Source organism: Syzygium oleosum, unplaced genomic scaffold (assembly GCF_021117445.2).
Source record: "Syzygium oleosum isolate NSW1041296 unplaced genomic scaffold, Sole_v2.1 Sole_v2.01, whole genome shotgun sequence".
NCBI classification, from domain to species: domain Eukaryota; kingdom Viridiplantae; phylum Streptophyta; class Magnoliopsida; order Myrtales; family Myrtaceae; genus Syzygium; species Syzygium oleosum.
In genome coordinates, this window is record NW_026607485.1 from 3,313,850 (window position 1) to 3,438,529 (window position 124,680).

Here is a 124,680-nt window from a genome sequence, read left to right on the forward strand (position 1 = left end):
ATTCTATCTTGACAATCCCGAACACCACAAGTTGTTTCATCTACTTATCTTCTAGAATGTACAAAGTTTCGGACGTGGTCCGGTTACGATGCCAACAAAGTGCAAAGTACATTCTTCTTGCACGACTTAGTGGTCGATTCATATAAGTCTAATGAAATTACGACTGGGTCAAGCCCTCGTGATAAACGAATTGGAGTCAAGTGTGACCCAAAAGCAAAGGCAGCCAGTATGGAAGTTTCGATAGTAACACTCCTGGTCTTTGAATAATTTAACCCAATCACGTTTTCAATATGAGCACAGAACTGTTTTCTCAAGGGTGAATTGAATTGAAAGGTGCTTAAATTTTGGGAGAATTAACATTTAAGGACATGAATTATCGAATTATTGCGGATCAAGATCGGAAACGCGCATGTATAGTGCTCGCACAAGTCCTCGAACTAATGTTTTTAATTGGCTTGTCACCACAGTACCGCGGATGACAACAAAAAACATACGATCTTATATGTTATTTTGAATTCTAGGAGTTTAAATCTTTAGTTTCGACTTTTTAATGTTAAGATTATAAAGTTAGAAATGTCCTACATAGGATCTTCCAAAGCAAGGTGCATTTGATTGTTCTTGCAAAACAAATCTCGTTATTAGGAGCTCATTTAACCATGTGCAATTTAATTAGGCATAACAACTAAGTTAAAATCAAGAACGTTCGACCGACCGTCTGATCGAGTCTGTTAAATCTTACTCCTTCCTTCCATCTCCGGGCCGACGGCAGAATCGTCGGCTGAATTCGCCGGAGAAATTTCCCCGAAAAAACCTATTTCTCGTTTTCATCTGTCCAATTTTTTTCCCAAGGAGTGCTGGTTGTACGGTCAATGTCCGGAGTGCCCCGGGTATTTCGTCCAACATGCTCAAAGTCAAAGCTCAAAAGTTGACCCCAAATTGTCTTCTCAACCGCCGAGAAAGGGAAAGCAACGTTATACAAATTCCCAAAATTAGGGTTAAATCAGCGACAGGGGTTGACTGGAATCGGGTTGACAAATTTCGGATGCGCGAAGTGGAAGTTACTGAGGTGAACGCAAATGCAAGAACGCATAACTCAGAAATTGACAGGCTTTCCAGGAGACAAGTCGACGATCAATATCTTTCTCAAAACTCAATCAACTAATATCAAATCAACCTCGGTAGAAACCGGTCATAATGTTCCAGCAATAGTAACTCCAAACCCATAGATAAGGTACCGAGAATTAAAGACGAAGCAGAAAAATTACCCCCCATGAATTTTACGTGGAAAACTCAATGTAGGAAAAATTATGGGGCTGCTAAAAAACGTTCACTAATCACCCAAGAATAGCAAGCAGCATAATAGTTCATCTTTAGTAATACAGCTAGAGGCTCGACATGCCAATAATACGGCAATATATCATCACGGCGAAAGGCGGATTAACAGAGGAACGAGAAAATTCTAAAGGGAGACAATTTAGATAAGGATACCAAAGAACGAAATCAATAAACTTGTAGAACTTAATCTCACAAACAACGTAATAAAGTTCCAGCTGATCCCGACAAAGTTCCAATGTCGAATCTGAACTGCCTATCCTCCTTTGAACCGTCATCTCTCTCTCCCTCTTTTCTTTTTCTTTTCGTGCCAACCCTCCTTTCTATCTCTTCGCCATCGAGCACGTTCGGTCCTCTTCTTCTTTCCTCTTTTTGACTTCTCTTCTTTTTTTCTTTTCTAAAGATGTGTTGGCCCCATGGAGGCGGCAGCCCATCGATAATGAGCACGAGCACCGCGGCACGACATCGATCCTTACAATTGGATTGAAGATTGATGTCGTAATGAATGGATGTGATCACATCAATGCGTTGGCATCGGTCCTTGAAGTGGCTGACATGGGCCTTTCAAGCCCAAACAAATTGTCCTTTCAGCTTTCAAGTTCTGTCCATGGTGAGAAAGGCCCACAAAGAAAATGATGAGAGTATGGTTGCTCACTTGGATGATTTTGCCGGATAGAATATGATAGGATAGAATAACACAACAAAGGAGATACGATAACATTCTTGTATACTGTCACTGGTCTGGTGATTGTTAGTGTATAAGTCTCGATATATATATACACACACCTGTAATCTCGATACTTGTCTGGTGTACATAGAAATACCGAGGTAGAAGATAAAAACGCTGATAAAATTGGAATTAAGAAAATATGGGCAGTGTGGTTTTCAATTCATGTAGTGACCGCCGTTGCCGCCACACAATGACCCCCCATGAGATGGTGGTTGTCGTCATGATACCATGACCACCTTGTGGTGGTTGCTAGAGAGAGAGAGAGAGAGAGAGAGAGAGAGAGAGAGAGAGAGAGAGAGAGAGAGAGAGAGAGAGAGAGAGAGAGAGAGAGAGAGAGATGGTGCTTCAGGCCATATCGTGCCACATTTGATGTTGGTTAAGGAGAACAATAGCCTTGAGGTGCGCACACTCACTTGCGTTTTCAGAGGGAGGGAGGGAGGGAGGGAGGGAGGGAGTGGCACAACACAACAGTGATGAAAGAAGATGAAAGTCTCATGCATAGTTTTGGATGAGATAAAGAAGTGAGGGATTTTCTTTTCAATTTTGACTCTACCACTCCCGTCATTGCTTTTAGTCTGTTACTATGTAAGAGCTACTTCAACTTCAGCCAAAAGACCCAATGAATTGGAATTTCCCTAGTAACCCAAGTCATTTCGGTGCTAGCAAATCATTTATGATGAAAAGGAGGAGGGATGATCGTCTTGTCCACGGATACTCCTATAACACTCATAATCTTTGAAGGATGAGAATCAACTCTATAGTATCTACAGCAACGATTCAAGTATTTTATAGTGTCGTTAGTATGATCCTTTGTAATAACTACTCGTAATAATAAACTTGCAAAATAGATCTGTTTATCATAAGAGGTCCATTGATCCTAACCTTGCTTTACTCGAGGATAGGGACAATACTTTTTGGCCGCATTCTTTTTTTTTTTTAATTTTTTTGTCGAATAGGGGAAATCCTATCCGAACTTATTCCGTCCCCTAAATGCTAATGATAAAAGGTCATTCTATCCGGACTTACCAGCTCACCTCAATCGCAACATTGGTGGAGGTACTTGTGCATCGATCATCATTGTATTTGAGTTCTCATCATGTGACCAAGAAGATAAAATTGCTCATGAATGCTTCAGATCAACCTTGGATAGTCTTATGATTCACATGACTGAGTTCGTCCCCAGAAGAGGTGAATTCCGTAAAAAACTCCAAACTTTAGGTTAAGTCCCAAATCTATTCCGAACTTTTTTTTGTCTTAAAAAAACCACAAACATTAGGTCCAGTCCTAAATCTGCCCCAAACTTTTTTTTGTTTTAGAAAAAACCCCAAACTTTAAGTCCAGTCCCAAATCTGCCCGAATTTTGTTTTGTGTAAAAAAAATCACAAAAATTCAATTTATTTTCAAAAATATACCCCCGTGATCCAGTCTCAACTTGATGTGGCACTTCTATGTCAATAAAAAATCCACATCAGCAAAGTAATGGAGCAATAGGTACAGATCGACGTCGCATTTCCACTTCGATAACAAATTCAACACATTAAAATTGTTGAAAATCTCCAAAATAAAACTATTCTACGATATGAAAGTTAGGAATGATAACAAATCCATCCCCCAAAAAAATTTTAATTTAAAAAACCTAATTTTTAGGTTCAATCTAAATTTACTCCGAACTTTTCTTTATCTAAAAAAAAAACCCATTACTTTGTTAATGTGGATTTGTTATCGACGTGAAAGTGCCACATCGAGTTGGGATTGGATCATGGGGTATATTTTTGAAAATAAATTGAATTTTGGTGATTTTTTTATACAAAACAAAATTCGGGACAGATTTGAGACTGGACTTAAAGTTTTGGGTTTTTTTCTAAGACAAAAAAAAGTTCGGGGCAAATTTGGGACTAGACCTAAAGTTTGACATTTTTTTTAAGTAAAATTCGAGGCAGATTTGGGACTTGACCTAAAGTTGGGGATTTTTTACGGAATTAGGTCCCCCTAGAAGTCTCACTTTTACGTACGTTTTATCTTGATCTTATCCCTATAAGAGCATCTTGCACCATTAGTCTCTTTATAGGTGCTCATACTCGCGAGTCTTCCGTGACAATAGCCTTATTTAACATTTCAAATATCATAAACCTTCTATTAGAGTTCTTTTATGACATTAAAAACTTAGACTTTTAGCTTGACTAGCTACTTAATTCATCCATCCTCGAGTCGAGAAAATTTGTTCCAACCGGGTTTTTAATTGGTAGGTTATAAATATTGTTAACGCTCATATGCAAACTTAATTAAACAAACAAATGTGGATAATATTCACATACCTAACCCACCAATTTGTAGCACCTGAATGATGAACCTAAAACCACCTAGTGGACCTCTAGGGGTTTCTATTAATATATTTATAGTCAACTAACCACGCATTTATCTAATGTTGTTTGCTTTTAAACTTATTAACAGTGATCTCATAAGATTCTTTGTAATATTAGATTAAAAGATCATATATCCCAACATCTTTAGACATAGTTATTTACCTCCAGCATTCATCATCTATGTTTCCTTACTAATTTTTTTAGGGATATTGACATAAACAGTCCCTGAACTTTAGCTCAATGTGTAATGTGGTTCTTAAACTTTTAATTTGTTTAATGTGGTCTATGAACTTTAGCTTAATGTTCAATATGGTCCTTGAACCTTTAATTTGTTTAATGTGGTTCCTGAATTTTTGGTATATGTTCGATGTAGTCCCTGAAATATGTTTAATGTGGACTACATTGAACATTTTCACATAGTTCAGGGACTAAATTGAACATGTACCAAAAGTTCAGATATGACATTGAACAAATTAAAAGTTCAGGAACCACATTGTACATTGGGTTAAAGTTTAGGGACCACTTTGAACAAATTAAAAATTTAGGGACCACGTTACACATTATGCCAAAGTTTAAGGACTGTTTATGTCATTTTCTCTTTTTTCTTATGTCAAATACTAATGTATGCGTAAGAAGTCATGCAACATTGAAATTCATCTAATAACTTAAAATACTATATAAATCAATGTGGTGTCACAAAATTGTGACGTATTTCTCGGCCTTGCTTGGTAGTTTTGTTAGGAATGCAAGAATTGAAGGCGGATAATAATATCATTCTTTAAATAATAATGCAGTATCCGAAACTTTTGAGCACCGGATTAATTCCCATTTGTTTAGCCTCCAGCAACAAGGAAGGATAAGCTTATCATTTGAGCAACTCTTTGCAATTTTCGGGTTTATATCATTGATAACCTTATAGGTTGTTGTTTTGTCACATGAACTGAAAAGGTGTCAATTCAGAAAGTTGTAATTTTGACCATCCTTTCATACCCCAGTCTCGCGTATGCATATTAGGAAATCAATCATGCAATGATTTTGAGAAACCAATTCAACATTAACTATACAAGGAAAACAATCATGTAGGATTATCTTTTTATTGGATCTTCTTTCGTTGAAATTTCCTTTTCACAAATTAAGGGAAAATTTCACGTAAGAGCCTAAAGTGCCATAATTTTCTTAAATAAGGACTTGAATTGGATCTTATTTTAAATAAGGGCTTAAAGTGCCATCATTTTTTTTCAAATAAAGGCTTGGAGTGGATTTTGTTTCAAATAAGGGCCCAAAGTGACCCAAAAAAAAGGTCTAACCTTGCTAAATGGTCAAGGGCATTTTTGTCTTTTACTCTCTTTTTTAAAATTTTCTTACTTTTTTTTTTCCTTTTTGTTGGTGGTCGGTCTCAAGTGACAGCTGGCCACCAGCGATACCCGGAGAGGGTTGGTCTAGGCTGCCATCAAAAGCCACAGGTGAGGGCCAGCTTCACCTGCGCGACCCTTGTTGGCCAAAAGCAAGGTCAACCCTCTCAAGATCTAGATGAGGACTGCCCCGCCCGTGGCCATTGAGGACCTAAGCGAGGCAACCCTTGCCAACAGCGGGCGAGGGCTTTGCCCATGACTTGATTTTGTGTTAATGTTTTCTTTTTTAATATTCTATATCTCCCATGTGGCATAATGTTAACTAAAGCACTAAAACGATGTCGTTTAGACAAGAATCTAATTTTTGCACAAAATCTTAATTAAATTAGGTTAAAAAATTCAAATTTTTATCCATAAAAAAGACAAATAAAAAATAAAAAGGCTAATGTTTTTTAAATAAAGGAAGAAAGCAATCAGGAGGGCTGGCCTTAGCCCTCGCCAAGGCGCCGACAACCCAGCTGACCGTGGTCGATGCCCCACGTGCGATGGGGCGGCGGCCACATGCGAGAGGGTTAGGGTCAACCCTGCCAGCTCATCTCTTTTTAAAAAAAATTAGATTTTTAAAATTTTCATCTAATTCAATTTAAATTATCATTATATTTGGACGAAAATACCCTTGACCAGCCATAATATTTAGCTAGCTAGCGAGTCAGGCCCTTATTTGAAACTACCATAGTCACTTTAGGCCCTTACTTGAAACAATATCCACTTCACGCTCTTATTTGAAAAAATGAGAGCACTTCATGTTTGGAATTTTCTCTCAAATTAATCATTCCATTTTTTTCAAACCAATAGTTTTTTTCAACCCACATTTCACTGGTTTAAATGTTTCGCCCAATCACAAACTCGTGGTTACTTGGCTCAACTATCCCAAGTTATTATCTACTATAGGGGAAAAATGACCAAAAAAGTCCTAAATCTATTGTAAGAATGTCAATTCAGTTGTGAATTTTTCAATTTAGCTAATTTGGTATTAAAAATTTAAACAATTTGCCAATGTAGTCATTCCGGTTAATTTTGACCCGAAATCGTTGATAGGACGTCGTCCATCATATGCGGCATGGTCAGCACTAATGTGAACATGTTTTACAATTCTTTAATTTTTCTGAATTTTTTTCTTTTTTTCCTTTTTCTTTTTTCTTATTTCCCTTTGCCAAGGAGAGGCCTTAGAAGTGGCCGGCAGAGGTCGCTAGCCATAAGGGAGGGCCGCAACACCCTTGTCAGATCTGGGCGATGCGGCCATGCTCATATTTGGTGAGGTCGCACCGCCCTGATTTGGCTATGGCATTGCGACCCTTACTAACCCAAGCTCTCACCGGTCCACGGTAAAAATAAAAAATAAAAAGAAAAATTTGTAAAAAATTATTAAAAATTGCAAAAATTGTTCATGTTAGTTTCAGACGTGCCACGTAAAACTACCGGTGTCCACGTCACAATTTATGGCTAAAATTTATCGGAAGGACTGTATTGGCAAATTATCAAAAAGTTTAGGATTAAATTGGCCAAATTGAAAGGTTTGTGATTGAATTAACATCCGTACAATAGGTTTATAACTTATTTTGGTAATTCTCCCTACTATATAGGTGATAACAAAAAAATGTTTTACATTTCGGTTTTATGTAATTAATTATTATGACTCATTCTCTTTCATTCTAAGCACGATCGGTTTACCCCAACATTGCCTCAAAAGGCAAAAGGCATACGCAAGAAGGGATGGGCAGTCAATTCATCATGTAGTTTTAAAACTTCAACTTAATTTGGAGTTACATTGAGGGGTCAAAATTGACAAACGAGGGGTTGATCTTCTATGATAAAAGCTGCATTAGATAATTTCAAGGAGTGAGCTCCTTTAATTTCTAGGATAATTGTCCAAATTGTTCTAAACTTATTTTACAGTGACCAATTCAATTCAAAAACTTTTCAATTTGACCAATTTAGTCCTAAATCTTTTGACGACTCGCCAATGTGACGTGCACCCAACTATTTTACGTGGCACAGCTGGTGCTAATCTGGAGGATTTTTACAACTTTTTTTAAAATTTTCGAAACTTTTTCTCATTTCCTTTAATTTTCGTTTTCGTTCTTTTTTTCTTTTGTTCTTTTTTTTCCTGTTTCCCTCCGCAGCCAAGACGATTCACGACAACTGAGTTTTATTTCAATTCCACAAATAAAAGGAGGAACCCCTCTTTACAATAAACCAAAACAACCGAAAGAAGGGAACGCAAGAACACAACTCCTTTTCACTATGACAAGTACACATCTGGCCAAAAAAAAATATAAATGAAAAAGAAGAACCACTTCGATGAGAGAGAGATCAAGGATAAGGTTGTAGACCTCATAAGGTTAGAATTAACGTTCGGATCATTAGGAAAATAATTTCCCAAATACAAATACAATAATGTTAACATTTCAACTCCAGAGAGAAGGGAAGAGCCCAATAATCGAAGTAAGAAAATTAACCCTTTTCACTATGAATGCTACGCAATCGTAAGTAAACTCAAAAGAGAAAAGAGAAGAAGAAGAAGAGGAGGAGGAGGAGCAAGTTTGACGGCAGAGAGAGAGAGAGACGAATGAGTTTGAATCAAGAAGAGCAGTTTCGGGCAGTGCTCCGGAGGAAAGAGGCGGACTTGGTGATCTCTCGGATGGGCTTGTCGGTGAACCGGATCACGTTGTAGACCCACGCCCCGGAAATTGCCCCGACCGTCGGTGCCACGATGTAGATCCACAGCTTGTCGTAATGGTGAAACACTATCGCCGGACCCAAGCTCCTCGCCGGATTCATTGATGCTCCTGTTATTGGCCTAATTACCACCCGAAAAAATAACACAAATTATCATCACGAAACCCTTAATTTCTGCCGGGATTAATATTTTGTTTCCCAGCAAAAAGAAAATTCGTTGCAACAACCGATTTCTCGGAGCCAAAATTTGCGTGGGTTTTTCTTGGGATAGAAGTTCGGTCCGACATACAAGGAAAATGATATCGATAATTTAGATAACTTTCTCTTTGAATCAACAGCCAAACTACATACATAGGGCGTAATTTAAGGAAAGATTGGTGATGATCTTATCATTAGTGGTTTAAATCATGAAATTTATATTATAATTGAGCCAGCAATATCTTATAAAATAAAACTATCCAATGATGTTCTTTATTGAAAAGATCTAGTTAATCATGGACAACTTATTCTATTCAAAAGATGTAGTCAGTCAAAAATCATGGTCAACATTTCTTCTCAGCCCGAGATAGAGTGTGAGATGAAGATGTAAGGAATAGAAATAGTCAATACCCTGCAAACATCACGTTCAGCAAGACGGTTGCACCTACAGCAAGGCCAGCGAGCTCTCCTATCTGCACCAATTACAAACATGAATTAAATCAACTAATTAATGAAAGGGACATATAAAAATAATAATTGAAGTTGGTATTTTCAAACCCTTTCGTAATTTAAAAATAATGACGCGGAAGATAGTCTAATTTTACTGTGACGAATATTTAAATCAGCTTTAGACGAATCGCGTGACTAATGTTTGGCGAGAAGTCCTATCAGCCGGCATGTGATGAGCTAATGATTCTCTTTCTTGTATTCAATATGCACGATTCTACATATCCATTTGGTGACGATTTCCGACACAAATTAACACGTGAACCTTAACGGTGATATGAATTCAACATAACGAACTTTATGGCACAATTAATAGAAAATATAGCGTTTTTCTATGACATCATTTGATGCGATTAAGAAATCCAAATATGACACTAGAACACGAACGACCATCCTTGGATAGAACTTAGAAGTGGATTGAACATTTTCTTGTCAAGAGAGCTTAGCATTGCTCTCTCTCATCAAGAATTTAGGATTGAGCCCTATAGACACAAAAAGGGTTGTCGGAGAAAGACGTTCAAGAAGAAGCCGGAAAGAACCTAAGGTTGGTTGGGTGGCAGGCTGCCGGCCTCTAAGTACTATGCAGAAAATACATTAATTATTTTCCACATCTATAAAGATTTCACATGATTTTTGTAATCTCGTGCGGTTTTATAAGATTTGCTTATCCCGTCTCATCTCGAAGAGATTGTTTATTAATTTTTCTTTTGTACAGGAATTTCCATTGAAATTTTCCCAATTATCAGTAAGCAATTCAAAGAAAGAAGTTAGAACTCACTGCTCTATTGTCGGTGGCAACGCCGGAGATGATGAACATGAGGTAAAAAGTGATGATGAACTCAAAGACGAATGCTTGCACATCCGAACCGGCCGGTTGAGTCCCTAAGAAATGGTTCAGCTGGCCGGTGAATAGCAACCGCAGTGTCCCGTTCGCCAACGTCGATCCCAGAACTTGCGCCAATATATATGGAGGCACCTACACGCCAAGAACAAAATGCAACCGAGAGGAAGTTTTAACTTAGCAAAAAATTAATCAAAGAAAATTAACGAATAAGAGATCGCAATATATCTTGGGATCGGAAAAGATTGGATCCGTCAATCTCATTCAGAAGTCGAAACTAATAATTTGGATCGTTCTTCTTGGAATGCGATTGATTTGATTCAGTATATCCCGGTATAGGCAAATGAAATCTCTCTTCTCCGGGATTAAACGTATATGGCAAAGTTCCGCTTACACTTTTGCAAACCATTCAATGGCTAGCTACAAGATACACCTAACCAGTAACTAATGGCCTCTAAAACCGGCGGTAGCTTCTTAGAATCATGTGATCTCAGCAAAGCTTTCTAGATAGGCCTCCAACTGACTGCCAGGTCAAACAAGCAATATTGGGGTTCATCATATGACACGGACTAGAACATATTTTATGTAGGAAGATAGCCAAAAGTAGTTTAGGAGTTAGGACTTTGGAAGAGATATGGTTGCACCTGTTTCCATGGAAACCTCTTGCAGGTGGCGAAAGCAATGGTGACGGCCGGGTTGAAATGGGCACCGGAGATGTGTCCGACCGAGTACACCAACACCATCACCGCTAACCCCCACACTATCGATATCCCCGGGAGCGTCACCACTTTGTCGTAGTCCAAGTTCACCGCCACCGACCCGCAACCCGCGAATATCAAGAAGTATGTCCCGAAGACCTCTGCGATCAACTGCAACGTTTTGAGAAATTCGAGATCAAACTCACTCGTACCAAAACCCGTAAATGTTTTGTATGTTGTTACGATTTGTGCACCTCGAAAGATTGATGTGCATCCAAGTGAATACGAAAAGAAAAAGAGAAGGGCAAAAAGAAACAAGAAGGAAGGGATTGGGGGAAGAAAGATTAGATGGAGATGAGAACACAAGTAACCTTTTGAACGAAGGGAAAAGAGAAGAAAGTGCTTTTGATCTCTTCCTTGGCGTTGGAAGTGTCTTTCATTTCCAAGACAACTCCATGGTTTCCATTGCTCCCACCGATCTGATCTGCCATTTTCTGCTGATATTTCAGAGAAAATACTCAAGATAAGGAGCAAATAACAGCCTTTAACGATCGACTAGAAGGGGAAAGAAATCACTAATATGGGTTCGCTCCGTTTTGCACTTGGAAAGAAGCAGGCAAAATTTATACTTGTACTAAAGAGAGAGAGAGAGAGAGAGAGAGAGAGAGAGAGAGAGAGAGATGGATAAAGATTGCGTATGACAGTCCGAATTTCTTATGGGTAATGGTGCTTTTTATTACCTAAAGAAGATAAAACGTTGAAAAAGATGACCTGTGAACCGACCCGGCATTGAAGGCCGCTTCAACCACCATAGCTGAGATACAGGGAGGCACGGGCACCTAAGCTTCTTGAAGCCATCCTTTAAATGAGCAGGTTTGTTGGATTTATAATTTAGGGAAAGTTCCTTAAATGAAATGTGAGATTGGACCTTGATATGTTGTTTGACCTTATCATTGAATGAGAATAAATCTTACCCATTGGGGACGTGGCCCAATGGTAAGGAATTAAATTAAGTGGGGTGAGCAGGTACGTTTAGGGCGCGTTTGGTAACGCTTCTGTTTCTCTATTTTTTTGTTCTTCTGTTCCCTAGAACAAAAAAAGAACAGAAATCCATTTGGTAACGCATTTTATTTTTCTATTTCCTGGAATAGAAAAGTGGCCAAGAAATAGATTTGGAGCAGAAATAAGAAGTAGAAAAAATCTACTTCTTTATTCCTAGAAATAGAAATAGAAAGGTCTGGTCTTCAAGCCGCAACCTCAGCTCCTCCTCCATCCTCCGTCGTCTGCAAACCGTCTCAAAGCACCGGTCCGGTCCATTCTCGGCGGAAATAATAAAAAAATTATAAAAAATTTAATTAAATTAAAAAAATTCCAAAAATTCATAAAAATCAGAAAGATTCTCAGAAAATCCATAAAAATCAGAAAAACTCAGAAAACCAATAAAAATTTGCAAAATTCCGAAATTGAAAAAATTTAAAAAAATTCATAAAAAGCTTTCTGGAAAATAAAAAGAGACAAATTTCGGGAAAGTAAAAAGTTTTAATAAACTTTTCCCCAAAAAAAAACAAAAATAAAAAATTCACATAATGGCTTAGAATAAATTAAAAAATTCCAAAAATTCATAAAAATTAGAAAAATTTCAGAAAAATCCCATAAAAAATTAGAAAATTAAAAAATTCCCAAAATTCATATAAATCAGAAAAATTCTCAGAAAACCCATAAAAATCAGAAAAACTCAGAAAACTCTTAAATATTTGCAAAATTCCGAAATTGAAAAAATTAAAAAAATTTCATAAAAAAATTTCGAAAAAATAAAAAGAAACAGATTTATGGAAAGTAAAAAATTTTAATAAATTTTACCCCAAAAAAATATTAAAAAATTCACATAATGGCTTAGAATACTTGTGGCCACCCACTTTGAGTGAAATTTAAATTTTTGAGGTGCCCAAGTGGTATTTTTGAAGATTCCTTAGTTTAGGGATTAAAAGGGGTTTTAAACCCCTAAAAAGGATTAGACAAACCAATAAAATCATGCTTATTGATTTTTTTCACTTATAACTTGTACTTATAGTTAAATAAAAGATATAGATTGGAATGCAAAAAATTGGGAATAGAAATTTTGTGCAGTTACCAAACACATTTCTGTTCTAGAAATAAAAATTTTGTGCAGTTACCAAACGCGTTATTTTACTTAGAAACTCTTCCAGGAAATAGAAATAGGAAAAATTATTTCTGAAAAGAAATTGTTCTCAGAAATAGAAACGTTACCATACGCACCCTTAGTTTCCACGCTTTGTAAAGAGATAAAATAAAAGCCTGAGAGAGAAAGATGAGATTTAAAGAAGGACTGAGGCCATAGAATGGCCATAATTAGCTGGTGCTTTTGATGGTAAGACCAGCAAATATATTGGAGAGACTGCTTTGTTCTATGATGGGACTAAATATGGCAAAAATGATATTGGAAAGCTTTGGGAAAAGAGCAAAAGAAGTCCTAAATCTTTTGTATTAGTGCCAATTTAGTCCTAAACCTTTTTTTGTGTCAATTCAGTCCTAAACCTTTTGCATTGGTGCCAATTTAGTCCTAAACCTTTTTTTAGTACCAATTGAGTCCTAAACCTTTTGCATTGGTGTCAATTCAGTCCTAAACTTTTTGTCTTTGTACCAATTCAGTACTTCCGGTCAATTTTGGTCGGATTTTGCTGACGTGGATGCCGACCGGCCGGCGGCCGGTCACCGGCGCTGACGTGGACAACTTTAATAATATTTTAATATTTTTTTTGAATTTTTATTAATTTTTTTCTTTTCTTTTTTTTTTCTCTCCCCTCCCTCCAGCTGGTTGCCGGACCGGCGATCGGCCGGTGGCCAGAGGTCGGGGCCTGGCGAGGGCGAGCCTGGCCTTCACCATCGCTGGCGAGGGCGAGCCTCGCCGGCGGCTGGGCGAGGCCCGACCTCGCCGGCGTCGGCCTCTGGCCTCTAGTCACCGGCTGGAGGGAGGGGAGAGAAAAAAAAAAAATTAATAAAAATTAAAAAAAATTAAAATATTATTAAAGTTGTCCACGTCAGCGCTAGTGGCCGGCGGCCGGCCGGTCGGTGTCCACGTCAGCAAAATCCGGCCAAAATTGATCGGAAAGACTGAATTGGTATAAAGACAAAAGGTTTATGACTGAATTGGCATCAATGCAAAAGATTTAGGACTCAATTGGCACCAAAAAAAGGTTTAGGACTAAATTGGCACCAATGCAAAAGGTTTAGGACTGAATTGGCACCAAAAAAAGGTTTAAGACTAAATTGGCATAAATGCAAAAGGTTCAGGACTTTTTTGATACTTTTCCCGAAAGCTTTGGACCACTTCATTTACTTTTGGTTGTAAACTTGAATTGGGCTTCATCGTCTCCTGTGAAAGGAAACTTTTCTTCTTATCTTTTTTTGTTGCCTTTTTATCTAACAGATCTTAAGGAACATTGTCATATTAGACCAAAGCCTAACGCTCATGAGGTGCTACTCCGCGAGGACTTCCTAGATTAGCCTTTGGACGTGTAATGTTGGCTTGATAGATCCTCAAGGTCTAATTTTCAGACATGTTCGATATAGGTGTGAAGAAGAATTGAACAAAAGGAAATGTTGCGCGTGCAGTGTTTTGTGTCAGTCCGTATTTTTTAAAGGCATCCTAACGAGATTTTCAGTGGTACTTGTTAAGCCTGATTGACAATTTTCTTGTAAAATCGACAATTTTCAATCAACAATTTTCTTGTAAAATCAATCACATACCATAATGAAGACATGGCATAATTTTCTACTGGCAAGAATTTTTTTAGTGATGCCGGAATATGAAATTTCATTGAAGATAATCCACTCACATGCCCACCTCATACCTCATCATTAAGAAAACCAATATTAAGAGAGTCGCACTATGTGGAGATATGAAATTTCATTGAAGATAATCCACTCAAATGTTTGAGCGTAGGTGGAGATTGCTAGAATATGTCTCAAGTTTGAGTAGATTTTCTAATTTGATAGGGTTTCCTAAAAGGGGTTTTCTATCTGGGATACAAATATTATACATATATTTATATACATTAAAAAATACTATTGTGATATAAGATACAACGAAGCAGATAAGAGAACTATAGAGTATCTCTCTGTGAATTTTCTGAGCGAGTTTTCCGTGAGAGATTATAAAATAACAATTGTGGGTTAGCTTGGGTGTAATTTATGGTTGGGAAACACTCGAGTAATTGAGCAATTGTAACTATGTATTCTTCAGTTTCATAGTGCATTTCTTGCGGCTAATTCCCGTCTTGGAGTGAGTACCAAGAATCATGTAAATCTCTATGTTCTTTATTGTTCATCGTTGATTTCTCTAATAATATCGTTCTCTCTCTTGTTTGACTTGAATTGCAAGATCCGTTTGTTTTCTCGTTATTTTTCACAACATCCGTTGCCTTGAAGCTGGTTCAAGACTGCCAGTCCATCTATTTGTCGACATTGAGGCCATGTAAATTAATATAAGCTCAGCCAACATATTTATCTTGCATGCGTACGTACTTTTGACGAGAGGATGAGGATGTCATGCTGGTTTGGATCTCTTAGGAAGCAATTTCAAGGCGGTGATCGAGAGTGAGTTGGAAGGGGGAAAGAGAGAGAGACGAGCCTGATTGATGATTTGAAAGATAAAGAGAAAATTGATATTGATAGTCCATAAATTTTGATTCAATGTATAACGTCATAATTGGACTTTTAATTTGTTTAATAGAGTCTTTGAAATATTCCTTCATATTCAATATGTACTGAAACTTTCAATTTGTTCAATCTAATTTCTCAACTTTTTATAACAAAGTCAAATCACTATGTTGCTATTTACAAGTTTTCATAATTACACACTATTGCCCAAATTTTACAATATCTTTTTCATTTCAATCTTTTTTAAAAAAATCAATAAAAAATACAATATATTTTTAGGCATAAGGACACTAGAAGTGTCAAAAGTTTCGTACAGCACTCACTTTAGTGCCAATTTTTTTTCGAATCACTTAAGTATCTCTTTTTCAAAAAAACTATCACTTTAATTGCCAACTTCAATTTGTGTTGCCAAAAATTTAACTTGGCAATTTTTTTTTATCAATTTTTCCAACCCATGTGGCTCGCTGGCGTGCCGAGTCAGCATTAATAGTCCCAAACGATGTCGTTTACATGTTTGCCCCACATATAAATCCTAATTTGGTGGCCGCGGCTTGAGCTCATTTGCCATTTTTTCCCCAAATTGGCAAATTGGGGCTAAACTAGGACATAGAAGCAAACCCTAATCTTACCCATTGAAATTATTTGTAAAATTGCAGATGATTATCTGAAAGAGAGTGAGCGAGAGCCTAAAGAAAGTAGATTCGAGGTCATTAAAGAATTGAATGAGTGATCGGCATTACGTAAAGCTTCTTGTGGTCGTCAATGATGGGGTTTGGGCGCGTATATTGTCTATCGGCTATGTCAAGATCTTCACGATCTCCTCTAGGTTCTGCAAGGATGTGAATTCAACCGATTTGTCTCACCGGTCATGTCTTCATTTTCACTACGAATCCTTGTCTTCAATTATCCACTCATGTTCTCTTCTTCACTACAAGGCCTCCTTTTACACCCCCGAACTTGAAGAACGGGTCCGTTTTTTGCCCATGCTTTGGATTTCGTCGTCCCGAGCTTTGGTGTACGAGAAATTGAGCATCATGGAGGCGAACCACAGGCTGAGACTTTGCTCTGTTTCTCTATTATGAAAACAGAGCTTTCTCTTTCAACTCCAGAGAGAGAGAGAGAGAGAGAGAGAGAGAGAGAGAGAGATGTTGTTTGTTCACTTTGCCATATTGGACGAAAAATTGTCCACATTGGGCGTGGTGCGCAAAAACAAGGTCCGTTCTTCAAGCCACGTCATGCCACATTTCATGTTGGTCGGCTAAGCAGAACAAGAGCCTTGAGGCTCGCACACTCGATTGCATTCTCAGAGAGAGAGAGAGAGGGGGAGAGAGAGCCACAACATAACAGTAATAAAGAAAATGAAAATCTCATGCATGATTTTTAATGATAGAAAGAAGCGAGGAATTCTCTTTTCGACTCTGACTCTCACGCTCCAGTTGTTGCTTTTTAGTTAGTTAATTCATAAGTAGCTTCTTCAACTTCGACCGAAAGACACAAAGATTTGGAATTTCCCTCTTAACCCAGATCATTTTTGGGCAAGCAGATCAATTATGATGAAAATGAGGAGGGTGATCATTTTGTCGATGAATGCTCTTATTACACTCGTAGTTTCTAAATGATGAGAATAAATTATGTAGCATCTACATCAAGGATTAAAGTATTGTACATTGTCGTGAGTCCAATCCTTTGTAGGAATTTCCCATAGTAACAAACTTGCAAAATGGATATGTTTTTACCATAAGAGATTCGTTATTCCCGATTTTGCCTATGGATAGGGATAACACTTTGTTGGCTACACTTATTTTAATCTTTTTTTTTTGTCGATAGGGGAAATCCTATTGGAACTTATCCTATCCTAAATGCTACATTTTTATGTGGCTTTTAGGATAAAAGCTTATGGGATAAGTGTATTAGAAGCTCGAAAAATTATCACGAAATTGCAATCAAGTCCTAAAACCTTCAAAACGTGCAATTAAATTCTAAAACTTATTACAAAAGTGCAATCGAGTCCTAAAACTTTCAAAAAATGCACTTTTTAAAAGTTTTAGGACTCGATTAAACTTTTGTAACAAGTTGTAAGACTTGATTGCACTTTTTAAAAATTTTAGGACTTGATTGCACTTTTACAACATGACCTAGGACTTCATTGCATTATTTGAAAGTTTTATAACTCAATTGTACTTTTGCGACAAGTTTTAAGACTACCGATGCACTTACCCCAAAGTTTATTCTATCTCGACCTACCAACTCACCACAAACGCTGTGACATCCTCAATCCGACGCTGCTTAGTTATGCATCATTAGACTTTTTTGGCATCGATTAGGCACCAATCAAGAGGGTAAAGCCATCTTACCATGTTTGACCTTGGTTGATTTTTGGATGATTGCACATTAATGTGCTTTATGCATGATTAGTGTTCTATGTTTATTAACCTATAGTTTAGCTTCTAATGCAACTTCTAGAAGCTTAGTTTGGGAAAAGACCAAAATTTGGTCTTGTTTGATTAGGGTTGGGCGCCACTTTTGGGGGAAGAGAGGGGAAGAGGCCAACTTAGTTGGTTTCCAGTTTGGTTCCCCTAGTTAGTCCCTAACTAAATACTTGAGCCTACTTTGGTTAGCCATGATTAATTAAGAGTGAGACTTGATGGAGATATTTCAAGATGGCTTCTTGTCCATGAATTTGCTTGGTTAAGAGCAAATAAAAGAGCAAGGCTAGGCTTGGTCGTTGAGCCATTAATGCACTTGCATTATTGGAGTCTTCTTGCAAGATCACTTAAGGAGAAGCCTTCCTCATTTCTCTCATTGCTCACTCTCACTCACTCTCATTTCTCTCTTTCTCTCCCTTCCTCTCTCCCTCTCACGCCACCATCACTGCCGACCACCACCGCCACCGTTTGCTGCCGCTTGCCGCCGTGTGCTGCGCCACTCACCAACATACCGCGCCGTGCCGTCCGTCGCCGAGCCGTTCGCCACCGTCACCGCGCCATCCTTGCTGCCGCACCGTTTGCTAAGCCGTTCACCGTGCCGACCACAACCGTTCACCACCATCTTCACCGTCCGCTCATCCCCACCAATTGTCGAGCCCCCTCACCGCCGCCTCACAGCCGCCGCACTGTCCGTTCGCCGCCGCCGCCATGTCGTCCGCTCAGCACCATTGCCGTTCGTTCATCGTCGTCGTTCGTCCGTCTTGTCTGTAGTCCAACCGGTGTCGTAAGTAGTTCTTCTAATCCGTGGATAGGACGTTATTCTACGCATGTCGGACTTAGTTTCAGTCTTGTTTGAGCTTGTTCTATCATGGGTGTGGCTATCCTTGGCTATGAATGGTTTTGGATGGATTATGTGGTTATGGGAGGTTAATCGAAACCATCGTTGGGTGATGATATACTTGTCTTGCTTTGTTTTGCTTGTTCTAGTAAGAGGAAGCCCATGTATTAATTTTGTATGGTTTGCTCATGAAATGCTTTTGATTTTAGTGCAACTTATGTGTGCGAGATTTTAAATGTTCTAATCGTGTGAGTATGAAACACTTTTGCATTGGCATAAATGAAAGACAATAATTGGCTTGAGTGCTTGATGTGCTTGCGTGATCACATAAATGGTTCCGTACCCATATGATTGCGGGGGACGATGCCCGATGGATTTCATATACCCAATGGATTTTAGTTGCCGTTCGCGATAGAGGTCGAAACGATGCTCTTAATTGAATGCCTTCTTCGAGTGAGGTCGAGACGTTGCCGTGCCCGATGGGGCGGGACGATGCCTAGTTACGCCAGATGACCACCGACACGAGTGTCAGTCGTGGCCTGAGCAGTCGTAATAATCAAAGCACGTGTGGATGCATTGTGCATGATTATGTGATATGAAGTGTTCTTGATTACAATGTGTAATTGTTGCATGCCAATTGGAAGCGAGGCTTCACGTGTGATTATTTGTGTGAATTGTATGTGCCAACGGGAGGTAAGTATTCACGTGTGACTATTTGCTTGCGTTTTGGCATGCCAAGAGGTTGATGCTACCGTTCGTATTTTTTAGGCGAGGTATTATCCTACTTGAGGTTTAGAGATTCTACTTAGGGTCTTTTCAGACCCCTAGTATGGACACTCGGATTGTACGTTTTGGTGTTCCGGTAGACCAAGACGTAGAGGTGGTCGAGTATGTAGCACCGGGAATGGATGCAACGTACAAGGAGTATTCAACGACCATTTGGGTCGACGAAGGGCTTACTAACTTGGTTCCTCATCGTTTTAAGGCATAGTATATTTGGTCCGAGGGAGAGCGTTGGGGACCTCTCCGGGGCTTTGACGGAGCCCCGGATGTGCCACGCGCAATCCCGTGGGACCCTGTGGTGTCAAACTTCCCCGATGACGTCATCAGTGATCCAGAGTCGGATCCGGATTATGACCCCGAACCGATCCATAGAATGCTCGAACTTGGAGGAAGCCATGTTCTTTTTGAGGTGGCCCTCGCAGATAGAGGAGCTAAGTAGACCCCGAGCCCCTCTCCTTTTTGTGTTGTAATCGGAAAAGGGCCCATGTCGTGAGCATGTAATTATCCTTACTTTCGATATGGATCGTTAATGCATATATATGAAGCATGCTTTGTGAATGTGTTTCCCTTGCTATCCATATTATTGTTATTGTTGTTGGTTTGGTGATTTGGACTTCGCTTCTGCATGTGCTTATTTGTTAGATAATAAGATGGGTCAGCGACGCCTCCTAGGACGTCGAGATTAAATGACCTATGAAAGGGGTGTCGTGCGCCCGAGCCTCGGGGAATAGGGCCGGGGCGTTACAAATGCAGCCTTGGCGGAGGTACTTGTGCATTGATCATCATCATATTTGGATTCTCATCACATAACCAAAAAGATGAAACTGATCATTAATGCCTTGAAAATTAGATCAACCACCGGGACTTTTAAATGTCTGCATAACCTTCAATGCACTGCGGAGGCTAGTCTTATGATCAAATTACGGACGTTTCTCATCCAGTGCGTGGTTTTCATGAACCTCAAGTAAGATTCATATGACGATGGTTCACGTGACTGAGTTTGCCCCACCAAAAGTCTCACTTTTACGTACGTTTATCTCGATCTTATCCATATAAAGAGCATAAAGAGCATATTGCGCCATTAGTCTCTTTATAGGTGCTCACACACGCAAGTCTTCCGTGACAATAGTCTCATTTAACATTTCAAATATCAAAACCTTCTATTAGAGTTCTTTATGGCATCAGAAATATAGACTTTTAGCTTGACCAGCTACTACAATTTAGAGCTAGGTCTTCATCCATCCTCGGTTATGGAAAATTTCTTCCGATCAGGCCTTTGATTGGTAGGTTCCGAATAGAGCCAACACTCTGGATGCAAACTTAATTATTAGTAAATGTGGGTTGTATCATCATTTGTAATCCACCAATCATTAGACTGATTAAAGGAAGTTTCCTCTCTAGACATTTCATTTTTTTTGTCAAAAGAAAATTATATTCATTACGCAAAATGTTACATGAGAAGTACATAGACTTCGTAGCAAAGCAATAAAGCCGAGCAATGCCCAAAATACTATGCAACAAAGCCAAATCCAGAATATAATGACTATCAACAGAGCACCAACCGGGTTAAGCACATATTTGTTCCTCAAGAACGGATCTATCAAGCTAAATAATCGACGGTCGATCACTGGATCTCATATATCGTCAGTGATAAGCACAAGCTGGAAATTTCTTCTCTAGTAACCACGGCGTTGCTAGTTGGCGGTGCGCGCCTAGGTTAAGCTTCCTCTACACCATCGTCGTACGGAGACAATCAAAATAGGTTGAACAAACACAAACCTAACATGTTGAAGAGCAAATCTCCGTGGTTCAGCGAGACGTCAGAGCTCCTATGATTACTATTGAAACTGGAGGCAGAGATCTATACACAAACAGAGCGTAGGAGTATCAAATTCCGGAAAGGATATTTATTAGACTCCCAGATTTAGAATAGGAGAGGATAGCTCCCAATTCTAGAACTAGATCGAGAGAGTTCAAACTCTCCAATCTAGAACAAGATCGGGAAAAGGGAGCTCCTAGTTCTAGATATAGAGAGAAGGAAAAAAAAAAGAAAAGAACAAGAAAACACAAACAAAATCAACAAATGAGGGAGGGGAGAGTGAGACTAGCTCAAACCCTCCCACGGTTAAAGGTTGAAGAAGATGATGGAAAGAGAAGAGAGCAAGGGAGAGAAAAATCTTTTCAACTAGCCTTATTCTAGACATGTCATTTACCTCAACATTTATGATCTATGTCTCCTCCCTAGGTTTGTTTTACTGTCAAATGCTAATGCATGCGTCACAACATTTGAAACTAACCTTGCAGTCATCTAATAATTTAAACTATTTGATAAATTACTACTGCTCTCACAAAATTGTGCACGTATTTACTGGCCTTGTTTGGCAATTTTTTTTGGGAATGCAAATATTGAAACGAATAATAATAACATTCTTTCGATACCAATGCAGCGTTTCGAAGCTTTCGAGTACCGGATTAATTCCCATTGGGTCGGCCTTGAATGACTAGGCTGGAAAAAACCTACATTTTGAGCAGCCCTTTCCAATTTTTGGATTATATCAAATTTATTCATAGAATGTTGTTCTGTCATATCATGACTCGTTCTCTTTCATTCTAAGCATGATCGATTTATGCAAACATTCCCTAAAATGGCGAAGGCGAAGGTATACACAAGAAGGGATAGTTAGTCGATTCATCACGGAGTTCCAAAACTTCATTGAGGGGTCAAAATTGACGAACGAGGGAACTTCTGGGTTGACCCTCCTACGGTAAAAGCTGCTTGGATAAGGTTTAGGTTCCGTGGCTCTCTTTGGGAACACCTCGTAAACATATGTAACCTGTGTTCTTCACATGGATTAATTGATAATTTCGAGGAGTCATCACCTTTAATTCATCACGGACTTGAGTTCAGGCACAACTTTCACATGATTGCCAGGAAATTTCTTGGAATGAAATTCCATTTCAATTGTTTGGATTGCTTGACCTTCTAAAAAAAAAATATTTCTTGTAAGAGTTTTTCTGATATGAGCTACATTAATTGATATTGTAATTTACCGTTTTACAGGTTGGGGTCAGATATGAAGTTTCTTAATTAGTCTAATATGAGAGTTGCTAGTGTGGGCCAAATAAGGCTCGGCCCGTGATGAGAGAGCCTGGCTTAAAACTCTATAAATAGTACTCAAGTCCCTTCTCTAACTCTGACACACAAATTATCTCACAAAAGGGGCAAATGCCAATCATGAGGACAGTCTCATCGAGCCAGTGATACAGAGGGTAATAGAGGGGAAGATTTGTGCTGGGGATCGTCGCTATTCCGCATCAAGAACGATGGATTCCAAATCATGTGCACAAATTCCTTTTACTCTATTACTGTGTTCTAGATTCTAGTTATAAAGATCTTGTGTGTCGTTTTATCGCGACCAACACTTCTTGTCGGCCTGATTATTCACAATCGGCAACCGGTGATGGGTAGCTGCGACCGAAGACCGACAACTTACGGTGGCAATCTTGGTTCATGCTCCTCCGAGGCGGAGCACGGCCCAAGATTTGCAGTCTGAGCGCCACGTCGAGGTGAAGCGCGACCCAAGATCTGGGGTCGTCGAGATCGACCCCCTGGCAAAGCATGACCCAAAACATCTGCCGTCAAGCTCGGCAAATCACTAATAGAGAGAACAGCGGGTGAGTGAGGGATGAGACAAGGGCGGCCCAGGGTGGAGGAGCTGCCGACAACAAGGTGGCGGCCAGGTCGGGACCACAATCGGGTGGGTCAACTCAACGAGTCATGGCGGGCTGGGCCGGCGGTAGGAAGCTGAGCAAAATCGGCTATGGCTTTTGTAGCTTTCGCATCTGGAGATGGTGAACTTTCAAACTTGTTTACTTTATCGTGAGAATACCTACGGTTTGCACCTTCAAGTTCAACGCATAAAGTGGAAGGTGTTCTCTTTTCGGAAAACTCATGGTGCAAAGTGTACGATCGTGAAATTAAATAGCATAGACTTGTTGACACCAAAAAAATGATCGTCTTTTTGTTGACCCCAAAATGTGTACGATCATGATGCTGACTTGAATGACTATCGAGCTTGGTATTAAGTAAGATTTGATTGTCGGTGAGTTCCATGAAATACAGCCATCGACATACGATGCCAATTGATCGGTACTATAAGTGGAATGAAGACAAAGTAAAGATGGCGATTGAAAAAGAAGAAATCGATTGACAGTTAAGTCCAAGGGCATTCAAAGAGTTGTAACCACTTGTGGATAAAGTCGAGTGCGACGATAGAGCCAAAAGTTTAAGGACTGCAGTTGTAATCGTTTATAACCATATATTTCTCATAAGCAGTTACATTGTGTAGATATAAAAGTCAATGCACTTGTATTGTAAAAGGATTCACGATCATCATCACAAACTTATGTATTTTCTCGGTCTTCAAATTATCAACTTATCAGTTTCAAAGATCACTCTTTGGTGAAAGGTATTTCAATAATTTCCATTGCGGCTCGATTTGAGGAAGCGCATTGGCAAGGACTAGGAATCAATCGGAGATTGACAATGCCGCTGGAACAACCAATCATCACAACATGGCAATTACAAGGGTATTCATTTCGAATTGTTAGTCACTCAAGTAGTGGCAGACTAAAATCAAAGCGGGAACGTTGATATTCCAAAACATCTCATTGAGGAGCAGCGGAGAGAAATGGAGACAAATCTAGTGATGGTTAAAAAAAACAAAAGAAAAGAAAAAAGAAAATTTCAAAAAGTTTTTAAAAAATTCAGAAAAAAATGTAAAAAATTGTCCACGTTAGCGTCGGTCGTGTCACGTAGAATGGCCAGCATCCATATCAGCGATTGCCGGCCAAAATTGGCCGGAAGGACTATATTGGCAAATTTGTTAAAATGTTTAGGATTGAATGGACCAAATTGAAATGTTTATGATTTAAAATATATTTTCATAAAAATAATTACTTTTGTAATGCTGACAAAATGAACAAATGAAAAATATTTTCATTGTTTGCGAAATATTTAATAATGAAACATTTTTTCATTGACTAATTATTTCAAGCGATAATGCATTAGAAAAATATTTTTCAAATTATTCATTTTTCACGTAACAAATGGGGTCAAAATAAACAATCACCGGTTCAACATTTATTTTATTTTGAGGCTGAGATTTCAAGCGATCATGTATTGCAAACGTCACGTTGAGCAACACGGTTGCACCAAGAGCAAGACCCGCGAGTTCTCCTATCTGCAACAATCACAAACATTAATTAAGTAAACTAATCAAGGAAAGACTCATAATAAAAAATAATTAAGTATATCGATCTCTTTGAAGAGCAGAATTTTTAACCCCATTTTTAATTTGGAAACCAAGATGCAGAAGATCATCCAATATACTTGCGAAATATTTAGCCGCACCAACCTGCATGCGTTGACTCGTGACCCATTTGCTAAAAATCCAAATTGTAATAATCATTTTCCATGTCCATAAAAATTTCATATATATTTTTTTTAAAAATTTTGCACTATTTTATAAAAATTCTTGTCTCGTGTCCCATGAGTCAACATTGTGTGCCTGCCACAAGAGACCGTCCAGTAAATTTGATTAAATCTTGTTACTAAGTGTCGCCTGGACATTTATTAAATACATTTAATGAGAAAGTACCCTCTCTTGTTTTTTTTCAATGGATTGATCGTGTTGCACATACCATGCGCTCACTCCAGTACTAAAATTTTTCAAACAATCACTTGAATGCCACATGAATGCCACATTTATAACAAAACGATCATTTCGGTGTCATCACCGATTTGCGCGACTGGAAAAATCCTACATGACAAAATTTTAATGGAAACCATCTGATGTGGCTCACCGGTAAAGTAAAGTAAGCAATATTAGTGCTAAAATATCGTCTATGTGCGTTATTTGCACCAAATTAACGAATTGGGGCTAATTTTTTTTTTCTTCTTCCGACCCTAATGTCGTTGTGTTCTTCAACCGAGGAGTTGGGGCAAAGTTAGGTGCTGAAATTTGCACTGGAGAGCAGGCGCAGGACGAACATCGCCATGATAAATAGTATGTTCCAATCAAGCGTTGGACGAACAAGAGTAGCGAAGGAGAAGGAACAAACATAGTTACCGGAACGAATAGGTTGTTGCCACCGGACTTCTTCAGAGTCGAATTATCGCATAGACTGTCTACGACCGTTGTGGAATGACGACCACACACCCGCGAAATCACTGTGACCACAGAGATCATCCACAAGACTTGCCAGAGCTCTATCCTTCCCCATTGCAAATTCACGAAGCACGCATCACAGCTTTAGGAAGACAGAGACAATTGAATTAAACCTTTTTTTTTCAATTTTATTTTGGTTTTTGCTGGTCACTTTAGGACATGGACGGTAGTTAATAAAATGAACGGCAAAAAAAAAGAAGAACAATGTGTATGAAAGTGAAATTGTTAGCTGAAGACGAAGACGAAGAAGATGAAGAAGAAAAGAAGATAAATTGGTGAGTTACTTAGACCATTTGCCATGCCGTCCCTTCTCAGTCGCCGTTGGATTTCAATTTTTGTTAAGAAAGTCATGTAGGACTTAAAATTTGATTAAAAAATAGCCACTTAGGAAACGAATTGCCCAAATTTGATGCTGGAAATTGTTTTTCCACCGATATGGGATTTAAGTGATTGCTCTGAAAAATTTCGATACTGAAATGAGCGTTGTACCAAAGTTATTACACTTTCAGTGTCATTTTCTCTTAGATATTGTAGTATTTTTTTTCCTGTTTGGTAGCTTAATAAGGGCTTCGGGGCACTTTATAACAAAATTTCCCCAAGTATTAGCAAGGTAATTGAATGAAAGAAGATAAAACTCATTGCTCTATATTGCCGGTGGCGATGCTGGAGATGATGAACATGAGGTAAAAAGTGACGATGAACTCTAACAGCGAACGCTTGAACATGAGGCGAAAGGTACTTATTTCGAGGCATGTTAGCAACTCATTTCACGACGTAGATCCTCTATTCAACAAGAACATTCCATTTTAATGCTTGGAAAGTTTGCATGCGAGTGATCTCCATTACATTTGTATCTTAACAATCAAAGGTACGTCGATTCTATCGATCAGCAACGGAGGAAAATATAATCCTTACCTTTTTTTTACGGTGTTTCAAGACAAATGATGTAGTAATTCACTCTTACCACATCGCAAAAGAAAAAAAAAATTCTTGTTAGAAATACAACATGTTTGCGATACAAATACACCTGACATTTGCCATCACTCCTCACATTTCAATTCCACAAATATATGGAGGAAACCTCTCTTACAATGAGCCAAAACAACCAAAAGATGGGAACGCATCAAAATCAACTCCTATTCCACTATGAAAATACACGTCTGGCCAAAAAAAACTGGATATACAAGTACACACGATCAAAATCAAAAGAGAAGAAAAGATAACAAAAAGAAAAGGGTTAATACTACGAAAAACTCTAAACTGGTACATCTGTGATAAATTTATCCCAAACTTTTTTAATCACAAAAAACCCCAAACTGGTACACTTATGATAATTTTACCCCGAACTAATTTTTTGACCACAAAAAACCCCAAACTGGTACACCTGTGGCAATTCTACCCCGAACTAATTTTTTTACCACCGAAAACCTCAAACTCGAACACCTATGACAAATTTACCCTCCGTTTATTTCCGTTAAATTTTACTTCAAATTTTTAAGTTTGATGACATGTGGTAGTTGACCGGTGTACTAGTTTGGGATTTTACCCCTCTGTTTGTCACAAGTTTACCAATTTGTGATTTTTCGTGATATTAATCTAATTTAACGGATACTAAATGAGGGTCAATTTGTCACAAATGTATCAGTTTGGGGTTTTTAGTGATCAAAAAATTAGTTTGGGGTAAAATTGTTACAGATGTACCAGTTTGGGGTTTTTAGTGGTTAAAAAATTAGTTCGGGGTAAAATTGTCACAAGTGTATTAGTATGGGGTTTTTGGTGGTCAAAAAAATAGTTCGAGGTAAATTTATCACAGGTGTACCAGTTTGAGGTTTTTCGTGGTATTAACCCAAAAGAAAAACTACTTTTAGAATTAGAGCTAATACCACAAAAAATCTTAAACTGGTACACATATGACAAATTTATCTCAAACTAATTTTTTGACTATAAAAAAAACCCCAAATTGGTATACTTGTGACAAATTTATCCTATGTTAAATTGAATTAATACCACGAAAAATCACAACTTATTATACCTGTGACAAACGGAGGGTAAACCCCGAATCAGTACACCCATCAACTGCCATATGTCATCCAACTCATAAATTTAACGGTAAAATTTATTGGAAACTGACAAAGGGTAAATTTGTCATGGATGTACAAATTAGGGTTTTTGGTGGTCAAAAAATTAGTTTGGGGTAAATTTATCACATGTGTACCAGTTTGTATTTTTTGTGGTATTAACCCTTAGAATTATTGGGAAAATAATTTCCCAAATATTAAATACAGCGTGTTAACATTTCAACTCCAGAGTTCTGATAAAAAAAAAACTCCAGAGAGAAGGGAATGACCCATCAATTGAAGTAGGAAGATCAACCCTTTTCACTACCAAACGCACACACATCATGAGCAAAATCAAAAGAGAAAAGAGAGAGAGAAAACAACAAAGAAGAAGAAGAAGTTTGACGCCGGAGAGAGAGAGAGCCGAATGAGTTTGAGTCAAGAAGAGCTGTTTCGGGCGGAGCTCCGGAGGAAAGAGCCGGACTTGGTGATCTCTCGGATGGGCTTGTCGGTGAACCGGATCAGGTTGTAGACCCACGCCCCGGAAATCGCCCCGACCGTTGGTGCCACGATGTAGATCCACACCTTGTCGTAATGGCGAAACACTATCGCCGGACCCAAGCTCCTTGCTGGGTTCATTGATGCTCCCGTTATCGGCCTATCCACCACCCGAAAAAACAGCACAAATTATCATCACGAAATCCTTAATTTCTAACTAAGTAAACATTTTGTTTCTCAACAAAAAGAAAATTTGTTGCCGGACCCGATTTCTTGGAGCAAAAGTTTGCGAGGGTTTTTCGTGGGATAGAAGTTCGGTCCGACATACGAAGAAAATGAGGGAAAAATGTAAAAAAAGTCATAAACCTTTCGCATTGGTGCCGATTGAGTCTTAAACCTTTTTTTGGTGCCAATTGAATCCTAAACCTTTTGTTTTTATGCCAATTCAGTCTTTTCGACTAATTTTGGCCGGATTTTACTGACGTGGATGCCGGCCGGCCAGCGACCGGCTGCCAGCGCTAACGTATACAACTTTTAATGATATTTTAATATTTTTTGAATTTTTTTTCTTTTTTTTTTCTTTTTTTTCCCTCCCCTCCCTCTTCCTCTAGCCAGTCGCTGGACCGAAGACCGGCCAGAGGCCGGCGAGGTCGACCTCACCGACCTTTGGTGAGCCACACCAGCCACTGGCAAGGCTCGCCTAGCCCTCGCTAGAGGCTGGGAGGTCACAGCCTTCACCCTAGCGGCTTCTAGCGAGGGCTAGAGCCTCGTCGGCGGTTGGGCAAGGCTTTCCCGGCCCTCGCCAGTGGCCCCGAGGTCGCGGCCTTCGCCCTTGCGGCCACTGGTGAGGGCCGAGCCCTCGCTAGCGGCTAGGCGAGGCACGACCTCGCCGAATCTGGCGAGGTCGGGCCTCGCCCATGGCCGACGGGGCTTGAGCCTCGCCAACCCAGCGCGAGGCCCGACCTCACTAGATCTAGAGAGGTCGTGCCTCATTCAGCCGCTGGCAGAGGCCGCAAGGTCACGGCCACCCTCGCCAGCTGCCAACGGGCTCGCCGACCTTGGCCTCCAGCCGGTCGCCAATCTGGCGACCAACTGGAGGAAGAAGAAATGAAAAGAAAAAAGAAAAGAAAAGAAGAGAAAAAAATATTAAAAAATTCGAAAAATATTAAAATATTATTAAAAGTTGTTCATGTCATCACTGGCGGTGCCACGTAAGCCGGCCGGCATCCACGTTAGGAAAATCCGGTCAAAATTAGTCGAAATGATTGAATTGGCATAAAGACAAAAGGTTTAGGATTGAATTGACACCAAAAAAGGATTTATAACTAAATTGGCACCAATGCAAAAGGTTTAGGACTTTTCTGACACTATTCCCAAGAAAATGGTATCGATAATTTAGATGACTTTATCTTTCTCTTTAAATTGATGGCCAAAGTACTTGTATATATTATACTTAGAGGATGCAAAGTATAATTTTAAGAAAAGGTCAAGGATGGTCTTTTCATTGATGATGTAGACGATGACATTTATGTGATAATTTGGAACAGCAACATCTTGTAAGATAAAACTATATCCTATGATGTTCTTCATTGAAAAGATGTAGTCAATCATGTACAATTTATTGTTTTTAAAAGGTGTAGCCAGTCAATAATCACGGTCGACATTTCTTTTCAGCCTAAGATGAGAGCAATTTTAAACATATGAGGAGTAGAATAAGTCAAATACCCTGCAAACATCACGTTCAGCAAGACGGTTGCCCCAACAGCGATACCAGCGAGCTCTCCAATCTGCACCAATCATAAACATTAATTAAATTAACTTATCAGGGGAAGGGACATAAACAAAATAACAATATAGAAGTTCATATTTTAAAATCCTTTTGTAATTCAAAACCAAGGTGGCGAAAGATCATCTAATTTAACCGTAACGAATATTTAAATCGATTTTAGAAGAATCGGGTGCCAATTGTTTGGCGAGAAGTCCCATCAACCTGCATGTGATGAGCTCATTCAATATGCACCATCCTCCCTATCCCTATCATGACCATTTCCAACACAAATCAACACGCGTTAGCGTAATTATTGGGTTAACCGCGAAAGTGATATGAAGTTAACATTATGAATTTCATCGCACGATTAACAAAAATATAGCGTTTTCCAATGACATCGATTTGATGCGATCACAAAATCCAGATATGAAACTTGAAATTGAACCAGGCCACCTTTTATTAGACATTAAAAGTGGGTCGACCCTTTCCTTGTAAAAAGTGCTTTGCGTTGCCCTCTTTTGTTCAAGAATTAGGGGCCCTTTTGACACAAAAAGTGTTGTCGGAAAGGACGTTCACAAGGAAGCAGGAATGAACTTAAGGGTGGTTGGCTGGCAGGGGCCGCCGCCCTGCCGCATCTTGGTACAAAATGCCTTAATTATTTTCTATGTCCACAAGGATATCACATTATTTCTCTGTAATCTCTTACGATTTTATGATCCCGCCTCGTCTTTGAAGAGATTGCATTAAATTTTTCTTTCTGTACAGGAATTTCCATCGGAATTTCCCCAATTATCAACAAGTAATTTCAAGGAAAGAAGTCACGACTCACTGCTCTGTTGTCCGTGGCAACGCCGGAGATGATGAACATGAGGTAAAAAGTGATGATGAACTCAAAGACGAAGGCTTGCACATCCGAACCGGCCGGCTTAGTCCCTACAAAATGGTCGAGGTCGCCGGTGAATAGCAACCGCAGTGTCCCACTCGCCAGCGTCGATCCGACAACTTGTGCCAATATATATGGAGGCACCTACACGCCAAGAACAAAAGAGGAAGATTCAGCTCAGCAAAAAATTAATGGAAGAATCCTCCATCAATTGCCTAAATCAATGCTTTCCCGAGTCGAGATTTAGATAGAGAGCAGAGCTCAAGCAAAGCAAAATTGGCGTTTCATCCTCTGACACGGATAACAACATATTTTCAATGGGAAGATTGACTAAATTAGATTAGGCGTTATGACTTTGGAAGAGGTATGGTTGCACCTGTTTCCATGGAAACCTCCTGCAGGTGGCAAAAGCAATGGTGACGGCCGGGTTGAAATGGGCGCCGGAGATGTGTCCGACCGAGTACACCAACACCATCACCGCCAAACCCCACACTATCGATATCCCCGGGAGCGTCACCACCTTGTCGTAGTCCAAGTTCACCGCCACCGACCCGCAGCCCGCGAATATCAAGAAGTACGTCCCGAGGACCTCAGCCATCAGCTGCAACATTTTTCGAGAAATTCGGGATTTGTTTCGCACGTCGTTACAATATGTGCACCTCCAAAGATCGATGAACATCTAAGTGAATACGAAAAGAAAAAGAAAAGGACAGAGAGAAAACAGGAAGGGGGGGATTGGGGGGAAAAGAGGGTGGATGAAGATGAGAGAACACAAGCAACCTTTTGAATGAAGGGAAAAGAGAAGAGGGTGCTTTTAATCTCTTCCTTGGTGTTGGAGGTGTCTTTCGTTTCCAAGACTACTCCATGGTTTCCATTGCTCCCACTGATCTGATCTGCCATTTTGTGCTAGCATTTCAGAGAAAATACTCAAGATAAGGAGCAAATAACAGCTTTTCGAGATTTTGACAAGAAGGGGAAAGAAACCACTGATATGGGTTCGCTCCGTTTGGCATTTAAAAAGAAGCAGGCCCAATTTATACTTTGTACTAGAGAGACAGAGAGACAGAGGCGGATTAAGATTGTGTACGACAGTTTGAACTTCTTACGTGTAATGGTGTTTTTTTACAGCTAAAGACCGCGTTTAGTTGTCCTGATTCGGAAAAATTCATCGTATGCTTAGTGCAATCCAATATAGAATTAAAAATTAATTAAAATCTCAATTTGCCCAATACAATCTCTCGTAATATCTAAATCTCATTGCTTGAGCTCCCTCGTCAGGGTCGTCAAGCCTGCTATCTTTAGCTCCCTCCAATTCGTCTCCTTCGCAGCCGAAGAAGATAAAACGTAACGTTGAAAAAGATGACCTGTGAACCGACCAGGCATTGAGGGCCCGCTTCAACCACCATAGCTGAGATACAAGGAGGCACAAGCAACTAGGCTTCATGAAGACATCCTTTCAATGAGCAGGCCTGTTGGATTTTGCCAAAAGGGTTTAGACCAAAAAAAAAGGGTCTAAACTACTTCGATATGCCTATTTTGCATTATGGCTTTTCAGATTGGACCTTGATATGTTATTTGACCTTATCTTTAAACGAGAATGAATCTAAGGTTGGGCCATAATTAGCTGGTGCTTTTGATGGTAAGGAAATTAGATCCATGCTTTTACTAGCAAAAGATATTGGAGAGACTGCTTTTTTTTTTTTTCAGTGAGGGGACTAATAGGGCGAAAAAGACCCATTTGCAAGACGTACGATGGCAAATCTGTTATTTGCATTCTGTTTTGTTCCACGGTTATTCGGGATTTTCTAGTCTTGAAAGCCTTCTATGTACCCTTCGAGTATTATTTGGAGAAATGAATGGAATCTTTCGACCATTCAGTTCATTTTTTGTTAGCAAATTAAAATTAGGTTTAATGGTCTCTCGAGAAAAAGAAACTTTTCTTCTTTCTGTTTTTTTTTTTTTTTTTGTGTTCCTTTTTATCTAATAGATCTCTGTTTATTTTCATGTTAGCCATAAGTCCACCGGTCATGAGCTGCTACACCGTGACGCCTTCCTAGATTGGCCTTGGTCGTTTTATGTTGGCTTGATAAATCATCAGGGTCAGTGATTTTCACGCATATTCAATGTAGGTGTGAAGAATTTGACCAAAGGGAAAAGTTGCACGTGCATCGGTTTGTGTCTCTCCCTGTTTCTTTCAAAGGTGTCCTAAGCGAGTTTTTCAGTGATATTTGTAAAGCCGGCTCGACTTTTTTGTCTTGTAAGATCAACGATTATTGGGATAATTGTTCAAAAAGTCATAAATCTATTATACAGCAATCAATCCAGTCTAAAACATTTCAATAGTACCGATTTAATCCTAAACACTTTGACAATTTATCAATTTAGTCATAAACCTTTAGTCTTACATCTATTATTTAGATAATTAGCCGAAAGAACTATATTGGCAAATCATCAAGAGGTTTAAGTCTAAATTGACAAATCGTCAAAAGGTTTAAGTCTAAATTGGCATAATTGAAAGGTTTATGACTGAATTGGCCGTCGTACATTAAGTTTAGGACTTTTTGAACAATTTTTCTGACAATTATCGATCAACGGATTTCTTATTAATAACTTAAGATGATGAATAGCTCTTGTAGCATAGAAACAAAAAAGTTCCCATGTACGCCTGTGGTTTCGAAATTCACTTTTCAAGTTGTTAAAATTCAGATTAAGAAGCCCCAACATGATTAATCAAATCGAATCAGCATTCGCTTGTTGCAGTTTTTGCAGTTAGGTTCTTGAATTTTCTTTTTCTTGATTTTGATCAAGTTCTTTGGTCATTAACACACGCATATGCGACAGCCAGCGTGATGACTTGTAGTATTAAAATATTAAATATTGAGAAATTGTTTCGAAAAGCTAAATCTCAGTTCAATAACAATGAGACCGAAAAGTTGCCAAATAATGACAAAGGAACAAAAAAAAAATGGAGAAGAAAGATAAAGAGAGTTCAAAAATAATAATGTGATATAATCCGGAACTCAGGAGCAATCTCCACTCTTCAGACTATGCAATAAATCCAAGTATCCAGTATACTCAGGTTTGATGTACCTGCAACAACAATGAAAAGTATCAGCATGCCGGCTCTCAGACTCGCTACTAACACAAACACGATCCGCTTCCGAAAAACTAGTTCATGGTTATAGTCCCCTCTCTTCATGATGGAAATGCTACTGATGCAATATGACTACACTTAATTGAACTGGCAAAAAATTGAGGTTCCCTGACAAAGTTTCGTACAAAGAATGACATTTCGGGGTGAGTTTTGCCGACGGAATTCGCAGTCTAACTACGTGGTTGAATCCGGTTAAACCTGTAGCTTCCACTAAAAATGACTGCCTCAGAAAATGTCGTTCTGAAAGTACCATGAACTAAATCACTCAAATAGCTATTGAGCATACTGATCTAAGATATAATATCCATATTGCACTATCCACCACCACTATTTCTTTCTTTAGCTCCACGGAATGGCAGAGAAAGGCGAAGATGTTTCTTCCAGGAATCAGCTGTTGGAGCTTATATTGATTCAGCACAAAGCATAAAGGGTTTCAACAAGAAAACAAAATGCACCAACTAACGTAGACAGTGACCAAGCAAAAGGGACCTGCCAGTAATCTTTCCTATCGATTCATGCTTTCCTAATGTTTTCCAGATATGGAAGAACAGACCAGCGTCCTTCACTTTCTCCAGAAGGCATGTATTGTCTCCCCTTAAATACAGATGACTTCAGCGTTGGAAAAAGCACAACCACTGAGCAAAGGACCAGAATTCCAAAGAACCAGATAAATGGAGAAAAGTAATGAAGAGAATAAAAAGAGAAGCCCTTACCCATGTCGAAATAGAAAATCAGTGATGACTAGCGCGCAGTTAGGCTTGAAAAACTTGGTCCTCCTAATGACATTTGCAACTTGGGCCACAGGAATTAACTTGAAGCTCTCTACTTCTCCATCTATCATAGGATAGTAAAGAAAACCAGAGTATCAGAAACATGAGTCACTGTCATCATTCAAGTCCCGTCTGGTGGATGGGAGAGAGAAATGAAATTTACAAGCTCTTAAGGGAACCCAAGATTTACAGATCTTACCTTGATTATTTGGTTTAAAACCTTCAGGAAGTTTAAGATCATAACAGAACAAGACATCTCTCTTGTAGCTATATCCATCTATGTCCATGTAGGAAACAGCACCAACTGGTATTGCTCTACAATGACATCTCAGAAAGTTAATAAAGCCAATATATGCACCTCCACATATGGTACAGACGAAAGTATGGTGATAGATGTACAGTTCACAAAAATGTTACACTCACCTACCGACCCCAAAATATGTGGGGAGAGAGAGAGATTTTCATTGCACAAGAAGCTAGTTTCATTCTTATCTATGAGTTTAAGGTAACAAAAGGAATTATTGCCAAAATAAGAGCAATGCTGTGAGCCTCATCACTTACCTCCATTCTCATCGAAAACTTTACGCTAATAAAAATAAATTGCGCAACATTAACGGCAATACTGTGAGCCCCATTGCTTACCCACAGGAAATGATTCTTGGGATGCCTGCTTCTTCTTCACATTCCTTCATAAGATTCTCCCCACAAGCAAGATCATGAGGCTGCAGTCAACACGAAATTCGAATAAACTCGTATGGCGCACACGTGCAGTCAGTCAGTCATTCTAGTTGATGATTACAGTTGAGGGAATTGCATCCAGTCATTTTTTCAAAAAAAATGAATAAGGATACAACAAAGAAAGCCAAGCCACCAATAAATTGGTCTGTACTTTGGATTATTTTATCCACAATGTTGATCAACACTATCTGATAAGACAACAAGAAACAGACAAAAGCTGCGGTTCATTTTGCACCGACACTCCTAAGGGCTAATACTGAGATGAACATCACAGTATCAAAGTATTAAAGATTTCCAAATAGATCTCCCACTTATGGCTTCAGCACCAGCAAAAATAAGCAACAGAACAAACTTTAATTTTTCTACCAACACTTTTTACAGGGTTAACACAGAGATGAACATCAGAGTATTGAAGGATTAAAGACTTCCCACCTAAGGTTTTAACACCAGCAAAAGGGGAGAAAAGAACGAAACTGTTCTCAATTCTAGTCGACAGGTCTCAGTTTCACTCATAAAGACTCAATCTCACCCAAATTTATATAAGCCTAACTAGAATTTCTCTTGAACCAATGCAAATTGACTTACTATGTCAATACTTTCATCCATCAAATCCACATTGTTCAGACTTCAGACATTGAGATGGTACCAGAATCATTAATCTATTAGAAAATGACATTCCAAACTATTGAGATTGCTGCTGAAGGAAATTATTGCACAAGAGGGCTTTTTATAACCCAAACCACCTTCTGTAACAATTGCCATCATCTCCTTTATAGATTAGCAAAATCCGTGAATTGTTCTGAAGAACTTTTATTAAGCCTTAACTCCATTATAAGCCAATATTCTGCACCTAATTATATCTTGAAAGGATTATCAAGTCGGGTTAAGGATTCAAATCACTGAAAAATATCTCCCTTGCACATATTTGAGGGTGAAACTCAGAAGAACACCAATAGCTACTTCAAACAACCTAAGAGCATCGCCTACTTTAAAGCAATTATTTTTCCCTTCCGGTTACATGAGCATTCTAATGCTGTTTATCTTGTACCTGTGTCATACAAGTCGATATTGAGTAGTAGGACCATGCCATTCACGACTAATGGAATCTCACAATTCAGGTCTCGTTTTTAGCCAATAATTTTCCTCCACAAATGTATTAGTAAAAGAGTACTTCAATCAAGATACGTCCAGAGTTGTATCCAAATGTTCCCTTCTATGCAGGAAAGAATCAAGAGAAGCAATCAGCTACCCCTATATCTTCCAATACAGTGTAAGCCCAAACTAGCCATACCAGAACTTACAGCAACTCAAAAAGAGAAAAGCAGCATGGTTGAGACAGAGCCATCTCCATTTTTCAGAGTCATGAATTATCAAACTTCACTTGAATATCAGAAGCATATTAGCCGGCCAGACTATTACATAAGCGAAGGGAGTGCAGCTTCCTAGAAGAAAGGGAGGTAGTCCAATCAATACAGTAAACCATCATGGGCCTTTGGGATATAAACGTCTGGAATTTCAATTTCAGCTTTCTGGTGTGGTGCTAGCACTATACCCATAAAAGAGGACATTCCAGTAGACAAGGCTCCCCCAATGTGGGTTTGAGGAGGGCCGTTGTCAGACACAGAAAGAAAAATCTAAACCAACCCCACAACCACACAGAAAGAAGAAGAACCAAAAAACTCTATATGAGAATGGCTACAGAAACGTGATCTGGAAAGGGAAGCACTGGTGAAATTTTTTCAAGTTACATGTGATGACACAGAAATACCAATATATTCGTGCAGCTTCCATGAGGAAAAACATATGAACAACAAAAAGAGTTATCGACACGAACCAGTCCTCCTGCTACTAGATGATCAAGCATTCCCGGGTATGTTGGTTTGACTTGACTTCTCTTCCCGATCCAGAGATATTCCTGACCGTCCATTTCAACATAGCCATTCATGTGAACTCCATATGCCTACTACAGAAAAGAATTCCGGGTAACTAAAAAAGTGAGTTATTTTAAATGAGATACAATCACATTGTGGTTTATTTACCCTTCAGCACAAGCCAACACTTTTTTTCCGCGTCTAATATTCCCAGTTGAATGCTCACTATGGCAAAATCTTTTCGTCTTACTTTTAATGTTACCTAAGGCTGGAGTAGAGAGACATTATTGCTGAACTATTGCGTCCATAAGTTTGGTTGGTTAAGAAGGAATTGAATCGCAGTAAATATTGCAAGATCTCAGAGTATCTCAGTTCGAGCTTCTGCTGGGTTCCCTATGGTTTAAACCCCAAAAATTAGCAGCCATATATGGAATCATCTTCTTATATATAAACTGGATATTAAACATGTTCCAAGTAGCTCTTACAAAAGCTTTAAGAAGCCATTATGTTCTCCATCAAGTACCTCACCAAGGTTATGCGAAAAGCAAGACGATTACTCAAGGGAAAGGGAAGAGGAATTGCATTAACTTGATGTTTTACCAATCTTCTGAGTTCAAAAGCATTTGTGACACATTAGGGAATTCATTTGATCCAGATATTGTCCCAAAAATGGATCTCGATCAATACCTTTAGACTTTATGTTCACAAGGAACTGAGAATTTCATTTATACAGGTAAGGATTTTCATACACAACATAATAGAATAAAGCTACTAACTATTGGATCTGAGCTCTCAGTAAAGAATACTAATTTCATAGAGAAACTAGGCATAAGGGCATACTGCTATGGAAAGGAGAAAAGCGGACCTTGATTCCAAAATAAGGAGCCGCTGCACGTTCGAGAGAGAATATTATCGAACCTCCAAATGAAGATTTCACTGGATAGAGCTGGTCCGAACAAACGGAAGCACAGTAAGGAAAAGTAAACAAAAATCACATGGCCAAATCATCAGTTGCATCAGGACTATCATAATTCATAAGCAAGGGAAAGTGCTTCCTCAGAAAAAGGCATCTTTGGTCATATTCAACCCCATTTGCACCTGTTCAGGATGATAAGAAGGTAGCACACTATGCATAGTTCGATCGTGACCACAGGCAATACCTCATTTCTAATACCTGGAATCAGTTCTCGGCCTAAGCATTTCACTACGTGCGCCACCGCTTCGGTCCTATCCTCAGGTGTTTCCAGCGATGGATGTAAACTGACACGTCCACCAAAACGGCTACCATTAAAACCGTCTCGATCGAAAGTAAACACGTCGTCGAATCGCCCCAAATGATCAGCCAAACTGCACATATATTCCGAAAGGACAAATTAATTTAGCTATGCATTGAACTGGGGGAGCAAATAAATCTCTTAAAAGTCGTCCTTCATAACAGGCAAGACTCTTTCCATTGATCCAAGCGACCCAACAAATCGGGTTCACGCTCATTCAATTTTCCAAGATTAACACATTAACGCAGCGAGTTGGGTGAGAAAATCCTACCCATGATGGACATAACCGACAATCTGATCTTCGACGACGAACGGCAAGAAATCAGACAGCATCTCCTGCCAGAGTTCAAACAAAAGAAGAACCAAGAAAACGGAGCTTCAGTCCCTCTTGAACCCCGACCATCTCCAACAAGAACGGAGGAGGAGGAGACAGAAGAAACGCCGGAGCACCCACCGAGCCACGGTTGCAGAGCCTGATCTTCTCGACGAATCCGGCGAGGTCGGAGGAGTCGTCGTCGTCGGAGTACTGGGGACGGGAGGCTTGCAGGAAGTCGTCCCAAGTGAAGGTGCTTGCCGAGAACGAGGCGGATTGATGAGAAACGCATTTTGTGGAGCGGCGGAAGGGGAGGAGCGAGATGGGTCTGCTGAAGAGAGCGCGAGGGAGGAGGGGCGAGGGCAGGGACGCCATTGCCGGCGAGAGATGAGAAGCGCCAGCTGAAGCCATGGAGGGAGAGAGAGAGAGAGAGAGAGACTGCGAGCTGCGTCGAGGGAAAACTGAAGCAGCTTTTGAGTTTTGGGAAAGAAGAGGCAGTTGACTTTTCGAGGTCAAAATATTGGTGTTTGGTGAGCCCTCTTCTTTTTTTTCTTTTTTCCGATTTTGCCATCTAATATTACGTTGCAATAGTATCTTTTTAATATATTTGATTTGTGTAACTATGATCTTCTTGTAGCTCATATCATTATTGTTGACACCTACTTGAAGGGCGGTCGCGACAATTATATATTTTGCTATTTTTTTTAGATTGAGGAAAAATACCAAAAAAGTCTTAAATTTATTGCATTGGTATCAATTCAGTCTTAAACCTTTCAATTGGACCAATTTAGACATAAACATTTTCATATTTGTATCAATTCAGTCCATTCGATCAATTTAAACCGAAAATTGCTAATGTGGATATTTTCAATAATATTTTAATGATGTTTTGAATTTTTTTAATAATTTTTTTTTAAAAAAAGAGAAGGAAAAAAAGAAAGAAAATAGGGAAAGTTTTTTTTTAAAATTATTAAAAAGAATTCATAAATTATGGCTGTGTCATATAGGACGGCTAGTGTTCAAGTCGGCGATTTCCGACCTAAATTGGGAGGATAGACTGAATTGATATCAATGTGAAAAGATTTACGATTAAATTGATCTAATTGAAATATTAATGACTGAATTGGTACCAATATAATAAGTTTATGACTTTTTTTATACTTTTTCCTTTTTGGTTGAGGTGCTGCAGTGTTAAAAATTGGTCAACGATGCACAAAGTACAAATGCTAAAGAACGACAAATTATGGGAATTAGATGATTAAAGTTGGACTTAATCGCTAAATTTGGATTAAAAGCCATTTTCATCTTGTGATACAAAATTGGGTATCTAGTCTTTGAAGAGTGTTATTCACTTTGGTAATCATACTTTGAGAATGGATAAGCAGCATGCCATGGTATAGTGAGTTAGTGACCAATCAAAAGACCCTTGTTTAGGCATAATTTGATTTTCTGATCTATATAAGTAGCTTAATTTATGTGCATATGATAGTTCAATGTGCTGCTGCAAAGTATATCACTTGCATAATTTTATCCCCCCCCCCCCCCCCAAAAAAAAGTAGTCTTCATTTTAAAGAAATCTTTTACATTACGTGCTTATAATAAGAGGAACCTTTAGATGCTTTTTAGAGCGCCGTACCATTTCTGGAGTTTGGAGCCCATTCGATATAGTTGTCATTCAACCGTGACTGTGTTGTGCCATGAACTAACGTAAGTAGTATGTTTGGCAGTACTTGTTTGAAAAGTTTAGGTGAGGCAGTTTCTAAAAAGATGTTATAAGCTACTACGGTTTAGGAAGCGTTACATCTATGAGATTTAAAATTACAGTATGTTTTCTCATAGTTGAAGCATATGCGCAGAAGATTATTCTGAGACGGCCTCTCTAAATCTTATGAAAGTAGTCTCCTTTGAGCCAGAAAAGAGTTCCATAATACTTGGTGTGTTCATGACTATTTGTGTGGAGAGCCCCCTCATGCTACGAAAGCCTGTCAAAATCTTTCTAGTACTAGTCTTGAGTAATCATTTTTATTTCTTTTTTCCTATTTTGTTTGGCTTTCTATTGTCTTACATTCTTTTTTTTTTCTTGAAATAAGTGTATAGAAAATTTTAAAACTTGTCATGGAAATATAATTGAGTCATAAAACTTTCAGAAAGTGAAATCAAGTCATAGAATTTGTCGAATTTGTGCAATTTAGTTCTTTCCGTTAATTTTGTATAAATTGATTGATGGAAAATGATGACCTGATATTTTTTTAATGTATGTGGAGATATGTGGCGCCACGTTAGAAAATAATTCAAAAAAAAATTTACAAAAGAAAAAATAGCAAAAGCCTAGAAAAATTAAACAAAAAAAAATACAAAGGGGAAAGGGTCACGAAGAACAAGGATCACCCAACCCGGACCGGGGCAAGCTCGGCCTTCTTACGGCGGCGCACCATCACTACCACCGAAGCCCATCGGGACGGGCTGCGGCGACATCCGTGCTTCCCAAATGATAACCCTTCGGCTCATGGCACATGATCGAGAACCTGATCTTCATCGTACGAAGATATTTGAGTAAACAGACTTTCTTCGAGTTCAATATAGAGGTGAATAGACAAAGGAAAAATGAAAGAGTTTGAAACGGCGAGTTTCGTGCTCCAGCTCCCAACGAGGGAGAAGATGGAGAAGCTTCTTTGTCTCTAACCTCATCAAATTTGGATAATTTTTAGGGATAAATGCATCGAAAACTTCAAAACTTGTCATGAAAGTACAATTGAGTCAAAAAACTTTCGAAAAGTTCAATTGAGCCCCGAGACTTATCACGAAAGGGCAATCGAGTCCTAAAACTTTCAAAAAGTGTAACCAACTGAAGGACTTGATTGAACTAATTTGATAAATTTTAAGACTTGATTACATTTTTTGAAAGTTTTATGATTCAATTGCACTTTCATGGTAAGTTTTTATGACTTAATTACATTTTCGTGACAAGTTTTAGGACTTTCAATGCATTTATCCATCGTTTTTAAATCATTTGGCCTATTTTCTTACGTGGCACCATTGTATGCCGCATGTTTTGAAGTTACATGAAAAAATAAACATATCATCATTTGCCGTCTATCAAAATAGATGGAGGAACTTAATTCCACTAACTTAACAAGCTTCAAAATTTGATTTCACTTTTTGAAAGTTTTAACAATTTAATTGCACTTTCTCGATAAGTTTTAGAATTTTTGGTAAACTTATCTTTCAATACTAATGTAGTAAAGCCAATCTCAGTCAATGCTTAAAAGAAGTACCTGAATGACACTATTGAATTGACAATGATGACATCAAACGCAACATCATGCGATTTACTTTTGGATTAAAACCACAAAAAATCCCAAACTGATATATATGTGATAATTTTACTCCAAATTAATTTGTTGACCAGTGACCACAAAAAACCCCAAACTGATATACCCATGACAAATTTACCCTTAGTTTGTTTTCGTTAAATTTTACTATCGAATTGCTTTGTTAAATAATACGCGACGGTTAATTGATGGACCAGTTTTATGTTTTACCCTTCGTTTGTCACAAGTATATCGGTTTGTGATTATTTGTGGTATTAATCCAATTTAATGGATACCAACGGAAGGTGAATTTGTCACAAATGTATCGGTTTTGAGTTTTTTGTGGTTAAAATATTAGTTTGGGATAAATTTGTCACAAGTGTACCGGTTTGGGATTTTTTTTTATCATAAAATTAGTTTGAGGTAAAATTATCATATGTGTACTAATTTAAAGTTTTTCGTGATATTAACTTTTTACTTTTCAATCTCACGCCAATATATTAAGGACACGTGAAACATGCTCAAACCTTTTTAAGCGCACTTGGATCCCTCCAACTCCAGGGGAGACAACAAGAAAACATTGATTGGTAGAAACGAAAGGAATGAGTCATAAAAAGAACAATTTTTACGTGCTCTTATAGCGTTAGGCGGTTCTCCACTCAAATGGTTCACCAACGCAAAAGCATGATGCAATTCTTATTTTGCTTAAAAAATTAATAATTTCATAAGATTTATAGCCATTTCATCTAATTTTCTCCGCGATAACTTCGACCATGAAAATACATGTTGTAATTTTTCATAAGATGTTTGACAAAAATCTCTTAGACGTAACACTTCCAAACCTGCGGTAGATTATAGCAGTACGAAACTATTTCACCTAACTTTAAGGAGAGGCAACCTTTCAAACATGAACTACCAAACATAGCCGTTACAATACTTCAAAACACAACACAATTACAGCCGAACGGCACCTAACAATCGAGCTCCATACTCCATGAGTAGCATGATGCTCTAAAAAGCATATGAAAATTCCTCTTATTCTATATACATGCTTTTACATTCTAAATTAGGAAGTTGTTTTCTTTATTTTTAAATTTTAATTATTTTAATTGATTGAAGGCATTTTTCTTTCACCCCCTTAAAAATTGGAAGAAAAATTATTTTCTGATAAAAATATTTCCCGCCAAATAAGCGTACACGAAAAGTTAACTGCTTTTCTCTCTCCCTGGCTTCAGCTTGCACTTCTCATCCCTTACAGGAAATGGCTTCTCTGCACTCGCCCCTCCATTCTCACGCTTTTTTCAACAGAGCAATCCCCCTCCTCCCATTTCGCAGCTCGACAAGCTGCGAGTCTCGTCGATTCGCATCGATTTCCACGAGCAGCTTCACTTGGGACAACGTCCTTCGAGTCTGTTACCGCGTATACCCCAACAACGACTCCTCTGACCTTGCCGGATTCTTGGAGAAGATCAGGCTCTGCAGTCGTGGCTCGGTTGGTGCTCTAATGTTCTGTTTCTCTTCCATCTTTGTCGGAGCTACTCGTCATTCTAGAGGAACCGAAGCTCCCTTCTTGATCTTAGTTTTTAAAATCTCGCAGGAAATGCAGTCTGATTTCTTGCCATTGGTCGTCGAAGATCGGATTGCTGGTTATGTCCACCATGGGTAGAATTTTCTCACCTAAGCCACTATGTAACTTGTTAATCCTGAAAAATTGGATGAATGCCCCCAATTTTGTTAGCTCTGCTTAGATTAATCAATAGTCTAGTCTGTTATGCGCGGTACTCAACGTATGCAGGACGACTTTCAAGAGATTAATTTGCTCCCCCAATTCGACGGACCGTTGGTTTAATTTGTTCTTTGCAACATATATGCAGTTTTGCTGATCATTTGAGGCAATTCGACAATGTGTTTACTTTTGATCGAGACAGCTTTAATGGTAGCCGTTTTGGTAAACATGTTGGTCTACGTCCGTTGCTGAAAACACCTGAGGATAGGAAGCAGTGGCGCGTGTAGTGAAATGGTTAGGCCCAGAACTGGTTCCAGGTATTAGACATCAGGTATCGCCTGTGGCTGCAATCTAACGCGCAGTGTACTGCCTTCTTATAGTCCTGAACAAGTGCAAATGGGGTCGAATGTGATCAAAGATGTCTTTTGCTGAGGAAGCACTTTGCGTTGCTTATGAATTACGATAGTCCCCGGTGCAACTGATGATTTGTCCATGTAATTTTGTTTGGCTTTTCCTTACTGTGCTTCCATTTGTTCGGACCAGCTCTTTCCAGTGAAATCGTCGTTTGGAGGTTCAATAATATTCTCTCTTGAACGTGCAGCGGCTCCTTGCTTTTGAATCAAGGTCACCGCTTTTATCCTTTCCATAACCAGATGCCATGTTTTTTTAAATATATTTAGTATTATTTACTGAGAGCTCAGGGCCAATAGTTAATAGCTTTACTCTGTTATGTTTTTAGGCAATATTTGGCACTTGATGGAGAATGTAATGGCTTCTTAAAGCTTTTGTAAGAGCCACGCGGGATGTCATCAGTATCCTGTTTACAATTGAGACGATGATTTGATATATGGTTGCTAAGTTTGGAGTTTGTGAGATTTTGTAGGACCACGACCAGAAAGTTTAAGCAGTTAGAAGAAGGTGTGGTTTAATAATTAACACTCTCCTTCAACCTTAGACTGGACTTTGGCTTAGTAATAAGCGTGGAAATATAGGATAGAGAGGCAAATAAGGGGTATGGACCTCGTACTTTGATACCATGTGAGATTTTGTGAGATCACTGTCAGCTATTTTATAAGTTTAAGCTGTTAGATGAAAACGACGCTTAATATTTAAATATTCTAACATAAACTAACTCAACTGAAGCTCTAATGGAAATACCTTCTTAACCAACCGAAGTGATGGACACTATAGTTCAGCAAGATAATGTCTCTCTTCCCCAGCCTTATGTAACATTAAAAGGTAAGACAAAAAGATTTTGCCAGAGTGAGCATTGAACTGGGAAAATTAGACGTGGAATAAAAGTGTTGGCTCGTGCTGAAGGGTATTTAGACCACAATGTGATTGTATCTCATTTAAAATAACTCACGTTTTTTTCAGTTAACCAAAACTCCTTTCTGTACTAGGCATATGGAGTTCACATGAATGGCTACGTTGTAAAAGACGGTCAGGAATATCTCTGGATTGTGAAGAGGAGTCAATCGAAACCGACATACCCACGAATGCTTGATGATCTAGTTGCTGGTGGACTGGTTTGTATTGATAACTCTGTTCATTGCTCATATGCTTGGTCCTCATCCAAGCTGCAAAAATGTAAAATAATTTCTGTGTCATCACCAGTACTTCCTTTCCAAATCATGTTTGTGTTACCATTTTCATGTTGAACCTTTTGGTTCTATCTCTTTCTGCATAGTTGTGGCATGGTGCTAGGATTTCTCATTCTGTGTCTGACAACAACCCTCCTCAGACCCGGGCTGGGGGAACCTTGTCTACTGGAATGTCCTCTTTTATGAGAACAGATCTAGCACCCCACCACAAAGCTGAGATAGAAATTCCAGACGTTTATATTCCAAAGGCCTGTGAAACTTCTGTGATGTTTTACTGTCATAGTGGATTAGACTACGTCCCTTTCTTCTAGGAAGCTGCACACCGTTTGCTTATGTAATAGTCTGACCTGCTAATATGCTTCTCATTTTCAAGTGAACTTTGATAATTTCATGACTCTGTAAAATGGGGATAACTCTGTCTCAGTATGCTGCTTTGTTCTTTTTAAATTGCTGTAAGTTCATGAATGGGAAGTTTGGGTGTACACTGGATTGAAAAAATAAGAGTAGCGGATTGCTTCTCTTGATACGTTTCCTGCATAGAAGGGAACATTTGGAGACAACTCTGGAAATATCTTGACTGAAGTACTCATTAAAACACTACAAAGCATATGTGGCGATTGTTAAAGATGGTAATTTGGGTTATAAAAATCCCTCTCGCGTGAGAATTTCCTTGAGAAGTGATCTCCATAATTCGGAAAGTTCTTTTAATTGAAAAATAGGTGAACAAATAAATGATTCGGATACCATCTCCATGTCTGAAGTCTGAACAACCTGGATTTGACGTTTTAAAGTATTGTTTGAAGGGGTCAATTTGCATGGGTTCAAGAGAAATTCTAGTTAGGCTTCAATGAATTTGGGTGAGACTGAGTCTTCACAAGTGAAACTAAATCCTGTTGACTAGAATAGGGAACAAACAGCTTCGTTCTTTTTCTCCCCTTTTGCTGGTGTTAAAACCTTAGGTGGGAAGTCTTTAATCCTTCAACACTCTGATGTTTTAACAGTGTTCACCCTGTAAAAAATGTTGGTGGAAAAAGCTGAGGTGGAGCTTTTTTCTGTTGCTTATTATCCCTTTTGCTGAAGCCATGAGGGGGAGATCTATTTGGAATTCTTTCAGTCCTTCAATACTGTGACGTTCATCTCGTTATTAGCCCTTATGAGTGTCGGTCGAAAATGAACTTCAGCTTTTGTCTGTTTCTTTTTGTCTTATCAGATAGTGTTCATTGACAATGTGGATAAAATGATCCAAAGCACAGACCACTGTATTAGTTGCTTTGCTTTCTTTGTTGTGTCCTTATCGATTTTGTTATTAAGCTGACTGCATGTTTTCCCCTTGACCATGATCATCAACTAGAACCATTGAACCCTGCGTTTTTTTCGGTAGACTAATAGATATAGGTCTCTGTGTGGGGAGAATCTCACGAAGGAATGTGAAGAAGAAGCAGGTATTCCAAGAAGCATTTCCTGTAGGTAAGTAATCATTCTCATAGTATTTCCGTCCATGTTGCAAGTATTTCTTTTTAGAGATAAGTGTACTAGAAGTCCTGAAACTTATCAAAAAAGTACAATTGAGTCCTTAAACTTTCAAAAAGTACAATCAAGTTCTAAACTTGTCACAAAAATGCAATTGAGTTATAAAACTTTCAAAAAGTGTAATCAATTGAAGGACTTAATTGAACCAATTTGATAAGTTTTAGGGCTTGATCGTATCTTTTGAAAGTTTTAGGACTCAATTGCATTTTCGTGTCAAGTTTGGGGACTTCCGGTGCACTTATCCCTTCTTTTTATTAGCTTAAACTTTCTGATGAGAATGGAGGTAAGTGATCGGGCTCACCGCATGGCTTAATGTTGGGCAATATTTCCTTTTCTCAGCTTGAACTTGAAGATGATAATTAAACTAGCTCCTTGTGCATTGAAAATCTCTCTCTCTCTCTCTCTCTTTCTCTCTCGGGGTCAGTAAGTGAGTGTGTAACATATATGTAAACTGTAGGTACATGCGCATAATACGTATGTGCCATATCCATATGTGCGTATATTGGCTTTACTAACTTTCTGAGACATCATTGTAGAGCAATGCCAGTTGGTGGTGTTTCCTACATGGACATAGATGGATATAGCTACAAAAGAGACGTCTTGTTCTGTTATGATCTTATACTTCCTGAAGGTTTTACGCCAAATAATCAAGGTAAGATCTGTAAAAGTTGGGTTCCCTTGAGAATCAGTAAATGAATGAGGACAGCGACTCGTGTTTCTGATGCTGTGGTTTTCTTTACTATCCTATGATAGATGGAGAAGTAGAGAGCTTCAAGTTAATTCCTGTGCCCCAAGCTGCAAATGTCGTTGGAAGGACCGAGTTTTTCAGGCCCAACTGCTCACTAGTCATCATCGATTTTCTACTTCGACATGAGTAAGGGCTTCTCTTTGTATTCTCTCCATTTGTTTCTCCATTTATCTGGTTCTTTTTAACTCTGGTCCTTTGTTCAGTGGTTGTGCCTTTTCCAACATTGAATTCGTCTGTATATAAGGGGAGAGGAGAAAGAGAAGTGCACTGGTCTGTTATTCCATGGAAATCATGGAGAAAGCATGAATCAGATAAGGAAAGATTACTGACAGTCCCCTTTTGTTTGGTCACTGTCTAAGTTAGTTTGGTGCATCTAGCTTTCTTGTTGAGACCCTTTATGCAATAAATTGTGCTGAATCAATACAAGCTCCAATGGCTGATTCCTAGAAGAAACACGTTCGCAGTTCTTCGCCATTCCGTGGAGCTAGAGAAAGAAATAGTGGTGGTGCAATGTTTACCAAAATATGACTGAGCAATGCAATATCTGATATCATATCTTAGATCAATATGCTCAATGGCTACTTGTGTGATCTAGTTCATGGTACTTTCAGAACAACGTTTTCTGACAGTCATTCTCAGAGGAAGCTACATGTTTAGAGTTCGAGTTTCATTTCGAATTTAACCATGCAGTGAAACTGCGAATTCCGTCGGCAAAACTCACCTCCTAACATCATTCTTCACGAGGAACTTCATCGCGGAACCTCAATTCGTTGCCATTCGAATTAACTGTAGTTATATTGGATGGTAAGCTTTTCGATCACAAAGAGAAGGGGGACTCCAATTAGGTGAGCTGATGCTTTTCATGGTTGTTGCAGGTACATCAAGCCTGAGTATGTTGGATACTTGGATTTAGTGCGAAGCCTGAAGAGTGGAGATTGCTCCTAAGTTTCGGATTATCGCATTATTCTTTAGGAAAATTACGCAAATGATTTTTAAACTTTGGCTTACTATACGATGTCATCCTAAACTTTTACTCTACTCAATGTGGTCCTTGAATCATCCGTAACTGTTCAATATAGTCATTCTGTTTGCTCAAATAACAAATTAGACATTATTTGATGACGTGAATTATAATATGCCGAGTTTGATTTTTGAAAATGATAATTGTACGTGTCAATCTTTTTATTCATGTACTTTAGAAAAGGAAAAAATTAGGGCGTTAACATGTCCATCATTATATGATGACATGAATTATTATATGCTAATATAATATGAATATCTTAATTGAATAATCCACGCGCAGATTTTTTTTGTTGCCCACCTTTCGAACTTGATGGATTGAAAGCCACATCAGCAAATTTCATTAACTGGAATCAACGAAAAGACGACCTTGAATACTTTCATATAGTCTAGGGATTATATTGAACAGTTACTAATAATTCAAGGACCATATTAAATAAATAAAAAATATAAGAACGGTATTGCATATTAAAGCAGAGTTCATGGATCATTTGTGTCATATTCCCTTGTTCTTTTCCCCAAAATCAATGAAATTTCACTGGAGAAATTTTTTAACTTCAATATACGTTTGTCATGCTTTGGGGCGAGGTCAATTTTTTTTGTAAATATTTCAACGTAAAGAATATTTGAAAGACAATTTTTTTGGTTTCAAACTCGTACAAATAAAGTTTCATGAAAGGCCCACTCATGGCTTTCGATATAAATATCATCTCATCCATTGCGAAAAAAAATTCTTAACTTAACAAAGCTCGAGCGGCGAGCAACCATGGATGCCGCGACTCGAGCTTTCAAGGACATGGATGTTGTGAGCTCGAGTGACTCGTGAAATGAATGATTAACAACAATAATAATGGAACGAATTGCATTGAATTAAAAAATAGTGAATAAGTACACCGAAAATTTTAAAACTTTTCAAAAAGTTCAATCAAATTTTAAAACTTATCACGAAAATGCAATCAAGTCCTAAAATTTTCAAAAAAGTGCAATTGAGTCTTATAACTTTCAAAAATTGCAATCGAGTACTAAAACTTTTAAAAAGTGTAATCAACGGAAGGACTCGATTGGCCCAAATTGACAAATTACAGGACTTGATTGAACTTTTTGAATTTTTTAGGATTCGATTGTACTTTCGTGACAAGTTTTAACTTCTTTTGAAAAAAAAAAAAGTAGAAAATTTTTTATTCTTCGGTCATTGGAAATTTAAAAAGAAATTTTGAAAAATGAAAATTTTCGGGCAAAAATCAAGTTTCGCAGCCGGGTCAATCTATCATCTTCCCGTTCCAGTCTCCATGGGCATTTGTTCCCACTTTCTCTCTCCTCTCTCTCTCTCCACTTTCTCTCTCTCTCCGAGTGAACAGCGACGAGTTGCACGTGTGCGCTCCGATGTCTGATGACATTGTTGTCTACTTCGACGCGGCGCAGATTAATAATCTCAGGTTTCTCTTGTTTGTTGCTGCATTGAATCTCTGCTGTTCTTGCTTTCCCAGCTTTTGTGTCGAATCGGGATCGAAGCGCGGCTTGCTGTTTCGGTTCTGCATTTCTCGAATGCGGTAGGCATGCTCTTGTAGTGCTCTTGCTGCTGTTGGTTCTGGCGCACCACCGTCGTTCGAGGAGAGAACGCGGGCCGCTCTTCATCCGCTCGATGATCCATCCGAGAGCAAAACCGATCGACCTGGTCGAAGCGAAGGATCTTCTCAACGCTCTCGGTTTCTGCGTGCCTGCCCGATACTACAGTCATCTGGGTCGGGACAAATTCAAGACTCCCAAGAACTCCGAGCTGCAGCAGCCTCCGGGATGCTCTCGACATCGTCGGAAACCCGACCCTTTCGTTGCCAGAGTTAAGGAAGTCGAAGACCCAGATGCGGCGCTGTCTCTTTTCTATGAGTATCGCCGGATGGGCTTCAGGCATGACTACCCTTCGTATTCTGCTCTCGTTTACAAGCTCGCCCGGTCTCGTAGCTTCGAAGCCGTAGAGGAGATTCTGAGTCGCATTGAAGAGAACGACGTTCGTTGCAGGGAGGGCCTCTTTATAGCTTTGATTCGGCACTACGGGAAAGTCCATTTGGTGGACAAGGCTGTTGGGCTGTTCCAGAGGATGACTTCTTTTAACTGTACCCGCACGTTGCAGTCCTTCAATACGATTCTTAACGTTCTTGTGGAGAACGACAAGTTATCGGACGCGGTTGAGTTGCTCCAACGGTCATACAAAATGGGTTTCCGCCCAAATTCGGTTTCTTTCAATGTAATCATGAAGGGATGGCTTGAAAAAGGAGAGTGGGAGACTGCGTGCCAGGTATTCGATGAAATGCTAGAGAAGAGGGTTCAGCCCACGGTTGTAACATATAACAGTCTGATAGGATTCTTGTGCAGAAAGGGTGATGTTGAAAGAGCAATGGGCCTTCTTGAAGACATGACTCACAAAGGGAAATACCCTAACGCCTTAACATATGCTTTGCTGATGGAAGGTTTGTGTTTTTTAGGTAAGTATGAGGAAGCTAAGAAACTTATGTTTGATATGGAGTACAGAGGATGTAAACCGGCGCCCGTAAATTTTGGTGTTTTGATGAGTGATCTAGGAAAGAGAGGTGAGATTGACAAGGCAAAGGAATTGCTTAAAGAGATGAAGAGAAGAAAGTGTAAGCCAGATGTAGTGTCCTACAATATATTGGTCAATTACTTATGCAAGGAAGGTAGACCTGCTGAGGCATATAAACTTTTGGTTGAGATGCAAATCGAAGGCCGCGAGCCCAATGCAGCTACGTATCGCATGATGCTTGATGGTTTTTGTAAGGTTGAGGACTTTGAAGGAGGCTTGAAGGTTCTTAATGCAATGTTGACAAGTAAGCATTGTCCTATGGCTGATACATATTGTCGTTTGGTTGAAGGATTGTTGAGGGATGGAAATATAGATCATGCATGCCTTGTAGTTGAGGAGATGGAGATGAGAAAGATCAGAGTTAAGCTGCAGTCTTGGGAAGTTCTAGCTACACATGCTTGTGGAGCAGATGGAGGTGCAGGGAAGCTTCTCACTGAATTGTCTTTATAGGAATTCTACTGCTTTCTCTGGTCACTTGAGTGAAGATTGGGTACCGGTTGCTGTCTTTCCCAGAATTATGCAGCCATGGGCAAGATTCCAAGCTTCCCATCTTATTGCACAGGTGACCTCGAGACATATTGTTGACCAAGAGGCGAGCCACATATTTTGACTGTAAACGGCTGTCATGTTTAAACTTCATCAGTCATGGTCATGGCTGATTGGAATAAGAAATAAGGTATTGCTTGTGTGTACTACCTATTTATCCTCAGACACTTATGCAAATGGGGTTGGTTATGCTCAAACATATGTTTTCTTTTCATGTTCATGATAGTAACATTGCATGGTCGTGATCTGACAATGTGCAATTCTGGTATCTTTACTGTGGTTTCAACTGTTCTTATCAGCTATATACCATGGAATTATCATGTGATGTTAGGTAGATTCCTCTCTCGAAGTTGGAGCAACTCTTTATTTTGGCATTAGGGTTTAGTTTGTTCCTCTCTATAATGTTCTAGTTCTTTGGGAGATTTGATACTTTTTCTTTGAGGTCAAAAGTATGAGTTAATACATCTGTTCCAGCATATTATGCGTCAAAATCCTTCTTGTGTAATATAGAAAAAAATTCCCGGGAGTGGAATTCAAATAGTAGGCTGATATTCTTCCCCTTTTTTTTTATTTTATCAGAGATATTCTTCCTATAGGTATAGACTATTGTCTCGGTTTTCACATAACTTTGTGAGGCATGTTGATGTATCCCACCAAATCATACTGCAGCGACTTACCGAAGCTGTTGTAAAAAACCCATGTGAAATCTCTTGGTTATTATTGTACTGTGAGAAGATGATTCCCTATGGGTGTTAAGGTAACCCAGCGCAGGCTCTTACTCAAATCTCACAAGTTTTACAGCATTGACATTTCTCCTTAATCAACCAAATTTCTGGAAAGGTGCTTTAGTATGATAGTGTCTCTCTATCTCTCTTGCCCCCCATCCACCCACCCCAAAAAAACAAGAAAATGAAAAAAGAAACCCAAACCCCACTTTATGCAACAGAGAAGAACAGTCCATGGTCATAACAGAATGCGGACAAGGATAAAAAGGGCTCTGCCATTAATTGGATAAGATATTTTTACTAACACTTGCTTAAGGAAACCGTTATGAGAAACCTTTTGACCAAGTAGATGATAGCATAGTGAGCATTCAAAGTCCAACTAGGAACCTTCAATCGTGAAAAGGAGCTGGTAGGATGGAGAAACTTGCTGGCTTGTGGTAATGTTCAAGTATACTACCATATGACCATAATAGTGGGACTAAAGTAATTTAAGTCCTACTAATATGCCCAACTAATATGCTTCTGATTTCCAAGTGAACTTTAATAATTTAACGACTTTGATGAATGGACATAAGTACATCTCGATTAGGTTGTTTTTGGCCTTTGAGTTGCTGTTGATTTCTGGAATGGTAGTTTTGGTTTTTAGTGAATTAGAAAAAAAATCATAGTAGCTGATTGCTTTCTCTCAATAATAGAAAGATGCAGAGACGACTCTGGAAGTATCTTGCTGAATTACTCTTTTATTAATGCATTAGTGGAGGAAAATGGTTTGCTAAATGATGTGCTTGTCAATGAGACCAGAAGCATGAGATTTCATCAGTCATGAATCCAATGATAAGACATGATTTTACAACCCAATATAATCTAAAACAGCATAGATACGTGAGAAACTGCATTGAAATGTTATACCATGTACCAAAGATTACATGGCCCCAAGGGCAAAGTTTTCGCTATAACATAGACCACGTTTCTAGGTCATCTGATGTAGTTATTTGCATTCTCCTGAATTGCACCTGTAGTTTGCAATAGAGATAACATTCTTAGTGATTTAATCCTTAAGCTGACTTGATTATCTTGTTAAGATACAATTAGGTGCAGAATGTTGACTTATAATGGAATCAAGGCTCTGTTATGAAGTACTATGGCTAATAAAAGTTCTCCGTTGCAAGCCACATATTTTATTAATCTGTGAAGGATAAGCTGGCGATTATCAAGATGGTGGTTTGGATTATAAAAAGCCCTCTTGTGCGAGAATTTCCTTAAGAAATGACATAACAGTTTGGAATGCACTATATAATCGAAGTATAGGTAAAAAGGTTAATGTTTTTTTATACCATCCACATGGTTTGAAGTCTGAGAACAGGTTGTGTTTGACGGAACAAAACATGCGTTGACTGAATGGGTCAATTTGCATTGGTTCAAGAAAAACTCTAGTTAAGCTTAATATATTTGGGTGAGATCTAGTCGTGACAAGTCAAACTGAATCCTATCTACTGTGATTGAGAGTAGCTCATTTGTTTCTCCCCTATTGCAGGTGTTACAACCTTAAGTGGGGAATTTGTAATCCTTCAATACTGTGATGTTCATCTCACTATTAACCCTGTAAAGAGTGTTGCTAGAAAAAGCTTAAGTGGAGCTTTGTTCTGTTATTTATTATCTCTTTAGCTGGTGCTAAACAATAAGTGTGAGTTCTATTGGAGTATAGAGGATGTAAACCGGGGCCTTCTAACTTTGGTGTTTCGATGGCTGATCTAGGAAAGAGGCGAGACTGACAAGGTAAAGGCATTGCGTAAGAGATGAAGAGAAGGAAGTGGAAGCCAGATGATGTGTCCTACCATATGTTCAATTACTTATGCAGGAAAGGTAGACCTGACGAGGCATATAAACTTTTGGTTGAGATGCAAATTGTGGGCCCTCGGCCCAACGCAGCTACGCATCACATAACATGCTTGATGGTTTTTGTAAGGTTGAGGATTTTGAAGGAGGCTTGAAGGTGCTTAATGCATTGTTGACAAGTAAGCATTCTCCTATGGCAGATCTTGCCGTTTGGTTGAAGGATTGTTGAGGGATAGAAATATAGATCATGCATGCTTTATTGTTGAGGAGATGGAGAAGAGAGAGATCAGAAGTTAAAGCTGCAGTCTTGGGAAGTTCTAGCTAGGCATGCTTGTGGAGCAGATGGAGGTTCAGGGAAGCTTCTCACTGAATTGTCTTTATAGAAATTCTATTTCTCACTCTGGTCACTTGAGTGAAGATTGGGTATTGGTTGCTGTCTTTACCAAAATTATACAGCCATAGGCAAGATTCCAAGCTTCCCATCTTAATGCAAAGGTGACTTGAGACGTTTTTGACCAAGGGGCGAACCACATATTTTGACTGTAAACGGCTGTCCAAGGTGGAATTCTCTTTACGTTTAAACTCCATCAGTTACGCCCATCGCTGATTCGCATAAGAAATATGGTATTGCTTATGTGTACTATCTTTTTATCCTCTGAAACTTATGCAAATGGGGTTCATTATGCTCAAACATATATTTTCTTTCATATTCATGATAGTGACATTGCACGGTGACAATCTGACCATGTGCGATTTTGTTATCTTTACTATGGTTTTAACTGTTCTTATCAACTGTTCTTGTCAGCTATACACTGAGGTCAAAGTCTTAGTTAATACATATTGTTCTAGCATATTATGAGTGAAAATCCTTCTTGGACAAATCAAATATTCCCGGTAGTGGAATTCAATCTCGTAGGGTAGATCTTGATCTGTTTTCCATATATAAATCTTGATCTCATAGAGAGTATCGTGTTTGATTCCTATTTGATTCTGCTGCAGAGAAGTGATCGAGAGTATACTTGATTCCTATTGTTGATCCGCCATTACTTCTGATGATTTCGAGTTTCTCGAGCACTCTTCAAATGTCGTCACCACAAGACAAGACGACTTCATCCTTTATTATGGAACCACTAGGCAAGTTGTGCAAGATGCAAAATTACAAACCCGAGATGCAAATACAAAGGCCTCAAATGGAGCAACACACACTAAAGAATACAAACTACATTTCTGTAGCTAAGTCTCTGTGACTAACGATCCAGATGCTTTGTAATTTGTCAAGTGAATCAATGATGACGATTTGCCATTGTAAAGAATGACATTTTCGAACCAAATGCATCTCCCCAGGTACCAAAAGCATCAAGTTCAAATTCTGGCGATCCTCAAAGTTTTCTGTGATGAAATAAGTAAGAATAAACATATAAAAGGGTAGCCATTTGAGGGTAAGCACCGAACTGTTAGCCCATACAAGCTGTAGAGCCAATTGAGTGACTCTGAAAATCGGCCAATGCAACTTTCGGACGAGATTCTCGGCCTCATCGCATCGTCGGGCGATGAAACTCATGCTCGAAGCCTTTTCTTGTTACCAAGATTGGCTCGAGGAATTTCCTGAGCCTGAGGCCTGACACCAAGTTGGGCTATGACCCGTTCATTTCATCCATTACCTTTAGCAAGAGCCATTCAAACTTTCATATTATGTCTTTTATTTGTTTCACGAAAAATAAATAATTCAGAAAATATTTTCCTAAATACGAGCGCTTGTATCGCTTGAAATAAGGGAAAATGATACTACAAGTGCCATAAATTTCGTGCGGCTCTCACTTCAGTATCAAAACTTTTTGAGTGATTACTTAAGTGCCATCACCGATTTGTATGATCAGAAAGTTCAACGTGACAATTTTTTTAAGTTTCTCCGTCCGACGTGGCTCGCCGGCAAAGTGATTCAGCCTAAATAAACCTACAACAACATCGTTTAATGCATGTTTGCCCCAAATTAATGAATTGGGGCAAAGTCAATTATGCTCTTCAAACTTTACCCTAACAAATGGTTCTCGTGAAGGGGCTTGGAGTGATTCATGATGATGCGTCTGTTTGTGCAAGCAATAGACAGGGTAGCCTCTGCTTTTCGCAAGCAAGAAGATGCCCATTTAATCTCTCTGTTTGACGACGTGCGGTATCAAAGAAGAAGAAGAGAGTGAGAATACGACGTAGGCGTGGAGTGGAGAGCGCGAGAATTCGGGGATTTAAGGCCGCTGCACTAGATAATGAGTCGTAGCAGATCATGGATTGGTTCAGCAACATCAGGTTGGCCATCGGTCGAGAAAAAAATGTACCCTGGCGATCCAAATCTTGTAGATGAAGATGTGCAGGGACCTAAAACATTACAAAATCAATCTTAGGACACGTGAGTCAAAGCTAAAGTTACAAAACAAAATTATTTTCAGTCGATTTTATACAAATTTTAAATAAATGATTCATTAATTCACGTGAGTCAAAGCTAAAGTCAATGTCCAATGACCTGATAAATGATCAATTCATTCACCCAATTTGTCTTCTCTTCTCCCTCGTCTTCTTCGTTTTAAGCTACTAAAGATCTGGAAACATCATCACGCTTTGATCCAAGTCTCTAAAGTACAAGTTCAACAAAGTAACTTATATTCATGGAGCAAATCAAAGGCCTACTTTCTCAAAATGAAAGAACGAGCAAAAGCTTGAACTTCGCAGACAGTGATCTACTGCACCGGAGCTGATGAACTGAGCGCTTTTTCTTTGGCTTTTGAGTTCATCCTGCTCCTTATCGTGCAATAGTCGTGTGCAGTGCAAGCCCGAGCAGGCTTCATGCATGTGTAGTGATCACGCCACTATAACCTTGAGAAGTCGCCTTGCACGCCACCCCGACTCGCATTGGCAGGGAACAATAAGAAACTTGACAGGGTTTTTGTTCATCACAGAAAATTGAAAGGTGTTTGCCCCCAAAATCAATCAAATAGATACCCAGTGTGGAGCAAATCCTTCTTAAAAAAGAGAGCTTTGAGAAAAGTATTATTCTATTCACTCACGCTGGCTGTTCAAGGATGAAGAATCTCACTAGATGACCAATGCCTTCTATTGACATTTGGGTCTACATTTTGATCTTGACTGAAGAATCAAGTCAGCTTCTACAACCAACTACCCTGCTCCCTCAATTATGTAAGACTAACAATTTAGGAAAGTGCAGAACCCTGTCATGGAAAACCATCTTGTCAAAAGAAGATGGTGATGAAAAGTAGGACATGAATATTAGAAGAAAAATGATAATTTACTCCTTATTTACCTATGTTAAAAATACATGACTTGTCTCACTGTTGGCACGCAAGATGGTCCTCAGCTGGTCTCACTGTTGGCACGCAAGATGGTCCTCAGCTGTTGCTGATGCTTCCTCTGCAAAATCCCTTTTCTTCATTTTGATTGGTCTCAAGTCTGGAATTTGAAGTTTCTCAGCCAAGTGAGCCACACCCAAATCAGTCATGTGAAAAGTAATTTCATGACAACAATAGGATCAAATGGGATGTAAACTAATTAGCAAATTCTTGAGCTCCTTGCCCTAGCTTGTTTCACAGATGGGCAAAAAATTGTCCAATTATGCAAAAGGTCATCAATACAGCTGATTGAATTGAAGTCCCAAAGTAAGCCTTGATCATTACATAGACCAACCAAACCTGTCACAGAAGCAGCAACACTAGTTTACCTTGCTTGATAATATTTCAAAACAACAGTTTGACTACTGGTAATGTTAAGGGGGTGTACATTCATATATGACAGACTAGCCAAAACTGCTTTAACATTTTTTTTTATCACCAACCAGAAACACTTGAACCTTATATTTTATTTTAGCTCAGTTCATCATACTTACTGGGAATTGAAGCCCTTCTTAGAAGGTTCAAGAGGAACATAAAGGGAACATTAAGAAACTTGACTGGGTTTTTGTTTATCACGAAAAACCGAATGGCCTTTGTCCCAAACAGGACATATGCCATTAGTCAAATTTGACACAAGGCAACTCACAAAGGAACTCAAAATGGCCAAGGATTTTTCAAAGAAAATATGAATTTTGGACAGGGAAAATCTGGGGTGTAGTTTACAATATTGAGTGGCAGAAGATCATCAGCCTCTAGAAGAAAATTTCAAATCCCGGGTTTACAGAGAGGGAAACTGTAAATCACTAGGGAATTCTTGTTTATCTATGTTTGATATTTTCATCCTTGCCTCACAAGCCGCTAATCCGTTCGCAGTCTACAAAAGCTGCCAATGGAAGGATAAATGAAAAACATTGATATAACGTAATATGTAGGCAAATCCGGAGTTTCCAAAATCAATCAAATAGATACCCAGTGTGGAGCAAATCATTCTTAAAATATAGAGCTTCGAGAAAAGTATTACTCTATTCGTTCACGTTGGCCGTTCGAGGATGAAGAATCTTACTAGCTGACCAATGCCTTCTGTTGACATTTGGGTCTAAATTTTGATCTTGGCTGAAGCATCATGTCAGCTTCTATGACCAACTCCCCCACTCCTTCAATCATGTTAGACAAGCAATTTAGGAAAGTACAGAATGGGAAACCTTCTTGTCAAAAGGAGATAGTGATGAAAAGTAGGTCATGAATCTCAGAAGAAAAATGATTGTTCACTTCTTATTTACCTCTGTTGAGGAAACATCAATCACTCTCTGTTGAGGAATGATCATTCAATAAGTAGTAAGATAGCCGTCCTTCATAATTTCTAAAGAGGCATGTTCCGGATAATTTCGGTATTGCTTCCAATGAGTCACAACCAGAGATATTCAAATCAATTAAATCCAACTTTTCAAGTCCCCGAAGCTGAGTAAGTTTCTTGCAATCTCGAACTACTAGATATTGTAACCTCTCACATCCCGTCAAATCTGGCAAAGTCTCCATTGATTCGCATCCTGTAACATTCAACGCTTCTAAGAACTTCGCACCATCAAGACCTCGAATTTTGACTAGATTGTTGCACCTGACAGCCACTAATTCCTTCAAACACGTTGATTCTGGACAGAGAAGCCTTTCAATGGAATTGCAATCAAATATAGATATGCGCTCCAAGAACTCCAAATTTTCAAGGCCCTGAATTTCAACTAGGTTATCGCAACCTGCAGCACATAATCGTTTCAGACGAATTAACTGTGAAAGGTCCAATCTTTCAATTGAACTGCAATCTTTTATTGAAAATGTTTCCAAGTTCTTCAATCCATCGAGCTTAAGCAATATCAGCTTACGACACAGCCAAATATAGAGTTTCAAGAGTCTCGAGGGAAGCTCGGAGATGTCTTCAAGTAGATGGCATTCCCAAAGACGGAGTTTTTCTAGGTGGATTAGGCTAGAAAGCCGCGGCAGCGACCGAAGCTTGTGACAGCGATGCAGCTCAAGGCGCTGGAGAGAACAAAGATCCCCAATAGAATTGGGAAGCTTTTCAAGCCGAGAATAACTGACGTCCAGAAATTGCAAATTCTTTAAATCCCCAATTGAGCTAGAGATTTCTCTCAGTGACTCACACCCGTAGGTGTTCAGTGTCTTCAGCTTCCTCAGAGAACCAATAAACGTAGGGATCTCTATAATACCACTATCATATAATAGAAGTTCTTCTAAATCTATTAATTCGCCCACTTCCTCTGGTAGCCCCTTCAGTCTTTTACATTCACTCAAGTCCAAGGAAACAAGACTCTTGAGTTTGCCAATAGAAGGGTGGAGATGCTCCAGTCTGGAACAATATCTCAAGATGAGGATCTTCAACTGCGTAAAAGCCGAGAGATCAGGAGTACATCTTAAACCACTGCACCATGTAAGGTCGAGAACTAGTAGCCGCTTTGCCGTCTACACAAAAAAGAGGAGAATAAAGCTGTCAAAAGATTGAGAGTGGGGGATCGGCTAAACAAAAACAAAACCCCATCTTAAATCACGGAGAGAGGGAGGATGTCTCTTTTCTTTCCCCCACAATCTTACCATGAATGAACTCCTCCATCCTTCCCAATCCTCTGTGATGTGGTTCTCGCCCAATTCCAGTACCGATAAGTTCAGTAGATGCAAACCGGTCGTCGGAAGAGGCGGATCGTCTTCCCCGAACTCCCACTGAAGCCATCTTATTTCAGAAAGGAGTTCGTTGGAGTCTCCGATTGAAGCTCCCCTCAAGAAGTCATGGAACCAGCAGCGTCCCTGCAAGTTCTAAAATTGTTCATCTGAGTGCGTCTGGACATGGGCGAAGGAATTGGACGGGACAAAGAAAATGACGGAAAGAGCTTTTTTTTTACTTTTTTAGTTTTTTGCTTTTTTTTAAATCTTGGATTCGCACGATTTGTTATCTTGCTATCCTTTCCATATATAAATATGGACACGTGAAATCACGTTTAATTTTTTTTTTGACGGCCTTTAGAAATTTGAACAAATGACATGAAAATAAAGAAAAAAATAGTTCTTGCTTTAAAACAACTGAGGCAAATGCACCTGGATGTTTTATCTTTGGCTCTCTTTTTTTCAAATTTTGTAGCGCGTCCACTTTGACAGGGATCGAAAAAAAAAGTCGCTTTTATAAGTCAAAACATTAATGTTTAATGTTCCTGCTAAAACAGATCATTTGATAAGTTGAAAATGGTGAAAAAAAAAGCTCATATGGCTTTGTTTCACTTTAATAATTATACCGTTATTTTCCCCCAAAAGTTCAATTGGTTAGAATTGCTTTTTTGGTTGGTTTGATCCACTTTTACGGTTTGACTCATCTCTCGTTATCTCTACTTTATATATTAACCGCTGAAAAACCTGCGATGGGTATAATTTCTCCTAAGTTTGTTAGTAAAAAGAGTCATTAAATTGTTGTAATCATAATTTCACGCTATCTTTCTTAATTTTCGCTTGTACATCATCTATATTGTGTAATACATTAAAAAAATCTACTATACAGAAAGGGGATTTCAAACCTCGTCAAAAGTTTTTGCATATATTTCATCAAAATGAACTAAAGACATAGGATATAACAAAATAAATAAAATAATAGTCGAGACAATTGAAATTTAGTCCCATAAGTATTTCATTTTCCGAAGTTAAAGCAAAATCTCTTGTGTCATACAATCATTTAATATTTTTTTCTATACTCATTATCATCTTTCAACGTTTTTGTCTGTTTAAAATAGATTTGACTTTTTTTCATTTATCAAACACCTGTATGGTGTGCTCTTTTTGCTAATGCTAAGAAGTTATTTGATCAACAAAAGAGTGTGATTTAAATCATAGCAACGAACTATTTCAAATTATATCAAGACTATAGATTGTTTCCTTTGCCCAACATCTCTTGGTTAATTGCTAAGGTTAATTCCTGGCCATTGATCAGTCATGAGCCTATGAGGCATCTAGATGGACAATATATAATAATAAAATCACATTGACAATATAAGTAAAAGAGAAACATAGTTGAAAAAATTGGCTTCATGCTGAAAATCATATATAATGGCTACAAAGATATGGATATAATAATAAGCACGACATTTCCTCTCATTAGTCAAGTTTTTTTTTTTTATATAAATAGTCAAGTTAGTCTAGCGGTTTTTGGCACAAAAGAGGCATTGTCCCAAAAAATATAAATAATATAAAACAACTTATGGCATATAGAAATGTTTGTTATAAGAAATGAGCATGGTTAATGTGATAAAACCTTAAAAAATAGTAAGATTTTCCTAAAAATATTTTTAAGGGGATTTTTGCTATCTTATTTATTAAGATGAAATAAGAATGAAAAGAGATAGATATAACTAGTAGAGTAGAGGGATGGGTATCTTCAAAATCAAAATGGAGAAAAAAATATCAAACATTGGATTCATAAATCATAGAAGCACCACCAATACATTCGGCCGTACTAAAAGGCAAGCATATGTGATAAGTGTGAAATTCTTTCCAAACTTATTGCTTTGAATTAATTATCAGTTATTATAATTGGCACATACCTTCTTCTTCTTCTTTTTTCCTTTCAACCAGGAAATCTTCATTTATATGATCTATGATGTTTATACTTCATCTTCATTCATTATTGTAGTCCTTCATATTATCAATATTTTCGACTAGATATGACAATTGCATGCTTTTAGTAAATGAGATTTATAGTGTATATTTTGTAGTTAAAGGATATTAAATTGATTGTAAATTAAATTTTTACGGATGTAATTTATATCAATGAAATCGAATCAAATGATTTAACTCTTTCATCCTTCAGATACTTATATTTATTTAGTTGTCACAATTAATCTATGATGGACGTAAATGGATGTTTACAAAAATATTTTTCCTAGAAAGGAAGGTGCTAAATGAAATATTAGAATAGATCAGATTAAATATATTAAAATAAGAGGGAGAGAAAAAGAAGGAGTGCCATATTTTACCCATTGATTGCTTAGTATTTTTGAGGTTCCCTTGTAGTTGTTGTCCCATGGTCCGCTACGTTTGTCAAGCAGTTGTCCTTCGCAAAAAATGCTCCTTCCAAGATCTCTCAATTGATCATGCATCTCAAACCAACCACCATCTCCAATTTTAATTAAGCATCTCAACTTCAACTCTTCAATTCCTTGACTTGGATAAAGCCTATCGTCCTCCCATATGTACATGGCATAATTGCTAATTTGGCCAATAAAGTGACAAGCAATATCGAGAAAAATCTGCTTATGTCCATCTTCTAATGCATCATAACTTATTCGCAATATTTTTTGGACATCTCTATGTGGTTGGCTTTTTAATTGCTTCCGCACATCTTCCCATACTTTTCGATCCGTTTTTTTATACAAGTATGAACCTACAACCTTAAGTGCCAAGGGAAGCCCGCCCATGGTGGATGTGATATCACGAGATATACCCTCAAAGTCCCTTGAAGAATGGTCCGTACGAAATGCGTGTTTGTTAAACAAAAGCAAAGAATGCACCTCATCCAATCCATTCAATTCATACTTGTATTCTACCTCGAATTCAGATTGATCAAGAACAGCTTTATTTCTAGTTGTAACAATGATCATGCTACCTGCCATAAACCAATTTTGTTCCCTAGCCAGCGCATCCAGTTGATTCTTGTCATCTATATCATCGAGAAGAATGAGAACCTTTTTTCCTTTGAATCTAGATTTGATTATGTTAATTCCATCATCAATTCTAGACACTTGACTTTTGCTTCGTAGTATATCCGATATAAGTTGATTCTGTAAATACGTAATACCGTGGCACCTGGTAGTTTCTCGAACATCTAGAATGAAGCTGATATGCACAAATTTATTTGAGAGTTGATTGTAGATGTGCTTGGCAAGAGTTGTCTTGCCTATCCCGCCCATGCCATAAATTCCAATCATTCGAGCACGGATGGAAGGACTGTCCACCCAATTCATAATTTCCTCAAGACGACCCTCAAGTCCAATTAGTTGCTTAGGCACATCCAGCTGAAAATCTTCCTGTAACTTACTTATAACAGTTTCAACCACACGTTCTATTAATTTTCCCTCATGCCTGTCAAACAACAAAAACAATGAGAGATTATGAACCTATACATAGTCTATGCGAAGTTTTCGATCCTTATCAACTGAGCTAACACTTATTGGCTATAGGAGGTCGATTTTATCTAGTGGTGATCAAGCTTCTGAAGACCGAGCATTGGAGTCCTTTGTAGGCCTATTGTTTAGTGATTGATACCATTGGCTGGAGTTATTGTCGTTTCTTTGTTTTTTGGCTTTGTACCGGCGGAAAAGGTAAAATTCTTGGGCACTATGGGTTGCTTTGGTTTTAGGGGCCGTTGGTTTAGTTTTTAGGGACATCTTGGGGAGTGCTAGAGTTTGTCGTCTTCGAGGCATTATGGTTGTTTACTGGGACATTTTGGGGATCTTTTCTGAGTTTGCAGAGAAAGTAATTCATCTACATTTCATCGGTTCTGCGTGAAGAAGAAAACTTACTAATCGAAAAAAGAAAGGTTCAGTGAAGTACCCGTCGGCAAATTTCTCAGATTCCCATCCATTTAAGTAACTGACTTCATTAAGGGCTTGTCGCCCTTCCTTGATATCCTTCTCCTCAAAACGCGCCTGGCTCAAACGGAAGGCCTCCCCAAAACTTCCTTTTAGATCCCGCACATCTGATGGTTTCACTTCATAAAAAATTGGCAACACTATGTGTGACATGCTATTCTTACGGTCCATCATATGAATGAGTTCACGGAGGCACCATTTGCTCGTAGCATAATTTTTGGAGATGATGGGGATTGAAATCTTAGACCGTGAGATGGCACCGAGAATCTGTGAACCAAATTCCTCGCCAATTGGGATGCTGTTATCATCCTTGAACACGGAAAGAGGTACAGTCCCTACGCTGACCAGTCTATGGTAGAGATGATCGGTGAATTTCTTGCGAGTATCTGAGCCTCTAAAGCTCAAGAATACGTCGTATTGATCGTCACCTTGTCCTGTGAGTACCGGGGAGATGAACGAAGAAGTGGATGCTCCCTCAGTGATCTCTTCCTCTGCTCTCTTTCTCTGACTCTGCCCATTGCCCATGGTGATCTGAGGGCGAAATTTGAAACGAAAAGATGCTTTTCTGCTGCTCAAAAGGATTGATGAACAACGAAAGATGCTTTTAGGATGCTTTTTTGCAAATGCTTTGCTGGCTTGGTCCACTCCGAATAACGTGTAGGTTTATTTCTCCCCGAGGCAATGCTGAAGAAGGTTCGTGTTCTTGAGAAAGAGATAGGTAATGAAGATGCGGCCTTCAGTTAAGTAAGCTGATGTCGTTTCACTGCGGAAGATAAGGTGGCCCTAAAGAGGCCCCCAAAAAGCCCACATCATTTACTTGTTCAGAAACACATAGTTGAAACACATTCAAGTATTTAAACAGATCGAAGTGTAATTAGTAAACTTCCTTAAAACACATTCGAACAACTATGTAACTTCACGCACATCTATGATATTTCAAGATATTGAAATTATGTAGGAACCTCATTTTCACAATGCCTTCTGTTTAATCCCAGTGCCAATTAATTGTTGCCCAATAAACCTCATCCTCTAGATGCGTGCACTTTCCTAATTGGAGGAAATTTCCATCAATCACGTTTTTAATTTGGTGGGTTTCAAGTTTTAGGCATAGTTCATATATAAAATTAACTAAAGCTTAAATATTAAACGAGGAAAAATTTTCAATTGCTCAACTGTTTAAATTATGAAGGAAGTCGATAAAAATGATTCTAAATGAAAAGGAAATACTTCCTTTTGGGTCCACATTTTATATCTTTCTAAAAGTGCATAGATATGAGAGGAAATGCAAAAATTGCACTTTTCTTCCAAAAGTGGCCTTACTTCCTTTTTAAGGATGAATAGAATGAAGGATAATTAAGTCTATCAATGAAATTAAGTTCCATTTACATCATTTCCACCCAACATGTGTCCAAACATATTTCGAGGAAGTTTAGCTTTCCCTCTCTTCTTTCATGGTCTACTTGTTTTTTTGCTCTTAATTTTAGATTCTGAAATTTATGGCTTTAGTATTTCGAAATTTGGGGCTTTTTGTGAGATAAAATTTTATGGCTCTTACATAGGGTTAATATTAATACAAAAGTTTGCGTCTCACTTGTAATTGGAATATCAAGCGAAGCAATTTTGCACTTTCTTTAAATGTAATGCAATGTGTTGCATCTTTTTGCATGTATACAAGTTAGCATATTGCATGGTGTCGTGTTGACATTCATATGGTGACACGTTTAATAATTTCATTTGTCGTGTTGTGTCGTCTGATCTGCTTTATTAAGTGTCGTGTTCGTATTGTGGCAGTTCAATGCGTTTACTAAACGCATCTTATTTGGGTTTTGCCATATTCGTGTTATATCCTAACTCGTCATGACAAAATTAACATGACACAACATGAATTGTTAGTAGTACCTTTAGTAACATGATCGCTCACAAAAATCAATGATGAAAAAAGAATGTCCAAAGTCTTTGAATTTTTGTGGTCTTTAAGGATTGCCCGACAAAACCTTCACTTGATTTTTTTTTCCGAATAAAGAAAACAAGGAATTGCTAAAAGTGTAAAGGCCTCTTGGCCTTATTTCTCCAAGAAAACTTGAGCTTTCCTGACAAGCTGATACGTTCCTCACTCTTCCAATGACTTGGAACACGGTACTGTCCCTCTTGCTTAACTTCAATCAATCTTAGACCGTCTTTGTTCTTGCTTCCTCTCTCTCTCTCTCTCTCTCTCTCTCTCTCTCTCTCTCTCTCTCTCATGTTCTTTTCTCTTTTTGTGTGAATGTTGCTTCTCTATTCGTTTTGGGGTCGGTTGCTTCACTTCTTTTATTGGTTCAAATTCGGTGATTTCATATTTTAATTTTATTTAAAATTGTCATATTCTTAATGAAGTTGGAAATGTGAGGTAGAATTGAACAAATGGTCGTTGTCATTTCTCTCCTATCTATTTCATGCTGGCCCCACATGCCAATAATTTTATATAAGATGAATCTATGATATGATGTTACCAAGCTATTCACTTCAAACTTTCAAATTTATATTATTATTGATTGATATATTGTTTGCAAAATAGAGCTATAATTTGTTAAATGACACCAAATGAGCATAACACACTAGTAATAAGTTACTAATGATATATGAAATACTTGGACACAGTCCTTGAGTTCTTTTCCGGGTCATTTTTTTATTACAATTTTGTTGGCATATCATTCAACTCTTGAAAAGTCAGTAAACCAATGAAAAAAGAAGTATGCGAAATATTCAAAAAATAAAAGATGATTTAGGAAAAAAAACATAGAAAAGAAGGGAATGAAGTGTACGGGCTTACTTTTAGAAGAAAGCAGCAATATTTAGAGGTAACGTCCAAAAGGCTTTTGAATTATGAATTCAAGACACATAGAAACCTTCATGAACACAAATTAAAAGTAAAAAAAGAGAATGAAGTGTTATCAATTTTCCTCTCTCTCTCACTCTACCCTTTGTGCATGGCAATCTAAGGGCGAAAGTTGGAACGAAAGATGCTTTTCTGCTGCATAAAAGGATCGATGAACTAATCTCTACAAACAAGTATGAACATGAATCTGTTACCACGCAAGAAAAAATGAACATGAAATCTTTAATTAATTGGTAATTGATGGACAAGGAGCAGTTGCATATGCTTTTAGTCATCGCCTTATCTTCTTTTGGACCTCACCTTATTCAAGTCAAACTTGTTGGCTTGATCCACTCACGAGTAACGTGTACATTAATTTTTCATTTTGGCTATAAAGAACTAGAATTAGTATATTGCATTCAATTAAAAATATAAGCATACGTTCGGTTTTTATTTGGTTATTGAAAATCAGAATTTTATATATCAATCAAAAGATAATAATTGATTTGAAACGGAATTAGAAATGTGTGAAAGACGTCAAGAAAGGACCGAACTAGTAATTGTGGATGTGATTTTATATTTTAATCTTGTTTAAAATTGTCATATTCTTAATGAAGTTGGAAATGTGAGGTTCAGATAAACAAATGCTCGTGGTTTTTTTATGTTTTATCTATTCCACGCCGGCACCACATGCTACCATTCCATGTGAAATGAATTTATTTTGAACTGGTATGTTATCACCGAGCCTTTCATTTCAAATTTTCAAATCTAAAGAGTTGATTGATATCTTGTCTGTAAAATAGAGCTATAATTTATTAGATGGCACCAAACGGAGGAGCGGATGCTCCCTCAGTTCTCTCTTTTTATGCACTCTTTTTCTTCTTATTGAGATTAGTGAATACGAGGATAGAGACGCAAGAAGCACCGCAAAGGAACAACCTGAAATGAGACGGTGCATCTCTATGTTTGCGTTGCTCTAACTTTGCCCTTTCTCCATGTTAGTCTGAACGATTAGAAATTAGGTATTGATTCGATGTAAGGAGGAGAAGAAGATAAGAAAGGAAGAAAAAGGAAGCTGCTAAGGAAAATTCAGAGACGACCAAGGTTTGAAACAATGGTGTTGAGTGCTTGTCCCCATTTTTGTTGGAGGGCACACCTTGAGAATATCACCATAAAGATTTTTTTTATCCAATTAAATGGAAGTAGAATAGGACTATCGGCTAAATTTGTGATAAGTCAGGTTAAATTGATTAGTCACGTTTTGAAGAATGAATTTACTGTTTGTAACAAAAGAGGTGTAAGAAATGAGTGATATAAAGCTTGGTGAATCTCCTACTCTGCATGTATGGCTTGATTTATTTGATTGTTTTCATGTGTGCGTCATAAGATCAAATAGGTTTTTTTTTTCTTACTATTGGATATCATGTAAAAAATCTTAAGAAGATTACTCATTTGGAATGTTCTGTAGGGAGGTAAAATTGTCAAATGAAATCTCCTTAAGAGAAGACTTACTCTTAAGATGATCGGTTTCAGGATGAGTAGGTTCTAACCTAAGAATCGGGAATTGATTCTGTAATAATCGGTTCTCCGTTTTTGTAACCGAGAACCAAACTAGTCGACCCTGGAAGTGGCCTACTTTTATTTTTATGTTTTATTTTTCTATAAATTGATCTAGGACCTTCAAACACAGAGAAACCTCACAACACATAAAAAATAATGGTCTATGGATTCAATCGAAATGTGGCAATTTTGCTCGCAATAGAGTCTAGCGCGCTTGCAGACTTGCTCGTTCTAGTTCAACAAAAGATCAAATACCGAATTACAATGCAACTAACAATCAAAAAGCAAGGCCATCATAGGATTAGCCACATCTAAAGTCCAAAACAAAGGGCTTTCTTCTTTCACCGAAGTCAAAATCTGAGCTGGGGACATACCTGTTAACAGGCTACAACGTCTCCAAAAGAGAGAATAGAAGACCCTCCACTGCTGTTCAGCAGCCACCCCACATCTCCTATAGACTAAAAGGGCGGCAGAACACACTTAGTTCAGCCGATTATTCCAATAACAAAGCGATGAATCAATAGAAACGACACGCTAATAAGACATGAAAAAGTGATTACCTCCCGCGAGCTGTGATGCGAAGAGAGGTGCGAGATCGGAGAGAGGAGACCCTGAACAAGCCTGGGTGAGAACTTTCAAGAGGGAAAAGAAGAGAAAGCGAGGGAGGACTAATCAGTAGACGATAGTCTCGAATTGTTCAGCAAGAGAGTGGCTGAATGCGAAAGATAAAGTGAGAAGAGAGAGAGAGAGAGAGAGAGAGAGAGAGAGAGAGGACCAATCAGCCAATCAGTAGTAAACGATAAGTCTCGAATTAGTATTGACCAACTGGTATCCCCTATCGCTGATTGACTGGTAGCAATTAAATTGTTTTCAGATGGCAAGCGAAAGTCAAGCCACACAATTTGGACCAGAGTACGGAATGACCACTTCTGTTCATATCCACTTAAAAACCATTTTGTTAAACAGATAAATGTGGCTCTAACCGGCTTATGAATCTTCCATTATATCATTATCAAAGACGTTCTTACTCCTGTAAATGCTACATTCTCCTCCCCGCCCTAAACATGCATAAATCATATTGTCAAATCCATCCTAAGTCAGTACTTCTCTACTATATACAAATATATATGTAAAAGTCACGTCTTTAATGTAAGCAGTAAAATCGCATTGAAGCCACACTTTATGACTAGTTTCTCTAATTCAAAGTCCACCTAAAAATTATCCACAATTTAAGTATAGGTAAGTGCATTGAAACCAGCAGCTTTGCTCACTTTCAAGTTTCCCAACGTAACCATCACCAAAAAATAGTACAATTGTAAATTTTTCATAATTTCTGGAAAACATTTGAATTTTCTGTCATTTTCCAGAAATTACGAAAAGTGTCCAATATAATGAAAAATGGTTTTATGGACATCCAAAAATTCTCTAGTCGATCTTATCTGTTCAGATAAATTTTTGTTGTTGACAATTCTTATCCGTAGCCTTTGAAAGGTTTTGTGCGGTTATTGAAGAGAATAGACCTGCACGATCCATATTTGGAAAAATCTAGTTTTTAACTGTTTTCAAGAAAAAAATTATTTCTGCAAAAATCGAGTATTTTGGATGTTTCAAGGTTTAAGTAATTTTGGACAATTGGGGTACGTCTAGGGTCGATGGACTCGAAATCGGGTCTAGTAGGGTATTTTTGTAATTTTAATCGAACGGGCTTTTTCTCCTAAGGGAGTTTAGTCAACCATTAATGTTTTGTAGACAACATCGGGATAAGGGCCAACATGCGATTCCACCAAAATTGATCGGTCTAACCATTCATAACTGATTAGTTTAAATGAGAAGATTGTAGCAAGAAAAATTAGTTATATATGTGATGATAATTTTGAAAAAGTCGAGGGAATATCACATGTAATATTATGTATGCCTTAAAGGATGTTAGGTGTTAAAAGATGAGTAATAATCAAATGCATTTTTTTCCTATTGATTGTAATAGACTGGAGAATGAAGGTCGGGCTTACCTCAAGGAGCGATTATGAGATGAAATTACTGTGATGGGTTTCAATGTTTGAGAAGAAGTTGCCTTGAAGCAGATCAAGTTGTGCCCGAGTCTCAAAAGGCGGTACAATCCGAGGATCACCTTCACGCCTCAACCCGAAGCTATCAAAACTAGATATATCTCAGAACAAAAAACGAGCGTCTCAGTGATTTATGGTGATTGCTGTTTCTCCTCTTCAAGCACAAGCACAGGCACTTGGGACTTTAAATAGAGCTTTACTTCTTCTCTTGCCCCAAAGGAGACGCGCAAATGTTGTGGTGGTAGATGGCGTTTCTTAGACAAGGCAATTGTACTTCTTTTGATTCTGAACTTTTTGACGAAGACCACTAAAACAATCCCTTCCTCGAAATTGGCAAGACGACCCCTGTAGACTTTACTTGGCAACTTTTGCACGGTGTTCATATTGGGAATTACTTCTTCTCGTGCCTCAAAAGACGAGCTTGATGTGCTTGGGATACCACAATCCTACCGTGGATTTGCGCGTCTTTGATGAGGAAAAAAACCTCTTTAACTGACGAACCCTCACCTTTTGTTAGTTCTCTTTGCAATGGGATCACATGGCCGCGCAAATCAAAGTGAAGATCGACAACATTTTGCTTTCCCTTCCCGTATAAATGAAAGCCTCTCCCCATTGGAGGCGTTGAAATGGTCAAAAATCTACTTTTTAACTCATATTTAGTGTACCGACCAAAAAAACTCATATTTAGTAAATTGGCTAAAAATTTTAAAAATAGGTTGTTATGAATTTAAAGTAACAAAATTTAATTCAATATATATTTTAATGAGTCCGAACCATGTCTATATTGAATTCATATATGAATTAACACGTGGAGCCCACTGTATGTGGTGCTACAACTGCATGAGCTTTTTCTTCACTTGCCTATTGCTTTGACCAATGATCGAGTGACATGCCATTCGTTCCCTACTCGTTACATATAGCTAAATCTAGTGGGACTCATGTGAAACTTATATGGGTCCTATCATTTTCAGTTTTCCAAACATGATCTTTCTCACGATATCAATTAGCTCCACGTCCGAACGACGACATCAATTAGGGTCAATTCAGCCAAACCTCCTCCATACACTTACGAACGTAAGGAATTAGACTGATATCATGTGCTTAATATGTACACACAAATTTTCATCGTATGTATTCAAGGATCAAAGTTATGGTGAAGTATAAGGGAAAGAGGAAAGCATGGAAAAATTACCAAAAAAGTCCTAAATCAATTGCACTTGTGCCAATTCAGTCCTAAACCTTTCAATTTGACCAATTTAGTCCTAAACCTTTTGACAATTTGCCAATGTAGTCCATCCGGCCAATTTTGATATGTTTAGGTTGCTTTGGATGGTGGTTTTTCTTGGTTATTAGACGTATTGCATCCTAATGGTCGTTTCAATGTCAAAATTACTCACTTTCCATTGGCTTATCATAACATGTGATACAGCTGTCAAATAAAATACCTTTTATTCTACCACATCATCTCTCTCTCTTCTTTGTCATGGCCCGACTAGAAAATAGAGGCATCTTGCTCAAAGCTGCAATGATGCTTGACTAGATCTAGCGTTGCGTTTGAGTAATTCTGGCATGCATCGAGCTAGACACAGCATTGGAGCTTGATTAGATCTGATGTCGAGCCCAACACAGCGGTGGGCCGTCATCGAGGACTCATAACTCAAGACAAATATGTTATTACAGCAATCAACCGCGATGCCAAATTGGATCAGTGAGATATCTCCTTACATAGCATGCTCGTGCTAGTATCTGCATTTTGCAAAAGAAATCGTTATCATGAAAAAAAGACTTTTTCGAAGATGCTATATCATTTTTTCTATGAAACCGAGTTAATTACCTTTTAGAAAATTCTATGGCGAGGGAAAGCAAGTCAAAGTCTTTCACCATCTTGCTTATTTAGTTGCAAAGAAAGCGATAAGGCAAAAGCTTACAAGACCTGCTCAAAAGAAAGGGGAAAAAAAGGATTGGTGAGGAAAAGCAAGTCAAAGTCTTTCATCATCTTGCTTGCTTAGTTGTCAAGAAAGGGATAAGGTGGAAAAAAAATTCCCGTGATTGAAAGCAAGTCAAAGTCTTCCACGAAGTTGCTTGTTTAGTTGCATTATGAGACGGGAGACCATTATTTATCGTGAAAATATTGTTTAAATTTAATTATAAATGATGCAACAGAGAAAATCAATCACAACATAATAATTGTACTGAAATTTGTGTTTCACAGTGGGGCTTTGTATGGGGTTTGCACGGTTTCTCTTAGGTGTTTTAATAAAATCTAAATGTCCAACAATATTACGTAAATACATTATACATCAAACTTTTCAGTTTGTTTATTGACTCTAAATAACTCATATTGATCTATAGTATACGTGGTAATGTTATTGTTCTATAATTATACTCTTTCTCTTTTAAAATAAATATAGGAAAGGATAGAACCAAACAATAAAAAAGACCTATCTATTTTAACAAGTAAGAGTCAAAAAAAAAGAAAAAGGGACTCGTGTCATGGGACCCATGTTGATAAATAAGAGGGAACGAGGGACCGAATCTAAAGTTCGAGTTCCCCGATTGGAGGGGCTGGACAACAAATAAGAGGAACCCGAGGGACTGATTCCGAAGTTTCTTTTTTCTGGGGTGGAGGTGGAGCCAAAAAACAAAAGCTCTCTCGGTCTCCTCTCTCTCCACTCCTTCCCCTCACATCCTCGCGGTCTCTCTCCGAGCGGTTTTCAAAACCCCATCGGCAACAATAGGCAGCGCAGCCACTTCATTCCTCTGATTTTTAATGGCAGATTTCATTGTCTCTCGAATTTCTCTTTGACGTTCTTTTGGGTCGACATGCCCGCACGGCTGTTAATTTTTGTGCTGTTTTTAGGATTGAGTTCTCAGACATTCCGAGCTCCATTTCCGTTCGATCAACTTATCCTCTTGTGGACGCATGAACCCTCTAGTCAAGTCAAGTCAAGTTTGTTGGCTTGGTCCACTCCGAATAACGTGTACGTTAATTTCTCCCCTTGGAAATGCCAAAGAAGGTTCGTGCTCTCTTGCGAGAGAGAGAGAGAGAGTCACTTCAATTAAGTTTACCCACGTCGTTTCATTGCGGAAGATTAGGTGATGAGCCCTAAAGAGGGCCCCCAAAAAGCCCACATCATTTACATGTTCAGAAAGTCAATCATTCATTTATGAAGATATTTAAAGACAGATTCTTCCGGTTCACACCTAATATGTTGAATCCATCAAGAGCTTTCAAATTATGTAGGGAACTCCATGGAAGGAGCGTCTTCCTCTTTGAATATAAGCTCACGCGTTACAAAATCCTTACCGTGATCTTTGGACCTTACTCTTAATTCTTTTGAGCCTAATATATCTCCAACTCCTCATTTTCGCTGACCGGTCTATCTGATCCCATTTTCAATAGCCAAACTAATGTCGCGTCGCCTATTTATTGCCCGATGGACCTCGCCCTCTGGGTGCATGCAGTTTCCTCGTTGGAAGAAATTTCTGTCGGTTATGTCTTTGATTGTTGTTTTGGAAGTCATATAAATCGCTCACATGTAGAATTGACAAAAGTTAAAATAGGCAATGACCAAATATTGTGAGACATTTGTGAGTACGTGCGAGCCCAATGCATCATGACCCTTAAATCGTGTGGGTTTCATGTGGCACCACCAATGTCGAGGGCTCAAATGCAATGGGCTCACGTGCACCCGAATCGTCTAAGAGCTTTTCCATATTTGGTCCAATCAACAATCATTGCCTTTGATAGGTGGTTCAATGTAAGTATCTATTTGAAAGCACATGCATATACTTTATTTCTGCCTTCATCGAACGCAAATTATTGAGATTCTGTTTGTTTCGCAGAAAATATATGATTTGAAAAATATTTTCCTAAATACGATTACTTATATCGCTCATAAAAATTAATAAACAAAACTAATTTTATCGTCCATGAAAATGTTCGGATATTATTTGTTGTCGATAATAAAAATATTTTTATTAGTTAATTATTTCAAGCAATAGAAGAAATCATTTTTAAGGAAACGTTTTTCAAATTATTCATTTTCTGCAAAACAAATAGAGCCTAATATTCATATATTCTTGTACCAAATATCCGTGATCAATCAAAAAGGAAAAATCTCTAATACAAAAGACAGTTGAATTTGTAGATCTTTATATAATAAATTTCGTTTAGAAATTAGAAACATGAAGAAACGAAAAGGTGAACTCTCTCTCTCTCTCTCTCTCTCTCTCTCTCTCTCTCTCTCTCTCTCTCTCTCTCTCTCTCTCTCTCCAGGCGTGTTTGCTAATTCATGGTCTCTCAATGACTGTTAGCTCTACCCTAAGAATGGTAGCAAGGCGTGCTCAACTCTACCCTAAGGCTGCGTTTGGTCGTCCGTATTTCTGGTCAGGATAGGATTGGATAGGATAGGATAGGAAATCTAGGGATTTGGCCATATCCTATCCACTGTTTGGTGAAGTACGGATTTAAAGTCGGATATTCTCATATCCTATCATATCCTGCGTTTGGTAGAAACTGTATATCAATATAAATGACATATATACCCCTACGTGATGCTCATGAAATATTTCAATCTTATTACTATAAAAATAACATTCTCATGCACAAATAAACTTGAAAATATGACATTTTATTAGATTTTCAAATTTTTTTGCAAAAAAATAAATAAAATGAAAATAGAAACAAATGAGACAAGAAATTGTCATCATCGTCTTTCTTCGAGCGCTTTTCCGCAAACAAATCATTCTTCAGCTTCTTCTTAGGCGGAGGCTTCACCGCACCCGCACCCTTCTTCTTCTTATTAACAGCCAGGCCACCCATTGATCAACAAAAGCATCAAATACCAGGGTTTACACATAACAACGTCGGAAGAACATCTTAAATGGGATAACAAAGATGGAACTCGAATGTGAAATAAAAAAGCCATCTTTCGACATCAACTGAAGCCGCGAAGAGCGGAGAGACAAGCTCCAAGTTACCAAACCTCAACTCCACCGAACCACAGAGCATCGCAAGCACAAAACAAACAATCGAAACAACGAGATGGTGGGTTCCTTCATCGTCCGTAATCGCGTTGTTTTTCGAAACAGACAAATCGAACAGAACTGAATCAGCAATTGCAAGGACGAAGGGCCACCGATTCCTTGCTCCACCGCGAACTAGATACCATTCGACGAACACGACGAACGCCATTGACAACGGTGCGAAACTAGAGAGGACAGTAACAATACCTGAGTTGAGTAGTCGGCACGCCTAGAAGAAGAAGAAGAAGAAGAAGCGACGAAGAGGTTCGGAGCTTCTCTGATGTCGCCGGCGAGGTGCGGAAAAGCGCTTCTTCCCGGCAAGCTTCAACAGTATTTCAGCGGACGACCACCTGATCTCCTCCTCCTGCGGGTCCTTCCAGTTCAGCATCTCGACGAGCCGCGTGGGTGAAGAATGCGTGAATGAAGGGTAGAGTTTCTAAAAATTTGCTTTTATGTGACGAATAGGAGAAATCCTATCCGACCTTATCCTACCCCCTCTCCTCGGATTTTTTTATCCGGGTTATATCCCCTCTATATCCGACATTATACTATCCGGGACACCTACCAAACACGGGATAGGATAAAACATATCTTATCCCGAGTTTTATACGGATGACCAAATGCAGCCTAAGAATGGTAGCAATCCATGGACTTGCGTCGACTAAAAGACCTAAGCAAGATGGGAAGACTCATGAATGGACCTGAATAACTGGTGGTTCACGAATACCAACACTCAAATCCACAATTTTCCACCAATTTGCTAGACATGTGAATTTCAACGAAGACTTGGAAAAGTAAGTCAAGCATGCCAGTCTTGATACTCTATCCTGAGCAGGACATTGAAAGGCTACGTCTAAGTCATGCTTGGACCTCGGAGTCCCTTAAACGTAAAACACTGATAGGGTATTCCCACTCACCCGGGAAGAAAAACATAGGGTGGGAACTTGGAGAGGAGGTGGGACTCAACGAAGTTCCTCTCTCAACGTTCAACCAAGAGAGAGAAACAGAGAGTAACACCCGAGTTATGGAGGGACGTCCAATTGCCCGGATGTTAAACAAGGCGTGAAAACCGTGGATCCCACTGGGTGTTTACACCAGGACATGCTGCAATACCTCCTAGACTCAACCTCCCTAGTTGAACGCTCAATGGACTTACGTGGACTAAAAGACCTAAGCAAGATGGGAAAACTCACGAATGGACCTGAATAACTAGTGGTTCACAAATACGGACACTCAAATCTGTTATTTTCCACCAATTTGCTTGACATGTCAATTTCAATGAAGACTTGGAAAAGTGAGTCAAGCATGCCTGTCTCGATACCAAAATGACTAACATGAGTCTCATCATTCTATATTCATTAATAAGTCTTGGCCCCACCAAGATTTTCTAGTTTCTTTACATTCCAAAGTTTAAGGAATTATTGTTAAAAACTTTTAGCATAATAGGCTTCCAAAATTAAGAGCTCTGTTTTGCAACAATCGTGCTTCCAGTTGTGAAATATGATAAATGATGAGCAATTACTTCCATACTTGAGAGATATTGCCTTGGTATGGATGGTTGAGAAATAATTCTTTGGTATAGATAGAATGATGGAACTTTACCACTAGGTCCATCTCTATTTTGGTAATATTAGCTATCCATTGAAAAAGTGTGCACTGTTGACATTTTGTGAGAGATTCTTTGGGAAAGAATTCAAATGTGTTAGAAATCTAAAAAGTTGAGAACTAGTGATTTAGGGGGAAAAATTCAAGGTTATGAGTCTATTTAAAAGTTAATATCATTTGCTATCTATTCTGTGAAATACATCATCATACAAAATGAGAAAAAACAAAATTTTCTTACATAATATATGTTAGTGATTAAAAAGAAACAACTTTGATTTTCTTAACAACATGTACTCGTTATGATCATCGTTTTGCGGGAAAATTCCAATTAAGGACCCCAAGCAGAGTCTTTTTCTCAAAAAAGGACCCCAAGTGGACATAGTATTAAATAAGGGCATGAAGTGTCCAATCAGTCTCAAATAAGGACTCGAAGTGTCCAATTAGTCTCAAGTAAGGGTCTGGGTTCACGGGCCGGTCAAATGCTCACCGGCCAGCGAGCACGTTACTGTTTCAGCGACCAAAACAAGGGTAGTTTCGACTTTTTCTTTTTAATTTTTTTCCTTTTTTTCTTTTTTCTGTTTTTTTCTTTTTCTTTTCCTTTTCTTTTCTTTTTCCTCTCTTCCCACCGGTGGCCATAGCCGGAGCCGATGGAGGTCGTCGGCCTTAGGCAAAGGATCGCCGGCCTCAGGCGAAGGCAGCCCTCGCCTGGGCTGGGTGGGTGAGGGCGACCCTCGCTGGTGTTGAGAGAGGGCAGCCCTTGTGACATTCCGAATTTCGGCCCATAGTTGGGATTTATAAAACGTGTAATTCGTCAGTGTGCTTATAGTAAAATCTCGCCCGGGAACTAATCACTCTCGGTTATTGTTTTAAAAATGAGATTTCGCTAGAATCGCGCTCGATCGAATTTGGCCGTTATTTAGAGCCAAAACTTTGGTGTCGAATTTCTGGGAGTTCCAGGACGAAATAAATTGGACGGTGTCGATATTATTATGGCCAGCCTCGAGATTACCCGGGATATGTGAAAAGTGGATTTTTGACCGGGTGCGGATTTGGACTAGTAGACCTCCCTCATAGTGTGTTTTGGGTTATTTTCTTTTGGCTTTTTTTTCCTATATTATTAATTAGGATTTTCGTGGGCCGTTAGATCGTTTTCGAGTTCGAATCGTGACCGTTGGATCGCGATAATTACTTTTTCTTCTCTCTCTCTCTCTCTCTCTCTCTCTCTCTCCCCGGTCACCCTCCCCCTTGCGCACGTTTGGCCCCCCTTGTCAGACTCATCCACTCCTCTCTCTCTCCTTCTTTCTCTTTTTCTTCTTCCTTCTCTCTCCTTCTTCTTCCTTCTTCCTTCTTCCTTCGTCGACCCCGACTGGTTCTGCTTTTGCCTTTGCTCGTCCGACCAGTCGCCGCCGACCGCCCTTCACCGTCTGCCTCGCGCCACCATCGCCCGACCGAGCCGTGACGCCGCTCGTCGCCCGCGACCGCCGCTCATCGGCCCTGTCCGCCTGTTGCCGGCTCTGTCTGCGCTGCACGTGAGCAGCAGCCCGCCGCTGAGTCCGCCGCGGACCCGAGTCTTGCCCGGCCCGCCCGCCGGCTTGTCCTCTCGTCGCCCGGCCACCCGTGACGCCGCCATGCTGCCTACGGCCGCCGCGCGACCAGTCCCTCCCCTTGTTTCGGCTCTGACCGTCCAGCCGCCGCGTCCAGTGAGTCCTAGCCGCCGCATCCGGCGAGTCCCGGCCCGCCGGCCGTTCGTCCGGCCGCTCGCTTAGCACGCCGCCTTGCCCGGTCGCCGCCGTGCCGCCCGTCGCCGCCGGTTTGCCCTCTCCCTCGGCCCCGATCTCTCTCTCTTTCGTCACCACCCCCATCGACTCACCTTTCCTCCCCTCCAGCTCGTCGTCAGCTTGCGTCGCTTGTCGCCGCTGCAGCCCTGGCCGACCAGCCGGCCCCGCCCGGCCACCTAAGCCGTGGCCGGGTTCGTCACCCGCTCGACCAGGCCACTCGCCATTGCTGCTCGGCCCTTGGCCCGTCCCGTTCGGCCGTCGCTTCGTGCACCGGCGCTTGTTGCCCGCTCAGTGGCTCGTCGCCGGGCACGTCGCTCGTCCCGCTCGTGCGCCCCGGGCACGCCGTTCAACCACCGTGCCCGCGCGCCAGGCACGCCGATCGGCCACCGTGCCCGTGTTGGCCGGCCACCGTGCCGGTTGGCCCGTGCCCGCACCTAGTTCGGCACTGTTCACCCGGGCCATTTTAGGCCCGAGCCGATTTTCTCCGGGCCAAAACCAAGTAAGTGACCTCCTATTCCTTATTTAGGACTATGTGTATTTTTTTAGACTTGTTTAGGATGTGCTTGGTACCGGGTTAGAAATTAAATTAGGCGTGGCTAATTTGACTGATTGTGCTCAATTTGTGAATTATTGTGGCGGTAATTGTGTGGCTAATTTAGGGATTGACTGAGATAATTGTCGTGGCGCTTGTGGGTGAATTGGATTAATTGAATGTGTTGACTTGAATGTCGGAATCGTGAGCTTGTGATTTGAAATTGGGATGATTGAGGGTGCATATTTGTGGCTATTGTGGTGAGTCAATGATTGGCTTATCGTGGCGGTTGTGAGTGGAATTGATAGCTGAATGTGACCGACTTGAAGGTCGGGTTGGTGGAATATTGTGGTGAGCATGCCTTGAATTTAATTGGTACGACTTGTGAAAATTGCGAATTGTGTTATGGTGCATGTGCATGAGAAAAGCCCGGATTGATCGGAGGGCTGCCAACCTGAGGCGTAGTTACGCGGGTGTGGCGAGAAAGGCATGACCAGACCTGAGGCGTAGGTTACGCGGGTCAATGGAAGGGGAAAAATGTCCTGAGGCGTGGTTACGCGGGACCGAGCCCGGCTTGATCTAAGGGCTGAGCCTGAGGCGCAGTGGCGCGGGCTGTGAGATTGGGCCCGAGGCGCAGTGGCGCGGGCAGTGTGAAAGGACTTGGGAGGTCGTGGAAAGTTGTTCGGCCACGTATGCGAGTTGAGTGTGATTGAATTGATTGGACTGGCTGATTGAATGTGTGATTGAATTGGTTGGATTGATTGAGTGCTAGTGTGGTTGGTGCTTGAGTGATTGTGATATGTTATTAGACTATTAATATTGCATTGTCACGTTTAACTAACGTGCAGAGCATGCGTTTGATGGCGAGGTAAGTACAATGACGTGAATTTTATATGTTATGGGGTAGATTGCATGTACGACTTGTCTGGGTACGCATTGGCCTACGTGGGGTATAGGGGGTTGCTTATTGAGACTCGTTCTCACGGTTATTATATAACCATTTCAGATCCGCGACCATGAGTGACTGGAGACACTGCAAGGGTATCTCGGAGATCAAGGACGGGTCAAGTTACCTCATATTTTTGTGTGCCCCTCTTTTGTATAGCGAAGTAGGATATCCAACCACTACTCCGTTTTAATGTTGTGTATTTGGAATTATTGTTTTGTGCTATCCCTTCGTCATATTTTACTGTTTGGGTTGTTTTATTTCGCTTCCGCTTGTGTAGTTCGTTTGGGTCGGCGACGCGTCCTGGGACGTCGCGTTCAATACGACCGTGGAAGGAGTGTCGCGAGCCCGTTGGGGTTCGAGGCGTGACATCCCCGTTGATTTGGTATCAGAGCAAGGTCAGCTCGATCCAAGTGGTCGAAATCTGGAGTGATAAGGAGCGATGACTTCGGGGTAGCCAGTTAGGGAAATTTGTGTGCAATGCGTACCCCAGACTGTGTGATTGTGATTTGCTAAATGATTTTTATGCAATAATGTGTGAGGTGCAGGTGCGTCGGGACTTGAGGTAAGTGCACGAACTCGGTTGACTGAGATTGAGTGCTGTATGTGATTGTCTGCCTGCTTAGTGAATTATTGTTGTGATTCACTGCCTAGAGCTTAGACTGGTATAGTTGGCCTAGGTTTTTAATTCCTGCGTGGAACTTAGCAAGTGAGCGTTTGTGAGAATCGGTAAGATGAGCAGTCAAGGTCGAGGTCGAGGTCGCGTAGCCCCGTTAGCTGGAGTTATGGAGGATAATAGGGTGGATGAAATCTGGAGAGTGCTCGAAGAAGCAGGAATATTATCAGGTAGACAGACGGGGGAAAGAAGTGCTACTGTCGCCGCTGCCGCTGCAGCTGCCAGCGAGATTGTTGGGAATAATGGAGATCGTGGGAATAATGTGATTGGTGGAAATCCCGGTCCAAGGCGAGTAAATGCGATCGTGCCAATGTCCAAGCTGGTCGAGTTCGAGGTTGAAACCCCAAAGTTTGATGGGAGAGGTGACCCCGAGGTCGCACCAAGATGGGTAGAAGAGCTAGAGAAAGCTTTTGAGGGTCTTGGGGTGTACCGAGGAAGAGAAGGTAACGCTAGCAGTCTACCAACTTCAGGAAAATGCCAGCGATTAGTGGAGAGCCACCAGAGGTCAAGTGTTCCCCGCTGGTACTGCCCCAAATTGGACCGTTTTTACCGAGACCTTCAACGGCAAGTATTTCTCGGAAAGTGCCCGAGAACAGAAACTGGCAGAATTCATGAGACTCCGCCAAGGTCAGAGGTCGGTAGATCAGTATGAAGCCGAGTTTGCAAGGCTGTCCAAATTTGCCCCCAGAATAGTGGAAGACCCAATGGACAAAGCTAGGAGGTTCCGGGATGAAATTTGAAACGGACCTTCGCAAATGATGATCTCATTGAACTTGAGGGGCTATAACGAGATATATGAAAGGGCCCGGTGCAATTGAGCGAGATCAAACGGATCGGGCCGCTTCGGATCGCGGTATGCCCCGGCTAGGGATGACAGTCAACTTGGGAAAAGACCCATGGCAAGAAATAGTCGCTTTGTCCCTTCCGTTCGGAGGAATATTGGGAAGCCAAACCGTTATCAGAACGCCCCGTGTAGGCTATGTGGAGGAAGGCACGGGAATGGACCTTGCCCAAATAGGGGCAGAGTATGTTTTACATGTGGTGGAAGGGGCCACCAGATGAGGGAATGTCCTAACAATAGGCAGACCGGGTCACCTGCACTCCTGCCGCCGCCGCCGCCACCCCGGAATGGGAATCAGTTTAGAGCTATCCAGCCGGCCAATCAGAATAGGCCGCCGGCCCAAGGACGGGTGTATGCAATGGCAAGGAGGGAGGCTCAGGACACGCCTGGCGTGGTCACAGGTACGGTCTCTCTCTGTGATCATGCTGCATATGCCTTGTTTGATCCGGGGGCGTCGCATTCATTTATATCTGAGCAGTTCGTTAAATTATCTGGGATTGAGCCAAAACCGCTTGATGTTATGCTGTGTGTGACTACTCCGCTGAATGATAAAGTACTGATTGTGTTGGGATGTCCCGATTGTAAGATAGTGATCGGTGATAGGGAAGAAAGGATAGATTTGGCGGTTTTATCTATGCATGACTTTGATGTGATTGTCGGTATGGACTGGCTAGTCAAACAGAGAGCTGTTATGGATTGTAGTAGCAGGGTGATCCAATTTAATCCGGTTGGACATCCTAGATTTGAGTTTGTGGGAAACCGAGGAGGAACCTCGATCCCTTGGATTTCGTCGCTCGAGGTAGCTAAGCTTCTGGATGAAGGGTGCCAAGGATTTCTGGCAAATGTAGTTGATTCGACGGCTGGAGAGCCGAGGCTAGAAGATATAGCCGTGGTGTGCAATTTTCCCGATGTCTTTCCTCAGGAATTACCGGGACTGCCACCTGATAGAGAAGTGGAGTTCGTGATTGAGTTAGCCCCAGGGACGGAACCAATCTCAAAAGCGCCCTATAGGATGTCACTGTCTGAATTGAAGGAATTGAAGGTCCAAATGCATGAGTTGCTAGATAGAGGCTTTATCCGCCCGAGTGCGTCTCCATGGGGAGCACCGGTGTTATTCGTGAGAAAGAAATATGGATCTTTGAGGTTGTGCATAGACTACAGACAGTTAAATCAGGTGACCATTAAGAATAAGTACCCATTACCAAGGATAGATGACCTATTTGATCAGTTGCAAGGATCATCGATGTTTTCAAAGATCGACTTGAGGACGGGGTACCATCAACTGAGGATTAAAAAGGAGGATATCCCAAAGACGGCATTCAGGACGAGGTATGGGCACTATGAATTCACGGTAATGCCGTTTGGACTGACTAATGCCCCTGCTGCTTTTATGGACTTAATGAATCGGGTATTCAAGGAGTTTTTGGATCAGTTCGTCATCGTCTTTGTAAGACATATTGGGTGGACCGCCCAAGATGGGCCAAACCCGGCCCGTGAGCCACAAGGGCCCACGAGGTAGTTATTTGTCTATCTATAATAGAAGGCACCCCTTGGGAAACAGAGGTGATTTTTCATATGTGCAAACACACTCCTTCGATACAACGTATTCTCTGCTTTTGCTTCAGAACGCACGTGAGTACGAAAGACGATCGAAGAACTCTCAAGCGCAAAGTGGCACTTAATCTGTGACAATACCAGGTATGTTCGTTGTGTGATATGCCTGTATGATCGGTGATACAAGTTGATGATCCTTGGGCACGTTTTCCGCATTGATCAAATTCGTTCCGAATATGTTTCGAACGCGATGATCGGGAATTGAGTTTTCCCAACATTGGTATCAGAGCCCGTTGACTTGTTTCCCGATCATGCATGTGTACCGTCTCTTCCATTGAAGTGTATACTGCTTGTTTTTTTGTTTCGGCCTTGTTTTTGGTTCGTTTTCGTCGCGTCGCCGAACTGTTCATACATGTTTCGATTTTTGTTTTTTCGTCAAAACTTAAATTTTATTGTATAAACAGAAAAGGCTCGTCGAGACGAGCAAAATGATGGGCGGCACGTCGCCGGAGGACGCCGCACGCGCCCTCACGCGCCGGCAAGGCCCGTGCGCGCGACGGCGCGTGCGTACCACGCGCGGCCCTGCGAAAGGGCGCGTCGGTCGCCGCTAACCGCCGATGATGACGTCATCGTGACGTCATCAGAAGCGGACCATTGACCCGACCCGAGATCCCGACCCGGTTGACCGTTTGACCCGACCCGGTTGACCGTTTGACCCGGCCCGTTGACCCGACCCGGTTGACCGTTGACCGAACCGGTTGACCGTTGACCGGTCAACGTTCGGAACGGTCAAACCGGTCGAACCGGACCGGTCAAGCCGGTCGGACCGGACCGGTTCAAACCGGCAGAATGACCAAGTTATTTCTTTTGGCCCGTTCGAGCTCATTTGAACTCTGATTTGGGCGTTCTTGGTATCGACGTGCTCGTATCGGAATGCTCTACGTTATGGTGTATTCATATTACATTTTTGCTGCACTTATGAATGTGAAAATGCACGATAAACCCTATGTACACATACTTAGGGGTATATTTTGGCATTTTCTCTAGTATTTCTCTATAGTTTTTTGAAATACAAGTGCTAGATTATATGTATATGAATAAGCATTCCTTATCTTAATGTATCATGGATTATAAGTAATCCTTCGTTCTGCATTCGTTGCAGGAACAATGGTACATTTGAGACGCACTCCGATAATCCCCAGAACGGCAGCTCAAAAGGAGAAGCTTGAAAACCTAAGAGTCAAGCTAGCACTTTATCGATGGGACGCTAAAGATGATATGATGACACACATCATCAAGGTCAACAAAATGATACAGGATATCATTTGGAACGGTTTTGTAATGCCGGAATATGTAATGGTCGGAGCCTTAAAATGCACTATGCCTGATGAGTTGAGAAGAATGCTTGATAAGGTTAAAGAAACCTTAAATGGTCCAAGCTATAAGATGCTTGTGGAGAATTTTGTGCAAGAATACATAAGGGTTGGGGCAAGAAGAACATCAACCCTTGCATTGAATGGGTCGAGGCGCAAATCATGGCCTGGATCTAGGGGTTTTCCGGGAGCCTCTGTTTATGTTCCGAAGAAAATAAAACTTTCTAAAGAATTTTATGAGTCATTTCCTATCTATGTGTTAGATTGGTACACTTGATGTTGTTCTTTTGGGATTTGGAATCAATTCTGTATATGTTTCAAGTTGTTATTACATGTTCTTAAATATTTGTGAATGTGTTATGAAATACATATATGGCTATGAATTTTTGTGATTTCTCATTTTATATTGCCATATCACATGTTATGTTATATGTGGGAAGTTCTTCAAAGTTTGTGTAACTTTTGAAGAATCAATTTCTTTACATAAATGATTATGTTAATGGTAATTTCAAATTGGGTTTTTTAGACGATGATTGGGAACATAGTGAACTTTCGACTCTAAGACCTTTTGTGAAACTATTCATTAATATGATTAGTTTATGTAATCATGATGCTGATGAAGCATTTAGATAGGCTTTAATAACTCGTGCGTATGTGTCTAAAATGTTCAGATACGATGGCTTCAGCAACTAAGAACATAGTGGCTGAACTGAATAAGGATATGTATTCATAGGTGAGCAAGAAAGCGGAAGTATAACTGAATTTGAATCACGGGATGTCACATTCTTAGAGAATGAATTTCCTAAAAAGGGCGAAGTAGGTGGTGATTACTCACTATACGAATCTGTGGATCGTGATAGTGAAGTTAGTGGGAGCATTGTGACAAATGGAGAGTTGAATGCAACCCAGTCTCAATTGCAACCACTTAAAGAGACGACACCACCATTATCTCATTCGAGTGGGAGCGCAATGGAACGGGGTGAATCATCAGAAGTACATCATTCCATACGACAGTCAAGTCGTAATAGGATTCCCCGTCGACGTTTTGACATTGAAGGAGAAGCTTTCATGATCGCCCCACAAGATGAAGATGAGCCGAAGAATGTGAACGATGCTCTAAAGTGCCCTGATAAGGAAGAATGGATACATGCAATGGAAGAGGAAATGGAGTTATTAAGATCAAACCAAGTTTGGGAATTGGTTGACCTTCCAAAAGGACGCAAAGCCATTGGGAACAAGTGGGTTCTCAAAATAAAGCGTAAGGCTGATGGCTCAATAGAGAGGTATAAGGCTCGCCTTGTGGCGAAAGGATATAATCAACAGGAAGGAGTTGACTTTGAAGAAACTTTTTCTCCTGTGGTTTGATTTACCTCTATTCGCCTTATTCTGGCAATAGTAGCTAGTATGGATCTTGAATTACATCAAATGGATGTAAAGACTGCATTCCTCAATGGAGAATTAGAGGAAGAAATTTATATGGAACAACTTGTTGGTTTCATTACAAAAGGCCAGGAGCACAAAGTGTGTCGACTATTGAGGTCGATATATGGCCTTAAGCAGTCTTCGAGACAATGGTATATACGTTTTCACAATGCCATAATGGCATATGATTTTGTAATGATTAGTGAAGACAATTGTGTATATATCAAAAGATCCAAAGATCAATTTGTGATCTTGTCATTATATGTTGATGATATACTAATTGCCGGAAGCAGTATGGAGTTGGTTAATACAGTCAAGAATTGGTTATCTTCCAATTTTGAGATGAAAGATATGGGTGAAGCTGCATACATTCTTGGAGTTAAGATTTCAAGAGATCGCTCAAAGAAATCTCTATCCCTTTCACAAGAGACGTATGTGAATAAAATCCTTGAGCGATTTCGTATGCAAGACTGTAAACCAATAGATACTCCTATTGCAAAGGGCGAAGCATTAAGCGACAGAATGTGTCCTAAGACTTCACAAGAAAAGGAGCAAATGGAACAAGTTCCATATGCTAGTGCTGTCGGAAGCTTGATGTACACTATGATGTGTACAAGACCTGATATTTGTTATGCAGTTGGAATGGTAAGTAGATACCAATCCAATCCAGGTCAAGCACATTGGATCGCCGTCAAAAGAATCCTCAAATATCTAAAGGGAAGTGCCGACTATGCGCTGACTTATCAAGGAAGTGATCTACACCTTGAAGGCTATACTGATGCTGACTGGGGAGGAGATTTAAAAGAAAGGAAATCTACTTCTGGATACGTATTCTTACTGAATAATGGCGCCATATCTTGGAGCAGTAAGAAACAATGGTGTGTAGCCTTATCTACAATGGAAGCCGAGTTCGTGGCTCTATCAGCAGCGGCACAAGAAGCTGTTTGGCTTAGAAGATTTTTGGATCACTTAGGTGTTACTGAGAATGCTGCAAACCCAGTATTGGTCTATTGCGATAGCCAAGCAGCAATAGCGTACACTAAGGATCCCAAGTACCATGGAAAGACCAAACATATAGATATCAAGTATAACTATGTCAAGGACATGGTTGCACGAAAGGAAGTGAACGTGAAGTACATATCTACACAAAGGATGATAGCAGATCCTATGACGAAATCGATTCCTAGAGAAGTTTTCCATGGTCATGTGAGATCTCTAGGACTGTGTAGAATATGATGTACTGAATATTATAATTTTCCCAGAATGTTCACTATTAATGAAGTTTGTTATTATCAATGCCTATAAGTTTGTATGACGTTTGTGAATGTCGATGCTGAGTGCATTATATTGAAAAGGTATGTCGGACAGATGAGAGATTAGCCCACTCACACGGGTAATCGCCTCTACTCACTGTGTGATGAATAGAGATGAGATAGTTTTAAGCTTGTTATCTATGTGATAATTGAGAGCTCAAGCTTGAAGCATGAACGTCGCCTTAACAGAATGTTAAGATGAGGACATATGGATTATTATGTCCGAAAGTGAAATGACTCACATATTTCACCTTACCTGTCTTTAATGCCAGATGTGAGTTCTGATAGATGCTTATGAATAGAGTAGATTGGTGAACTCAAGTTAGACATTGAGTATATCTAAACTATCATCTGTACGGTATTGAGAGTAAAGATATACGCTCTATGGGAAAAGGAGAGAATACCGTAATACGTATTTCATATTACGTATGCATGGGACGACCGATAAGAGTTGGCAAAAATTTGTGATCTCAATTTTTAAGTCGTGTGAGACTCTTGAAGAAAATAGTTCTTCTCAATTAAAGTGCCCTCACGACTCTTACTTATTCTCAAAATTTCTATTCAGTGTTTGCTATCTTAGGATGTTGCCGATGATCATGATAATTCGGTCTAATAGGGCATTTCTAGAAAAGCGAGTTGGACTGAAATGGAGAGGTTTAAGGAAAGAGGAAGATCAATTTAATTTATGATGTCACATTCTATATTTGTATTCACAGGTCGACCAATTATGATTTTGAGTAAATCATAGTTGTGAATACAATATACGAGATACTAAAAGAGATCAAGAGAGATAAAAATGTGACTGATTGATCTAGGGAACTGCATACTAATTCTACTCTGGATAATGCCCAATTTGAGCTGTTATATATTCCTAACAGATGTATAACAACGAGCTCTCGTAGTATGTTGGTCGCACGGATTATTTGCCAATATGAACTTTGCAAGGAAGAGAGTTGTGTTTAGCCCATCGTGGGCGAGTGGGAGATGTAAGACATATTGGGTGGACCGCCCAAGATGGGCCAAACCCGGCCCGTGAGCCACAAGGGCCCACGAGGTAGTTATTTGTCTATTTATAATAGAAGGCACCCCTTGTAAAACAGAAGTGATTTTCATATGTGCAAACACACTCCTTCAATACAACGTATTCTCTGCTTTTGCTTCGGAACGCACGTGAGTACGAAAGACGATCGAAGAACTCTCAAGCGCAAAGTGGCACTTAATCTGTGACAATACCGGGTATGTTCGTTGTGTGATATGCCTGTATGATCGGTGATACAAGTTGATGATCCTTGGGAACGTTTTCCGCATTGATCGAATTCGTTCCGAATATGTTTCGAACGCGACGATCGGGAATTGAGTTTTCCCAACAGTCTTCATAGATGATATTTTGGTGTATTCAAAGAGCCCCGAGGAACATGAGGTACACTTGGAAAAGGTTCTACGAACGTTAAGAGAGCATGCACTGTATGCTAAGTTTAGCAAGTGCGAGTTTTGGCTGAACCGAGTAGCATTTCTTGGGCATGTAATTTCCGGAGAAGGAATCTCCGTGGATCCGGCAAAGATTGAAGCAGTGATGGATTGGCCGAGACCGACGACGGTTACTGAGGTTCGAAGCTTCTTAGGACTGGTAGGTTACTATAGACGATTTGTGGAAAGATTCTCAGCAATAGCCACTCCATTGACAAGGTTGCTTAAGAAGGAGACTAAGTTTGAATGGATGGAGAAGTGCGAAGAGAGCTTTCAGGAGTTGAAGCAGAGATTGACGACTGCGCCAGTGCTAATGATCCCTTCAGGACCGGGAGGATATGAGATTTATAGCGATGCTTCGCTCAAAGGATTGGGATGCGTGCTAATGCAACATGGAAGGGTGGTTACTTATGCATCGCGTCAGTTAAGGCCTCATGAGATGAACTACCCAACTCACGACTTGGAATTGGCAGCAATTGTTTTCGCACTTAAGATTTGGAGGCACTATTTATATGGAGAAAGGTTCCAAATTTATACGGACCATCAGAGTCTCAAGTATTTATTTTCGCAGAAAGAATTGAATATGAGGCAAAGGCGTTGGATGGAGCTTTTGAAGGACTATGACTGTGATATTTTGTATAATCCCGGAAAAGCCAACCGGGTAGCGGATGCCTTAAGCCGGAAATCGAGCATCGCGCAATTAATAGTCAAAGAGTGGATTTTATTGGAAGAAGCGCGAGACTCAGAGTTTAAGTTCGAGGTAAGACGCCTCTCCAGTTTGGTGGCAACGTTAAGGATTGAACCGGAAGTGCAAACCAAGATTAAGGCGTTACAGTCTACGGACCCTGAGATTCAGAAAATTCTGGAGATGGATGGCACTAAGAGGAAACCGGACTTCCAAGCGTCCGAGGACGGAATTCTTAAGTTTCGAGGACGGTTGTGCGTGCCCGATGATTTGGAGCTTAAGGAAGAGATTTTATCGGAAGCTCATAGGAGCAATTATAGCATTCATCCGGGCAGCACGAAGATGTACCAGAATCTCCGACAGCACTATTGGTGGAACGGAATGAAAGCGGATGTGGCCAGGCATGTGGCTAAGTGCTTGACGTGCCAACAAGTGAAGGCACAGCATTGTAAGCCTGGTGGGATGTTGTAGCCGTTGGAAATCCCAGAATGGAAATGGGAACATATTATAATGGATTTTGTAACGGGATTGCCAAGGAGCCAGAGGGGACACGACTCTATTTGGGTGATAGTGGACAGATTAACCAAGTCAGCGCACTTCTTGGCAGTGCGAAAGGATTTTGAGCTAGAAAGATATGGAGATTTATATGTACGGCAGGTAGTCCGATTGCATGGAGTACCGGTATCGATCACTTCGGACCGTGATCCCTGGTTTACTGCGAATTTTTGGAAAAGTCTGCAATTGGCCATGGGGACTAAGTTGCAATTCAGTACGGCCTATCATCCTCAGACGGACGGCCAGTCTGAAAGGACGATTCAGACATTGGAAGACATGCTGCGAGCATGTGTTTTGGATTTTAAAGGTGGTTGGGAGGAACAGATGCATTTGGTCGAATTCGCCTACAATAACAGCTTTCAGCAGAGTATTGGGATGGCGCCGTTTGAAGCACTTTATGGCAGAGCGTGTAGAACACCGTTGTGTTGGGATGAAGTGGGGGAAAGAAGTATAACGGGTCCAGAGTTGGTTCAACAGTCGGTAGAAAATGTAAAGATTATCCGGGAAAGGCTAAGAACAGCTCAGAGCCGTCAGAAAAGTTACGCAGACCGAAGGCGTAGACCGTTGGAGTTTCGAGTTGGCGACCATGTGTTTCTTAAGGTCTCGCCGATGAGAGGACTATCTCGGTTTGGCAAGAAAGGGAAACTAAGTCCAAGGTATATAGGCCCATTCGAGATTTTGGAAAGGATTGGGACGTTGGCATATCGTCTCGCCTTACCGCCGAATTTGTCACAAGTTCATAACGTCTTCTACGTGTCAATGTTAAGAAAGTATGAACCGGACTCGACCCACGTGCTGAACTACGAGGAAATAGACGTGGACGACAGAGTGTCGTACGTGGAAAAGTCAGTTCGGATCGAGGACAGAATGGAGCGAGTGTTGCGGAACAAGACAATTCCGATGGTTAAAGTGATTTGGGAACACCATGGAACCGAAGGTGTGACGTGGGAAAGTGAAGAGTTGATGCGACACCAGTACCCCCATTTGTTTGAATAGTTGGGTTGGATTGTAAATTTCGAGGACGAAATTTTTGTAAGGGGGGAAGAGTTGTGACATTCCGAATTTCGGCCCATAGTTGGGATTTATAAAACGTGTAATTCGTCAGTGTGCTTATAGTAAAATCTCGCCCGGGAACTGATCACTCTCGGTTATTGTTTTAAAATTGAGATTTCGCTAGAATCGCGCTCGATCGAATTTGGCCGTTATTTAGAGCCCAAACTTTGGTGTCGAATTTCTGGGAGTTCCGGGACGAAATAAATTGGACGGTGTCGATATTATTGTGGCCAGCCTCGAGATTACCCGGGATATGTGAAAAGTGGATTTTTGACCGGGTGCGGATTTGGACTAGTAGACCTCCCTCGTAGTGTGTTTTGGGTTATTTTCTTTTGGCTTTTTTTTCCTATATTATTAATTAGGATTTTCGTGGGCCGTTAGATCGTTTTCGAGTTTGAATCGTGACCGTTGGATCGCGATAATTACTTTCTCTCTCTCTCTCTCCCCGGTCACCCTCCCCCTTGCGCACGTTTGGCCCCCCTTGTCAGACTCATCCACTCCTCTCTCTCTCCTTCTTTCTCTTTTTCTTCTTCCTTCTCTCTCCTTCTTCTTCCTTCTTCCTTCTTCCTTCGTCGACCCCGACTGGTTCTGCTTCTGCCTTTGCTCGTCCGACCAATCGCCGCCGACCGCCCTTCGCCGTCCGCCTCGCGCCACCGTCTCCCGACCGAGCCGTGACGCCGCTCGTCGCCGCGACCGCCGCTAAATCGGCGACGTGCTGACCGCCTTGCTCGTCCGCCACATCTGCAGCTGCTCTGCGTGTGCACTTGCAGCGGCACTTCCGAAGCCTGTCCGCCGCAGCCTGCGGCCGCCGCGGCCCTTGCCCCGCCCAGCGGCTTTGTCCTCTGTTGCCGGCCACCCGTGACGCCGCCGTGCCGCCTCCGGCCGCCGCGCGACCAGTCCCTCCCCCTGTTTCTCTCTTCCCCGGTCCCTCCCCCGTTTCGGCTCCGACCGTCCAGCCGCCGCGTCTAGTGAGTCCCAGCCGCCACGTCCGGCGAGTCCCAGCCGCCGGCCAGTTCGTCCGGCCGCTCGCCTAGCACCGCCACCCAGCCAATCGCCGCCGTGCCGCCCCGTCGCCGCCGGTTTGCCCCTCTCCCTCAGCCCCGATCTCTCTCTCTCTTTCTGTCACCACCCCCCCTCGACTCACCTTTCCTCCCCTCCGGCTCGTCGTCGCGGCGTCGTCCGTCGCCGCCGTCGCCGCGCGCCCCGGCCCGACCGGCCCGGCCCCGCCGGCCAGCCCAGGCCATGGCCAGGCCTGTCACCCGCTCAACCAGGCCACTCGCCCGCTGCTCGGCCCTTGGCCCGTCCCGTTCGGCCGCTCGCCTGTGCACCCGGCGCGTTGCCCGTTCAGCCGGCTCGTCGCCCGGGCACGTCGCCCATCCCGCTCGCCCGTGCGCCCCGGGCACACCGTTCGGCCACCGCGCCCGCGCGCCAGGCACGCCGATCGGTCACCGTGCCCATGTTGGCCGGCCACCGTGCCCGCGCCTAGTTCGGCACTGTTCACCCGGGCCATTTTAGGCCCGAGCCGATTTTCTCCGGGCCAAAACCAAGTAAGTGACCTCCTATTCCTTATTTAGGACTATGTGTATTTTTTTAGACTTGTTTAGGATGTGCTTGGTACCGGGTTAGAAATTAAATTAGGCGTGGCTAATTTGACTGATTGTGCTCAATTTGTGAATTATTGTGGCGGTAATTGTGTGGCTAATTTAGGGATTGACTGAGATAATTGTCGTGGCGCTTGTGGGTGAATTGGATTAATTGAATGTGTTGACTTGAATGTTGGAATCGTGAGCTTGTGATTTGAAATTGGGATGATTGAGGGTGCATATTTGTGGCTATTGTGGTGAGTCAATGATTGGCTTATCGTGGCGGTTGTGAGTGGAATTGATAGCTGAATGTGACCGACTTGAAGGTCGGGTTGGTGGAATATTGTGGTGAGCATGCCTTGAATTTAATTGGTACGACTTGTGAAAATTGCGAATTGTGTTATGGTGCATGTGCATGAGAAAAGCCCGGATTGATCGGAGGGCTGCCAACCTGAGGCGTAGTTACGCGGGTGTGGCGAGAAAGGCATGACCAGACCTGAGGCGTAGGTTACGCGGGTCAATGGAAGGGGAAAAATGTCCTGAGGCGTGGTTACGCGGGACCGAGCCCGGCTTGATCTAAGGGCTGAGCCTGAGGCGCAGTGGCGCGGGCTGTGAGATTGGGCCTGAGGCGCAGTGGCGCGGGCAGTGTGAAAGGACCTGGGAGGTCGTGGAAAGTTGTTCGGCCACGTATGCGAGTTGAGTGTGATTGAATTGATTGGACTGGCTGATTGAATGTGTGATTGAATTGGTTGGATTGATTGAGTGCTAGTGTGGTTGGTGCTTGAGTGATTGTGATATGTTATTAGACTATTAATATTGCATTGTCACGTTTAACTAACGTGCAGAGCATGCGTTTGATGGCGAGGTAAGTACAATGACGTGAATTTTATATGTTATGGGGTAGATTGCATGTACGACTTGTCTGGGTACGCATTGGCCTACGTGGGGTATAGGGGGTTGCTTATTGAGACTCGTTCTCACGGTTATTATATAACCATTTCAGATCCGCGACCATGAGTGACTGGAGAAGCTGCAAGGGTATCTCGGAGATCAAGGACGGGTCAAGTTGCCTCATATTTTTGTGTGCCCCTCTTTTGTATAGCGAAGTAGGATATCCAACCACTACTCCGTTTTAATGTTGTGTATTTGGAATTATTGTTTTGTGCTATCCCTTCGTCATATTTTACTGTCTGGGTTGTTTTATTTCGCTTCCGCTTGCGTAGTTCGTTTGGGTCGGCGACGCGTCCTGGGACGTCGCGTTCAATACGACCGTGGAAGGGGTGTCGCGAACTCGTTGGGGTTCGGGGCGTGACAGCCCTCGCCCGCCCAAGCGAGGGCGGTCCTCACCTGACGCCGGCGAGGGCAGCCTCCGCCTGAGGCCAGCGATCTCCGTCGGCCCCGGCTATGGCTGCCGGAGGGAAGAAAGGAAAAAAAAACATAAAAGGAAAAGGAAAAGGAAAAGAAAAAAAATAGAAAAAGGAAAAACGAAGAAGAAAAAGACGAAATTGCCCTTATTCCGGTAGCCGGAATAGTAATGTGCTCACCGGCCGGTGAGCATTTGACCAGCCGGTGAACCCAGGCCCTTACTTGAGACTAATTGAGCACTTCGGGTCTTTATTTGAGACTGATTGGACATTTAATGTCTTTATTTAATACTATGTCCACTTGAGGTCCTTTTTTGAGAAAAAAAAACCCTACTTGGGATCCTTAATTGGAATTTTCCCTTGTTTTGCTAGCCTCTACAAGAAATGGGTAAATCTTTGGACAAATTGCATTGTCGCGAAAATGGATGATGTCATTCTTGATTCCAAGATTCAAGAGGGCAAACTTACGGTTATTGGTGTCAAGGCTATTGTTTTAGATGCAAATAAACTTTGGCAGATGCAGAAATAATTTATGAAGGATGGATGCTTCTATCAAATGGGTAAAGTAATGAGATCAAATAATAGACGAATACGCAAACATGTTCAGTTTATATCAAAGATACATTCACTCTTATAGACTAACTACCACCAACAAGGCTTTAAACAGAGAGAATCAAATGCAAGTAGAAACATATAGTGAACACAAGAGAGATCAAGATAATTTAAAGAGTTGAAGCTTTCTAAATTTCCATCAGGTCCATCAGCATCTGTTGAAACCTTTTAGGTATCTCACACATGATAGGTCCACTTCGTAAAAAATAAGCAAGATTAAATGTCCTGTGCTTTTCTTGCCTTGAGAAGGCATCATCTTTTAGAAGCATAATTTTTAGATATTATAGGCATCAAAACTTTAGACCATGTGATCGCATCAAGGAACCGTGAACCAACCCCTTGCCAACAGGGAGGCTGTTATCATCCCAAAACACAAGCATAGGTACGGTTCCGACATTAATGAAATTGTGGCAGAGGAGGTGATCGGCAAAGCCCTTGTGAGTACCTAAGACTTTAAAGCTAAAAATAACATCATAGGGATCACTTTCTTGCTCCTCTTGGTGTTGGAGAGAGATGAACGGATACGTAGATGCTCCGGCAGTGCTCTCATTTTCTGCATTTGTATTGCTTCCGCTCGTTTTCCTCTTCTTGCGAAGATTAGAAGCGAACGCAGAAAGAAGAAGTGGTGACAAGCACCACGAGAGAACACCCTAAAATGAATTGATGCATTCCTCTGTTTGCTTTGCTCTGGCTCTTCCCTTTATTTGAAATGTTCAGGCTCAGCTCAACTCAATCCCCACGTAGCTAGAATCAAGCTCAACCTCAAGAGGAACAAATTTCTCAAGAAACAATAACCTAAAACACAAGTGGCCCCCCATAACTGGCTATTGTGCAGGAGTCGGCAAATTTGGCAGTAAAATCACATAAGCTGATCGTCCAGCAGTTGCTTAATGTGAAGAATCACAAACGCTAAGCATACACCATAACTAAACAATACAGAGAGAAAAAGGCAAAGAAAGAAAGCTTTTGAGTAGAACAAAATCCTCCATATTCTCGCAACTCAAAACCATCTACAGATTGGCAAGAATCAGTTGAACAATCGACAACAACAAGATGAAAAGGGAAAATGGGATTGGATCCAGTCTAATTAATGGTGATTCTTATTTGGTATACTTAAATTTCCTACTACTTTTCCACACAATAATTTACCGCATATATATATCAATTTCACGACTTTTCTTCACAAGAAGTAATTTTTCTTTTGTCATCGTAAGTTCTGTAGGTCATATGATTTGCAATATTCCCCAAAGTATACTAATCTGCCAAAGTTTTGGGTAAATATCTTTTCCTATGGTTAGTAAATTACTGGATATTTTCCTGTGGCGACTAAATTGTCCCTGTTAATAGTAATTTTACCTGTAAAACATCCTTTCACAGGTTTTCATTGGAGGGTGCACTTTTTCTTTGGAGGTCATAAAACCTCCGAAACCTACGTTGGGTAAAATTCCATAAATATAATTAGTAATAAATTTCTCTTGTGAATTTTTAGTAAAATATCTAATATTGATTGTAACTCTCCTTTTCACTTGGTAAAGTTTCAAGAACTAAGTCTCAGTAATTTTCCTTACTCATCGTAACTTTTCTTAGTTAAATGTTAAGTTAATCACGTTTGCATTTGTAACTTTCCTTTTAATGTCCGAAAGTGATGACAGAAAATCGACTTTTGCAAAACAGATTTGACGGATCACGTTTTTTCCCATTTTATCCAACGGTCCACAGACTACGTTGAATGCAAGACCGATCCTATAAGACAGAGCTTTGACTTACGAAATTTCCATCGTCATCGAGAGATTTTGGCCATAATAAAGTTTTTTTTTATATTTTTTGCCAAACAGTAAAGTAGTGTTGGAAACACTATTTTTCCTAAATTTTTTGAAAATCATTCCATTGCAATATTTATATTAATATATATGTAAAGGTAAAAATAACGTAGACGTGAAATGAAAACCAAAGAAGAATAACGCAAAAAGAAGAGGCTCCCACCGAACAGACTCGACCCAAGGGTGTCAAATGAAACCAGAAAAACTTATGAGGGGGGGGGGGGGGGGGCAAAAATAGAACTTCCAACGAACTTCAGGGCGCGAAAACGGAATTGTCGAAGGGCAAAACAAACATCATCCAATCCCGCCATCGCCGGGAAGGTTTTCGCGCAAAGATCACTTCGAGTGCGCGCTCTCCAGAGAGAGACTAGCGATCGATTCCATTCCATTCCCGCTCGTGCACCATCGATCGATCCATACATCCAATCGCATCGAGCACACGTTGAGAGATTCCATTCCATGGAGGATCGGGGGGTTGGAGGAGGTAGAGAAAGCTCGGTTGCTGAGCTTGGCTCTCGATTTCGGCTTCGACCAGCAGTCCGCCACCAAGTGCTTGGACCGCCTCGTTTCCCTCTACGGTAACTCGAATCGTCTCTTCGTCGCCCATTTTTTTTATGCCGAGATTAGCGTTTGCAGAGGTTGTGTAGGTATTTCCATCGTCCACCGCGATGACGATGGCTGTAGAATAGGGTGCTTAGTGGAGTGGTATTGCTGACGAACAAAATGTCTGGCACGGTTCCTGCTTCAAATGTTGAGGCTACTTTGGATGGTGGGCTTTTCTTGGTTATTGGCCAAATTGGGTGGTATCTGGTGATTAGGGAATGGCGTAATTGGCGTGGATAATTTGTGTATTGATCGATCGTGCGTTCCTAAATAAGGAGATTTATTGCGGTTGGTCAGTGATCTGATGATGGCTGCGAAATGGTCTACTTTGGAATTGAACGGACCAGAGCTAGTTAAACTTTGTTCGTCGAGCGGTAATCTCATTGTCATTTCTTTGTGGGTTTGGCGGAGTAGTGTTATTGACTTGCAAAATCATCTCTTTCTTCATTTGGTTTTTTTTTTTAAGGTGACGAAGGTTGAGAGTTTATCACTGTGGAGCACTGCGGCGATGACTTTCTAGCAGAACTTGCCGAAACTATGCAAGATACTGAAGATTGGGATGATTTGCAAGCTGCGGAATCAGAAGCTTGTGGAGTTTTGGCTGATATGTTTGGCCAAGATATCTGTAATGACGGTGGGTGCAATGTTGTGCACGATGTTACTATTATAGAAGATTCTCCACAACCTGAGAAAAATCAAACTTTTCTTGAGGTAGATTCGTCCACTGGCAGTGAGGGTGAAGATGAAATATTTGGCAGTAAAATGGGCAGGAAATCCATATGCTATGTTCCTGATAGAAGCAGTACTCCGAGCAATTCATCCACTCAATTTCTGGCTAGACGATCTTTAGAATCCATGGTATGCTTCTGAAAACTATGAAGTTGTCTCACTCCTTTCTGCCCCCACCAGTTTGAGATTGTTAAGCTTGTGGCTTGAGTTTATGATTCATGGACCTAGATTTGGCTTGGGATTGGCCTGTGTAATTTCATGGACCAAATACGCAGCTTGAAGAATGTCTGAGTATTGTACAGGGTTGGTTGTTCGGTGAAGCAACTGTAGACACCTGAAGAAGCCACAATAGTTACTGGGCAAATCCCAGGAGTCTGGCCACAATGGTCCAGTTGTTTAGGAGGTTCACAAAAAGTTGGCAGATCTCGGCACGACCTTTTATTCTTTTAACAATGATTTTGCAACCCATATTCTTAAATATTTTGTTGCTGAGGTATACTGGGGCCAACAAGGAAAATGAGAAGAATTGAGAACATATTGTCTTGGTTTTTGATCGGGAGAGATCAAAGTGTCCTTCTGAGAATACTCTTGGGATACGCTTTTCACTCGTCTCATTCGTTTTTTATTGACTCTTGCAATTGGGGTTTTGTTTAGTGAGAAATTGATTTATTTCTCATTGTACTTCCCTCTTGGTCATTGTGAAACAACTCCTCCCGTTGACGTAGACGAAACTGCCCAACCCCTTAAATTAGTGTGTCACTGTCCTTTGCTCTTAAAATTATGTCTTTCCTTGATCATTTCCAGTTTGCTTGTAATTCTGCTCACAGCAAAGGACCTTACGCAGGGTACCTGTACAAAAGCATTTAGTAAATTGCTGTTGAGGGATCTCATCCGATCAAATGTATAATAGATACTCCTAACTTTTGTCAGTTACTTCCACAGTCTTTCAGATCTAAAATGACTTATATTAGAACTGTTTGGTCAATAAAAACAGTTGATTTTTGTTTAGGATGATGTAACACTACCTATATTTCTCAAATATTTTGAAAGTATAGAATTCATTATCTTATCTTGATCTTTCTTTACTTCATTTGTTTTATGCATAATGGTCTTAGTTCACCGGAGAGTCCTTCTAGAACAATAAAATTTGAATGAGAAGCCATTTCATTGTACAATGATTTCGTTTTTTGTTGTAAAGCCAACTTTTCAAGTGTCTTTTCATCTTTTAAATTTAATAAATTTATATAATGACATTAACGATTTCTTTTCAGAAAGTGATAATGTTTTTCTACTTATAATTATTTATATTTTGGTATCTAATTTATTTTTTCTTTCTTCATATTCAAGAAAATTGATTCTGTGTGCCCTCCCATGATTTTGTCTCTCAATTTGAGCTGGCATTAAGGAAACATAGAAGTCAAGAAAAAAAGAAAAAAGGAAACATTGAGTCAATAATTGAAATCCTCAAAAAAAAATTGTGGCTGGCCTTTGACCGTCCCACAGTCGTTCTGCAGAGGACGGCCAGGCTAGCCGCAGCCAAGGATTTCGTATGTCTTTTAAAATAGTTCAAACTCGCCGCCACAACTAACCATTATTTATTATACTAAGCAATTAACATCATCTTAATAAATGAAGTGACTAATCAAATACTGTCCGTTGCAAGTAATTGGGTTTCAATGGAAGAAATGCATGGAACACAACTTTAGATATTCATCTCAAATCAAGATTATACTAATCTATGTCATCGAATGGCAATGGACATATTAACATCATAATCTTTTTTTCCTTTTCTAAAGTAGATGGTAATGTTGACTCGTGATTATTAAAAATCAAACTTAGATTATAATATCGATGTCATTAACAATGTCCGATTTGTCATTTGAGCAAATAGAAGGAATATTTTGAACATTCATCGATAATTTAGAGACTGCATTGATCAGATTAAAAGCCCAAAAACTATATTGCACCGTGTTAATGTTCAGGAACCATTTGTGTCATTTTTCCTCTTTTAAAATAATTCAAACTTGTTACTACGACTAATCATGGTTCATTTTACTTAGCAATTAACACCATCTTAATAAATGAAGTGACTAATCGGACACTGCCAGTTACAAGTACTTGGGTTTCAATATAAGAAATGCATGGAAGAGGACTTAAGATTAAGCTGAACACATTTTGCTAATAAAGCCTACATTCAGTTGTTCATTCCACCTTTCAACGCTCATAAATACTTGAAAATGAAAGAAAAAGCGAATAAATACAAGCTCGTGGGGTTTTGAGCAAATGAAGACAAAATGAATGGTGTTGGTTAAAGGTCTCCATCACCATCAAGGAAATATCCCCTTGAAACTCGGAATATGAGTCTCCATGTCCTTATTATACACCAAAATTGAAGAATTATGCTCCTATTTTCCCCTCTAAGATTATGAAATATAACAAAAATCCAAAGAACAAAAGGCCCCACACCCAATTTCGAATCAACTCTCTAATCTCACTGGCCAAACGCCAAAAATCACATTCATCAAAATCAACATCAACCCCACACAAAAACTAAGAAAAAATGTCACATCAACCTCACAATATTCCAAAGATTTCTTTCACCATTAGCAGCTGAAAGAAAGCCACACAAGAAGGGGAATTAAATGAGGAAGAAGACACGTACAATTGTCAAATACCATACAATAAGTGGGACTCTTGGGTTGACGTGGAAACTCAACGTCCCACCCATTCTCGTTGCTTTTATTCCCGCACACAGATGAGCCTCCTCATGCAATCTTCTTTCTCCAAAAAGATAGCAACAGAGATAGAACAACGAACAGGCCCAGGAGCAGGGGAAAAAACAAAAGACAAGACCCAGACTCATTCTCACATGAAGGAAGATCAAGAACCCAGTGAAATGATCAGTGCCCCACAAGATTCAGCTCAATCCGATGCCGATGCATCAAATGGTGAACGAAGAAAAGAAACACAAAACCCTTCTTCTGAGATTGATAATGGTGGTTGGCGTAATTCAGACGAAAAGCTGGGGCGGATAAGTCCGCCATTACCCACCCGAGCAGAACATGAGACCAATAACAACAGTGAAGGAGATCACCATACACAGGAAGAGGAACAGCAACAAGAAGAAGAAGAAGAAGAAGAGAAAGGTAGAGAGAGGCTGAAGCGACACCGGCTCGAGGTGGCGGGGCAGGTTTGGATACCGGAGATTTGGGGTCAAGAGGAGCTGTTGAAGGACTGGGTGGATTGCTCTGTCTTTGAGGCTTCCCTAGTGCCTGCTAAGATATTTTCAGCTAAAGCAGCTTTGGCTGAGGAGGGAAGGAAGGCTAATTCTGGTGGGTTGAGGATAGATAACAGCTGCTGAATTTTTTTTTTTCACTAGTTTCTTTTGCTTTCCTCTTTTCAATAAATCCGGAGTCTGAGATCATGTAGATTAATTGTCATTTTATATTTGAACATGAAAATGAGTTCCAATGGTTGTTGTTCAACCATGGAAAAAGGAAAATACTTCGGGATTTAAATTGAGAAAGGAGAATATAAATGCATATTTCTCTCATCCCATTTAGCAGATAACACCTCATCATTTTTTTCCGTCATTGTTCGCCAGGCAAACCGCGCTCCTTTTGATTTACGAGAAAGCCTCATTTAATTAGATATGTTGGAGCTTAAACACCTCACTATTCCTATGGATCAGGTAAGAGGCAAGATAAGATTTGAGCGAGTGAAACCGAACATGGAGTGATTTGTATTTAGTATTGTGTCGAATTGAATTTGTGTTGTGTACTTAAGCCAATAGAGTTAATTCCTTGAATGATGAATGAACTTTATCATAATAGTAGAGACACCAAGAGAGCTTCCAAGGTTGGCAGGATTCCTTCAAAAACAAAAAAACTCCCGGAAATGAGTATCAAGTGTTGTATCACTGACATGTTTCTGAAATATCAGAAAAGTCCGGTAAGGCTCCAAGTGAAGAAACTCTTGTTTGGACCTAGTAATGCCAGTTAATCATGTGGGAACCACATATAGAGCACATATGATCAATGGTTGTGATGAATCTGGTTCATGTTGACCTGATTCTAGACAAAGCTTTGCCCGCGGTGTGGCTGATTAGAAGATTAATTTTGTGTCTCACTAGAAGAAAGGTCAGAAAGAAAGCCAAATGACTTTCTTAGATGTATCACTAGTTAGAACCGATACAATGACAATTGTAAGATTGTCATACTAAATGAAGAACCCCTTGTTCTCAAAGCCCTAGAGTAGCATCTTATCTTAGATGTCTATCCCATTATCATTCGAGAAAACATCTTTCCTTTTTCAATGTCGTTGGAGGTGTCTGATAAGGTCAGCTAGTAACCAACCAGTCCCTGCTGCGCTAGTCTTTTGCCCTCTCCTGTGACAAAAGTGCTCGACGCCTTCGACTTCAAGAGCCCAGTTGAGAGGATCGATTCCTCCTGCTAGAATTCAACCAAATCATCTCCCTATTTAGTCCTGCTTTTTTACAAAGAAAAAAAAAGGATTTTAGACGGATTGAAACCTATCTCACCTGCTGCTAGAATGTTTAGCTGCGCCAACAAAGGAATCGAGGCTTTCTATTCCCAGCTTTGGTTCTTGTTTGTGTCGGTGTTCTTGAGCCTCTGTGGCCTTGCGTTCTTGTTTTGTTTCTGGGCCTTTTGGCACCATGGATATAATCTTGATCTTTTTTGGGGAAAGAAACTCTAGCCTTCTACAGAACAACTAGTATAAAATAGGCCTAATTCCCCCAAACAATCCTCAACATTAGGTGTAGTCTCAATTCTATTCCGAACTTTTTTTTTCTTAGAAAAAATCCCAAACTATAAGTTTAGTCCCAAATCTACCTCGAATTTTGTTTTGTCTAAAAAAACCACAAACTTTCAATCTATTCTCAAATTTACCCCGTGGTCTAGTTTCAACTTGACGTGGCATTTCCACATCGATAATAAATTCACATCAACAATGAAAAATTATTTCCAAAATAAACCGTTTTAGGATATAAAAACTAGGGACAACTAACGGCAATTTTTGGACAAAGGGCTAATGGGGGCAGATTTGAAACTAGAGTAAAAATTGGTGATTTTTTTTTTTAGACAAAAAAAAAAGTTAGAGGTAGATTTAAGACTGGACCTAAAGTTAGGGTTTATTTTAGATAAAGAAAAGTTCGGGTCATATGTGGACTGAACCTAAAGTTGGAGGTTTTTTAGGGAATTAGGCCATATAAAATATTTGGGAATCTCAGGATTTTTTTTAAGTATTGTGTGAAAAAAGCAAAGAAAGAAAAATAAAAAGTAAAACATTCATGAGTTAGCCATTGCAAAGTAGGATCCCTTTTCTCTCACTTGAGAACTTTTCGCTACTAAGCACATCAAAAAATTGGACATTCTTTTCTTCGTACACATCTATTTTAAAATCTTTCACAAATTAAAACCTACCATGTGCACATTTTAATAGGTGAAGGAAGTTCAGCACTTAATTGGACAAAGGTAAAGAAGAATAATGCGGCCGTTTCTAGCGATACCAACATCTATATCTCTATTATGTACTAAATCAAAGGGAGGTGCCGTTTTCACCCCATATATGACAAAATCCATCTCATTTTCACTTAAGAGATAAAACTGCCTCTAATAATTCAATTACAACTTAAAGTGGTGGCTCCAAATGTATTTACTTTCTTTTTTGTATTTTGCTTTTACATTATATGTATGATCTAGTTGCCATAATTGAGAATATCATATGTTTTGTTTTTTGTTTATTGTAGGTATCCCATTTATATTGAAGGAAATATATTTTCCTCCATTTTTAGATTTTACTTTTGGAGAAATTAGCTTTGTCAAAAAAAGACTTTTCCTAGAAATCTATTTTTTTTTTACATTGTCAAGCAAATTTATGAGTTAATTAGCAAGTAGAATTTATAAAAAAAAAATTCAACATAAACAACATTTTAACACAATTACATGTTTATAAAATTTTTATCATAGTTATGCATATCACCATCAAACTTTTTCTTGCCAATGATTTTATATATATGATTTGTACATATACATATAATGGGACGATTGTATGAAACAAAAGAAAACAGACCCTCTTTAAAGATTTTCTAAATAAAATCACACCTACATTCCTAAAATGGAACTTGAAATGATGAAATTTAATTAAATCAAAGTTTTGCATAAAATAAGAATTTCTTTTAAACTGACAATGAAGTTTTATTGGCACAAATTTAACATCATTCATGCAATGCTTACGAAGAATATTAAGATGACTCGATGTGCATAAGTTTTTCACGTCAATACTTTATAGTGTATTGATACAAGATAATTGTCCAAAAAGTCCTAAATTTATTGTACGGTAGCTAATTCAGTTTTAAACCTTTCAATTGTGCCAATTTAGTCCTAAACCTTTTGATAATTTGCCAATTTAGTCATAAACCTTTTAAAGATTTGCCAATTTAGTTATAAACCTTTTGACGATTTGCCAATTTAATCTTTCCACCCTAAATTTGACCGAAATCGCCAAGATATGGACGTCAACTCTATGCTCGTATGTAAAAAAAAAAAAAAAAAAAAAAAAAAAAACCCCACAAAAAAAAACAAAAATGTGGACAATTTTTGCAATTATTTTTAATTTTTTTGAATGTTTTATTTGTTATTTTATTTATTTCTTTTTTTCTTTCCCTAGGCGAGGGTCATTCAGGTGAGGGCCATGACTCCCTCGCCTACCCTCGCCTAGATCAGGCGAGAGTGTCGAACCCTCCCCTAGATTTAGGTGAGGGCCTTAACCCTTGCCTGCTGGCTAACACGGGCCGTAACGTCCTTGTTGAGATTTGGGCGAGGGCATCACGACCCTCGCTAGCCTCAAGCAAGGGCTATGGCCCTTACTTGGATGTGGGCCAAGGCTTGATGCCCTCGCCTACTCCTTGGCAAGGGCCGACACCCTCGGCTAGACCAAGCGAGGGTCGTCGGCCTAGAGTTGGCAAAAAAACAAAGAAAAGAAATGAAAAGAAAAAAATATATAAGAAAATTAAAAATTGCAAAAATTATCTACGTCAGTGCCGACTATGCCATATAGGATGGCCGCTGCTAACTAGACCGCCATGTCAACGATTTTCCGGCCAAGTTGATAAGAATAACTAAATTGTCAAATTGTCAAGAGGTTTAGAATTAAATTGATGAATCGTCAAAAGGTTTAGGATTAAATTAGCCCAATCGAAAGGTTTGAGACTTTTTAGACAATTTTTTCCTCAAGATACTCCAATAACCACTTACATGCTATGAGTAAAAGTGCCTCGCCAATAGCAAGAAAATAATACAATTCCTTTTTATAGTAAATAAAGAGACTTGATATGTTTTTTAGACCAATAAACTTAAAAAATAAAACTCTCACCAAGAAAAGTGAACTTTTGAGATAGAGGGGACGAAGAATAGATAAGTGTATGTGTATGGAAGATGAGAACCAATGTGGGATATAGTGTATGTATGAGTGAATTGAACAATCGAACCCCCCTAACATAAACGTGTCTTCAGCGTTTTTCTATTTTTTGTATTGTCCCCCCTCTTCAATTTGAAGAGAAAGTTTGGGTGAGATTAGGGCACTCTTGTAAGAATAAGAAATATCTTAATTTCCTAATTTGGATTAAGAGATTATGTGATATGTCCAAGATAAGAAACTAAGGTATTTCTCTTTGTTATTTTTCCATATTGTCAAATCTTGTGATATAATGTGCCTCAGCACTTCCAATTTGAAACAATAACATAATTTTTCCTAATTTTGGATTTGGCCATATTAGAGTTCAATGGGCTTGACAAAATTTTGCGCTCTTGCGAACTTAGTCTAGATAATTCAATTAAGCTCAGAACACTGGTCAAGTAAAAGATGCAATTTATGTGGGCTTATTAAAATGTTCCTATATGCAAATTTATTATATTTTTATTTAGAGGTCGGGATTGATCCCTAATTTTCTTAAGAAATAAATAACTAATGGGGTCCCCAGAGTTTATGTTTCAACAAATACCCATTAAAACAGCCAAACCAATATTATAACAGTCCTTTAGGCAATAAATTGTAATTATACATGAACAAAATAGAGCTTTGGTTTACAAACATGATCTGAATTTTTTTAAATGTTGTTGTGTTATGGTACTTTGAATAATGAGAAGACAAAATCTATGTAGGTATATTGCTCGCACGGTAAATGGTTGTCACGACCCTCCTGGCAATGTCGAGGAGTGATGGGTTTAGAGGTAATGCCAAGAACGGTCAACAATTCCAAATGGCTTGGGTTCTCCCAAACCCCTACCTTGCTCGACATTTTCAATTTTTTAGTATGATCTAACCTATGAGAAAAACTGCCACTAGTCTATTAAGGCCGAGTAGGAGTTAAGTAAGATACGAGAGATTATCTCACTTTCTACGCAACCAGAGATTATGAAATCGGAGACTTTATTACATTAATTGCCTAACTAATGTCTTTTCGGTACCCTAACTTGATTGGTTTGTTAACTAAGAGATTCATGTGATCTTTTAACTATTTTATTATCCTATGCCACTAAACGATGTCCATGCATGAGCGCGCAATCAGGGGCAAGTACACAATCACAATCAGTACGATAAAAGTAAAGTATAAGGAAGTAAACCCAATGAAGTGTCAAGCCCCAGGGGCCAGGACAGCAACCCCCATGAGTTAAATTCAAATTGAGTCCAATTTCTTATCTAAAAGACAAATAGTCCCCGAACTTTGACCCAATATGCAATATGGTTCCTCAACTTTTAATTTGTTCAATATCGTCCTATATTTTTAATTTATTCAATGTGATCCCTAGACTTTTGGTAAATGTTCAAGTTAATCTTTGGAATATATAAAAATGTTTAATGTTATTATTCCATTAATTTAAGTTCAAGGACAAGATTGAACATTTTATATAATCTAGGAACTAGATTGAACATATATAAAAAATTCAGGGACGAAATTTCACATTGGCTAAAGTTCAAAGACTACATTGAACAAATTAAAAATTTATGGATTAAATTGCACATTGGGTTAAAGTTTAGAGACCATTTGTATCATTTTTCCAAAGATTAATCTACCAAGACTAAACTTAAATTGAAGGTGTTTACTAAAATCCCTAAACTAAAATGTATACTAAGTAAATGAAACTAAGCTGAATCTAGCGCTAAAACTTAATCGCCTAATGAAGGTCTCTGTTCCCAACCATTTTTCGAAAATTTTTAATTTTTTTTCGAATTTTTAATTTTTTAAAGTTTTTTATTATGTTTTCTATTTTCATCATACACCCGATTAAAGTCTACACCATCATTTTTTTAATTTTTTTTCGATTTTTTTTTGTTATTTTTATATTTTTTATATTTTCGAAAAACGTGGACTTGGGCCGGGCCCTTGGGCCCATATCAGCTTGTTCGCCTCTCAGAGGCTTTATGAAAATACGATATTATTGGCATTCTCACAAAGCCTGACGAACTTATGACTTCAAATTACATATGGGATTTAAGCAGAGCACCTTAATATTCCAACCTTTACATGCAATAGTAAGATCCTGTAGTGCACAAGCTTACTTATCAGGAAAAACTGCCAGCATCCAACATTGGAAATCCATATGTCGCGATGGACAATACTCATTAACAGTCCAGCTCTTATGTAGCCAATCTGGGAACAGCACGAAGATGTAAGCCATTGTCGATGTGAAGAGTGAACATGACCTTGTAGGTTACAGGTCAAGTTTCATAAGCTAATCTAAAGCGGAAGAAGCGAAGGAGAGCTATTGAAACTATTTTCATCTGGTGATAAGCGAAATCCTTCCCGAGGCAGATCCTAGGACCAGCCTGCAAATAGGAAAGTAAGAGTGTCACTGAAGATGCTTGGAATATGTAAACACATTTCGAGTATTCAATTCACTAGGACTTATGCCACCGAACTTAGGCAAAATGGCGTGCTGCACATGGAAGTTCTGATAGATAATGAAGCTGTGGTTAAATTCTCAGCCGAACCAAGCCAAAGCCCATGGTACCTGAGGAGTTTTTTTGAGGATTGCAAAGAATTATTAGCTCAATTGAAAAGCGTTTCCTTAGCCCACTGCTCACGGGAAGCCAACAAAGTTGCAGATTGGACCGCGAAGGCCAATCGGAAAAGGATACTCCCATGTAATTGGCTATCTAAGCCACCCCAACACCTTTGGGATTTATTATGCCTTGACTCTTGTCTTCAACACTTGTTAAGTACCACTTTGAATGAATGAATGAAATGGTATCTAGTTGGACCAAAAAAAAACAAAAAAAAATTCACTAGGACTTAGGATGGAGAAACGAACATGAAATGCAACAAATTTAAAAGGTGATTCTTTTTGGAAAATTCCATCCTTCAACCATCTTTCAGGTTTGAAACCCTTGGCATTTTCTCCCCATATGTTATGCATTCTTCTCATTGAGTAAGCCAAGTAATTAATGTCGTCCCCCTTTTTCACGTGGAAGCCATCTGGGAGAACATCATCTGTCTCAGCACATCTTCCATCCTGTTGTGCAGAAGTGTGAAAGATCAAAGTTAGCATGTATTGATATAAAAGCCGAAGCTTGTTAAATGCGTGTTCTCTTTGGCTTGTGCATGATTTGTAATTGCCAATCTGATGGATTTCTAGCATCTGCTGGTGTTGCTGATCATGTTTTCTTCAGAAGAATATTGACTCTTTTGCGTGGCATTTGACATTTGAATACGATTTAAGAACTAGTTGCATGATCACAATGCAGTCAGGGTAGCAATAGTATTTGTTCGTGAATATAGAGATGAATGAAAAGTTAGCAATTGATCTGTGATGGAAAAATGTGACCTGTATAGTTGTTTAATGAAATGAAAGGATTCCCGGGCATGCACATAAGTAAGATTTTTAGTCTGTCATAAATACACTTGGTGTGAGACTAAAACTGAAGGATTCTAATCATGCATAGAAGAACAAAATTCAAGCACAATTAGAATCAAATGCGGAAAACAGGATCGAAAATAAACTGACCTCCAGCCATTGTTCAACTTTACGTTCGTCGGAAATCCACGGTAGTTCGACGTCAATTCGAAACGATTACGGGCGCACTCTACTAACCCAATCCCCTCGCGTACTGATGGTGTATTACCGAATGAGAGGGTTTGCGTTAGACCTTGTGTTAGCCCTTATGGAATGAACGTTCATCTTTATAAACCGCTTCCCATCAAGGCGGTTACCGAAGAGGGCGGTTGTCACCGAAGGGGTACGAAGCGTGGAAAAACCGACAGTGGATAACCGTCACTCAAAAGAGAAAACGTGGGTCAAACCTAAATGTGGGATCACATTACAAATATAACATTCTCCCACTTGATCCCAACATTTTCATCATACAGATTACCCAACCAAATCCACGAAAACCATATGCTTAAGAAAAGAAACAAGACACATGAATCATGGCGACATGTCCTCTAAGAGCGAGTAATATCTTCCATGTATTACAATGCATCTTATTCCTTTAATGTCAGCCCATATGTGACAACACATCTTAATGAATAAACCCTATGTTTATTCCAGAACCAAGGATAATTGTTATTCTCATAAACAACTGAATGTGTACACCAGAAATTGAGAATAACATTACAATTGAGTAAGAGTTTCAAACAACAAAAATCGTCCGTACGACAATAAATCACATTATGGGAATTATTCCCATACTAGCCACATGATCCTTATACTTCATTGGTGGCATGCCTTTAGTTAAAGGATCAGCTATCATCAATTCAGTGCGAACGTGTTCAATGACCACTTTATTCTCCTTAACACGTTCCTTTATGGCTAAATACTTAATGTCGATGTGCTTACTTCGACTGCCACTTCTAGCATTTTTAGCCGTAAAAACCGCAGCTGAATTGTCACAATATATTCTTAATGGCCTAGAAATAGAATCAACAATTCTAAGCCCTGAAATAAAACTCTTCAACCATACACCGTGCGAGGTAGCCTCAAAACAAGAAACGAACTCAGCCTCCATAGTGGAAGTAGCAGTCAAAGTCTGCTTCGCACTCCTCCATGACACGGCTCCGCCAGCTAACATAAAAATGTATCCTGATGTTGATTTTAGAGAATCAACGCAACCAGCGTAATCCGCATCCGAATAACCAACTACTTCCAAGTTGTCAGTCCGTCTATACATAAGCATGTAGCCTTTAGTACCTTGAAGGTATCTCATCACTTTCTTTGCAGCTTTCCAGTGGTCTATCCCTGGATTACTCTGATATCTTCCCAACATTCCCACAGCAAAAGCGATGTCAGGTCGAGTGCAAACCTGAGCATACATCAAGCTTCCGACAGCAGAAGCATATGGGATGTTCTTCATTTGTTCCCTTTCTAGATCATTCTTCGGGCACTGGTTCAAATTGAACCTATCACCCTTCACAATGGGTGCTACACTTGGTGAACAATCTTTCATCCGAAATCTCTCCAAGACCTTATTGATATAGGTTTCTTGAGATAGTCCTAAAACTCCTCGAGTTCTATCTCTATGGATCTTAATGCCAATGACATAAGATGCCTCACCCATATCCTTCATTTCAAAACTCTTAGAGAGGAATTGTTTCACCTCATGCAACAACCCCTTATCATTGGTTGCAAGTAGAATATCATCCACATATAGCACAAGAAAACAAATTTTGCTCCCACTGACCTTCTGGTATACGCATTGATCCATGATATTCTCTACAAAGCCGAATGAAGAGATGACATCATGGAACCTTAAGTACCATTGGCGGGATGCTTGTTTCAAGCCATATATAGATTTCTTAAACTTGCACACGAAATGCTCACCTTTACTAGAGGAGAATCCTTCAGGTTGTTTCATGTAAACCTCTTCCTCTAGTTCCCCATTGAGGAACGCCGTTTTCACATCCATTTGATGTAATTCCATATCAAAATGGGCAACCAAAGCCAGAACAATACGAAGAGAATCTTTCTTAGATACAGGAGAAAATGTCTCCGTGTAATCGATTCCTTCCTTTTGAGTGAATCCTTTGGCAACAAGTCTAGCTTTATATCTCTCAATGTTGCCCAACGAGTCCTTCTTAGTTTTGAAGACCCATTTACAACCAATGGCTTTTGCACCATTAGGTAACTCAACCAAATCCCAGACTTCGTTTGATGCCATAGAACTCATCTCATCCTTCATGGCATTGTACCACAAATTGGATTCATCACTACTCATGGCTTGTGAAAACGTTTCAGGATCATTCTCAGCTCCAATATTATAGTCAGACTCTTGTAAATACACAATATAATCACTAGGAATTGCTGATTTCCTCATTCTAGTAGATCTTCTTAATGTTGTATCAACATTCTCTGGAGGAGCGTGTTGTTCAACTGGTTGTTCAACAGCTTCTGGTAATTGTTGAGCAACTGGATCTACCGGATCATTATCAGCAAGTTGTGGAACTTCAATAGTTGGTTGTTCAATAGCCGGCTGAACTGAAGGGCCGTTATGAACAACAACCAACCTAATACTTGAAGTGGAAGGTTGAGTATCTGAATGATCTTTCTTAGGAACAGTGTCCTTCAATCGATCACTCCCACTAATCAAGTCACTTTCAAGAAACTTAGCATTTCTTGATTCCACAATCCTAGTAGTGTGAGATGGACAATAAAACCTGTATCCCTTGGACTTTTCGGCATATCCAATAAAATATCCACTTACAGTCCTTGGGTCCAACTTCCTTTCCTGTGGATTATAGACTCTTACTTCAGACGGGCATCCCCAAACGCGTACATGCCGCAAACTTGGCTTCCAACCTTTGAATAACTCAAAAGGCGTCTATGGGACAGCCTTGGTTGGAACTCGATTTAATATATACACTGCCGTCTTAAGAGCTTCAGTCCACAAGGACTTAGGAAGTTTGGAGCTACTAAGCATACTCCGCACCATGTCCAATAAAGTTCGGTTTCTTCTTTCTGCTATGCCATTTTGGTCCGGAGAACCTGGCATAGTGTATTGGGCAACTATCCCATTCTCTTGAAGAAACTTTGCAAACGGACCAGGTGCTTGTCCATCTTCAGTGTATCTACCATAAAATTCTCCACCTCTATCTGATCTCACGATCTTAATTTGCTTGCCGCATTGTTTCTCTACTTCCGCCTTAAAAACCTTAAAGGCATCCAACGCTTCATGTTTATTATGAAGCAAGTAGAGATACATGTAACGTGAGTAATCATCAATGAAGGAGATGAAGTATTTCTGACCATACGAGTCCATATCAGGACTACAAATGTCCGTATGTATGATTTCTAATATGTCTGTACTCCTCTTGGCACCTTTCTTTGTCTTGTTGGTCTGCTTTCCCTTTATGCAGTCCACGCAAATATCATAATCAGTAAAATCCAAAGTACCGAGTACTCCATCATTTACTAATCGCTTAATTCTATCTATGGAGATATGTCCCAATCTCCGGTGCCACAACATGGAGGAATCTTCATTCACAACACATCGTCTTATACCAGCATTGTCATGAACATGCATCGCATTATAATAGGCATTGTCTTGTAAATTAATTCGAAAAAGACCATCAGACAAAATACCACTCCCAACAATTTCAGATTTAAACAATAAACTCGAAGTTTGAATCTGAAAAGTTAAAAGAGTAACCCAAAGGTACAAGTCTTGAAACTGAAATTAAGTTTCTAGAGAAACTTGGAACATAAAAGGTCCTTTCCAAATCCAAAACAAAGCCACTATTGAGAACTAATCTACATGTCCCAATAGCTTCTACATGCGAACGCATCTTGTTTCCCGAATAGATGCTTTGTTCACTTCCCACTGGCTTCCTGTGGTTTTGAAAACCCTGCAAGGAATTCGAAATATGGATTGTAGAACCGGAATCAATCCACCAAGTGTTGTGACTCACATCACCATATTAGATTCATAACAAACATAAGAGGTTGGATTACCTTTCTTCTCGAGCCGGACCTTAAATCCGACGCAATCCTTCTTCATATGCCCCTTCTTTCTACGGAAGAAACATTTGGATTCCTTCTTAATGTCACTTGGGGAGGTATTTTACCTTTCCCCTTCTGCTTGCCGTGACCCTTATTCCTTTCTTGTGTTGCCAAATGAGCACTTTCTCCCAATTCCATAATCAGCCTCTCTTCCTCTTGAACACACATGGTCATGAGTTCATTAATTGACCATTTATTCTTATGTGTGTTGTAGGAGATCTTGAAAGGTGCATACTGTTGTGGGAGAGTGTTCAGAATGTAGTACACAAGAAATGATTCAGATATCTCAACCTCAAGGTTTTTCAGCTGAGCTGCAATGTCCCTCATCTTCATGATGTGCTCACGCACACCTCTTACACTTGTGAGCTTTAGAGATGAAAACTTCATTATCAGGGTCATGGCATGCGCCTTTTCTGAAGTCTCAAACTGCGCATCAATGGCCTCCAATAAAGCCTTAGCATTGCTATGCTGAGCGACTGAACCACGGATACTAGGAGATACTTTAGTCCTTATGAACATCACACTAAGGCGGTTGGACCGCTCCCACTGTTCATAAAGGGCTATCTCAGCTGCAGTGCTCGTGTCAGTAGGAGCAGGTGGTTCGTCTTTCCTTATAGCATAGTCAATGTCCATGCACCCCAATTGAAGAAGAATTGACTCCTTCCAAACTTTATAGTTTTCACCGTTCAGTATGGGAACATCACTCTTAAATTCAGAGAAATTCACAGGTTGTAAAACTGCATATCAAACAATCATGCTTATGTCACAAAATTTGAGGCAAAATCAACATATATCATGTTCTACCAATGTAAAACATGTCACAAAATATGAATCACATAACATAAAACCGCCCGTGAGCTAAGTTTTTAATTTAAATAGATTCATAAATTCTTCATGAAGAAACTATCATATTATATTCCTTTCCTTAATCCCTGTGGGTAAATTAAGAAAAATAATATGATATTTCAACCTAATTAATCAAATTAATATAATGAAAATTCCTGTGGGATTAAATTCATCATATTAATAAGATTAATTATAATCAATGTCCATTTCCAAATGTGATCCGAATTCTCTTAATATATAATTTAATTAATTAAAGATGCTGTGGCTACTCCTCAATTAATTAAAATATATGGATCACTGGACATTTAATTTCATGCATAAAAATATTCACAAAATGCATGAAGGATAAAACAATAAACTTAATTTGGCAAGGGGCAGAATGGTAATTACGGGCAAAAGCAGGGGCAGAAGAGTAAAAAACCGAAGGGGGGCGCCGGTTCCCAGGGCGCGTGCGCGGCACGCGCCTGCCCTATGCGCGGGCGCGTGGCGCGCACGCGCCTTCTTTACCGCGCGGGCGCATGCGGCGCGCGCTCCTGCAACTGCCGCGCGCGTGGGCCACACGCGCCTGCAGTTGCGCGCGCGTGGCTACCACGCGCCAGCGGTTGTGCGCGCGTGGGCCACGCGCCTTCTTCCTCCGTGCGAACAGAAGCGTTTTCTTGCCATTTTTCGCCGTTCTTCGCCGTTCCGCCGCGCATTCGACCGAATGGGTCTCCTCCGGTAGCCCATATCACATCAAAATAATTTATGGGTTTCGGAGACCACGTCGGCGCGACCACATGGACCCAAAATTCGGCGAAAACAACCAAGAAATAGACTCGAATCAAGCAAAATTCCGTCCAAACGCATAAACCCCAACTCGCAACTTCCGCCGCTCAAACAGCCTCCGGCGATCACCGAAATGCCAGATTAACTTAGGGCTATTCTTCTCCATGGCGGTGTGACCGTGCCGGTCCAAAGTCGAGCGGTGGGTCGCCGGAATTTGGCCGGAATCGGCGATTTCCCTCTTAGCCCCAAAATGCCCGAATTACTGTTCATTTCAAAAGCTCCGAAAAATGCACCCAAAATTCAACAAAAACAAGGCAGAGGCACTAAACATGCTCTGATACCAAATGTGAGACTAAAACTGAAGGATTCTAATCATGCATAGAAGAACAAAATTCAAGCACAATTAGAATCAAATGCGGAAAACAAGATCGAAAATAAACTGACCTCCAGCCATTGTTCAACTTTACGTTCGTCGGAAATCCACGGTAGTTCGACGTCAATTCGAAACGATTACGGGCGCACTCTACTAACCCAATCCCCTCGCGTACTGATGGTGTATTACCGAATGAGAGGGTTTGCGTTAGACCTTGTGTTAGCCCTTATGGAATGAACGTTCATCTTTATAAACCGCTTCCCATCAAGGCGGTTACCGAAGAGGGCGGTTGTCACCGAAGGGGTACGAAGCGTGGAAAAACCGACAGTGGATAACCGTCACTCAAAAGAGAAAACGTGGGTCAAACCTAAATGTGGGATCACATTACAAATATAACACTTGGATGATGCATCGTAGCTTCTCAAGTCAGGAAAATTGTTATGTCTTGTAATGCGAGGCCAATGGCGATTTACTTAGACCCATTGTGATTGGCTTTCTCCAAGCTCCAATGTTCTGCTAATGTATTGATTTGAGTCCATAATATCTCAAGTTAACTTTGAACTTTTGTTTTCTTTTTATTGCCAAATATGTGAAATGTCACGGGCTTGGTGTTTTTGGTTGCAATTTACGTGAAGATGGGGAGAGGATGGTGAGACTCGAGACGAGCATAGCGCTAAGAGAAGAGTCGCTCCGACCAATTGGGTCGGCCATGCCATTGGCCTATTTTGACAAAGCCATCAAACTCCATGCTCGGTCTGGGTCTAAACTTCATAGAAGCTGGCAGTCTTCTTAATCCAAGTATCATCACCTTATTCAACTCCTTTTCACTCTAACTAATCTCCATTATACACATAAAAGTTCAAGTCCATGTCTGTAGGGTAAAGCCTCACCATACGGCGATGTGCACGAATCCCTAAATTGCTTTGAGTGAAAAACACGGTAATCTTAATACAAGGTTTGCGAACATTCAAATCAAAGCGCTTAACTACTCACTCTTCGAGGCCGTGTTGCCTCCTTTGCAACCATAAAAGCAATATGAACTTCGGGATTGCATACCAATGTATGATCGGAAACCAAGTTAAAGAGGAAAACTTGCAAAACCTCATAAATTAAAGACATGGAAAGTACAAACTATTTCTTCGACAGTAACTCGAGAATTCAAATATCCAGAGAATACAACTTTAACGAAGAAGTATACTTAAACCAACAGCACAAATTAATCGACTAGGAAAGAAACCTCAATGGATGCCTAGATTTGGAGAAGCCAGAGTCTCCAGAATCTGAAAAAAGAACACCGAAACACCAGATCATGAGAATTGAACCTTGTTTGTATTAACAGAATAAACAGGCCAAGATGATTTCTGGTAATGCAAAAGCGTTCGATAAAACCAAAGAAAAATTACTTAAATTAAGCGTTTGATGCTACAGAAGCACCCACTGTATATCACAACCGTAAATTGTTCAGACAACTTAATCATAAATCACGTGCTTCATTAAGGATAACAATTCACGAGCTTGTGAGTTTTCTTACCAGAGTAGAGTGATGATGTCAGGCATGCAGCTTAGGGTGTCTCCGAGGATCATCCAATCGCCGCCACCCTCGCCGTCAGTCGATGCCTCCGGGCATCCAGCTCAGGGTGACAATTGATGTTTCGCACTCTTGTTCCTGTTCCATGTATCAGAGTGTTCCACGATTGTAGCAACAAATATCATGAAATACCTAATTAAGCTCATTGATCATGTGGAGACATGAGTTAGAACAGGAATAAGTGGCCAAATTGTGAGATTGTTTGCGCTTTGTGGTGGATGGTACTAAAGGTAAAGGAAAGCCCCAGGTATTGCGAGGGACGAAATCACTCAATCATTTGCTCACTTGGCCCATCCTGATAGAGAGAAAAGTGTTTGGAAGGAAATACTGGATAACGATGAGGGGTGAAATGATAGTTTATTTCAATATGCTTGGTGCATTCATAGAGAATATCATTATATACTCTGATATTATGTTATAAATTCTAGCCTAAAGTTTAAGTTGAGAGGTGGAGGAAAGCCACATGAATATAAAAAGCATATAGGACCCGTTATCAAGCAATGTGGGATAATGTTTCGACGTCCCATCTCATGTGCAAGTTGGATTAGGAGCGACATGTGAACCTATCAAATATCTATTTGAATAACCCAAATTTAGCCATTTGTCATTTATTGACTTGAACACACCTCTCTCTCTCTCTCTCTCAATATAGTATTTTTTAACCTCAATGTCATCATTACTTTTAACCTTAATTAAAAAAGTTTATCCCTTTGTAACTCTTATATAGTCTTCAATGTTCATTCCCTCTTGATCGTATGCATCCATTACAAGTATTCAAGTTTTAGAAAGGACGCTTCAACTCATTCTTGTAAAGAAAAGAGAGTCCCAAGTCACTTTCCTCTTCTCTTTCTTTTTCCACTCTTTTGAAGTTGAGGCGAAGGTCATATGTTTGTTGTTAAAGCTTCTAATTCGATATTTCAAGTGTTTATGAGGTGAATTATTGGACTTCCTTTTTCTCTTGGGAAAATTCTGATTAAGGACCCCAAGTGGGACCTTTTTCTCAAAAGAGGACCCCAAATGAACATAGTGTCAAATAAGGGCCTGAAGTGCCCAATCAGTCTCAAATAGGGGCTCGAAGTGCCCAATTAGTCTCAAGTAAGGACCTGGGTTCGTCGGCCGGTCAAATGCTCGCCGGCCGGCGAGCACGGTTACTATTCCGGCAACCGGAAAAGGGCACTTTCGTCTTTTTCTTTCTTTTTTTTTTTCTTTTTTCTGTTTTTTTTTCTTTCCTTTTCTGTTTTTTTTCTTCTCTTCCCCAATGGCCGGCGACTTGCGCCGGCCATAGCCGGGGCCGGCGGAGGTCGCCGACCTCAGGTGGAGCCCGTCCTTGCCGGCGTCGGGCCAGGGTGGCCCTCGCCTGGGCTGGGCGGGCGAAGGAGACCCTCGCCGGCGTCGGGCAAGGCGGCCTCGCCCGCCGGCCCGGGCCGAGGGCCGCCCTCGCCGGATCCGGCGGGGCGAGGCGGGCGACCTCGCCCTGCTTGAATCGGGCGAAGGTCGCGTCGCCCGTTCCCGGCCGAGGGGCCGCTCCGACGACGGTGAGGGCGAGGCGACCTCGCCGATCCGGCAAGGGCGAGGGTCGCCTCGCCCTGACGCCGGCGAGGGCGACCTCGATCGGGCCGGGCGGGCGAGGGAGATCCTCGCCAGCATCGGGGCGAGGGCGGCCCTCGCCCGCCCAGCCCCAATCGAGGGCCGCCCCGCCCGCCCAGCTGTGCGAGGGCCGCCCTCACCCGACACCGGCGAGGGCGAGCTCCGCCTGAGGTCGGTGACCTGCGCCGGTCCCGGCTATGGCCGGCGACCTGCGCCGGCCATTGGGGAAGAGAAGAAAAAACAACAGAAAAGGAAAAGGAACGGAAAAAAAAAACCGAAAAAAGCAAAAAAAAAAGAAAGAAAAAGACGAAATCGCCCTTTTCCTGGCCGCCGAACAAGAACTGTCCCCGCCGGACCGGCGAGCATTTGACCGGCCGACAACCCGTGTCCTTACTTGAGACTAATTGGGTACTCCGGGCCCCTATTTGAGACTGATTGGGCACTTCAGGCCCTTATTTGACACTATGTTCACTTGGGGTCCTCTTTTGAGAAAAATGCCCCATTTGGGGTCCTTAATCAGAATTTTCCCTTTTTCTCTTATCAAATTAGTTTTGTTGTTTAAAAAGATTGAGAGTTGTTGATTGTTATTCTTGACTATCTTTCTTTGAAGGTGATTAAAGCTTTGAGTTGCTCATGCCTTTTATTCAAGGTAAGTGAAATTATAGCACTACAAAAAAACAAGGGTTTTGCCACGAAAAATTTGGCAAAATTCGTGGCAAAATGAATTTGCGACGAAATTAGCGACAGAAAAAAAATTCGTCGCTAATAGGCCGTCGCAGAATTTTGCCACGGAAAATTTCAATTTTCGTGGCTAATTTGTGACGAAAAAAATTCGTCGCAAAAATCGTCGTTAATTATTCGTGGCAAATTTGCGACGAAAAATAATTTGTCGCAAAATTCATCGCTAATTATTCGTGGCAAAATTCATGGCTAATTTGCCACGAATAGTGTTCGTGGCAAAATTCGTGGCTAATTTGCCACGAACATTATTCGTGGCAAAATTCGTGGTTAATTTGCCACGAACATTATTCGTGGCAAAATTTGTCGCTAATTACTCATGGAAAAATTCGTCACTAAATATTCGTGGCAAAATTCGTCGCTAATTTCCCACGAGCTGTGTTCGTGGCAAAAGTCGTCGCTATTATTTTGAAATTTTTTTTTGTTGGTCACGAAATTGCGACGAAATATTTTCGTGGCAAAAATCGTCGGTAAATATCCGTGACAAAATTTATCACTAATTTGCGACGAACACATTTCGTGGCTAATTTGCGAAATTTTTTTTTTTAAAGTTTTTTGCGACGAATTTATTCGTGGCAAAATTCGTGAGTAATTTGCCACGAACACATTTCGTGGCAAAATTCGTGGCTAATTTGCCACCAAATTTTTTTTTTGCAATTATTTGTGACGAACTTATTCGTGGCAAAATTCGTGGGTAATTTGCCACGAACATATTTAGTGGAAAAATTCGTGGCTAATTTGCCACCAAATTTTTTTTTCAGTTTTTTGCGACGAACTTATTCGTGGCAAAATTCGTAGGTAATTTGCAACCAAAATTTTTTTTTGGTCAGTATTTTGCCACGAAAAATTTTGACTTTTGCCACGAACATTATTCCGAAACGAATTTGGCGACGAATTTTAATGAATAATTTAGCGACGAATGTTGTTTAGGGACGATTTCGATTTGAAATCTAATTAACAGCAATTATAGAGTATATATTTAACATTGATAGAAAATCACAGTCAAGACAAGAACAAACCCCAAAAAGAAAGAAATGGAACAAAGCACTAAATTAGCCAGTTCACTCTCTTGTGGCAAACTGTTGATCTTGCTAAGAAGTTCTTTCACATAGTTTATAGTGTTCTCCAAGAATCGAAGTCCTGTCCATCTGCAGCGCAAACATCACAATATCAAACTCCTAACCCCTCTTAATTTTTTCACATCTATTCAACAGCAGGAGCATAAAGATATAAGTACCTCTTGGAAATTTTAACTAGCAAGGATCATCAGCAATCTCATTATCATCATCATTGTGCCCATCACCTACTGGATTAGTGGGAGGTACAGGAGGAACGTCATCGTGATCGAGGTTGAGGTGTTGCATGATCAATTGCAAATGTTGTTTCACTCCTCTTATTTCTTCGTCCTTCTGTACAAGTAAATGTTTTAGGTGGTTCAATTCTTGGGTCGTTCGCTCCTCGTGTTGTGCCCTTAAAAAAGCCGCATTGGAGGATGGAGTTGCAGCAGCCGGCGTTCTCTATATCCTTGACAAGGATCCCATCCCAAATATTTGACCTCTTCGCATTCCACTCGATGCCTCCACCCATAATGCCATACTGTCAACCGATGGCTTGAACGCAGCAACACCATCACCATCACCATCACCATCACCACTAGCAGCAGTGCTCATTACAAGTTCATCATATTTGTCATACATTAACAATATAGATGAAAATAAAAAAACTTCATATATATAAATACAAAATATAACCTTACATACCTTAATAGCTTTTGCTCGATTGCCAGTCCATGTCTTATCTTTTTTCTGAAATGTGCGTTCAAATGTAGCTATAAATGTCGGTTCCGTCCCCAATTCATTTGCCTACAAAATATAAACATAAATGAGTAATTATCGATTTAACTTACAACATATTTAAAAGACTTACCATTCTTTTTCTATGCTCCCCGATGTTGATAGAGCCCCCAGCATATGTGGCAGACCCTTCACTAGAACTAGAAGCTCGATTCTTCTTATTTATTTCACTGATTTGCTTATGCTTTTCGGTGTCCCAAGTTCTCTTAATTTCCGCCCAATTGTCAGCTGTAATAAAATCCGGCTTTTCTTGACTTCTCTTTGCTCTATTCATCACATTTCGCATGTGATCACCGGTTTTCTTCTTAAAAATTCTTCTAACTTCTTTCTCTTCCGCTTCATCCCACCTGAACTTCCGCTGCAAGCAATCAATAGAAAAACAATTGTACACTCAGTATGCTAAACCGAACTTAGTTTGTGAGGAAATAGAAGGACAAAACTTACCTTGAACTCATTCCACCACAATTCCTTTACTTCTTTTGGAGCGATGGTCCAACTACTATACTGCCCCATCCAACAGTTATTGATTATTTTATTAAGTCTCTTCACAACATACGTAGCATCCGTGAATCTGCAAACGGTTATAACGATGTCAACATACGTAGCATCCGTGAAGCATACGGACAATTCAGTTGACATCCATAATAATTTACATATACTTAAAAAAATGAAGTACTTACGAGTCTCCAAATGGGGCTATCATGAATCGGTTATCTTCTTCATCATTCGAGTGTTGTTGTATTGAAGAAGAAGGTGGAACCGAAGGCGATGGAACTGAAGTAAATTCAGTTCGCATTTGAGGGTCGGAGGAAGGGCCAATGTGTCCATGTACTGGTTGAGGGTTAGATGAAAGGACAGGGGAAGCGGAAAGGGACGGGGACGAGGACGAGGAAGGGGAAGGGCCTGGTCTTCTTTGTGAAGTATCACCACGACGCATGTGACCTCCATGTTTATACTAACAAGTTGCAAGGTTAGACAAAAATGTAAACAATTACGAACATGTATTAGGGACACATAATGACGTACGTCGTGAAGCTTACCATTTTGTTATTGAGAGCAAGAGAGAAACTTGACCCCTGAAAAAAAGCAAGCTGTCCGGAAATGTCTACGAGCTAAATTTCTGGTCCTACAACACTATAACAGGGACAACAAATTTTATGATTTACGGTGCACATATCCCTTCTTTAAAATGAATATATCAACTTCAACAAGACAAGGAAATCAGTAAGTTTTGAACTAGTAATTATAAGGCGTTACCCCGAAGGGAGCCATTCCAGAAATTCTCGATGGCCAAGGCCTCAACCTAGGCCAATGAAGGTTTGGAAATAGTTTTCAAACCTAGATATAAATAAAATAATAATGAAACGACTCCGAAACGCAAAAAAAAAAACGCAAATTTCACGGAAAACACTTTCACCATCAGAATAGTTTTTGCCAAAAAAACCCATCTAAACGACTTCGAAACGCCAAAAAAGGACTTGCGTCATAGCCAAAGGTAGTGTTTTTGGATCAGTGGGCCGTTTCCACTTGACCGACCAAATTTTAGCTAATTCCGATCACATTTCACCTCATTCCGACCAAATTTCAAACGAATTTCAACTAAATTTCAACCCAAATTCGATCAAATTTCAGTTCATTCCGATCAAATTTCAACCTAAATCCGACCAAATTTCAACCTAAATCCGAGGAATTTGATTATGTTTCTGTTTCGCCCACGAACAGAACAAAATTCGTGGGCGAAGCAGAAACAGAACCATTCTGTTTCTCCCACGAACAGAATGAAATTTGTGGGCGAAACAGATTGGGTCTGTTTCGCCCACGAACAGAACCAAATTCGTGGGCGAAACAGACCCAATCTGTTTCGCCCAATGTCCAACAGCAGACCCAACAGAGAAACAGAAGCAGAAGCGCAGAAGCAGAAGCAGACCCAAGCAAACAACACAAATAACGCAGACCCAACACAAACAACAGAAGCAAACGTCCAGAAATAACGCCGAAAACCAGACCCAAGCAAACGTACCTCTCGCTTCCCCACAGAAGCAGACCGAACACTCTCGGAGGACGATCCACGTGCTAGGTGTCCTCGCTTCCCAGCGTCCGCCGCCGAAGAACGCCGAGAATCGCCCCGAAGAACGCCAAAGAACGCCAAAGGATGCCGAGAATCGTTCGACCGAGAGAGAGACAGAGACAGAGGCAGAGAAGATGGAGAAGTTCAAGAGAAGATTGGTTCGATCGTGACAGAGAAGAGAAGAAACCCTAATTTCTACCCGCAACCGCACATGAAGACGACGCCGTTTTGTTAATTTCCGCTGAAATTAGCCACGGATTAAAATTCGTGGCTAAAATCCGTGGCAAATTAGCCACGGATTTAAATTCGTGGCTAATTCCGTCGCAAATTAGCCACGAATTTTAATCCGTGGCTAATTTGCCACGACATTAGCCACGAATTTTAATCCGTGGCTAATTTGCCACGGATTTTAGCCACGAATTTTAATTTTGTTGTTGCAAATTCGAATCGAAATATAAAATTAGCGCGGCAAACCCTAATATTTTTAAAATTTGTGGCTAAATCCGTGGCAAATTTGCCACGGATTTAGGCACGAATTTTAAAACAATGAATTTTAGGCGGTTTGGACTTTTTTTAAAATTCGTGGCAAAATCCGTGGTAAATTTGCCACGGATTTTGCCACGAATTTCATGAAAAAATTACTTAGGCATGTTTGTGGGCATTTTTTATGCAATTCGTGGCAAAATCCGTGACAAATTTGCCACAGATTTTGCCACGAATTTCATAAAAAAATGAATTGTAGGCATTTTATGAAATTTGTGGCAAAATCCGTAGCAAATTTGCCACGGATTTTGCCACGGATTGCATAAAAAATATACTTAGGCATGTTTGTGGGCTTTTTTTAAAATTCGTGGCTAAATCCGTGGCAAATTTGCCACGGATTTTGCCACGAATTTCATAAAAAAATGCCCACAATTCATTTTTTAGGAAATTCGTGGCGAATTTGCCACGGATTTTGCCACGAATTTCATAAAATGTCCATAATTCATTTTTTAGGAAGTTCGTGGCAAAATTCGTAGCAAATTTGCCACGACTTTCATAAAATGCCCATAATTCATTTTTTAAGGAAATTCGTGGCAAATTTGCCACGGATTTTGCCACGAATTTCATACAA

General features: G+C 40.0%; 7 protein-coding genes, 1 long non-coding RNA gene and 2 pseudogenes across 13 annotated transcripts; 4 read left to right on the forward strand and 6 right to left on the reverse strand.

The window, feature by feature from the left end:
* Positions 1–8,176: 8,176 nt before the first annotated feature.
* Positions 8,177–11,632, reverse strand: LOC115690056 (aquaporin NIP1-1-like). 2 transcript variants are annotated; one of them, XM_030616292.2, is made up of 6 exons: positions 11,501–11,632; positions 11,132–11,257; positions 10,707–10,931; positions 10,000–10,197; positions 9,126–9,187; positions 8,177–8,637 (listed from the first exon to the last, which is right to left on the reverse strand). In XM_030616292.2, the coding sequence occupies exons 2-6, from the start codon at positions 11,249–11,251 to the stop codon at positions 8,418–8,420; spliced, it is 825 nt and encodes a 274-aa protein (XP_030472152.2). In that variant the 5' UTR covers positions 11,252–11,257; positions 11,501–11,632; the 3' UTR covers positions 8,177–8,417. The 2 variants fall into 2 exon arrangements, with proteins under 2 accessions (XP_030472152.2, XP_056166796.1); XM_056310821.1 differs by having other exon boundaries at positions 11,132–11,254; positions 11,501–11,631.
* Positions 11,633–27,968: 16,336 nt separating this feature from the next.
* Positions 27,969–31,939, reverse strand: LOC115690069 (aquaporin NIP1-1-like). The gene is made up of 5 exons (XM_030616307.2): positions 31,704–31,939; positions 31,300–31,524; positions 30,870–31,067; positions 29,998–30,059; positions 27,969–28,432 (listed from the first exon to the last, which is right to left on the reverse strand). Exons 1-5 carry the CDS (start codon positions 31,821–31,823, stop codon positions 28,213–28,215), a joined length of 825 nt encoding a protein of 274 aa, XP_030472167.1. The 5' UTR covers positions 31,824–31,939; the 3' UTR covers positions 27,969–28,212.
* Positions 31,940–33,777: 1,838 nt separating this feature from the next.
* LOC115690068 (nudix hydrolase 20, chloroplastic-like) lies at positions 33,778–39,534 on the reverse strand. Of its 3 annotated transcripts, none has more exons than XM_056319744.1 (9): positions 39,185–39,534; positions 39,002–39,066; positions 38,617–38,803; positions 38,322–38,402; positions 37,414–37,545; positions 35,490–35,569; positions 35,047–35,162; positions 34,791–34,911; positions 33,778–34,013 (listed from the first exon to the last, which is right to left on the reverse strand). In XM_056319744.1, the coding sequence occupies exons 1-9, from the start codon at positions 39,452–39,454 to the stop codon at positions 33,944–33,946; spliced, it is 1,122 nt and encodes a 373-aa protein (XP_056175719.1). In that variant the 5' UTR covers positions 39,455–39,534; the 3' UTR covers positions 33,778–33,943. The 3 variants fall into 3 exon arrangements, with proteins under 3 accessions (XP_056175719.1, XP_030472166.1, XP_056175729.1); XM_030616306.2 differs by having other exon boundaries at positions 37,420–37,545; positions 39,185–39,533; XM_056319754.1 differs by lacking the exon at positions 37,414–37,545.
* Positions 39,535–43,127: 3,593 nt separating this feature from the next.
* On the forward strand, positions 43,128–48,978 carry LOC115690075 (nudix hydrolase 20, chloroplastic-like; annotated as a pseudogene).
* A 1,387-nt stretch (positions 48,979–50,365) lies between these two features.
* Positions 50,366–55,431, forward strand: LOC115690055 (pentatricopeptide repeat-containing protein At1g07740, mitochondrial). Its single transcript, XM_056320434.1, has 3 exons — positions 50,366–50,418; positions 50,537–52,254; positions 54,605–55,431. Exons 1-2 carry the CDS (start codon positions 50,366–50,368, stop codon positions 52,026–52,028), a joined length of 1,545 nt encoding a protein of 514 aa, XP_056176409.1. The 3' UTR covers positions 52,029–52,254; positions 54,605–55,431.
* A 2,649-nt stretch (positions 55,432–58,080) lies between these two features.
* On the reverse strand, positions 58,081–71,416 carry LOC115690076 (disease resistance protein L6-like). Of its 2 annotated transcripts, XM_056318019.1 has the most exons (6): positions 71,139–71,416; positions 69,690–69,761; positions 64,678–69,587; positions 63,102–64,206; positions 60,682–60,891; positions 58,081–60,552 (listed from the first exon to the last, which is right to left on the reverse strand). In XM_056318019.1, exons 3-6 carry the CDS (start codon positions 65,238–65,240, stop codon positions 59,377–59,379), a joined length of 3,054 nt encoding a protein of 1,017 aa, XP_056173994.1. In that variant the 5' UTR covers positions 65,241–69,587; positions 69,690–69,761; positions 71,139–71,416; the 3' UTR covers positions 58,081–59,376. The 2 variants fall into 2 exon arrangements, with proteins under 2 accessions (XP_056173994.1, XP_056173992.1); XM_056318017.1 differs by lacking the exon at positions 71,139–71,416 and having other exon boundaries at positions 69,690–70,305.
* A 23,975-nt stretch (positions 71,417–95,391) lies between these two features.
* On the forward strand, positions 95,392–98,806 carry LOC115690065 (ATP-dependent DNA helicase Q-like 1; annotated as a pseudogene).
* Positions 98,807–101,441: 2,635 nt separating this feature from the next.
* LOC115690064 (protein BIC1-like) lies at positions 101,442–102,287 on the forward strand. The gene has a single exon (XM_030616302.2). The coding sequence runs from the start codon at positions 101,490–101,492 to the stop codon at positions 102,093–102,095; it is 606 nt and encodes a 201-aa protein (XP_030472162.1). The 5' UTR covers positions 101,442–101,489; the 3' UTR covers positions 102,096–102,287.
* A 5,927-nt stretch (positions 102,288–108,214) lies between these two features.
* LOC115663745 (uncharacterized) lies at positions 108,215–109,656 on the reverse strand. Its single transcript, XR_008818209.1, has 2 exons — positions 109,069–109,656; positions 108,215–108,583 (listed from the first exon to the last, which is right to left on the reverse strand). It is a non-coding gene; the product is annotated as an uncharacterized LOC115663745 (long non-coding RNA).
* An 11,491-nt stretch (positions 109,657–121,147) lies between these two features.
* Positions 121,148–122,607, reverse strand: LOC130140100 (uncharacterized). 2 transcript variants are annotated; one of them, XM_056318594.1, is made up of 4 exons: positions 122,539–122,607; positions 121,943–122,069; positions 121,572–121,856; positions 121,148–121,507 (listed from the first exon to the last, which is right to left on the reverse strand). In XM_056318594.1, exons 2-4 carry the CDS (start codon positions 122,009–122,011, stop codon positions 121,163–121,165), a joined length of 699 nt encoding a protein of 232 aa, XP_056174569.1. In that variant the 5' UTR covers positions 122,012–122,069; positions 122,539–122,607; the 3' UTR covers positions 121,148–121,162. The 2 variants fall into 2 exon arrangements, with proteins under 2 accessions (XP_056174569.1, XP_056174565.1); XM_056318590.1 differs by lacking the exon at positions 122,539–122,607 and adding an exon at positions 122,179–122,410.
* Positions 122,608–124,680: the final 2,073 nt, after the last annotated feature.

What these genes read in the sequence shown, in the direction of transcription:
- LOC115690055 (XM_056320434.1), top strand. Translation starts at nt 50,366, where the DNA reads ATGTCTGATGACATTGTTGTCTACTTCGACGCGGCGCAGATTAATAAT. An exon ending in GCGCAGATTAATAATCTCAG is followed by an intron (nt 50,419 to 50,536) that starts GTTTCTCTTGTT and finishes CGAATGCGGTAG; the next exon opens with GCATGCTCTTGTAGTGCTCT.
- LOC115690068 (XM_056319744.1), bottom strand. Translation starts at nt 39,454, where the DNA reads ATGGCTTCAGCTGGCGCTTCTCATCTCTCGCCGGCAATGGCGTCCCTG. An exon ending in TTCCAGGTATTAGAAATGAG is followed by an intron (nt 38,403 to 38,616) that starts GTATTGCCTGTG and finishes TGTTCGGACCAG; the next exon opens with CTCTATCCAGTGAAATCTTC. An exon ending in GATTTTCTATTTCGACATGG is followed by an intron (nt 34,014 to 34,790) that starts GTAAGGGCTTCT and finishes TTGTTGTTGCAG; the next exon opens with GTACATCAAACCTGAGTATA.
- LOC115690069 (XM_030616307.2), bottom strand. Translation starts at nt 31,823, where the DNA reads ATGGCAGATCAGATCAGTGGGAGCAATGGAAACCATGGAGTAGTCTTG. An exon ending in GGAGGTTTCCATGGAAACAG is followed by an intron (nt 31,068 to 31,299) that starts GTGCAACCATAC and finishes CTTGGCGTGTAG; the next exon opens with GTGCCTCCATATATATTGGC. An exon ending in CTGAACGTGATGTTTGCAGG is followed by an intron (nt 28,433 to 29,997) that starts GTATTTGACTTA and finishes GGTGGTGGATAG; the next exon opens with GCCGATAACGGGAGCATCAA.
- LOC115690064 (XM_030616302.2), top strand. Translation starts at nt 101,490, where the DNA reads ATGAGCCTCCTCATGCAATCTTCTTTCTCCAAAAAGATAGCAACAGAG.
- LOC130140100 (XM_056318590.1), bottom strand. Translation starts at nt 122,294, where the DNA reads ATGCGAACTGAATTTACTTCAGTTCCATCGCCTTCGGTTCCACCTTCT. An exon ending in ATAGCCCCATTTGGAGACTC is followed by an intron (nt 122,070 to 122,178) that starts GTAAGTACTTCA and finishes AACCGTTTGCAG; the next exon opens with ATTCACGGATGCTACGTATG. An exon ending in TGTGGTGGAATGAGTTCAAG is followed by an intron (nt 121,857 to 121,942) that starts GTAAGTTTTGTC and finishes GATTGCTTGCAG; the next exon opens with CGGAAGTTCAGGTGGGATGA.
- LOC115690056 (XM_030616292.2), bottom strand. Translation starts at nt 11,251, where the DNA reads ATGGCAGATCAGATCGGTGGGAGCAATGGAAACCATGGAGTTGTCTTG. An exon ending in CTTTTCCCTTCGTTCAAAAG is followed by an intron (nt 10,932 to 11,131) that starts GTTACTTGTGTT and finishes AAAACGTTGCAG; the next exon opens with TTGATCGCAGAGGTCTTCGG. An exon ending in AGAGGTTTCCATGGAAACAG is followed by an intron (nt 10,198 to 10,706) that starts GTGCAACCATAT and finishes CTTGGCGTGTAG; the next exon opens with GTGCCTCCATATATATTGGC.
- LOC115690076 (XM_056318019.1), bottom strand. Translation starts at nt 65,240, where the DNA reads ATGGGCAATGGGCAGAGTCAGAGAAAGAGAGCAGAGGAAGAGATCACT. An exon ending in AAATACTAAGCAATCAATGG is followed by an intron (nt 60,892 to 63,101) that starts GTAAAATATGGC and finishes TAGAACTTGCAG; the next exon opens with GGACGCTGCTGGTTCCATGA. An exon ending in GATGGAGGAGTTCATTCATG is followed by an intron (nt 60,553 to 60,681) that starts GTAAGATTGTGG and finishes TTTTTTGTGTAG; the next exon opens with ACGGCAAAGCGGCTACTAGT.